The sequence below is a fragment of the Erpetoichthys calabaricus genome, chromosome 10 (genome assembly GCF_900747795.2).
Source record: "Erpetoichthys calabaricus chromosome 10, fErpCal1.3, whole genome shotgun sequence".
NCBI classification, from domain to species: Eukaryota; Metazoa; Chordata; class Cladistia; order Polypteriformes; family Polypteridae; genus Erpetoichthys; species Erpetoichthys calabaricus.
Window position 1 is genome coordinate 163,253,400 of NC_041403.2, and position 144,179 is coordinate 163,397,578.

General features: G+C 40.2%; 3 protein-coding genes across 4 annotated transcripts; 1 reads left to right on the plus strand and 2 right to left on the minus strand.

The window, feature by feature from the left end:
• Positions 1-278: 278 nt before the first annotated feature.
• Positions 279-62,082, minus strand: zfp91 (ZFP91 zinc finger protein, atypical E3 ubiquitin ligase). Of its 2 annotated transcripts, none has more exons than XM_028812363.2 (11): positions 61,312-62,082; positions 31,952-31,983; positions 27,704-27,889; positions 20,293-20,329; positions 19,895-19,984; positions 17,460-17,588; positions 16,913-16,960; positions 13,083-13,161; positions 11,245-11,359; positions 7,241-7,340; positions 279-1,210 (listed from the first exon to the last, which is right to left on the minus strand). In XM_028812363.2, the coding sequence occupies exons 1-11, from the start codon at positions 61,782-61,784 to the stop codon at positions 658-660; spliced, it is 1,842 nt and encodes a 613-aa protein (XP_028668196.1). In that variant the 5' UTR covers positions 61,785-62,082; the 3' UTR covers positions 279-657. The 2 variants fall into 2 exon arrangements, with proteins under 2 accessions (XP_028668196.1, XP_028668195.1); XM_028812362.2 differs by having other exon boundaries at positions 16,913-16,963.
• Positions 62,083-67,495: 5,413 nt separating this feature from the next.
• On the minus strand, positions 67,496-75,828 carry si:ch211-113e8.11 (uncharacterized). Its single transcript, XM_028812365.2, has 2 exons — positions 75,658-75,828; positions 67,496-71,571 (listed from the first exon to the last, which is right to left on the minus strand). Exons 1-2 carry the CDS (start codon positions 75,744-75,746, stop codon positions 70,932-70,934), a joined length of 729 nt encoding a protein of 242 aa, XP_028668198.1. The 5' UTR covers positions 75,747-75,828; the 3' UTR covers positions 67,496-70,931.
• A 59,243-nt stretch (positions 75,829-135,071) lies between these two features.
• LOC114659732 (G-protein coupled receptor 15-like) lies at positions 135,072-139,860 on the plus strand. Its single transcript, XM_028812366.2, has 2 exons — positions 135,072-135,480; positions 138,571-139,860. Exons 1-2 carry the CDS (start codon positions 135,080-135,082, stop codon positions 139,274-139,276), a joined length of 1,107 nt encoding a protein of 368 aa, XP_028668199.1. The 5' UTR covers positions 135,072-135,079; the 3' UTR covers positions 139,277-139,860.
• Positions 139,861-144,179: the final 4,319 nt, after the last annotated feature.

The window sequence follows — 144,179 nt, forward strand, 5'->3', positions numbered from 1 at the left end:
TCTGGAGAATTGCTTAATCTTTACACATTCTTCGTAAACAACATTTCCTAATTCACATTCTCTTCACATCAGGAAAGCAGTGACAACTAAATACACCGTTGCAGTCCTTAAATATCGTTTTTGATTTGCCGGCTCAGTGTCTTCACTCTTTTAACCTTTAAGGTTAACCATCCAAAAAAATATATCTATAGAAGTGAACAAACAAAAATGATGGAAAACTGAGAAGAGACGTTTTGTTTGTCAGCCCATTTGCTTCGTTCAGACGCAGTCCCTGAAGCTTTGTTTTATATTTTGCGTGTTTTTTGTGTTTTCTTTAATAGACGAGAGTCGGATTTGCAATTCATTAGTTTTTCATAACCCAAATGAAATCTTATTGTTTGTGGACCTATAGCAAAGGCAGTTTTATTTTACATTGACTGTACAAGCGAGTAGCAATAGCTATTATAAATTAAAAAAAAATCCTATTATGTTAAATGTTAAGAAGTAAAGAACAAAACAAAAAAAAAAATGCAAGGTGGTGCAATATTCATGGTCAGGCACTGCACTGAATGGACATTTTCTATATAGTTTTAAATAAAGCCTCCATGCCATCCTGTCTGCCCAAATGTCTCTCTTTCTCTCTCTTCTCTCTCAATGCAGTGTCCATATTGCATCCTTTCAGTGCAGGATATGATGATCCGAGTTCTCAATGAGAACCTCTGTGGTTGCCCCGAGTGCTTCAGCGTTGATGATTAATCCGGTACTGGTGGTCAGGATCCGGGTATCCGAAGCCAAAACCTGTGGACTGATCACTAGCCGATCTGCCGTGGCACACATAGCCCTGGCTTGGTGAGGGATATTCAGCTCTTCAGTACCAATGACGAGGGCGTCGGGGTCACAGGTCATCTGATTCATGCAAGGCGATGTTAGCAGAAGGCTCTCTGTACCCGGGTGCTCTGCATTAACTACCTCTTGGGGGTGTACCAGCGATTCCTGGTTTGATCCCAGGATGTCTGTGCTGGTGATCAGCGCCCCAGCATTGGCAGCTAGAGCCTCCGCTATCAGAACTTCAGGGTGGCTCTTGGCCTTGTGCGCCACTACGCTGTCTTTCTTCTCAAATTTCTTCCCACAGATATTGCAAGAGAACTGGTAAAAGGTGTCGGCATCGTGTTTCTTCATGTGCCAGTTCAAAGATGCCTTCTGGCGGCAGGTAAAACCACAGATTTCACACCTGTGACAGGAACAGAGTGAACTGTCAGTGCATCAGTACATTAAATGAAACAAACAGAATCAAATATTATATATCTTTAAGATGTATCTCTCTACCTTCAGGGTTATGGAAGTCGGTACACAAAACCTTCAACTTCAAATCCTCATTTTCTGGTACCACTGACTTAACTCCTCTATTTGCAAATTAGACTAATATACTGTATTTACTATGTTGATTGAAAGCACACAACATACAAAGACCTATTTCACTGCCAAGTACAGTTTCTAACGTTTTTGGATGAAAACGCTGTATGTGTCTTTTTAAATTTGATGCTCCTAAATAATCTCTCTCGATCTGTCTATCATTTAGTGCCTTTCACTTCTATCCATCCATCATACAGTGCCTTTCACATCCATCAATTGTGTAATTAATTGCATCCTTATACAAAGCACTTAGACAGTGGGGAACCACTTCAGCCACCATCAACATGTAGCACCCAGCTTGTTGATGCAACGGTAGCCATTATTGCACCAGTATACTCACCACACAAAAGCTGTTAGGTGGGAAAGGGAGTGAGCAGGATAACCATTTACAGACGGGATAATTATGGGGCTGGAATCGATGGGGTCATGGTATGCAGTTTAGCCAGGACATCAGGATAGACCCAGTGATCTTTAAGGATCACAGAGAGTCAGGACCTCGGTTTTACGTCTCATCTGAAGGATGGCGCATTATTTACAGCACAGTGTCCCTGGGATCCACACACAGTCCACCCTGCGCCTCACCAACACCTTTACCAACAGCAGCCCAAGCTTTTCTTACGTGGATTATTCTTTTCAGAACCAGTAAGACTATCGATATTGGCATCACATACTTTTTCACCATCATCTTCTACAATGCACTGACACAGATCAATGTTTCCTGTCTGTCGTGATTACAAAGTGTTCAAAAACTGCTAACTTTGTGTAAACGTTTTTTGCCATTGTGAATTTGTGCCATAAATATGTAATATTTGAAATTTGCAAAAAAAAAAAAAAAAAAAAAAAAAAAAAAAAATAGTCTTCAATGTAAATTAGTCTTCTGAAGGAAAAAAAACAGTTAAATTGAACTAGTATATGTGAAATTGTAATTTTTATCACATTATGTTACGATTTATATTTAGTCAGAGTCAGAACATTTTTTACCAACTCGGACTCCAGTAACATAATAATTGCTTCTGACTCCGTGGCTCAGAATCCCAAGGTTTGTTCCTGGCCACATCGAGCAAAAGTAGGTACCAATCCTGGATGGGATGGTCATACTTGAACCCCTCAAAAATAACGATGCCACTTTGTTTACACCCATGTCACATGACACGACTTCTAGTTAGATGGGATGTCACACTTGACGAATTCAGTTGCTGATCTTGCCACAGGAGGACGTTTAATCACGGAGTATGTCAAATTATAGCTACGGTATGTTAAGAGAACTTTTGCAGCAATTTTCATTTACATAATCTTAGCGAGTTGTAAGAAGTTGCCAGCGTGCACTTGTGTAGTCCGATATGCCCAGCAACTCACTCCAACTAGTCCACATCCCGCCCCAACAAAATTAAACATCCATAGCTCAGGCTTTGTATGCATGACAGCGGACAACCAACGAATGCTCATCCAGAAGCACAATGCATATAATGGAGGGATGAGGAATAAGGAATGCAGGTGTTTTGGACCTCAGAAACAAGGGAGAAGCTTGTCTGACTGATGTGTTGCGTGTCCTCTGGGTGCTCCAATTTCCTCCCACATGGTCAATTGGCATTCCTAAGGTGGTCCCACATATGTGTCTGTGTGTTCACCCTGCAATGGACTGGCACCCTGTCCAGGGGCTGATCCTGCCTTGTGCCAGATGCTTCTCGAGATTGCATGGATAATATTATAATACACACTGTGCATTTATTTCATTTATGCTTTCATATTTGTATAGAGCTGAAGGAGAACTATCAAGTAAAACGTACACATTTGAGTAGGCTGAGAAATGTGAAGTCAATGGCACCTACTACCCTAAATGCCCCGCTCTCTCAAAAAAAGTACCACTGCTCACCGCATGCTTTGTTCACACACAAGAGCAATGCATCACTGCCAGCCAATTGCCTGCTTCAGTTTCTTTCTCTGGTTTATTAAATAAGCAGATGCCAAGAAGTAATTACAACATACTGTGCACTTCCTGTATGAGCCTCAAGTGGCAAATAAAAAATGATGAAAGCTGCATCAATTTATGTACATTAGTATAATGAAGCATAAATGGGTTTCTCAGCCCACAGTTTCAATTGTGCACAGAGCATAGCTGCTTCTTAAAGGTAAAAAACACCCAATCCCAACAGCACAGAGTTACGTAATGGAGGCCAAGCTTAGACTTATCTCATGAAAGTGATGACAACTGGGAAAAAATATGATCGATTGTGATGTCAGGTTAAACAGTAAGTGAACAACTGCTTCATCTCTTAATCAGGAATTGACCTTGCGGAGCTAAGCGATGTGGGGACTTGGCAACACAGTGGGTTACATTGTTGCCCAACACATCCAGCATCCAGGGTTCAAATCTGACCCCTGCTTATTTTATATGTAGAGTTTTGCATGTTTCTCCTGATGTGTATGTGGGTCTTACCTCCCACATTCTCTACCTACAAGTACTTGAGAGGAACTACAGAAGAAAGGGTGGAGCTCACTCTTTTTTTCTTAGGAGACTTCTTAATGTTCCTTTAAAGTTGAGTAGTGATATCCTTTACATCAGGGGTGTCCAACTCTGGTCCTGGTGGGCCGCAGTGGCTGTAGTTTTTCATTCTAACCATCGTCTTAATTAGTGAGCCGTTTTTGCTGCTGAATAAGATGGCCCTGGGTCAGAGGTGTTCAACTCCAGTCCTGGAGGGCCGCAGTGGCTACAGGTTTTAATTCTGACTACTGTATCTTCTTAATTAGTGACCGTTTTTTTTGCTGCGAATTAACTTCTTTTGTCTTAGTTTTAATTAGGGTTAGGCTTAGGGTTAAGATTAGGGTTAACCCTAATCAGACCCCTTAGTTATTTCTATTTCCTTAATGAGCAGCGAAACAATAATGAGACACAAAACAAGCCGCCACATGACAAGCTAACCTGAAAATAAAGAACGGTGAAGGTCTCGATCATGTTGGCCTGCTCAGGTCACCAAAAGATCTTGATGGTGGTCTTAGAAAAAGCAGAAAATCAACAGTCTGCTGTGGCAGAATGAGAGCAGCAACAAGTCATGATATTCAATAATGGCTTTAATTAACAGCAAGAATCTGCTTCTCATTAAGAAATTGAGTGAAATTGGCTGGAGTTTGACGTTCCAGTTTAACTGGTCATCTGTCGGCTCTCATTTGACATCTCATTTCTGTTTGGCTGCCATTTAATGAAGAAACAAATCAATTCAGAGGACTGAATCCTTAAAAACAGGGCTATTAAAATGAAGGGAAATGGAGTTAATTAGCAGTGAAAACTGCTCGCTGATTAGGAAAAAGGGTTAGAATGAAAACCTGCAGCCACTACGGCCCACCAGGACCAGAGTTGGACACCCCTGCTTTACATGCTCTATAACTCTATGGTAACCAGTGTGGTGTGCTGCACCAGTAACATCACTTCAAGACAGGCCCACCAAATTAACAGGTTAATTAAGAAGGCAGGTTCAGTTATGGTATGCCTCCTGGACCCGCTGGACGTATAAGTGGAAGCGAGAATAAAGACAGAACTAATTGCCATTATAAACAATGGTGCACATCCTCTCTGTGACTCACTAGTAGTGTATTTTTAGCCAATGGATTATTCAACAGAAGTGTATCAGGGAAGGGTACTGGTTGCCTACACATTATATCTTAATAAAGCATCACAGTCATTACACTTATCTTAACCCAAGTCAGAATTTTCTTCTTCTTAGTACAGTGATCCCTCGCTATATCACGCTTCGACTTTCGCGGCTTCACTCTATCGCGATTTTTTCTCATACACGCTTATGTCACTACGCATGCGCTTTCAGAGAACTTTTATCTAAGCCCCACGATGGCTCCTAAACGTGCTGCTTTTTCTAAGCCTTCTGACAATAAAACTAAGCGCCGGAGGAAGATGCTTACTATCCAGGAGAAGGTGAAACTCTTGGATATGATCAAAGATGGCAATACCCTACAAAAGCTTCTTCACGCATATGAAAAGACAGCGCCAGCAACTGCCTAACAAGATGTTCTTCATCCGCGCACCCAGACACCCACTGCCTACTCCTAGTACTCCTTCAGTGGAAGAAGACAACAACGCACCTGCTGAAGATACTGCACCACTTGAAGACTCTCCTACTGATGTCGTGCCTTCTTAGGTTAGTGGTTGTGTGTAAGAATTGTGTGTGTGTAATTAAATGTACAGTACAATTATCTACTATATAAAAGCGGTCGGGATTGTCCTTCCGTCCTATGAGTGCAAAGCGTAGCGGTATTCCGCTTATCACAGACTTACTACTTGCGGTACAAAGCGACGCGATGTGAGCAGAGCTTTGGTGCTCCCATCATTCCCTTGCTTTTGTGCGCTATGCACTGGAAAAATAGACAAAATTATGTCTCTGGAAATAAAATTAATGTTGATGGAGTACAAATGCCTCACCACGTAGTAAATATCAGGGGAGATGGTGCTTGCTTATTCTCATCTATAGCTTATTTAGTGCATGAAACTCCGTCTTTAGCGGCACAGATTCGGGCTGACATTGTACGACTTTGGACAGGCACTCGAGGGGATAAAAAAACTTAGGTTTTCAGGAGATGTTATGAACGGGCACTTTGATGTTCTCATTCCCTACACTTACATGCCTGATGTACACATGGAGCGCACACAAATTCAGGATAAAATGCGGGTGAGCCTAGTAATATGATATTTATAACGTCTAATATGTCTTATTAGATTATTTTGTCTAATATATTGAGTAATACAAGTGTAATGGTGACTAAAGGGTGTTATTTCATGTCTAGAGGGCTCTAATAATGTTAAAAAACGTATTTAGAAGGTCGTAAACAGGTTTTCTATACTCTGTGAAAATATTTGATTTATAAATAAAGAATCCTACTTCGTGAAAATTCATTTATCACGGTAGAGTCTGGAATGGATTAACCGTGATAAACAAGGGTTCACTGTAATTCTGATGTTTATTTGAGAGGCACTGTTGTTGTTATTGTTGGTTATTCTAATATTTCTTGAGTATCTGCAAAGGTGTTTAGTTACTTGCTTACTATTATTTCAATTGGCAATTTCAAATTGGCCCTGTGTGAGCATGTACTTAAACAGACTAGCATCCTGTCCAGGGCTTTTATAGAGTAAATGAGGTCATGTTTGAGCAAAATAAGGTCAAGTAAACAGTGCAAAACAGCATCCCCCACAATCCTAAACTAATTGAAAGGAGCCAGTTGAAGTTGTTCAGGCATCTGATAAGGATGCCTCCTGGATACCTTCTGGTAGAAGTGTTTCTGACATGTCCAACCAGGGGAAGACCACGCAGACCTCAGACATGCTGATGGGATTATATCTTCTAGTTGGCCTGGAAGTGCCTTGGTGTCCCCCACCAGAGGAGTTGGCAGGGAAAAGAGATGTCTGGGCATCTATGCTTAGACGGCTGTCTCAGAGATCCAGACTGGACAAACCGTATAAAATGAATAGGAGGATGGATTGTAATACACTTGGGGAAAAAATAACCAGTTATGGCATAATAGACTCAATTTTATTGTTTTTTAATTTGCCACCTCCCGTGCAAAGTTGGCTTGCAATGTTGCAAGAATTCAACTGTACCCAGTCTAGTTATTTTATTTAATCGCAGACTTACTTCATAGTCAAATTATGTTGCTTTCTTGTGAAATAAACCATTTCACACCTGCTACAAGAGACGTTGCCTTCTTTTTCATATCTAGAATACTTACAAAGATGATGCCCAAAGTATTAATCATAATTCTTTAAATCACTTCACCCCAAGGTAATCTTACAAATCTTTCGTCGTCAGACCCCATGATCAGCTGTCTCTCATTCACATGTACTTACTGTAGGGGCTTTTCTCCAGTGTGAATCATTCGGTGTACAGCCAGATTATGAGAACTCTTGAAGGCTCGGGCACAGTACTCACAAATATAATCCCGTTGGTCTGAAAACAAAGTAAGATTAGATATTTAGTACACACATTACAAGATGTCCATCCATCCATCCATTGTCCAACCCGCTGAATCCGAACACAGGGTCACGGGGGTCTGCTGGAGCCAATCCCAGCCAACACAGGGCACAAGGCAGGAACCAATCCCGGGCAGGGTGCCAACCCACTGCAGGACACACACAAGCACACCCACACACCAAGCACACACCAGGGCCAATTTAGAATCGCCAATCCACCTAACCTGCATGTCTTTGGACTGAGGGAGGAAACCCACGCAGACACGGGGAGAACATGCAAACTCCACGCAGGGAGGACCCGGGAAGCAAACCCAGGTCCCCAGGTCTCCTAACTGCGAGGCAGCAGCGCTACCCACTGCGCCACCGTGCCGCCCCATTACAAGATGTGTCAATGTTAAAAACACTAATGTTGTAGGTGAAAACTGGACCGGAACATGAAGAGGCAAGGCTGACAAACTAAAACGATACTTACCACTTCCTTGCAGTCAATTAAGCAAGAAATGCGAGGTTATAGATGGTAATACGCAGCAATTAAAAATGATAAAAGTAGTCATGTTTTTTTCTGTTTCATAATTAGTTAATAAATATGTCCCTGCCTTTTAAAAACAACCCCACAGCATGATGCTGCCACCACCGTGATTTACCATTGGAATGGCACAGCACAAGAGTAAAGTGGCGCCTGTTCTGCTCCAAACATGACAATCCTTGAAGTGTCTTTTTTCTTTCCCCCAATTTCAAGTGGACTTTCAAGTCTCTTTTACTGGGGGAGAGGCTTCTGTTGGCCACTCTGCCATAAAGTCCAGAGCAGTGGAGCGTTGCAGTGTTGACTGTCCTTCTGGAAGTTTATTTTATCTCCATTCAGGTTCCTCTGGGGCTCAGCTAGAGTAACTATCAGGTTCGTCATCATTTCTTTTAACAAGGCCCTTCTTCTGTGATTGGTTGGGTGGTCTACTTTCGGAAGAGTCGTGATTGTTCAAAACTTCTTCCACTTAAGAATTATGAGGGCCGCTGTACTCTTAGGAACCTGCAGTTTTTCTGCAGATCTGTGCCTCAAAACAATCCTGTCTCTCTAAGGTCTGCAGGCAATTCCTTCGACCCCATGGCTTGGTTTTTGCTCAACTGTCGGACCTTCTATAGACGGTGGGTGTGTGCTTTTCTTAGTCAGTCCAATCAACTGAATTGAGAACATTGTGGACTCCAAACAAGTTGTAGAAACATCTCAACGACGATCAATAGGATGGGATGCACCGGAGACAAATTTCAAGTGTCATAACAAAGAGATTTTAATATTTGTGTCAGTCTGAGTTTTCTTAATTTTGATTAAATTTGTAATTTAATTTGTATTTGTCATTCTGTGGTTTCGAGTGTTGCTTTACGTAGGGAAAAATTAATTTAAACAATTTTTAGCCTAAGGGTGCAATATAAAAAAAAGTTAAAGGGTCTAATTTTTTTCTGAATCCACTGTATATACATCAAAGCCTCATACATAATGTGGTGGACGGCTGGGGCTTTCACCCAGCCGGAACACCCTGAGGATGGAAGGACCGGGAGAGACACAATACCTTCCCTGGGACACGAGAAGGTAGCTTGGAAGCTCAACCCTGTTGGGGCCCGTGGCCACCTCCAGGGGGTGCTTGGACAATTACGTGGGCCTTGGACGGCAGCACTTCTGCCACACTCGGAAGTGCTGCCAGAAAGAGATCCGGGGACACCTGGAGTACTTTGAGTGCCCGTGCAGCAGTTCCGCTACACCTGGGAGTGCTGCTGGAAGATAATGGGAGCACACCTGGAACACTTATAACAGAGGCTGCCTCACTCCATTCGGGGAGCCGGAGTCGGGAGGTGGAGGACAGAGCTAGCAAGGAGAGGAGTGGAGATGGTGAAAAGAAAGAAAGAAAGAAAGAGGACTGAGCATTACTTATGGGAGAATTGTGGGCATTGTGTGCTGTGAAAGGAAAAGAAAAAGAAATAAAAAGCGTGGGCTTTTGGACCCGTGTCACAGTGCCCGTCTATGTCGGGGCTGATTTACCACAATTAATAAATATTAATAGTTTTAGATTTAACGTATCTATGCACAGTACAGTGGAACCTCTGTTCACGACCATAATTCGTAAACTGATTTGGTCGTGAACCAAAGCTATTTCCCCCAAAGGATTGTATGTAAATACAATTAATCTGTTCCAGACCATACAAACTGTATGTAAATATATATATTAAGTTTTTAAGCACAAATATAGTTAATTAAACCATAGAATGCACAGCATAATAGTAAACTAAATGTAAAAACATTGAATAACACTGAGAAAACCTTGAACAACAGAGAAAACTAACACTGCAATAGTTTGCGCTATAGCGCTACCAACCGCTGGCTAAAAACACTTTTTTTAATGAGTTTTAAGCACAGGGAAAAAAATGAACATTTGAAAAAATCCGTAATTTAATAAACCACCAAGAAAAGTAACATTGCAATAATGCACGCTACGAACTGATCGCTGTAAACAGAAGTGAAAACAAAATCAAGCCCAGCGCATTCTTTAACTGCCATCCTACCTGCGTCCAGCCCTCTCTCTCTCATGCTGTCTGTGTGTGTGCGTCTGTCTCTCTCTCGTACTGCCTGTGTGTGCGTGTGTGTGCGCGCGTCTCTCTCTTGCGCTTCCTGTGTGTGTGCGTCTGTCTCTCTCTCACGCTGCCTGTGTGTAGGCATCTGTCTCTCTCTCTCTCGCGCGCTGCCTGTGTGTGTGCGCATGTCTCTCTCTCTCGCGCTGCCTATGTGTGTGTGCGCACGTCTCTCTCTCGCGCTGCCTGTGTGTCGTTCTCTCTCTCTCTGCACACAGGAAATACACAGGGAGAGACTGAACATGTACAAACCGAAAGGGAAACTGGCTTGTTCGTATACCGAGTGTGTGGTTGTGAACCGAGGCAAAAGTTTGGCCAACTTTTTGGTCGTAAACCGATTTGTACATGTACCGAGACGTTCGTGAACCGAGGTTCCACTGTAATGCTTTTTAATCGGTGACTCCTGGTTTGTACAGGATACTTATGGCAGAGGCAGATGTAAAACCTTCTGCAAATACAGTGTAGTGCTTTTTCAGAAAAATTAGTCAGACAAAATACACAGATGAGACGTTACATGTGATGAGTATGGGAGGACTGTGTCTCGGTTCTTGTGCACCGCTGGGTGAGACCGAGTGAGCGAATGTAACACTTTTTCTCACATCTTTGTATGCTGGATTGAGCATGAGGGAGCATGGGGAATGGAAGCACACAAATCCTCTAATTGGGACACCATGCGAGACAGGCCAAGGATATAGAAGACTTGTGCTCCCCTCTTTCTTGTGCTAACACATGACGTCGTAAGTGAAATGGAGTGATAGTACCAGTGGTGTGTATCTTTCTCTTTCATGGACAACAGCAGAGAAGACCAAGTGTAAGTATAATAAGAGCACAACTTGTGTAATAGTAAGTGTGATAATACAGGAGGTATGCATCTTACTCTTTGTTTAAAATTAAAGATTTCATTATAATGAATAAATTAGATGTGGCACATGTTAAGTTAGTGTCACACTATACACCTTCAAGTCAGAGACCAAGTCACATTCAGGATTTCATATTACATAAGTATGGATCGCAGGGAGTGACAGATTACAGGACTTTCTAACAGTTTCAAATTTCCTATTCTGCTGCTAAAGTATGGTAAGGGTGATACATTTTGAAGGCCAATCACAATGGAGTACACTGGAATCAGAACTGGTACAGCATGCAAAACTGGAATTGTGAGACAGTGTAAAAGAAACTAACCAAACATACAGGAATTACAATATTAAGAAGAAAACAGATTGCTATTTAGGAAAGGATAAACCTTGGTTTAATACTTTAAGTACCTGTATGGTGTTTAGCATGCCGGAGAAGCTGTTTTTGAAGTCGGAAGAGGCGGCCACACGAAGGATGCGGACAAACGTATTTCTTCTTCAACAAGTGCTGATATTTAATATGATGCTGAAAAAAAAAAAATAGAGAAGATGAGAAGCAGGCAAAAAAATTCCGTATTATACATTCAAGACTAATGTGCTACAAATTTGAACAGCAGCATCTTTTATCGGCTCCTGAGAAATACTATCTTTATGTGCTTGAGAAGTGGGCCAAAATGTACTAATTTTATAAACTTCCAAAGCTTGCAGCTTTATTATGCTACAGACAACACAAATAAACCGCTACTGAAAGCCACTACCACAATACCGACAGGAATATAAACAGAGAAACTTCAATAATCCAAAAGCTTTTTAAACGATTTAGTCAGATCTCGCAAAAAGGAGCAGCTGCCTTTCACACGTACTGTAGTATAACTTGATGAAACACCCAGACAACTCAGCCTGCCAATATATTTGAGATCACTCAGAAGTAACACCAAAAAAAAAAAAAACTGCTAGCAAGCAATAATTTTGAGAGACAGATGGATATAACAGGAATGCAGGGAAGAATTTACTTTGTTGTGTAATCCGATGCAGTTGTAGTGTGCCATTATTTGTCATTTTTTAGTATAGTGTGCCATTATCTGTCAATTTTTTATTTGTCTGTATTATTACTGGGTTTAAGCATTAGCACAAGATGAGACTTCAATATTTTTCTCTTTATTTTGCATCACAAATGAACAGCACTGCAACCCATGCTGTAATTGTCCAGTGCCATCAGCAGCACTGAGGCAAGATGCTCCACGAGTTTTAGTTTTAAAAAGCTATGTCATTTATGTGTGCAAATGCCTATGCAAGTTTAGCTGCCAAACCTATGCTTGTAAGTGAATCGTGTAATGGACTGGCACCCAGTCCAGAGTTGGTATCTGCCCTCTACCAGAGGCTCAAGGGAAAGACTCCCAACTCTCCGTGACTTTGTATCTGCACAAACAGGCTCATTAAATGAATGCAACAGAGTCATACAAACACCTTTGAATAAATTTAGTCCAGTAGATGGGGACAAGGGAGGAACGAGGTCTGGATGCGGCACCAGTGAATGAATATACTGAAGAATACATTGAACCCATTAGGCTGTCCTAACTTCTTAAACATACAAATGCTCAGCAACCAAATTCCATGTTAAGGTTTGCTGGAGGGCAGCACGGTGGCGCAGTGAGTAGTGCTGCTGCCTCGCAGTTGGGAGACCTGGGTTCGCTTCCCGGGTCCTCCCTGCGTGGAGTTTGCATGCTCTCCCTGTGTCTGCGTGGGTTTCCTCCCACAGTCCAAAGATATGCAGGTTAGGTGGATTGGCGATTCTAAATTGGCCCTAGTGTGTGCTTGGTGTGTGGGTGTGTTTGTGTGTGTCCTTTGGTGGGTTGGCACCCTGCCCGGGATTGGTTCCTGCCTTGTGCCCTGTGTTGGCTGGGATTGGCTCCAGCAGACCCCCGCGACCCTGTGTTCGGATTCAGCGGGTTGGAAAATGGATGGATGGATGGATGGATGGTTTGCTGGAAGAAAATGGCTACTTTTTTTAATTAGTAGATAATGTGACTTTGTCCATGGGTAAATTTGGTTGCTTAACTCCATTACGAAAAAGAAACTAAGGAAATGATGAATATTAAAAGGTCTTCAAGAACTGTCAAGACAATTTTTGTTTTCTTTCCCCAAGTGATTCTGCACAGTATGATATCAATATTTAACTGAGACCTCTGAATGGTGATGACAACTCAGCCCCGTATGTCTTCCAGAATGACAGATCTCTTGGCACTAACCTGCAAGTAGCGAGGATGAGCGAGCACAGTTCCACACCCTTCCATCTCACAGCGCACATATTGGATAGGAGGCTTCTTCCTAATTAACACAAAATGTGGGATTTAAAACGTGAAAGATTTGTCAGTATGTTACTCTGCTTCACAAAGGGCTACAATGCAGCTTACCATTACTTTTGTGTTCACCTTAGACGTTCTCCTTATAATAACTAACTTCTGTTCAGTCTCAAAAAATTGCGTTAAGAGTCCATAGATTCACATTCTACCACACAAATTTTTTCTTTTGCTTCCCCTCAGGTCAAGAGTCTGGGTGTCATCCTTGATAGTGCTCTGTCTTTCCAATCTCACATTAATAACGTCACCTGGTCTGCTTACTTCCACCTACGTAATATTAATCGCATCTGACCCTTCCTCACTCCCCATACCACTGCCATTCTTGTTCACAGTCTTGTTACTTCTCGTCTGGACTATTGCAATTCACTCCTCTTTGGTCTCTCTAATAAATCTCTCCATAAGCCTCAGCTAGTCCAGAATTCTGCTGCTCGCATCATTACTCGAACCCCGTCTATTCATCATATTACTCCGGTCTTGCAGCAGCTTCACTGGCTCCCAATTAAGTTTTGAATTGACTTTAAAATTATTCTGCTGTTAACATTTAAGGCCATTCATAACCTCGCCCCTCCATATCTGTCCAACCTTCTTCATGTTGCCATTCCCTCCCGTAACCTTAGATCCTCTTCCTCTATCCATCTGACTGTCCCTCTCGCCCATCTAACCACCATGGGGAGCGGAGCATTCAGCCATTCTGTTCCCAAGCTCTGGAACTTACTACCTACTGAGCTTAGAAATATCGAATCATGTTCAACCTTCAAATGTAAACTTAAAACCCATCTGTTTAAAATGGCTTTTTCTCTACGATTACAGTGGCACTGTTTGGTTTTAATTTTAAAATTTTCTGTATTTCCTGATGTTTTAAGTTTTGTTTATAATATGTTTTTCAGTTATTGTTTGTTCGGTGTCCTTGAGTGCTTAGAAAGGCGCCTTGTATAAATAAAATGTATTATTACACTGGTCTACAGGCGGCACGGTGGCGCAGTGGTAGCACTGCTGCCTCGCAGTAAGGAGACCTGGGTTCGCTTCCCGAGTCCTCCCTGTGTGAAGTTTGCATGTTCTCCCCATGTCTGCTTGGGTTTCCTCCTACACTCCAAAGACATGCAGGTTAGGTGTATTCTAAATTGTCCGTAATGTGTGCTTGGTGTTTGTGTGTGTCCTGCGGTGGGTTGGCACCCTGCCTGGGATTGGTTCCTGCCTTGTGCACTGTGTTGGCTGGGATTGGCTCCAGCAGACCCCTGTGTTAGGATATAGTGGGTTGGACAATGAGTGACTGACCCTGGTCTACAAAAAATATTTTTTGTTTGCTACTGGGAACTTCAGAGCAGCTCTCTATTAAGTTTTTACACTCATTTCATACATGAAATCAGAATTAAGTTAGCACATCAGATTTTTGAAATCCACATCGACATTTTGACACTTTTGAATATCAATATAATATATTAACACGATATGTAGAGTTTGGACTCTGTCCCACCAAAATTGTTTTGATGTGTTTTGAAAACAAACCATAAGACGATACCAGAGACACGTTAAAGCATATTTATGTCAATTTACCCCAATATAAAAGTGAGGTCAGCGTGCCCAAAAATGTTGGAGGCCCTCACTTTGGCGCTTGTACTGCACATCCGTCTCACTTTGCAATAACCAACAGTAGTCACCCATCATGCTCGGAGTGAATTTTCCCCGATATCAGTTTCCCATCATCTTTATATCTTCATGAAATCTTTTCCCATGCTCATCTCTGACATCACTTAGATTTGGTGGAAAAAAGTTGAGATGAGAATGTAAAAAAAAGGCATCTTCAGTGACCTTCTGGCTCCTGTAAGCTGATATACTTTCAGCATATTCTCCACAAGCTCAGCATAATTCTCTGCTCTGCGACTGTCAAGAAAATTCTAGATAACCTGCACGAATGATGGTGCTGATTCAGTGGGCTTCAGTTTCCTTTTGAACTCCTCGTCACGCATCAGTTCACGGGTTTCAGGACCAACAAAAACACCTTCCTTAATTTTGGCTTCACTTTTCTCGAGACCAAACTTATTTCTTAAACGCTGAAACGTATCACCTTTACTGTCCAGTCACACTAGTTGTCCAAGACCTGGAACATCATAACTAAAAAACAGGACGTGCGAGACGAAAACGGTTTTCAGATTTGGAGTCAGCAAGTGAAATTTGTTAAAGTACAGGTGAAAGAATCCCAGTAGCAAAATGCTTGTTGACCAGTGTTATTATTACAAATACAAATGCACAGAGAAGGACAGCAGTACCAAAATAACAAAAGTTATGTTCAGGAGTGCTTAAAATGTGCAAAGCTGTTGAAAACTCAAAACTGAAATTTTGATTCTGCCATAATAGTTTTCCTATATACTGTACATCTGTATTCTATTAACAACCTACAAAACTTTAAATGGCCTGGCACCAGACGACATCGGCGACCTTATGAAATCAGAACTGTCACAATCTCTATCCTTTGTTTTTTTTATTACTGTATTAAGGAAGTCTGACTTGCTTCTGCACAGTTAATTTAGCTGGGAGTTTAAAATTATTCCTGTGGTTTATAAGTAAACCATTATTATTCAATGCATTTCTTTTGCTATATGTACAGTTATAATGACTTTTTATCCATGTTACACTTACTACTTGTAAATATGCATGTCATTATATTAGATTTGATTATTAGTTAAACTTTACTGATCTCATGGCGAAATTCAAATGCATGCAGCAACAAAAACATAAAAGACAAAAATTACAACCAATCAATCAATAAATAAATAATGTATATTGTGCAGATATTTCAAAATGATATGTCGGGAGGAAGTATTGAATTGCCTGATAGCTCTGGGCAGAAAAGACCCTCAGAGGTGCTTCTTTGAACACCATGGTGGAACAAGCTTGTTTCCCCAGAAGACAGCACTGTACAACACCACACTGGCTACTATGGACTGGTAGAACATTTCTAGCACCTTGCTGCACACTTCAAAAGACGTGAGTCTCCTTAGGAGGTCCAGTCTGCTCTGTCCTCTTTGTACAGGGACATTGCGTTGTCAGACCAGTCTAATTTGGTGTTTCTGTGAACCCCATGATACCATAATTTTCCACCATAATTTGCAAATAAATTCTTTAAAAATCAGACAATGTGATTTTCTGGATTTTGTTTCTCATTTTGTCTCTCATAGTTGAGGTATACCTATGATGAAAATTACAGGCCTCTCTCATCTTTTTAAGTGGGAGAACTTGCACAATTGGTGGCTGACTAAATACTTTTTTGCCCAACTGTAACTTGTAGCTCTGCACCACTTTAAAGCCCATCGAGGCACTCCTTGTGTGATTTTGGGATAAACCAAAAAAATAAAGTGCTGTTAAACTTCTCATGACCTTATATAGCCAGTGTCTTGAGTTCACATCTTGGTTCGTGTACTGTTTATGTGTAGTTGGCACAGTTTCTTTGAGTGGATGTGGGTTTTAACTCAAGTACTCTGGTTTCTGTCCATTCAATACTTGCAGTTTAGGTTGGAAGTCAACTTCAAACTGCCATTATGTGAGTAACTGAGGATATGCAAGTTTGTTTTCCCAAAAACAGGATGGCATCCTCTCCAGGGTTGATGTCTGGGTTGTGTTATATGCTGCAGGGCCTGACTTTGGTCCCCCCTACTATGCTGTACTTTAATAAGAGGGTCTGAAAAATGAATGAATGAACTTAAATTACTTAAAGTATTTACCTCCTCTTTGGTAGCCGGGGACTTTTATCATCCTTCCTTCTTCTTCCTCTTCTGACACAAATAGAAACTTATTTAGAATATGAAGCATTTACAAAAGCAGCACATCTCACGCGGTTTAGCCAATGTAGTTCTAATTCTGTGAAATGCTGGATTTAGTTTGCTACTATGGACAGAAGAATCAAGTTTCTTAATCCTCTTTTTTCTTTGTGACAGCATACTCAAATCAAAACACTTTATAAAATGTAACTCTAAATGATGTCACACACTTTAATGACCTAGCTTTACATTTGCTACAATTAACTTCAACTAAAATGCAGAACTGTTGCATTTGTCTTTCATCTTTAGATGCATAAAACTCAACAACCGTTCACTTTTCACGTACCATGAGGTGATAACAAATACATTTAAAATCTTGATGAACACTGCTTTTATGCAATTCTAAAAGTTTTTGTGATATTCCACCGAGCCTGTTTGTTAAATATGTATTTCTAAAAATTGAAATGCATGCACTAAATAGAAAAACGCACAAAACCAAATACTGACTTACTTCCTTGGTGGCTCAATCTCCTCTCCAAATTCATTCTCCTGCTTAACATCTACCTCAGTCTTGATATCAAGCTTCTTGTCTTTATCATTTTTTCCCTTTTGAGCCCTCCTACGAGGTTTAGGTGGGTCCCTAGTAGACAGAAAAATAAAAACAAGTTTACATCAGTGAAATCCCAATTACTGTGGACACAAATAAAAACTAAGAAAATGAAAAATTTAAGTGAAATTATGGCGGATATGCACCAAGGTTGCAAACTGCTAAATCCAACTTTAATGCCAATGAATACAAAGGTTCATTCAACTTGGTGAGGAGTAGGATGTAGGCTGTTAAAACAAACCTAAATTGGATTGAAATTTTTTCCCATGAGGATGCATGTCATAATAATCCTGGGATTATTTGTCCCAGGATGCACTGCAAATTTAATTTTGCATCAGTTTCTCTGGATTAGCATTTTTGCTTTTATAATATTCTATTCATTATTATAATATGAAATGATCTGAAATATACCACAGATATACTTGTTTGATACAATAAGCTCACCACAAGATGGGTGGCCCATTTTAATTTTGTCCTGCTTCGATGCAAAAAGGGGCACTCTACCAAAAAACTGAAGACCACTCCACACTAAACTTTCCTGTGTATATCATATATACCTATGTCTTTTATCCATCCAGATCAGAGAATGTCCAGTTCCAATGCCTCAAAACACCACTCACATCTACAGTTATTCCCAGTTTCAGATAAAAAGTAACAGCGTCAGATCCCTGGGAGGTGGCCGGTAGTATGCATCGTGGTCGTGACTGTGAGAATAAAAGTGAAATAAAACGATAACTTTCACAAGTCCTATAAAAGTACAGCGGCTGTTACAGACACACACCAAATGTATGTGTGTACTGTATAATATTAACTACTGAAAATGGCAAATATAGGAGGCAGTCGGGATTGAACTGGGGACTCTTGATTACAAGTCAGCAAATTTTACCGCTACGCCACGGAAGCTGTTGTATCATCCTTGAACCTTTTGTGAAAGTGTTTATTTGATCTTTGGACTTCAGACTTCACACATTATATAGTTGATGCCTACATTTTGTACCATTTATTACTAAAATATGAAAAAGTTTCTGTTTTAACAATGCGTTTACACAGATTACTGTAGAAACGGAACACACATGAAATGCATGTGTTCCAAGTAATGATCTATTATTTCAACTCTAAAACTCCAGCACTTCACACCCAGATAATCAATCAACGCATGAGCTGGGAGAACTTTGTGAACATTCTGCGACAGTGGGGGGATGGAATAGCAGGCTGCTTGCCTTAAATCGGCACATTTACAGGACAAAAGACACTGATGGAGAGGTGCGAATGGATTTAAGGTGGGCCGGATTTACGAGTTTTCTCGTATGCTTTGGTAATTCTAGTGTTAAAGCTATAACGGGTTTAAGACATTCTCTTCTGATCTCTCTTATTAACAAGATGTTTTTGACCACAGAAATGAAGCGAAATGAGTATCTTTGTTGAACATACCAAAAAAAATAAAATCCTAAAAAGGGCAGCGGTTTCCTAAAATGCTGGAAAAAAACAAGTCTGGCAGCAGTCATCATTCCATGCTCAAAGTCATCCAGATCGCAGAGGATGCCCATTTGAATGTTTGGTCAACTAAACTTTTGTCTATATCTCAGCACCTGTTGAAGCCCATGTACAGCTGTAAGCAAGGTTCACTTCCGGCATCATACCATGTAGCCTAATGTGCTGACTGGCACTGCCATGTCTCCATGTTATATACAGCACATACTGTATATATATATATATATATATATATATATATATATATATATATATATATATATATACATATAAAAAACATGTTAGACGCACCTGATTGGTTTTCGGAGGAGCAGACCGTTACTGTAAATGAGCAGATGTCCATAATAAAGTGGGGAATGAGTGATAAGCAGCACCGTGTGGATTAATAAAGGTGTATCTTATTGCATTGCAAAAAGGTCCACAAAGACGATTTAAAAGACTCAATAGTTAAGGACCACATACAAAAAAAGCAGTTTTCTATTGCAACACAGTTACAGCAAAGGCCTCCTGTTTTGATGTGGTAATAATTCAGCAACATATAAAAAAAGAGCAGAAAATACATGTAAGAATGAATATGTTACAGCACTAAAAGAGCAATCTTAATTTTAAAATGAGCCATAATGGTTAGCTACTTTTTGAAGGTGTATGTAAAATTATATTTAAATTGCCTCAGAACTATTTGACTTGGAGAAATATCACAGCCCTGTAAACAAACGACTGTTCCATAAAACATGTTATTCTTACACTATCTCATAATACATCCTGAAGTGAAAACACTTGAGAAAAACATGTGTAGTTAAACTTGGAAAGAGAAACATGCAGAGTTAAACCAAAAAATTTTCATTAACCTTTCATCCTGTGGCTTATAGTTCTGGTCTTTGGGGTCGTCTCGAAAAGGGGGTTCTTCCTCACTAATGACCATGTCTTCATCTTCCTCACTGAAACAGCACAAAAGGTTAAACATTTTTGTAACTTTACACAAACATACATCACATTATTGTTTAATATACATTCAATTCACACTTAGCAGATGCTTTTACCCAAAGTGACTTACACAGGATTAAGTTACTAGAAAATAATTAAAGTGAAAGGTTAAAACAAAATAAATTTGATACCAGATATTTATTTTGCATATATAGTTTGCAATTTCCTTTAAGTGTATGACTACTGGAAAAATTTGGAAAACTCTACAAGGGCAAAAATCAATCGCCTCTAATAAAGGAGTGAAAAAAGTGCAAGGTTTTACCTTAATCCGACTTTGGATGGAGGATCCTCTGGGGCAGCTAAAGAACATGAAAAAGTAGCAGTTAGATTTACAAAAGCACAGAGCGTTATACAGGCAAAGGAAACTTTGATTGAAGATTCTAAAAACATAGGGATTCTTAAGGCATTAAGTATAATCTATTAATTATGTAGTGCCTTACCTATTTAAGCGACACCAAGCTAACAAAAGCCTGACATTTAGCAATGGAAAGCAGCAGAGTGGAGTTTTAAATCTTTTAAATATTTTAATTAAACTGTAATTTCATAATTTACCATAGACCCATCCATTTTAATGTAACTGTAATAACCCCATAATATTTATGTTATATAAAAAAAAATACTGGAATGCCCCTAAAAAAATCATTTGCTAGTTGTGGCAAACTATTTTTGAAATTACTAATTAATTGCGCTAGCAGACAGACACAGTTAGTAAAAGGATAGTGAGTTTATATATTGTATATTAATTTCTTTTTGTACATGGCACTTCTCATTGTTGTTACACTTACATATACAGTTAAACACAACTATTTCTATCTTCCCAACAAAAAGTAAACAAAGTGGTGCAGCGATTATCACAAATGTCTAAGCAACCCGATTCCCCCACCGTTGTTGTCTGTGTGCAGTTTGCAGGTTTCCCCAACGCGTTTTTCTGCCATAGTTTATAAAGTTGTCTGGGTGTTTATTAAACTGGCGATTAGTCTTATGTGAGTGTGCCCTTCCTAACTTACAGACATTGCTTTTGGGATTGGTTCCACTCAATTGTGGACTTTGAACATGATTAAGCAGGGTGTAGAATCTATACTAATAAAAGGCAAAGCCCTCACTGACTCACTCACTGACTGACTGACTGACTGACTCACTCATCACTAATTCTCCAACTTCCCGTGTAGGTGGAAGGCTGAAATTTGGCAGGCTCATTCCTTACAGCTTACTTACAAAAGTTAGGCAGGTTTCATTTCGAAATTCTACGTGTAACGGTCATAACTGGAACCTCTTTTTTGTCCATATACTGTAATAGACTGCAGCGCGATGGCCGTGGGAGGCGGAGTTGCGTATCGTGTCATCACGCCACTCCACGTAATCACGTGAACTGACTGTGAATGCAGTACGTAGAAAACAAGGAAGAGCTCCAAAGAGCGCTGAAGAAAACATTCATTACACAATTGAGAAGGCAGTGAAACAATAAGAAGTGAGCGAGTGACGCATACAAGCATATTCATAAGTGCAGCTACTGCAGAAACAGAGCACGGTGTAAACCGTAAGTTTAAATTAAGTTTATAGAAACGCTCCCACTGCCGTTTGCAATACCATATTCGCGACATACAAGTTTAATGAGAAGACACGAGGTATAAACGAGACTTTGGATCACTTTGTAACGGAGTTAAAATTGCTGTAGCGAGAAACTTTTAAGTGCCGGGTCTTAGCTAACATTAAATAAAGCCGTGGACATCGCAACATCACACAAGATAGTGGCTCGCGTGAACGGACTGAACGCAGCACGAGTGATCACTTCGATGAATCAAACCTGTTCAAAAAACACATTACACAATTGATAATGTAGGAAAAGAATATGAAGCGACTGACGCATACAGACATTTTCATGAGTGCAGGTACTTCGGAAACAAAGCACCGTGTACACCTAAAGTTTAAATTAAGTTCATAGACCTACAAAAGGTAGCCATTGATTTGAGGCAAGATTGCTTTTCTCCTGTACAACTATACGTTGCATTCTCAACAGTAAGATTGCACGGCTTGGTCATATTACAACCGGTGTGCTGAACTGACAACGTGGTTTACAAAGAGAACTATACCAATCGTAATAAACGAACAATAAAACAGCGGAGAACCCGTGGATTAAATAAAAAGGCTGCTTCCTTGGCGAAGCAACGAAAAAGGAAGACCTTATATGCCGTTCGTTTATAAAACAGCGGAGAAGCTGTGTAAAGGCTGCTTCACAAAAAAACAGCAGAGCGCCTTATATGAGCAGGCAGTCAGCTAAAGAAGGGAATCAATAAATAACTATAATCGTAATAAACGAACAAAAAACAGCGGAGAATCCACGGATTACATAAAGGAAATGGGTACCTGAACAGAAAAGTGAGTCTCAAATAGCTACACAATAACTATAACAATCGTAATAAACGAACAATAAAACAATACAGAACCGCTAAGCAAGGAGAAAGGACGGCCTTATATTGTGTTCGTTTATAAAACAGCGGACAGGCTGTGTAAAGGCAGCTTCACAAAAAAACAGATCCTTAACAAATTGTTATTGGTATATTTTCCCTCAATTTAAAAAGGTTTTCTTTTCTTCTTAATAAAAATTTAAAAGCAGTACTTCGCCGCTGCAAAGCGCAAGAATTTGGCTATATATGTAGATATGTATATATTTGTATATATGTAGATGTGTATATGTATATATGTAGATGTGTATATATATATATATATATATATATATATATATATATATATATATATATATATATATGTAGATATATGTTTACATAGCCTCTTTAACACAGTACTTCTCCGCTGCAAAGTGCGGGTATTTTGCTAGTGTTATTAATAAAATTAATTTACGTAACACATTTCACGTAGCTCAATGTGCTTGACACAAAACAAATAAATACCAGTCACTTTGATAAAAAGATAAAACAAACACCAGTGACATGCTACTGAAATAAAAATAATCATCATTTAAATCAGAAGAAAACTGCAACCTGTAATTGTGTGTCAATATAAATAATTTTATGAGCAACTGTAAGATAATGTAAAGTTGTTGGGTTAAGCGGGATCTTGGGTTTAGCTGTAATGTTGGGAAAGCAGAAACAAATTAAAATCAAGGCCACCATCAAGTTCATTTAACACCACCCAGTTAACTAAACTTAGTAATTAAAAACATGTAATATTTATTTACAATTGTATAAGCTCTTTTTCCCCCCAGAAATTCACTCTGGCATTTGTCCCATTTTCCCATCTCTTTCAATTTGGTGCAATTATCTTCTCTCTCTCTTTGCAAAGTAATGGGCGGCCGTTGCAAGGCTCTGTCAAATCTGCTTTCCAAGAGTAAATCAGAAATGAGCAGTTCTCGATTATGGCATACAAAACAGAATTTCAGAATCTTCAGAGAAAATTGTATTAAGATTCCAAAAGAACATGATAAATACACACCACTTGCAGTGTAAGTAACTTCAATGTGTTTGAATAATACACAAACGACCTTATTACACAACAATAACAATACCTTGATTTGAAATTTTTTCACAATTAAATACAACATGAAAAGCAAGTCAGTGACTATACAAATAAGTTAATTATTACCAAAAACACTCTCTTTGTTATTCAATTCTTTATTAACCATAACGTTCCTCTCATGTGTATTTGCCTTTGTGGATGTAACACAGCAGAACGTTAACCAGGGTCATGTGGGATGGAGTGTATCCCGGCAACATATGATACAAGGTAATAATGAGCCCCAGACGGGATGCCAGTCCACTGTTGGTCACTCCTGCACACACATACACACACACACACACACACACACACACATATCTCTAATATGTTGTGTGGTGGGTGCAGTAACACGCTCTCAACACGCTCCCTCTAATATGGAGTCACAAGTTAATCTGACCTTCCTGTCTTTGGAGACAAACGGGGATGAGGGAGAGCAAAGAACACAGATGAAAACCCACAACTGAGCCAACTAACATGGACAACAACAAGGCATGGGATTCAAACCCCAGGATGCTGGACTTGTGACACAGCATTGCTAACCACTGTAGATATGTGTTTATATAATAATCAAAGAATTGCATTGAAATGCAAGTCTACAGTGCATTCAGGATTATTCAGATAACTTTGCTTTTTCCGCATTTTGCTATGTTGTAGCCTCATGCGAAAATCATTCAAATTCATTTTTCCCTGTGTACAAGTTGAATTTGTACATAAGTCGGAACAGGTACATTATTTTAATAAATGCTATTGTTGACCGACTGTAACCAAGTGCTCTGCCAATGAATGATGGAGTTTCACCTTGCTCTGACCTTTTTATTATTTCTACTTTATTTTCAATGGTGATGGTTTTTCTCTTCTTTACTGTATCACCAGCACTTGCATCAGATTTGTGTTTCAGAGACATTCTTGAAGGGTGAAGACAAAAGGTTAAGATGAGCTCTTCTGCACAGCATTGTACACGCTATCACAGCAGGAAGGCACCCGTCAACAGGTCTAATGTACTGACAAGAGACAACTTCCTGCTATGTGTGTAACAGTACAAGCAGGCTTGCTAATGAGAATGACTGGGGCCGGCAAGGAGGGGTTTATCACTCGCCCACCATACAGTCACCTCCACTACAGTATGCTGCCTGCCGCGTCCATCCAACGAGAACGAACACGGTGCGGCCAAAGGTGAGTAGTGAATCGCCCAACCCCAATTCAACAGGCAGCCATCCGAGGCACACTACAATGCTACCCCTGCTGCCCTGTTCACCCTCAATGGCCTCCGTTCAGCCACAACTGGGTCACTGCTTGCAGCATTACCAGCTGTGTGTGCCGGGCGGGCAGTGAAACGCCCTCCTCCGCTCCATCCAGCCTGCATCCAGTCAGGAGCAGTAGCTGCGGCAACGTAGTAGGCGGGCAGTGAACCATCGTCCTGCACACGAGTGATAGCTGTGGCCCCAGTGACTATAGACCACAGGTCACCGCTTGCTACCGGGAGTCGCCCGAGGGACACTATACTGCGCGAGCAGCGAAATTGCCCCCCCTCCAGCCACCGCTTGCAGCATCTCCAGGCCGAAGATGATGGAGTGGCAGTTACTGAGGTGCATGCGTCGCAGCTGCGTCCTCGTTCGTAAGTCGTAGGTCGGATGTCCATAACCTGGGGACTACCTGTAATGGGATATTAGATGTTTTATGTAAAAATTATTAAAAACTAGCAGTCTAAGTCCGTGCTGTAAAAAGCCCGGGGTCCTAGAAACTATTGAAATCATCAGAAAAAAAAATTGAAACGTAGAGATGTCAGGTAATTGAAAGAAACTACACCGGGCATCTCTCTCATAGGAGGTTGTTTTGCCGATGTGCTCGCCTCGCTTGTGCATTAGCGGCTAAGCGAGTTTCTCTCTTTTCTCGGCAGTTTCACTTTGGCAACAGAGTCGCTTTCTTTGAGCTTGATGTTGTAGCCTCACACTTCCGGGCCGGACAGACAGACACACACACACACACACACACACACACACACACACACGTAGACGTTTATATATAAGATAAAAGGCAGGAATCACACCGGCACAGATATTCAGACCCATTGCTATGACACTTGAAATCTTGATCCCATTCTGCTGATCATCATTGAGGTGTTTCTCTACCTTCCTTAGTGTCCACATATAGTCAATTCAATTGACTGGACATGGTTAGAAAAGGCACACATCTGTCTATACAAGGTCCAGTTGGCAAAAACCAATCCATGAAGTCAAACAACGTTGCAGGCAGAGCTTCGAGTCTGGACTGTACTGAGGCACAGATCTAAGAAAGGCTACAAAAAAAATTTCTGCAGCCTTGAAGGTTCTAAAGGGCATACTGGCCTTCAGAATTATTAAATGGAGGACGTTTGGAACAACCACGACTCTTTCTAGTGCTGGCCTCCTGTCCAAACTGAGCAATTGGAGGAGAAGAGCCCTGGTAAGAGAGGAGGCCAAGATCCCAATGGTCACTCTGACTGAGCTCTACAGAATCTTTGTGCAGATGAGAGAAGCTTACAGAAGGACAACAATCACTGCAATGCTCCACTGATCTGGGCTTTATAGTACAGTTTCCAGCTGAAAGCCTCTCTTCAGTAAAAAAAATGCATAAAAGCACTCTTGGAGATTCCAAAAAGGCAAGCAAAGGTCTCTCAGACTTTGAGAAAGATTCTATGGTCTCATGAAACCAAGATTGAACTATTTGGCCACAACTTGAAGTGTCGCAGTAGAAACGGAGAGTTGCTTTTTTTGCTCTTTACTAAACTGTGCTTGAATCTCTGGTGCTGTTAGGCACCTATAACACAAGCCAATAACCCTCAGACACTTGTTTTCTGATTGGGTTGTAACTTTCTTTCTATCAGTTTCTTCCAGTTTCTAATTGCCTGTGAATTGTGTAGGACACCACTGTACCCACTGACCGTTTTTTTTTTTCCCCACCACAATTTCTCTAAATGAAAGGCCTACACTTCTAAGGTTAATAATGCTCTGTCTCACTTCATTTGTCAATTGCCATTTTCTTGCCATTATCACTGGAATATCATCCAAGTAGTACTTCATAGGGTGTAGTAACACAGTTTGCTTTAAGATAGACAGAGAGTTCTGAAGTAATCAACAGAAGTTAGGACACCTGTACAAATTGTTTGCTTCAACTTGCAAGGCTTCATGTACTTTAATTGATGCAGAACATCTGTACGTTGTTGCAGAACATTTATAATATTCCAATATTTTCTTTGTTTTTCTGTTTTTGCTAACCTAAACTTTAAACTAGCAGTTTCATTGCATTTCAGCTGAATAAATGTGAAGAAAAACTGAGGTGTTCAAAACCTTTTGACCAGTAGTATAAATACATCATTTCAGATCTAAGGCACACCTCAAAGTGTGGCTCCACTAACTCATGGTGAGGCTACGTCCACTACTAATACACTAGCATTTTCATACCCATTTATAAAAGTATTTCCGCCAACATTAAAACAACCAAAAGTGCGCACGACACTGGGCGCACAGACACATCGGCAGAAACAGGAAGAGAAAGTGTTTTCTCTGAAGGGAAATTTACATCTCCAGTTCACACGGGATCTAATGCAAAATGGTAAACAATTTGCCTATTGTGCATTTATGCAGCATTAAAAGTGTACAAATCACAATTTTGATGAATACAAGTAAGCAACACAACAAGCATCATGGAAAGCAACTTCCCCATACGCACTATGTTATAAAATGGTTTCCTTCCATAAAAGGTGACCAATCAGGGAATGAGATGTTGTAATGAACAGAATCAAATCAGGGAAGGGCCACATAATAAACATGAACCAATCAGAGTAAGCGTTTTCTAAACTTTCCATTTCTACCCATCCACACTCTAATGTGACGGCGGTGGGGAGCCTTTTCAAAGGTCCGTGTTTTAGGAGGTTAATAACGGTGGGGTAGTGTGGATGAAGGACAAAAAAATGGAGACTAATGTCTGCAATTTTCAATGAAAATGTAGTAGTGTGGATATAGCCTGTGTAAAAAGAAAATCTGCAGGGCACGTTACGGCATAATTCCTGACATTATATTACATTTTTTATTTGAATCTGTGCTACTTTGTTTTTTTTTTTTCGCAAACCTATTTGGCTTAAGAAATTGATTGGCACACTCCTCACTCTCTCTTTTACTTACCCCAGTAACTTTTTTGTTCCGTGTCAGGCTCAGTTTTGCAAATAAACTCCTCCGAATCAATCTGAGACTCTGCTGTTTTCGAGTTTCCAGTTGAGTCCTTCTGTTGTGCAGCATTCGTTCTACCACCACGGCGAGACCTCACTGGACGTGACCTTGGAGTACAAGATGCTGATCCAGGTGAGCTTTCTTTTAATAGAAGAAAAAATAGAACGTTAATAGAAAATCTAATAAAAAACCACAGACAATAATATTAATAAAGCTGGATCATAGAATATAAAATAGTATGCTGTAAAAATCATTTTCTGGGAGAGGGTTTTTTTTTTTTTTTTTTTTTTTACTATACACCATGTACTGTTTGATTTTCCATCAAAATTGTTCCCGCACATTTTCATATTAAGACTGGTAAACAATATATCTATTTTTTCCATATACAGTGATACCTTTGAATCCAAACTTAATCCGTTCCAGAACCCCGTTCGAGTTCCAACACAATTTTTTCCCTTTAAAATAATAGAAACTGAATTAATCCGTTCCTGGGTCCCACAGAATCGAATTTTCAAAATGATTTTAACAGTAAATACACTGGATTTTAAGTTTAAATATTAACAAATAATAATAATAATAATAATATTTGAATAAAAATGTAAATTAATAAAATTAAAAATATAAAAATCTGTATTTACCTTGCCTCTCGGTGCATAACAACACTATGGATCCCAGTTCTTTCCTTAAAGTTCTCGGGACCATCCCCTACTGGCTTTAAACTGCTCCTTGCCTTCCATGCCTTTCACTAAATCATCATGGAGTACCTTGGCTTTCTCACAAATTATCATCTCAGAAATCACATCACCAGCCAGCTGTTTTTCATTAATCCAAACTAAAAGGAGTTTTTCCATCTCGTCCATACTTTTCAATATCCTAGAGGTCAGTATCATAACCACTTTCACCACATCAGCTGCTTTGATAGCTTCTTTATTTTTCAAAATTGTACAAACAGTCGATTTAGGCATCCCGAACATAGTAGCGAGATCAGCCACACGTATACCGCTTTCATGCTTAGCGATAAGATCTTTCTTAACTTCAATTGTAGCTCTAACAGCTTTCCTCTTACTCTTATGTTCCTCACTACACTTTTTAGGACCCATGGTGAATACACAAAGTTGTTATTATATAAAAAAATAACACAAAACAGGCGCAAAAGCATAAAATTAGCAGCGAAAATAGCACCGAAAATCACACAAGATGCTTTCGCTACAGCTTCCGGCAAAGCGTATGGGTGGCCCGAATGCAAAGGAAATGTACGCACAAACACACACGAACAACGTGCTGGGCGTTCAGATTCCGGGGCAAAATTTGTTCGAATTTTCCATTCGGTTTCCAACTTGTTTGAGTTCTGGGGCGTTCAGATTCTGAGGGCAATACTGTACAGTAATCCCTTGCTATATCGCGCTTCGACTTTCGTGGCTTCACTCTATCGCGGATTTTATATGTAAGCATATCTAAATATATAACGCGGATTTTTTGCTGCTTCACGGGTTTCTGCGGACAATGGGTCTTTTTACTTCTGGTACATGCTTCCTCAGTTGGTTTGCCCAGTTGATTTCATACAAGGGACGCTATTGGCGGATGACTGAGAAGCTACCTAATCAGAGCACACAGTTAAAGTTCCTGTGTGCTGATTGGCTCAGCGACGGAGTGCTGCATTAACCAGGAAGTCTCATCTCACTCATTCAGCATTAACGTGCTCCTGCTACTGCTTCAGGGGCTGTGTCCAAGCGCCAACAGAAGATGCAAATGATTGCAGAAAAGGTAAAAGTTTTGGATATGTTAAAGGAAGGGAACAGCTACACCGCTGCAGGACACCACTACGGCATCAATGAGTCCACGATTCTTTTTATTTAAAAAGGAGGAAAAGCATAAGATCTACAGCCGCAGTGTCCTTTAACCAGGGCGCAAAACGAGTTGCAAGTGGACGTGATAAGGCAATAGTCTGGATGGAATCTGCTTTAGGGATTTGGATTGAAGACTGCCAGAAGGAGAACAACGGCGGTGCTACACAGTCGCCTGAAGAGGATCCTTTAGAAGAGCTGTAACGCTCTCCTTTGTTGTGCAGTAAAATTAAACTCCTCGTTATCGGACAAGTCGTCGTGTCATTGTTGGTGAGTAACCATAATTATCTACGTACAGTACTTATTACATGTACATAGTTTAGTGTCACTGTGCACACATTTTACTGTATACAATTTTTCTTGCATTGTACGAATTTATTGCTGGTGGCCTGTCTGTCGTAATGGCTGTAACATATGTGATATCGGAGACGCTCGATATCTTTAAAATAATATTTAGGTTTTACTGTATATAACCTGTGTTTACATACATAATTTCAACGAATCTTACCTAATATCTAAGAGAATACAAAGGGTTTATGCTGTATAATTGTGCGTGAAATGTTTATAATAGTGTGGGAGAGTTTATAAGGGCTTAAAATATATAAAAAGAACCATATGAACATATGGTTTCTACTTCGCGGATTTTCACCTTTCGCGGGGGGTTCTGGAACGCAACCCCCGCGATGGAGGACGGATTACTGTACTGCATTTAAGAGGAGGGTCAGCAAGTTTTGGATGCAGACTACTGAACTCAATGTATTAAGCACAGTAGTAGAACAAACTGACTCTGAATTGTCTTCAAAGAGAGGGCCAGACTAATACTAAGGTGAATGTACAGGATATCGACACAAATCATTTTTCCCCCAACACCTTAAACATTATTGTCTCATAATTATTACGTAAAACAGATTATGTTACAAAACAAGGAGGAGGGCGGCACAGGTGCTCCTTTCCTTATTACATTGAACAATTGTACAAAACAAAATCAATACAGTAATCTTGCATAAAATGCTGGGAAAAATGCGTCACAAGTAACTAAACGTGAAAGAAAACCAGATGACATTTGTGAATATGAGGACATTCCTATTAGTGATAAAATGAAGTGGTTCAGGTCAGGCTCCAGCGTTTAACCAGCTGGAGGACAGTCAATAGGCATCTGTCAAACCCACAGTCATTTTCTCTCCAAAATGTTAAAGATTTTTTTCTTTATGAAACATCTGTTAGCCGAACTGAATATTCAAATATCCAAAGTTCACATTCCTCAAAACCAGAAGGCACTTGTTCATGCAGAGGGTTAGTGGGAGTTGGGAACAAAAATCAGGCTGATGAACAGATCCCTTTCTGTTATTTAAGAAGTAACTCCACATTATAAAATGAGAACATAGCTATCAGCAAACCAAACATAAATAAATTGAAGAAAACAATAAAGAGAAAAAAATAACTTCTTATAGATATTTAAAATTTACACAAAGCAGAATAATGATATCAGACATATGCAAGTCTTAAAAGACAAACCAAGATAACATTAAGTAAGCTAAAAATCGAGTGCTTTCATAACTATTTCTCACTAACGCCATTCTATCTGTGATAGCAATCTCTTCCTGCCACTAACAGTCTGCTTCCGTCATGGCCATTTAGTCAGATTTGAACTTGCAAATGGAAGAGCCTGATAATCAAAGTTTTGGGCCAACTGCGTAAACGCAGTCAGGCTGGCCAGAAAGAGGAACTGAGGCATTATCTCACATGTTTTTATTAGGTAGTTAGCCAGAACCTTGTTACTCTGAACTAGGGGACATTTGAGCTAAAAAAAAGACACAGTGAGGGCAAAAACTTAAATATAAAAAAGATAAACACAAGCAAATTGAGCATATAGTGTTTTGTTTCCCAAATGAAGCTGCACTGTGGATGGATTGCAAACAAAGCCCCTCCAGGACGTGAGATGCTTTTAAATTCAGGCACTCCTAATTTTAAGATTTATTTATTCACCTACTCTACATCACCTTAGGGTATCTAGACTTGAGGGTTCAAACATAAGCCATTAACTGCTTTTTAATTCAACTGGGTATTTGAAAATTGCAAAGGGCTTTTTCAGCACATTTATCGCAATCTTTATTATCATTAAATAACAAAAACATCTACTGAAAGTCCTTGACTCCTACCATAACAGGTGAAAACTGAAGACAAAATAAAAGTTTGAGAAATGCCATATAAGTGCACCTTAAGTAGTCATAGGAAAATAAAATTTAGTTTGTACTTATAAATATTGAATCCTTGAAGGATAGAATGAAAAGTAGGAACTGCTAATACTGAATTATACAAGTATAATAAAATACAATAAATCATAATTTAAATCAGGTACCTTTTTTGGTGATGTCATTTCTGTCTTTAGAGCTACAAAAGAAACAGAAAAAAAAAGTGAATTACAATTTTAAAACTTTCTGCCTATTTTATTCATCTTCAAGAATACAAATGTATAAAGGGTGGATGAACGGAAAGACTGACAGAGAGATAGAAAGATAGAAATTTGTCTCCAGGGAGAAATTTAGCTCCAAATAAATACATAAATATTGAGAGAAATAAACATACACAACAGATATAGTGTGGTTTGAAAGACTAAGAAAATAAGAAAAATTAAAAAAGAAGGAAAAGTTCTGACTTGGCTGTCACAGTCTAGGTGAGACATTATACAGGCGTACTGTTTTTGGCATAAAGAAGTACCCATTGTGTTTCTTGATAGATATCTGCTGAATGATTTGTTGGCTGAAAGTCCCCAGTGTTAGTATGCCAGTTCGCTGATAAGCGACAACAGGTAGTCGATACAAACTGACGAAAAAACAAAAACGTTCTTCAGTGTAAAATACTCAGCATTGGCTCTCAAGGTTTTTTTTTTTTTTTTGTTGTTGTTCTTTATTTCGCCTTATACAATTTTTTGTATTAGGAATTTGTTAGTTTTGGCATACCTCTTTGGGTTAGCGCAGGGTCAGCCATTGTACAGTGCCCCTGGAGCAATTACAGGTTAAGAGTCTTGCTCAAGGGCCCAGCAGAGTAGGATATCTTTTGGCAGTGATGGGGATTCGAACCGGCAACCTTCTGGATACCAGCACAGATCCTAAGCCTCAGAGCCACCACTCCACCCGTATTCATAGTTTTTGCGGTGTAAAATATTTGGCATGTCAACGCACATTATAATAACGGCTCAATTGTATGAATTATTACATGGGTGTCGTAATTTCCCAGTTTCTCTGAAATGTTGTGTATGCATGGGTCAGAGTTAATGTAATCAAGTCATCTTTTATAAATTCCAGTGTTTGCATGGGAAGCCGCATATACACTTTAAAGACTACATGACAGACAGACAGACACTGACTCACCACTAATTCGCTCACTTTCCATATAGGTGGGAAGCTGAAATTTTGCGTGCTCATTCCTTGCAATGTACTTACAAAAGTCAGGTATGTTTCATGTCCTACTGCAACACCCAAGGAGGGGAAACGGGTGTACCTCCTAAACTGTATATATAGATAGAGGAAACACCTCCTCACTATTTCTGCTTCTTCCAATATACGTAGGAAACCCAAATTTCCCATGCTCATCCTTTACACTGTATTTACAAACGTTAAGTATGTAATGAACTTTCAAAAATAACATCTTCTTTTTGGCGGTTCTCACCATTATGCCGTCTTTTGGCAGTTTCATTCCTTTTTTCCATTAACAGATGATTTATTTCACGGCAGAGACGCACAGCCTTCCTTTTTCCACACGGCCGCTGTCTGCGCACCTACCACGTGGTTGGCTCCCTGCCTAAAAATGTGCATTTCTCATATACAATCATAAATTAAACTCTTTACAATCATCACATTCACTCTCAATACTAAAATAAGCCTACAACAATTACATTGACAATCATGTTACCTTATTTTTAAAATGTTTCCTTTTCTTTTTCATAACTTCTTTAACACACTACTTCTCCGCTGTGAAGCACCGGTATTTTGCTAGTATATTTCGCATTTCACAGAAATTCAATAAATAAATACATCAATATTATAAACATAAGCATGCAAAAATTACTTAAAAAGAAAGAAAACTACTGCCTTGGCCAAAGATAAAGAGAGCAGTCACAGTCAGACACTATAAAGGCATATTGCCGTTAGCAGAAATGTTGCCTGATAGTATTTCTTAACACACTTCTGCTGAGGTACTTCACAGATTTTGGATCATTGTCTTGTTGTTCAAGTCACTCTTTTCAAACTTTACTTTCTTGACTGGCTGTCAGTCTGATATTCTCCACAGGAATTGGCCGTCAGTTAGCGGAATTCACTCTTCCCTGTACTTGCACAGTGTTTCCTTTGATGTTATCTGCTACCCAACGCCAAAGCATAATAGATCCACCCTGTACTTAACACAGTTGGCATGGTGTTCCTTTCTTCAAATGCTGTTCCCTTTTGTTTCTTCTTCAAACAAGCCTTTTATTGGATTAGGCCAAAAAGAACAATTTTTACTACGTCTATCCACAGATCTTGGTTCCAAAATGTCCGTTTGATTTCAATGTTATTTTGTTGATGAAATCACAGGTAAGGTTTCTGTCTGATGGCTCATCAATGAAGGCTGTGTCCATGTAAGTAACGCCTGAGAGCAGAGGAGTACACCACCACGCCTTTCACAGTTAAACTTGATTTGCATGGGACCTGCAGGCATTTGGGGATTTTGCTTTGCCATCCTGCACAGTATACAACTTGTTCTATCTGTCAGTCTTCTAGATTCGTTTTGACCTCCACAGTGCACCTTTACTGCCACTTCAAACTGTGGAAACTGCCAGCTGGAATGCTGTGTTGCCTTCCACACATTTATTCATCCATAGTCAGTTGTTTAGTAGAGCCCATGGTTGAAGAGTCAAAGGATTTATTAGGCTCTGGAATTGTCATCACGTGACAATTCCTAATGACAATTCTTGCTTGACCAGACTACACCTAACAAGCTAAGCCAGACCGGGTGAACGACTTAAAGAGATACAACTAAAAGGGTGCCCGAATCTTTGCAAAGGCCACATTTATGATTTCTTTTTTAACAGTTTCTTTTTCAGTTTAAATTGTAACTATACATTAATGTTTTCATAAAAAAATGCCACTGTTTTAGTTTGTTTGTTGCCAAAGTTGCACAACTTTTGCATGGAAATGTAACATGGCAGAGTGCCTGAGTAGCTGGTGATACAAGATGAATCTGCCTTGCTCGTGAGGCAGCATCTCTGCAACGTCGCTTCTATTTCCATATTTTATCCAAAATGCCACCAAAAAAAAAATCTAATTTCTTGTCCCATAATCCTTCAATCTATTTTTTTGTATGTGCACTTCTATCAAAGGATTACATGGCACGGACCAACCCTTGACAGGACAAGCGGCCATTAAGTCACCCCAGACCAGTTTAAAGTTAATAATTAAAGCTCACTTGGTCATCTTTTCCATGTGGAAGGAAATCTCAAAAGTCAAAGAAAACCCAAGTGGACATGGAGATATGCAATATTGACACAGCCTAGGATTGGGGACAGGTATTGATAGCAAGTCTCCAGTGCAGGCCATAAAATAAACCACTTATAGTAATTTTGGAAAAACTTTCTGCCTTTTTATAACAAATTCTATTTTTATGTAGTTTTGTTCACACCACCTAATGGGAGCTGCCTGGATATAGCATGTCAAATGCAATTAATTTATACATCCCTTAAAGAAAACCAATTACCTAATCAATCAAATCAGAATTGGAATCGAACTTCATTGGCCATATACATTTACATGGACTAAGAATATGACTTGGTGCCATATACGAGGTATGATCAAAAAATACGGTGAATGTTTTAAAAAAAGAAACGTTTCTTACAGTAAAAGATTTACAACCACTAGTCACCCTCAAAATACTCTCCTCCACTTCGAATGCACTTATCCCAATGCTCCTGTCACTTTGCGAAGCTGTTCTGGAAGTTTCCTTTTGAGAGTGTCTTTGATTGGGCTGTCATGGCTGCCTGGGTGTCATCAATCGATTGAAAATGTTTGCCTTTTATGGTCATTTTCAATTTAGGGAACAGCCAGAATTCGCACGGTGCCAGATCCAGCGAATAAGGCGGATGCGGACACAACGTAATGTTTTTTATTCGACAGAAATTATCGTGCTAGAAGGGATGTGTGACAAGGAGCGTTGTCATGATGAAGATTGAAACTGTTTCAACATTTTCCTTGGTTATTGATGTTGAAGGACGTCCTGATCTTTTCTTGCCTTCAACCAAGTCAGATCCATTCCGAAATCGATCAAACCACTTGTAAACAGTTTTAATTGTCGGTGCAGTGTCACCATAAACCGATTTTAACATCTGATGGGTTTCCCCGAGCTTGTTGCAATCAAAGAAAATTTCATGTTAATGCATTGCTCGATATCCATTATTAATGACAAACTTGAACTCAACAGTGGCTCACAAATGACTGACAGTATCAAATGAGTTGAACCTCGTCACAAACTTGGCTCTAGGATGGACATTCAGAACCTGTATTGAATTGTTCTGCGTTGCTCTTGGATGGTGCTCTGCATCAACATCCACTGTACTTTTTGATCACACCTTGTACATATATAAAAAGAAAAAAGAACAAACATCCTTAAGACACCATGAGTCACTAAACAAATCAACAGGACCCATGCATATTCATATGAAATACTGCAGTGGAGAAAAAGCTGTTCTTGTGGTGTGAGGTTTTTAGCACAACAGACCTTATTCTCTTGCCAAAGGAAGTACAGTAAACCCTTCTCGATCACGGGGGTTGCATTCCAGAACCCCCCATGAAAGGTGAAAATCCGTAAAGTAGAAACCATATGTTTATATGGTTATTTTTATATTGTCATGCTTGGGTCACAGATTTGCACAGAAACACAGGAGGTTGTAGAGAGACAGGAACGTTATTCAAACACTGCAAACAAACATTTGTCTCTTTTTCAAAAGTTTAAACTGTGCTCCATGACAAGACAGAGATGACAGTTCCATCTCACAATTAAAAGAATGCAAACATATCTTCCTCTTCAAAGGAGTGCGCGTTAGGAGCAGAGAATGTCAGAGAGAGAGAGAGAGAGAAAAATGCAAACAAAAATCAATAGGGATGTTTGGCTTTTAAGTATGTGAAGCACCGCCGGACAAAGGAACTGCAAGGATGTACAATGTAAAGGTAGTCTTTCAGCATTTTTTACAGGAGTGTCCGTATCCTCTAGGCCAGTGTGCGAACAGCCCCTCTGCTCACACCTCCTCCGTCAGGAGCAGATAATGTGAGAGAGAGAGAGAGACAGAGAAAAACAAACAATCAAAAATCAATACGTGCCCTTCGAGCTTTTAAGTATGTGAAGCACCGTGCGGGAAGCATGTCGCTTGACAAAGCAGCTGCACAGAAGGGAGCAACGTGAAGGTAATCTTTCAGCATTTTTAGACGAGCGTCCATATCGTCTAGGGGTGTGAACAGCCCCTCTGCTCACACCCCCTCCGTCAGGAGCAGAGAATGTCAGAGCAAGAGCGAGAGAGAAAAGCAAACAATCAAAAATCAATACGTGCCCTTCAAGCTTTTAAGTATGCGAAGCACAGTGCGGGAAGCATATCACTTGACAAAGCAGCCATATGTAAGCCCAGCAAGGAAGAGAGCACAGTGAAGGTAATCTTTCAGCGTTTTTTGAGGAGCGGCTGTATCCTCTGGGGGTGCGAACAGCCCCCCTGCTCACAATATATTTGAGGAGTTTTATTTAATACGTAATACGCGCTCTGGTTGGGTAGCTTCTCAGCCATCTGCCAATAGTAGGGCTGGGCGATTTGGCCTAAAATCAAAATCTCGATTAATTGAACATTTTAACTTGATTACGATTAATGAACGATTATTTTATTTATTTATTTATTTTTTGCCCTCATAGTTCACTGACAAGTTTTGTACAGTAAATATGCTCACATATTACAAGTGAGAGATTTTTGAATGAAGGGTGCATTACTTGATTTTAAAATAATTGAAGCAAACACACTATCTACTATCTGTGATTATTTATTGAACATCAATGTTGAACAACTGAAATTAAAGCACACATTGCCTAAAACAAATAGTCACTTTGTTCTTATAAAAAAAGTAAAAATAAATAACTTGCATTTTCGAAACAAAATAAATTATTTTCAATGTTTTTCTTATTAAAAGAAAAATGTGATCGCGATGGCACAGTGTATCTTCTGTCGAGAGTTTTAACGAGGTGTTTAAACCCGCTTCGCTCCACTGTAGCCAAGGGAGTCATATCCTTTGCGATGTAATAACAAATAGCGTCAGTTATTTCTTTCCATCTTCTTGAACTCTTCTCATACTGTGTGGTATTTGTGAACGCTTGTGTTATCGACATCTGCTTTGCGGAGGCACTTGTTGCTGGGCGCTTGTCAGTCTCTTTTTGTTTTTTTTGAGCCATGCACTGTTCATATTCAGTAACGTGATTGTGCTTCAAGTGTTGAAACAAATTGGTGGTGTTACCTTTGGGCGTCGAAACTGTTTTTCTACAGTGTCTACATCTGACTTCATTTTGTTCGATGTCATCCTTACTGAAGCCAAAATGTGTCCAAATGATGGAGACTGCGTTTTTCTTTGGTACAAGCTGCTCTTGTTGCTCAGTTGTATCAGTGTTTAAGCTCTCCATGCTCGACATGTCGGCGGAATAACGTAACGGAGCGGGGTCAAGTGACTCCACACGCGGTAGTGTTTTTAAAGGGAAAGTAATCAAAATAATCGACCTGGAAAAATTTGATCGATTATAGGTTCTGAATGTCGATTTCGATTACTTTTCGATTAAACGCCCAGCCTTGCCAATAGCGCCTCTTGTATGAAATCAACTGGGCAAACCAACTGAGGAAGCATGTACCAGAAATTAAAAGGGCCAATGTCAGCAGAAATCTGCGAACCAGCAAAAAATCTGCGATATATATTTAAATATGCTTACATATAAAATCCGCGAAAGTCGAAGCACGATATAGCGAGGGATTACTGTATCCCAATCCTTAACTGCCCATGTCCAGGATGGCGATGGTCAACTCTCACCTTACTCGCACACCTGACAATTCTGGCAGCATACAAGTCCTGGAGCGATGGCAACTGGCAGCTAATCGCCTTTTTCTGCATTGTGGATGGTATGCTGGAGGACAAAGTGGGCACTACCCTTTGTGCTAGGCTTTAGTGGCATATCAGGCCTGTCAAGAAGGCAGATTTCATAGGGATGAAGGTATCCAGCTGCACCTTCCCCACTTGCATTCCAAACTAAATGAATCAACTCCAGGTTGTACCAGGATCTGCCTGGACTTCATCTGATAACAAAGGTGTAAATCAGAGTTGCACTGTCATTTCTCCAGAGGCCCCTCTCCAGACTTCTTGAACCAGAAGGCACGAAATGGAAATCAAGCAAGACAAAGACCTTAAATTCAAAGGATGACAACTAAGACGGACACAAGAACTTGTCTATTAGAAACCACGGATTTTGTAACTGGATGTGCCTTTAATCCAATCAGGAGAAGGTTCCACCTTCCATTTAAAACCACATGCACATCATCTCTGACTGTCAGAAGAAAAGAGACAAGAGAATGGCAAGTTAAGAGAAGTTCAGGGATTTATTCCATCAGGCAGAGGGAAACATGCAAAATGACCTCCTGAAACCTGGTCTCTGAAACGTAAGAAGTTATTAGCTGCTGTTCTCTTTGTGAACCTGAATGTCAAAGCAAAGCTGTGTGTCAATAGTCTGACGAGGCTGAGAAGCCATGACTTCAAGTAGGGAACTTCAGCATCTAAACTCTTGAGCCAAAATGAGCGATTCCTATGTTGTGGCAAAAGACAGCAAGAGGCAAGTTGAGGAAGCAGCAGCACAGCACAAGGATCATACAGCAAAAAAGAGAACAAGTGCACTCCAACACATGAAGAATCCTCCGTTTGAACCGAGACCAACCACAAAGCAACAACTCCACATGACATCGGACATCATCCATAAAGATTTGGTGTCATAAAACTATTTTTATGTGCCAAGATAAAGTACAACTCTAAAAAACAGTAAACAGCCAGCTTAGATGTTATATGTTTGCCTGTCTAGTCTGTCTGCGTCCAGTCTTAGGTCAATATATATATGCATTTATCATACTTCTATAATCCTTGTGTTCATTAATAAATTGTATTATTCTGTTTCTTAAAATGAGTGGGATTCAGATAAGCTGATACAAGTCTAAAGGCCAGAGACCCACCTCCAACAAAAAAGAAAGGAAAGGTAACTAAAGTAGGAGTTTTGCTGAATTACCAGTAACGACATATTGCATGATAACGTGCAGTGAATACACTTGACTTGACCATTCCTAGTTTTCGTCCTCTTTCTCTGTCTCTGTTTGGCACTCGTTTGCTCAGAGGTTGATGCACTTGCTACTTCCTGAGCAGCTCTTCTTTTCTCCACCCTAGCGGCCCGCGGCTTCTCTTCTTTCGTCGGCATCTTTTCACGTTAAAACTGATTAAGTTAGTTTTTGTATTGCAATTACTTAGTACGTTTTCTTTAATTTTTCACTTAAGCTGGCACTTAAGTCTTCAATCCGGCTCAAGAATGATTAGCGAAGGTGGTAGGGAATGAGAACGGCCGCCCTGCTGCACGCTGCTGAGAGTTGATTCTACAATAAAATAAAATAAAAATAAAAAGAGTAATACAAATCATCACCCCGAAAGTGGATAGTAGACGTCACGTAGTACATGTGTACCAAATTTCAATTCAATAGGTGAAACGGTTTGCGAGCTACAGGTGATTTAAAATCCTGGACAGACAAACGAACAGCCATGGTAGCGTATCATATAAGAAGATTATTGGTATAACCGAAGGCAAAACTGGTAATTAACTAAGTTAAAAATTTCTTTTTCAAATCCCACATTATTATGGTGTCCCTCTGGATGGGCATCTTACTCATTACTTATCATTAAAAATCCTACAATGCTGCAATCTGACCTTATGCAGCAACGTATTGAGATCATGGGTTCATGTCCCAGGTCCTCCCTGCATGGAACGCAAAGCGCTGTGAGGAGTAAGAAAATCGCTATATAAATGTAAAGAAAGAATTATAATCTCTGACTATGGCAGTAGCACACCAGACTGTGATGGAGGAAATAAGAATGGATACAGTGGTGGCATCAAGTTATTCACATTAGCGTCAAGATGGATGTCTTCATCTTGCTGCCATAATTGGTGTGTAAGGCTAAGAGGAGTCAGTGAATTCATGACTTTTTCTGGCATATGGGGTACACTAACTAGTGTTGGGGAACATTACATTTAAAAGCAACTTAGTTACGCTACTTTTTACATACAAAATAAAAAATAAATAAAATATGGCATATAGCTACATATAAAATGTAATGTGTTACACAAACTGTGTTACTTGTCTTTCTTTTCTATGAAAAACAGTACATTTTGCTGGCTAGCACTGGTTATTAAATCCAGCACTTGAAGTATGAGTAGAGCACATTGGATTTATTTCATTTTTTTGCCTTGTTGTACCAACATTAAATGGTTTGCATATCCTGTTCAACTTCTAACATCCTACCTCCATAACAGCCCCCTTCATTTCAAAGTTATGAATAACATCCCACTCAACACTCTAAGAGGGGAACCCCCCCTTCACCACCACCACTGCTGCTATACAATCTAAAGTACATAATTCAACATGAAACTCCGACATGGCAAAGCCGCCCACTTGATTAAGAAATCGTGTAAAACTTGAAATGCATCGTGAGGAGGACCAAAGACCAAGAAGTCGGGGGAAAAAAAATCCTGAAACTCCCCTCACTTAATTGTTTCTACTTCAAGCAGATAATAAATTCTACGCCCAGATATGAACCTTCCCATTCTGTGAAGTAAAGAGCATCTATCTAATTTTCCATCTCCCTGTGCAAGCTCTTGAAGACCAGCAACTGTGTCACTTGATCATATTCTTTCAAAATATCTGCAGCAAATAGTCAGATGAAAACGGACATTTTGTTTGTAGGTTTCTGTTGCCGGTTTGCATGTAGCACATTATTTTGTGCCCTGTTTAGGTCTGTACCGTCCACCACCTCTTGCCTTATATACAGTGCTAGTGCTGCCTGTGGCCCTAAACTGGGCAGATTAAATCTACCTCTCAGAATATGTAGGATTAAATGGATACTTCTTTTCATTTGATTACACAATACTGACCTGCCTTTTTTTTGCGGGGGGGGGGGGGTTGGGCACGGGGGCAGGAAAAATGCTTCATTCACTTGCTCTCGGACAGACAGTAAATCTGAGTTGACGAGTCAGACACACCATGTGAAAACTTGACAAACTTGGAATAATGCTGCGTTAAACTTGAAGTGGGAAGTTGGAATTTCCGAATTCCTAGTCAATATTTTCAACAGGAACACTCTCCCCCGTACCCCCCCCACCTTCTTAAGTCAGATTTCCAATTCGTGGCTAGTCTGTCGAGCCCGAGTTTGCCCATCTTACAATCATGACATCAATCCAAGATAGCGACATAGACCACAAACTTTATCGAATGCTGTAGTATTACACAGTTTATTAGCACTTCTGTCAATTTGTATCTCATTAAATCAGTTGTACGCACAGTACTGTCCAATTTCTATCTGTGGATATGTTGCTAACCGTGTTTGGATATACAAAATACTGCGTACTGCTGCTTATTTCAATGGAGCAAGCACAACAAAGATTTTAGAGGACATGTCCATATGGATTTTTCAAATGTTTTACTGCAGCACAGTCAACTCAGGTGTGACATCATCTCCAGTTCTGACATCCGACCTCTGAGGTAAATGGAATGCAGCGTTACAACTCAGACAATGTGGGAAAAGCACAGCTACCTGAATTGTTCAAGTTGTGATGTAACACTTACCTTCCACCTTAGTCAATTGTTTAAAAATAAAAACGTATAACCTGGTCAGCCTGAAATGACATTGTTTGGTCGAAGTGATCCATATTCCCTATTTATATTTTGCTTTTATCTTCCATAAAAAAATGCAATTTATCTTTGATTTTTTTTTTTTTGCAGACCAAGTAACAAATCAACATCAACTTTGCATTCTTCCCTGAATAGTCCGACCGGAAACCAACGTCAACACATTGAAGTGTGAAGGTGAAATGTCACAACTCAGAGCTCTGAATAATCTGCGAGCACATCAATGCAGAATGAGCTTCCGTAGTAACAAAGTAACACAAATTGTATCTGTTATTTTTATTCTTCAGTAATTCAGGTATTTTTTTTACTTCATTTAAATAAGTATTGCACTATGTTACACAATACTTTAAAAAGTAAATCGGATTATGTAACTCATGTTACTTTTAATGCGTTACCCACTAAACTGTTCCAGTGAAAATATGGAGTGGGAACCCCGATTTCTTCATCATCACAGATCAAGAAGTGTCCGGATGCATCCATTTGCCAAAGCTATTAACACTAGAATTACCAGAGCCTACGAAAAAACTCGTAGATCTGTCACACCTTAAATCGCTTCTTAAATCCGTTCGCACCTCTCCGCCAGCGTCCTTTGTCCTCTAAAAGTACAGATAAAGACATGCTGCAAACAACCGACTATTCCACCCCTACGCAGGCTAGAACGTGCACGAACCTCTCCCAGCTCATGCCTTGATTGATTATCTGGGAGTGAAGTGGAGTTTTAGAGTGGAAATAATAGATTGTTATTTGGAACACACGCATTTCACGTGTGTTCCATTTTCTACAGTAATCTGTGTAAACACGTTTTTAAAACAGAAACGTTTTTCATATTCTAGTAGTAAATGACAAAATGTAGGCATAAACTATATAATGTATTAAGCCTGAAGTCCAAATATCAAAGAAACACATTCAGAAAAAGTACAAATATAACAGAACAAGTGCACTTTTATTCAAAAATATAACTGCAGAAAACAAAAAGCCTACTTAGCGTGCGACACTGACACTCATTTACTACGACGGCCCCGTGGCGCAACAATATCAGTTGCTGACTGGGAATCAAAAGGTCACGAGTTTGATCCTGCTCGACTCCCTTTTGAGAAGTGAACTGCTCTTATTTTTACCATTTTAGAATAAAAAGATACATTTGAGTTCAGTCTGTAACAGCCAGTGTAATTTATGATATTTGTAAAGTTTAGCTTTGTTTTTGTTTTTTTATTCACTTTTCTCTCAGTCGCGTTCAGGATCCTTCCCTACCCCATCTGACACTGCTGTTTTCACATAAAGACACGCTATGGTCCCTATTACACTGAACAAGCACCTATAATTTGCAGCTCTGTTCATTATCTCAAAACAAATATACGTGACGTTTTGAAGAAATCATTTTATGACGCGAATAGTACCAATCAGAAAACATCGAAGTAATGCAATATTATTTGAAAACGAACAGCATCAGATTGGGTGTGATTTATACTGGCGCTATTACTTAGAGTCAGATCAGAAGCTGAATAAGCTGAATAAGCTCCTGTTCTGACTCTAAGTAAAAAAGCATGAATTAATCAACAGAAATACAGTGATCCCTCGCTATATCACGCTTCGACTTTCGCAGCTTCACTCTATCGCGATTTTTTCTCATACATGCTTACATCACTACGCATGCGCTTTCTGAGAACTTTTATCTAAACCCCACGATGGCTCCTAAACGTGCTTCTTTTTCTAAGCCTTCTGACAATGAAACTAAGCGCCGGAGGAAGATGCTTACCATCCAGGAGAAGGTGAAACTCTTGGATATGATCAAAGATGGCAATACCCTACAAAAGCCTCCTCACGCATATGAAAAGACAGTACCAGCAACTGCCTATCAAGATGTTCTTCAGCCACGCACCCGGACACCCACTGCCTACTCCTAGTACTCCTTCAGCGGAAGAAGACAACGACGCACCTGCTGAAGATACTGCACCACCTGAAGACTCTCCTACTGAGGTCATGCCTTCATAGGTTAGTGGTTGTGTGTAAGAACTGTGTGTGTGTGTGTAATTAAATGTACAGTACAATAATAATAATAATATGATATTTGTAACGTCTAATATGTCTTATTTTCTCGTATTTTGTCTAATATATTGGGTAATACGAGTGTAATGGTGACTAAAGGGTGTTATTTCATGTCTAGAGGGCTCTAATAATGTTAAAAAACGTATTTAGAAGGTCGTAAACACGTTTTCTATACTCTAACTGCGAAAATATTCAATTTATAAATAAAGAATCCTACTTCGCAAAAATTCATTTATCGCGGTAGAGTCTGGAACGGATTAACCGTGATAAACGAGGGTTCACTGTAACCACGATCGACATTTTAAATTTAACGATTTACAGTGCATACCAATTTATAAATTTTATGTCCATTTGAGGCTACAAAGAAAAAAAAAAAAAAAAACAAACAAAACACTTCCTCCCCAGCGGGGAATTGAACTCGGGTCTCTCTATGGCGCGGCAGGGCTACCGTGCTCCAAGTCAGCAAATCTCAGCGTTATGCCACGGAAGGTGTTGTTACATCCTTTAACCTTTACTGAAAGTGTTTATTTGATGTTTGGCCATCAGGCTTCACACATTCTATAGTTTATACCTACATTTTGTACCATTTATTACTAAAATATGAAAAAGTTTCTGTTTTAACAATGTGTTTACACAGATTACTGTAGAAATGGCACACACATGAAATGCGTGTGTTCCAAATAACGATCTATTATTTCCACTCTAAAACTCCAGTTCAGTCACTCCCAGATAATCAAACAAGGCATGAGCTGGGAAAACATAGTGAACGTTTTGCGATGGTGGGGGATGGAATAGCCGGCTTTTTGCTGCTTGTCTTAATCGGCACATTTAGAAGACAAAAGAGAGGTGAGAATGGTTTTAAGGTGGGCCAGATCTATGAGATTTTTCGTAGACTCTGGTAATTCTAGTGTTAAGTGTAGCCATTGCTTACCTTTTAAAAACAGACTTAGTTTCACAGTTAGGTGGCTTTCTCAAATTAATCCCGAGCAAATGTTCCAAGTGAGATGGATACACTGCTTTTACTGCTTGGCGGCATGCCTACTGACTTGCAGGCCACAAAGTTGCACACCAATTCAAGTTTACTTTTCTATTCTGGTTTCCGGCGATAACGATAAGTAATGCAAAACATTTGGTTTAAAATGCAGCGCTTAGAATTATCAACCCATTAAGCTTCTTAACCAAAATAAAAACCCAAAATGAACACAATAGCAGAAAACAATCCAAACAGTCTTTGGGGTGTCAAATCTTTCATGGAAAACTGACACAGTATTCGATTTTTTTTTTTTGATTACAACTACTTCAGAAAGCTGTGACTTTCCAAAACTTGTATAACATTTCTAAAACTCACTTAATCCGATTCTAGGCCTTAAGGGTTGGAGCCCAACCTGCAAACAGTGGGCGCAACGCCACAGCAGGAATAGACAAATGCTAGCGCCAATTATTATTGACTCAAATTAAATAAGTAATTTCTAGGTGTGTCAGCATTTAACTTCCACTAATAGTTTGCCCTAACCAAACGCTGCAAGATCTTTACTGACATTAGGTGGTTAAAATTGGTCATTTTGCCCCACTGCCAGAGTTACATGTTTTTGAAAACCATTAGGGCTTCCCTAGACTAAACAGAGAGGTACATAGGAAATGTTCTGAACCCGATAGTGTCTTGCCGGAACGTTTCGAACATCTCCTGCCACACCCGATGTGAAGCAGCCAAAATCTTCCTGGCAGAGCATCAACTGGCTTTTACATCTCTAAACTCCTAAGACATGATTATCAGCAAGGAAAAGGCAAGTTCCCTGGAAGTGAATGATTCTTGTGATAATGAGGCTACAAGAAGGAAATCTAGTAAAGCTGTGACTCTCAAGCCAGTAATGGAGGATCTCTGGGGCTGTTGGTTTTAATGTTCAAATATTACATGAGAATGAAGTCTAACATTTGACTGTGTGTACTTAATACGACACCTTCTTCCTGCTGAACACCTGTCTGCTAGGAATTCCCAGACTCTGAGGGTTACTTTTATAGAACACACAGCAGTAGTTGTCTTATGTCATTTTCTGAAACCGCTTTTCCTAGTGGGGGTTCTGGTGGCAGCAGGCCAAGCAGGTTAGCCCAGACTTTTCTATTGCCAGCTACAGATTCCAGCTCTTCCTGAGAAATTCTCTGGCCTTCCTAAGGCAGCTGAGACATATAATCTCTCCAGCATGTCCTAGGTCTGCACCCAGTTGGAGGAGCCCAGATCAGCTCTAGAGGAAAAATCACCTGGGGACATCCTAATAAGCTCAAACCAGCTCAACTGGCTCCTCTCGATCCAGAGGGGCAGCTCCAGGACATGACATAAAAGTTTCAGCCCAACCACCCTGTGAAGAAACCTCATTTCAGGCAATTGTACTTGTGATCTCATCTTTTTGGTCACAATTTCCTCTCTATGATTAATATAACTAGGGGGGCGCCTGCTCGCCAACCCCTAGCACTGTTGTGAAGAGGGCGGCTGAATGCAACACAAGGAGACGCGGCCACTCCTCCGAAACTCCTCTTAAATGGTCATACAATGGGAAACAAATTCCTTTTTTTTTTTTTTTTACCTCCTCTTTGCTCGATCAGCTGCTGGCTTGCTGCTGCTGCTCCCATCCCACGTGATCTGCATTTCGTGTAGCGCTTCGAACGTTTTAAAGTCACTGCACCATGTCTCTCTGTAACAGCCGACCCCTCACCCAGCCGGCAGCTACACCTCCAAGACCTGTGGCCTGGATTATTTACTGAGAATTAATCTAACTATCAAGCCATACCTCTAACAAACTACACTTTTCCCCCACAATCGACGATGTAAATATAAACACGCAAAAAGCAGATAATGTAAAAAATAAACTGATTAAATGTATTAAATGAAACCACAAGACAAATGCAAAATAGAAAAATAAACACATATAAATATTCCACCACCAAAGCAACACCAAATATATTATATATACACATACATATACACACACACACACACACTAAACCCTCTCTTGTCCCTGTAACATATAACACACAACACGAATAACAAAAATGAATGATATACTGAATGATTGTGAACTTGAGTCCGGTTATAAAAACTGTCCTGAATACGGATGACTGAACTAGTGATAAATGCGTTGTTTGATTTTCCCAGCAATTTGAGCAACCTCATCGTGATTCCTCGGCGTATGGTGGATGACGAATCGACCCCGGGGTCTCAGCAGATGAAGGATGGAATACAGTCCGGCAAAATGAAAAACAAACTGGTATAAAGGCGCGATGTGAAAAAAACAGCAAGTAAGTTGATACGTGGTTGAAAACAAAATGGTCTCCTTTCTCCTCTCCTCTCTTCTCCCCCTCCTTCCCTCCTGATGGTTTAAATAGTCCTGTGACGGCTGTAACTGATTAATGATGAACAGGTGTTTTCCAGGTTTGAGGCTGTGGTCTTCTTCCATCATCCGTCCCCCTTTACGGGGACGGCATTTACTGATACACACACAAACAGCAAACGGAACAATGGAAACAAGTCGCACTCAGTACTGACATTTTATAACACTAACTATGTAGCCCCGCTACATCTCTTCTCCCCCGGACATCCTCAAAACACTATTCAATCTCTTCGCTGTTCTGTTATTACACCAAGTAATATTTTCCATTTTTTTGTGCTAATGTGATCTTTACTCTTATTTTCTTGAGACTTTCGAATTTTCCTACTTCCATTATCCCTAACCTGCTCTGCCTGTGTATCACGGTACTTGCTTCCAAAGGTTGTAAGTAATAATAATAATAATAATAATAAAATAATAATAATACTACATTTATATAGCGCCTTTCCCGTGCTCAAGGCACTTCACAGAGTTTAAGAAAGAACGGCAGGGTATACAGTACATAGCATTGCACTAAACCAGATAAATAAATAATGAAGATTAAGACAGTAAATTCAGAGAAAAAGCCTAACAGACAACATAATTGATGGTCTCGCACACACACACACATAAGTTACATGAGCATCTTGACATAGAGGTAAACTGAAAGAGGGGTAATAGAGTCAAGTAGAGCTAAAAGCCGTCCTGAACAGATGAGTTTTGAGTTATTTTTTTAAAGAATTCATGGAGTCAGCTGACCTGATTACTTTCGGTAGGTCATTCCAGAGTCTGGGCGCTATACAGCTGAAGGCCCTGCTGTCACCCATGGAGTGTAGATTAGTGTGGGGTACAACAAGATTGCCTGAATCAGAGGACCTTAGTGGGTGGACAGTCACATAGTGATGGAGAAGGTCACTGATGTAGTTTGGCGCAAAGTCGTTTAAGGCTTTGTAGGTTATTAGTAAGATTTTATATTCGCTTCTGTAAGACACAGGGAGTCAGTGAAGGTGAGGCAGGATGGGTGTGATGTGCTGGTTCGTTTAAGGACTCTTGCAGCAGAGTTCCGAATAAGCTGGAGCTGTGATATAAGATTAGAAGGGGCACCTGCCAGTAGGGAATTACAATAACGGATGCAGGATGTGATAAAAGCAGGGACAAGTTTCTCAACATTAGAAAAGGAGAGGAAGGAGCAAACACGGGATATGTTACGGAGGTGACAGTAAGAAAGGGAGGAATCAAAAATGACACCAAGATTCTTTGCAGTAGAGGCAGGTCGTGTATGACGTGATGTGAAAGTGTCTCTCCTCAAAAGATCATGTCTTGACCCAAGTTTTTTTTTTTTTTTTTTTTTTTTAATAATAGAGATATATCAAATCACATTTAAAAATTACCCACAGCTCACGACCATAGGGTAGGACAGGGATGTAGATCTACCAGTAATGCAAGAGTTTGGCACACACTTCTCCTACACGGACTAGTTTGGCACCCGCAGAGTAGCCGCCACAACTCCAACCCAATTGCCACTCATGAACAAGATTCCAAGATACATGAACTGTTGCACTAAGAGTAGATGTCAATATTTGCTGCTAGCAGCGTTGCACTGTAAGAAGATAGGAAGACATGACCGCATACAGAGAAATGTGACAGAAGACTCAGACAATTGCACTCATTAGTCTCGCTGAGCCAGATGTACAATAAATACATCTGGAGACAACCATGAGTGAATTTTGTTTAAACGTGGAGATAATTAGACTGCTTCCGTAGTATCACACTTATAAACCAACTAGCAAAATACCAGCACTTTGCAGTGGAGAAGTAGTTTTGTTATAGAAGCTATGAAAAAGAAAAGGACACATTTTAAAAATAACATAACATGATTGTCGATGTAATTGTTGTAGACTTATTTTAGTATTGAGAGTGAATTTGATGAGTGTAAAGAGTGTAATTTATGACTGTAAATGTTGTGTATGAGAAATGTACATATTTAGGCAGGGAGCCAACCACATGGTAGGTGCGCGGACAGCGGCCGTGCAGAAAAAGGAAGGGGGACCAGGGGTGGCCCTTGTGCGTCTCGCCCATGAAATAAATCATCTGCTAAGGGAAATAAGGAATGAAACCACCAAAAGGAGAGGTCAGTTCCGAAAGTTCCTTACGGCATAAAGACGAGAACCGCAAAAAATAAAGACGTTGTTATTTTCGAAGATTCATTACGGGCCATGGCACAAAATGAAACATACTTAACATTTGTATAAGTATAGTGTAAAGGATGAGCATGGGAAATTTGGGCTTCCTACATATATTGGAAGTTACAGAAATAGTGAGGAGGGGTTTCCCCTATCTGCATACAGTAACTTACAAAAGTGAGTACATCCCTCACATTTTTGTAATTATTTTATTCTATCTTTTCATGGGACAACACTGAAGATATGACACTTTGATACAATGTAAAGTAGTCAGTGCACCGCTTGTATAACAGTGTGAATTTGCTGTCCCCTCAAAAAACTGAACACACGGCCATTAATGTCTAAACCGCTGGCAACAAAAGTGAGTACACCCCTAAGTGAAAAATATCCAAATTGTGCCCAAAGTGTCAATATTTTGTGTGGTCACCATTATTTTCCAGCACTGCCTTAACTCTCTTGGGCATGGAGGTCACTAGAGCTCCACAGGTTGCCACTGGTACCCTCTTCCACTCCTCCATGATGACATCACAGAGCTGGTGGATGTTAGAGACCCTGTGCTCCTCCACCTTCCGTTTGACGATGCCCCACAGATGCTCAATAGGGTTTAGGTCTGGAGACATGCTTGCCCAATTCAGCACCTTTACCCTCAGTTTCTTTAGCAAGGCAGTGGTCATCTTGGAGGTGTGTTTGGGGTCGTTATCATGTTCAGTTTCCGAAGACAGGGGATCATGCTCTGCTTCAGTATGTCACAGTACATGTTGGCATTCATGGTTCCCTCAATGAACTGTAGGCCCCCAGTGCCAGCAGCAATTATGCAGCCCCAAACCATGACACTCCCACCACCATGCTTGACTATAGGCAAGACACACTGGTCTTTGTACTCCTCACCTGGTTGCCGTCACACACGCTTGACATGATCTGAACCAAATAAGTTTATCTTGGTCTCATCAGACCACAGGACTTCTTAGTTCCAGTAATCCATGTCCTTAGTCTGCTTGTCTTCAGCAAACTGTTTGCAGGCTTTCTTGTTCATCATCTTTAGAAGAGGCTTCCTTCTGGGACAACAGCCATGCAGACCAATTTGATGCAGTGTGCGGCGGGTGTATGGTCTGAGCACAGACAGGCTGACTCCCCCCCCACCCTTTCAACCTCTGCAGCAATGCTGGCAACACTCATACATCTACTTTCAAAAGACAACCTTTGGATATGATGTGAAGCATGGGCACTCAACTTCTTTGATCGACCATGGCGAGGCCTGTTCGGAGTAGAACCTGTCCTGTTAAACCACTGTATGGTCTTGGCCGCCGTGCTGCAGCTCAGTTTCAGGGTTCTGGCCATCTTCTTATAGCCGAGGCCATCTTTATGTAGAGCAACAATTCCTTTTTTCAGATCCTGAGAGAGTTCTTTGCCATGAGGTGCCATGTTGAACTTCCAGTGACCAGTATGAGAGAGAGAGTGTGAGAGCGAGAACACCAAATTTAACACACCTGAGACCTTGTAACACTAACGCGTCACATGACACCGGGGAGGGAAAATGGCTAATTGGGCACAATTTGGACATTTTTCACTTAGTGGTGTACTCACTTTTGTTGTAAGACATTAATGGCTGTGTGTGGAGTTATTTTGAGGGGACAGCAAATTCACAATGTTATACAAGCGGTACATGGACTACTGGACATTGGAGCAAAGTGTCATATCTTCAGTTTTGTCCCATGAAAAGATAGAATAAAATATTTACAAAAATGTGAGGGGTGTATTCACTTTTGTGCGATACTGTATACAGTTTAGGGGGTACACCCGTTTCCCCTCCTTGGGTGTGTTGCAATAGGACATGAAACATACCTAGCTTTTGTAAGTACACTGCAAGAATGACCATGCGAAATTTCAGCTTCCCAACTATATGGAAAGTGGGAGAATTATTGATGAGTCAGTGGGGGCTTTGCCTTTTATATGTATAGATTTAAAACCTCATGAAGGTGGCTCTCAAAGTAGATGCAGTGATTTTGAGCTACAAAGAGTAAAGGTGCTGTTGTTATTCTGGTCCGATAGACAGCAATCATCTGAATATGACGAACTGTCTACGGATCAGCAGAGTCTCCTAAATGACTCCAATTAAACACAGAAGTGTGTGTCATGTGTACAAATAATAATAATTCATTACATTTATATATAGCGCTTTTCTCAGTACTCAAAGCGCTATCTACACAGGGAGGAACCGGGAAGCGAACCCACAATCTTCCACAGTCTCCTTACTGCAAAGCAGCAGCACTACCACTGCACCACCTGTGAGGACAGAGTACAAAGAGCACATTGCACGTTGTGGTGGAGTGATTTCTAGCATATAAGTTGATAAATATTTTGCCAATCTTTATTTGTAAACTAGACAAAGCAAATGTAATAGTGTTTCAGGAGGCATGTGTTACTTCATTTGTGAGAACAGAGGTGCTTTGATGTTCACCTAATCAACAAACCACCGCCCAGATCTCCCACCCCAAGACAGCCTTTAGGACTCACTCAGGATGTGAAATTCATGGTAAGGGGATGGAGCATCAGATCACCTTTGTAAGCGTGATGTACAGTCTATAAGCCATCCATCTCATTTAGGACATAAACTGACCAAACAAAACAACTAGGGGAAGGAGCTGTACCTAAGCGCTTCCATTGGACACGAGTAAGGCAGGGACAGATATACCAATTCTTTTAGTCTAAAGTATGGCTGTTTGTGATTGGTTTTGAATTGGAGACCATTCTGTACTATGATGATCCCACTGGTTTGTGTTTTGTGGTAAGAATGATATAAAGTTGGTAACCTTGCCTTTACCTCACTCACCATCTAGCCATGAAGAGAAGATCATAATTAAGACAACTGTACACTACCATCAAAAGTTTTAGAACATTAGAACAATCGAGGCGAGAACAGGCCATTCAGCCCAACAAAGCTTGCCAGTCCTATCCACTTATTCCATCCAAAAAAACATCATGTCAAGTTTTGAAAGTCCCTAAAGTCTTACCGTCTAACACACTACTTGGTCGCTTATCGTTCTTTGTGTAAAGAAAACCTTCCTAATGTTTTTGCGAAATTTACCCTTCACAAGTTTCAAACTGTGTCCATATGTTCTCGATGAAGTCATTTTAAAGTCATCGTCTCGATCCACTGGACTAATTCCCTTCATAATTTTAAACACTTCAATCGTGTCACCCCTTAATCTCCTTTAAAGGCTCAACTCTTGTAATCTTTCCTCATAAATTCCACCCCTGTAGCCCTGGAATCAGAAGAGTCAGCCTAGTTTTAGAACATCTCAATTTTGTCTTCAAATTTAATCAGTTGAAATGCAATGAATAACCTAAAACGGTGAAAAGGTAAGCAGCAAACTACAAGAGATTAAATTTAAAGTTCAGTTTAGCAAAAAACTGAAATAGAAAGGAAATTTCAGAATATTACAAATCGGCCTTCTTCAGGGAACAACTAATTGGTTTCAACCTACAGATGTTCTGCAGCAATTAAAGTAAAATTACGCCTTGCAAGTTGAATCAAACAATTTCCACAGGTGTCCCAACTTCTGTTGATTACTTAAAAGCCCTCTCTCTGCCTGTCTTAAAGCAGAGTTGCTAAGGAAATAAAAACAAATCAAAAGATTCTGAAGCTTAAAAGGCAAATCAACTAAAATGAAGGCTAAATAAAAAGTATGACGAGTGATTGGTGACTAATTTAGAAAGCGCATGTAATAATAGTCTAGCCTTGCAGAGTCTTAGTTTGAAACTCCTACCCTACACAGACAGTAACCATGCAGTGAACTGAAACCAGATACCAACAAGATTGTGGCACCAGGGATAATCGTCGTATGCACATTACTGTCGGGAAAGGCTTTGGGTTCCCATGACCCAAAGATGGAAAGGGCAAGCACAGAAAAACAGTTAAACAAATAGCTAAGAGAAATATAAAAATTGACATAAAAGGTGTAACTACCAGCCATCCAAATAAACAAAAATCATGGAGAACAACCAAGAGGGAAAAGACCACCGTAAGGGAAGAACAGTTTGGTTTTATGCCAGGGAGAGGAACAACTGATCCAGTCATTGCATTTAGACAGCTCACATACTGTAGAAGCATCGAGAAAAACAGAAAGGTCTGAATATGGTGTTTATTGAGTTTGGGAAGGCATATGATAAGAGTGCCAGTGCCATGCCAAGAGGTCTGGAGGTGCTTGGAAAGAAAGGAGGACCAGAGAACTTTGTGAGGTTTCTCCAGGATGTGTGTGAGGGAGCGTGAACTCGAGTTAAAAAACCAGTGTTGGGGTTAAGACAAGATCCCAGTTAGAGTAGGTCTGCACCAGGGATCTTCTTGAAATCCTTACCTCTTTGATCTGGTTAAGGATGAGTTGACTTGTGAAATAAAAGACCAGTCTGCCTGGTGCAAGCTTTTTTTGCCAATGACATGGCGTTATGTAACACCAGAAAGGATGACGTGGGAGGAATGAAAGGGCTTTTGAGGATAGAGAATTGAAGATAAACAGGAAGAAGACACAATATTTGAGGTTGAATGATGAATTCAGGCATTGGCTTGCATGGAACGCTATTGAAAAGAGTGAATACCATTAAATGTCTAGCCCAGGATGGAGAATTTGATGTTGAGATAACCCACAGAGTGCAGTGTGGATGGAACAACTGGAAGACGGTATCTGGACTATTGTGGGATCGAAGAATTAAGGCAAAGGTTACAGGTAAGGTTTTTAAGGCAGTGGTAAGACCAGCAATAATTCATGGAACTGCATTAATTATCAAAGGGAAAAGCAATAATTTATTTGAAACGGTGTTTTAGGAGATCTATGATGGCAAGGCCTGGTGTTTGCCCCTTGGACATGGGTTCAAGTGTAGTGAAATAAGCTGTGCTTTATGAGTGGCTTCCCGATAACAAACAGGATCACCTGTTTCAATGAGTTTATCCTCAAGCTTTATAACACACTGGTGAAGCCACATTTGGAGAACTTTGTACAGTTTTATGTCTCCAGGCTACAAAAAGGACATAGCAGTACTGGAAAAAGTCCAGAGAAGAGCGACTAGGCTGATTCCAGGGCTACAGGTGATGTATTATAAGGAAAGATTAAAAAAGCTGAGCCTTTACAGTTTATGCTAAAGAAGATGAGGAGGAGACCCGACTGAAGTTTGAAATTATGAAGAGAAGACCAGCAGATCGAGACAAGAACACAGGGACATAGTTGGACATTTGTAAAGGGAAATTTCACCCAAACATTGAGAAGTTTTTCTTCACACATAGAACCACAGATACATGGAATAAGTGACCAAGTAGTGTGGTGGGCAGTAGGACTTTAGGGATTTTTAAAACTTGACGATGTTATTTTGGAAGAATTAAGCAGATGGGACTGGCAAGCTTTGCTCTCATTCAGATTGTTCAATACAGAAGCATGCTCAGTAGATAGACATACACATTTACTTATTTGGCTGACGCCTTTATCCAAGGAGGTTTACAACATTTACGACACAATTGTTTACATTTCTTTTGGTTTTCCAATTGGAGCACAGGCAGGCCAAGTGACTTGCTCATGGTCACACAGTGTCAGTAGTGGGATTTGAACCCATAAGTTCTGGTCTTGAAGTCCAAGGCCTTAACCACTACACCACACTGTGTGTCCAACACACATATCAGACAGACAGACGAACGGACGGACAACTCCTGGCTTTGGAGTCCCACTGAGGCGCTATACAGGCGTACTGCAACAGGAATAAAGGAGCCCCAGTTGTGTTTCTTGTCACACTTCTGCTGAATAACTTGTTGGCTGAAAGTCCTCAGTATTAGTGTGTCGCAGAGAGAGGATGTGCAGCCTTGTTCATAATGGCACTCAGTTTTGTTTTTATTCTCTGTTTTGCTACTACCTGCATGGCGGTTCAGAGTGTGTCCCATAACTGAGCCTTAAATATTTATTTATATATAAAGCACTTTAAAAACAACATCAGGGCTGACCAAAGTGCTGTACAATAAAAACCCAACATATCAGACAAACAATAACCAAATGGTAAAAGAAACAGAAACTCATAAGAGCTGAAGAGATTAATAAAAAAAGTGCACAGATAGTCAACATATCATACTGGGTTAATAGCCAGGGAGTAAAAGTGCGATTTTAAATAAGATTTAAAGACAGCAAGTGAAGGAGCCTGCCTAACCTTTTTACCTAGATGCCAATGTGGAGTTACCTGGGTTTAGCACAGACAGACAGACAGACAGACAGATAGACAGATAGATAGGATACTTTATTAATCCCAAGGGATTACATCTTGCCTGAAGAAGGGGCCTGAGTTGCCTCGAAAGCTTGCATATTGTAATCTTTCTAGTTAGCCAATAAAAGGTGTCATTTTGCTTGGCTTTTCTCTTAATCCCAAGGGGAAATTCACATTCTCCAGCAGCACCATACTGATACAAAAAACAATATTAAAGATCGATAATAATGCAGGTAAAAAACAGACAATAACTTTGTATAATGTTCAGAGTTAACGTTTACCCCCCATCCCCCCGGGTGGAATTGAAGAGTCGCATAGTTTGGGGGAGGAACGATCTCCTCAATCTGTCAGTGGAGCAGGACAGTGACAGCAGTCTGTCACTGAAGCTACTCTTCTGTCTGGAGATGATACTATTTAGTGGATGCAGTGGATTCTCCATAATTGATAGGAGCCTGCTGAGTGCCCGTCGCTCTGCCACAGATGTCAAACTGTCCAGCTCCGTGCCTACAATAGAGCCTGCCTTCCTCACCAGTTTGTCCAGGCGTGAGGTGTCCCCCTTCTTTATGCTGCCTCCCCAGCACACTACCGCATAGAAGAGGGTGCTCGCTACAACCGTCTGATAGAACATCTGCAGCATCTTATTGCAGATGTTGAAGGACGCCAGTCTTCTAAGGAAGTATAACCGGCTCTGTCCTTTCTTGCACAGAGCATCAGTATTGGCAGTCCAGTCTAATTTATCATCCAGCTTCACTCCCAGGTATTTATAGGTCTGCACCATCTGCACACAGTCACCTCTGATGATCACGGGGTCCATGAGGGGTCTGGGCTTCCTAAAATCCACCACCAGCTCCTTGGTTTTGCTGGTGTTCAGGTGTAGGTGGTTTGAGTTGCACCATTTAACAAAGTCATTGATTAGGTCTCTATACTCCTCCTCCTGCCCACTCCTGATGCAGCCCACGATAGCAGTGTCAGACACAAGTACCTGCAGGAAGCACAAAGGAGGAGGACTCGCTCTCTATATCAATACACGGTGGTGTAACTCTGGACATGTTAACGTCAAAATCTCCACTTGCTGCAGGGACATCGAACTGTTGGCCGTAAGTTTGTGTCCCTATTACTTGCCCAGAGAGTTTGGACACGTCATTGTTGTTATTGTTTACATCCCTCCTTGGGCGGACGTGGAGATAGCAACAGCAGAATGGATGATGTCATCCTCTAAGTTACAAACGCAGCATCCGGAAACGCTTGTGCCAATCGCTGGAGATTTTAACCATGTGACGCTGGACAAAACATTACCTGCCTTCTCCCAGGATGTGGACTGCAACACCCGGGGAAATAAGACTATTGACTTACTGTATGCAAACGTTAAAGACGCATACAGCGCCACCCTGCTGCCTGCGCTTGGGAAAGCGGATCATAACCTGGTTCTGCTTCAGCCTCACTACAAGCCAAGAGTGAGGGAGCTACCTACAACCACACGCTCATTCAGGAAGTGGTCCCCTGAGGCAGAGCAGGCACTGAGACACTGCTTTGGAACTATGGACTGGGATATCCTGCAGGGATCACATAGTGAGAACATGGAGGAGGTTGTTGACTGCACTACTGACTACATCAACTTCTGTATGGACACTGTAGTTCCAGTAAGAACAGTACGCTGCTATGCTAACAACAACCATGGATTACACAAGTGACATCAAGGGCCTTTTGAACCAGAAGAAAAGGGCTTTTAAAGGCGGTGATCAGCATGAGCTCAAGCGCGTGCAGAAGGACCTTAGAGTCCAGCTCAGGCGAAGGAGCAGTACAGGAGAAAGCTGGAGCAGAAGTTGCAGAATAACAGCATGAAGGAAGTGTTGGATGGGATGAAGATCATCACAGGCTGCAGCTCGAAGCGGGGTGCCACCATCGAGAGAGACGTGGAAAGAGCAAACCAGATGAACAACTTCTTTAACAGGTTTGACCACCCTAACCCACTCTCACCTCGGAGTACTACACCCTCCACCCATCCTTCTGCTGATACCAACATAGGAGAAACACCCGCACCCACAATTACAGCAGCACAGGGGAGCAGAGAGCTGAGGAGACTTCGCGCCAGCAAAGCAGTGGGTCCTGCTGAAGGCCTGTGCGTTGGAACTGGGGAGTCCTCTACAGCGCATCTTCAACTTGAGCCTGGAACAGGGGGGAGTCCCGAGGCTTTGGAAAACATCTTGTATCACCCCAGTCCCAAAGGTATCACATCCTAGTGAGCTGAACGACTTCCGGCCTGTTGCTCTGACATCACATGTGATGAAGACCATGGACTGGCTGCTGCTCCACCACCTGAGGCCACAGGTCCACCACGCCCTCGACCCTCTGCAGTTCGCATACCAGGAGTAAGTGTGAGCGGAGGATGCCATCATCTACATGCTACACCGATCCCTCTCTCACTTGGACAGAGGCAGTGGTGCTGTAAGAATTATGTTTCTAGACTTCTCTAGCGCCTTCAACACCATCCAACCTCTGCTCCTTAGGGACAAGCTGACAGGAGTAGATGGGAGTAGATTCATACCTGGTAGCATGGATCGTGGACTATCTTACAGACAGACCTCAGTATGTGCGTCTCGGGAACTGCAGGTCTGACATTGTGGTCAGCAACACAGGAGCGCCGCAGAGGACTGTACTTTCTCCGGTCCTATTCAGCCTATATAAATCGGACTTCCAATACAACTCGGAGTCCTGCCATGTGCAAAAGCTCACTGACGACACTGCTATCGTGGGCTGCATCAGGATTGGGCAGGAGGAGGAGTATAGGAACCTAATCAAGGACTTTATTAAATGGTGCGACTCAAACCACCTACACCTGAACACCAGCAAAACCAAGGAGCTGGTGGTGGATTTTAGGAGGACCAGGCCCCTCATGGACCTCGTGATCATCAGAGGTGACTGTGTGCAGATGGTGCAGACCTATAAATACCTGGGAGTGCAGCTGGATGATAAATTGGACTGGACTGCCAATACTGATGCTCTGTGCAAGAGAGGACAGAGCCGACTATACTTCCTTAGAAGACTGGCGTCCTTCAACATCTGCAATAAGATGCTGCAGATGTTCTATCAGACGGTTGTGGCGAGCACACTCTTCTATGCAGTGGTGTGCTGGGGAGGCAGCATAAAGAAGAAAGACGCCTCACGCCTGGACAAACTGGTGAGGAAGGCAGGCTCTATTGTAGGCATGCTGCTGGACAGTTTGACATCTGTGGCAGAGCGACGGGCGCTGAGCAGACTCCTGTCAATCATGGAGAATCCACTGCATCCAGTAAACAGTGTCATCTCCAGACAGAGGAGCAGCTTCAGCGACAGACTGCCATCACCGTCCTGCTCCACTGACAGACTGAGGAGATCGTTCCTCCCCCAAACTATGCGACTCTTCAATTCCACCCGGGGGGGATAAACGTTAACATTACTCAAAGTTATTGTCTGTTTTTACCTGCATTTTTATTACTCTTTAATTTAATATTGTTTTGTTGTATCAGTTTGCTGCTGCTGGAGAATGGGAATTTCCCCTTGGGATTAATAAAGTATCTATCTATCTATCTAACGTGCAACAGCAAATCATTCCAGAGTTTTGGAGCTGCAACTGAAAATGCTCAATCACCTCTGAGTTTGCATCGTGCCTTAGGAACATGTAAAAGCATCTGGTCTGCTGACCCGTGAGAGTGAGATGGTACATAAGGGTGCAGCAGTTCTGACAAATTAAATGGGGCACAACCATTAGCCTTAGCCTTTTAATTTGGTGGGATGCTCTTGAAGTGCTGTTACTAGCCCATCACACCACAGCGTTCAGGTAAAATTGTGTTTGGCAATGGATTAACAAAAGCCAAGTCACTAGGAAAAACAGGAATTGTTCTGATGCTGTAATGTTTTACTTCTGGGCAACTGTATATAGTATTTTCAAGAGTAAGAAGCTCCTGTGACCCAATAGTATTATTACTACTTATTATTTGACTGATGCCTTCATTCACGGTGACTTGCATCATTTTGTGGGACACAAGTGGTTATATTTCCTTTGTTTTTTCGAGTTGAGGCACAGGCAGGTGAAGTGATGTGCTCATGGTCACACAGTGTCAGTAGTGGGATGTTAACCCACACCTTCAGGGTTTGAAGTTCTAGGTCCAAAGCCTTAACCACTAACTACACCCCACTGCCAGCCAGTAAGATGAAAATAAATAAATATTGTATACGTAAGTTACATAGCACTTCCTGTACATTCAATTAAACAACAACACTATTTCCATGGCCCATTGGCCTAGATATCCCAGGTCCAAGCCGGGTAACACAGCTGCTCTATCTATATATCGTAATCAACAAAGTTGGCTCCCTGCACATGAAATGTTTTGCAGTACTTTTACAGGAACTGGCCTGTCAACTGGAGAACAAACATGACAGCTGCTCACGTGGAAAATCATTTCACCTTTTGCCCAAGGAATACAAGAAGGAGTAAATGTAGTTCGCGAAGTACATACTGTACACCCCTCCTGACTACATTATGATGCCTTATTGATAAGGTGGAATCGGCAATACTGCCGCTGTGGGCATTTTGGCCATTTGTCGTCCGCTTGCGGCGTGGCATCGCAGAAGGAAGCGGATTTTTGGAGGTGCGCGAGGCGCTACCTTCCCGCAGCTGCGGCTCTTCCCTCTCCTCATGTCGCAGACACATGGAATGCTCGAACGCCTGTCTTCAAGAAAAATGATGAATGTTCCCGTCACGGCACCCGGAGGTGTGTGGAACACGATATATATATTTTTTTAAGGAGTCAAGGCGCTCATCGCGCTACTTGAATACACGCCGCGTCTATCTTTCCTTGCGGCTTTCTAAAAGAGCCTAACTTATGGCAGAGGGTGAAAAGTTTAGAAAGGTACAAGCGTCGCCTTAGTCGGTGGTACTCACGTTGTCGTTAGGCCGCTGTCACCCGGCGCCTGAGCCACGCTCTCTCCACGAACAGCGGGGTTCCTTCTCCGACGCGGGCACTCCGCCTTCCTTCGACGGGCTGCTGCGGAGCCCTCGTCTGCTCCATCTTCAGCTTGCCCGCACCCGGCGGTTCCCCGGCTCTTCTCCCTGGCAGCTGTAGCGGTCCCTGCGCGACTCGTTCTTACTCTCAGCACTCTTCCAGAACGAGGCCCAGGTTTCGATGGTGGCGTTGACGGTGGGTGCTCGTCCGAGTTCCGGACCACCAGAGTCGCCAAGGCCGCTGCCGTAGCTCCGGTGACTGTTCGGCCCCGAAGAACTCTTCCCGAGCCCGTTGGACTGAGGTCACCTGCTGTCGCCACGGGTGCAGCCCGCGTCTGTCCGGCATCTGCTTCGCTAGACTGAGGCTCCGGCTCCCCGCTGTCACCGCTGGGCCGGGTCGGCTCCGATTCCATCGCCGCCCGCCTTGCGCTGCCAGCTGCACCCGAGCGGGCTGGTAGATGGTGCTGGTGGCGGGGAGGTGGGGGGAGCTGAAGCTCAGGACGGACCTCTCAAGCTCACTCGTCCCGATTCTTCTTCTGTCAGAAAAAAGCCGTTTATTGATAGTAAATTCTATTTATGCATTCCATTAATCACAAAACTTCAAACTTAAAGGGACAGGATCGGATAATCCAGAATCGGAAGGCATCGGAACCGGGCCGTGTGTCTTAATGTCGCTTCTCCTTTAAGAAAAAAAGCAGCGCTTTTTAATAAAAACAAAATGGAAGGACGTCCGCCGTGCTGCTGAAATTTGGGACCGTATTATACATCCGTTTTCAAGGGATTTGTAGTCCTATGGTTCAGTTTGTCTACTTAGGAACTCTCGTAAGTGTCAAATTTCAAAACTACATCTCCCGAAATGCAGCGTTAAAGAGCACGCAAATTAACAGAATCGCACGTAACGCAAAGGATTTCGGGAATCTGAGTTAGATAGTTCAGCTCTGTTACTGATAATCGCCGCCTCCTGTTTGCACTTGAAACGCCGGGCTGTTGTAAATCAGCTGGGTGCCTTGTTTTATAATAAATAGCGATCTTTTTCATCGATTCTTTACTACAGATGTTTTACCGACTTTTATGTTACCGCACACGTTTCAGTCCGTAAGTGTCATCTTGCAGATACTCGCGTGTAACCAAAGAGGGCGCCCGTTGTCGCCCTTTCTATGACCTACACAGTTAAGTCGGAAGGATTCAATTTTTTAAACCCGTAGTCTTTTTAAGTTGTGCACATTTGTAAATGATTTAAATAATATCTGCACCTGAAACAGCATTAGAGAAATTCTACATGACCGTCCACGGTAGCATGTGCTTGATTTAAGGTATGTTTAACGGGTGTGTACAATCGTGTACTTGCAGTCAATATGAGACATAAAATTGTTTGCGTCAAATTAAACATAATTGTCAAAACAGCAAACGAAAAAGTGCCATATTTTTATTTAGGAAATGTATTACAGACCAGTCAGTTGTACTTCTGTACCATGTAAAATTAAGGAAACTATAATTAGAAATATATTCGGAAAATGCCTATATGAAAATAATTTACAGCCACATGGGTTTATTAGAGGAATATTCTGCAACTAACTGGATTAGTTGAGAAAAATAAGGCCTCTTCACCCAATGACAACAGACCAGTGTCATTTACATCTCACATCATGAAGACAGCTGAGAGGATGGCCCTGAGCTATACGAGTCCTCTTGGGGTAGACCACCTGCACCCACTGCAGTTTGCCTATGGGACAACAATTTCAGTGGAGGATGCAATTCTCTGTCTGCTCTATGAGGCTTATTCTCACCCGGACAAAGCTGGTAGCACTGTGAGGATTCGGTTTGATTTCTCCAGTGCCTTCAGTACCATCCAGCCATCCCTGTTCAAGGGAACGCTCAGAGATATGCAGATGGATGAGCCTGTGCTGCCCTGGATAATGAACCGTCTTGTCAGACAGATCGCAGTTTGTGAAACTCTAGGACTGTCTCTCTGATATGAATATGATCAACACTGGAGCACCACAAGGAACAGTTCTGTCACCTTTTCTCTTCACTTTGTACACCTCAGGCTAAAACTATAGCACCAGGTCGTGTCACTTGCAGGAGATGTATCATCTTGTTATCCCACCTCTGCTCAGTTCGGCTCATTATCACTAAAACCCAACCAGCCAGTACACAGCGTTTGATGTGGTGATCGATGACCACTTGTCCTTCACTGACACTCAGTCTTGCAGATTCACTGTATACAAAATCTGCAAGATCACAATGTACTATACCTGGCAGAATATACAGCACAACTCCTTGTCCAGGCTTTGGCCTTGTCACATCTGGACTACTGCAGTTCTCTAGTGGCAGGGGTACTGGCTTGTGTCACCAGGCTGATGTAGATGATTCAAAACACAGTGGCACATCTAGTGTTCTACCAGCTGAGGAGGGCACATATCAATCCTCTTGTCAGATCACTGCATTGGCTCCATGTAGAGGCAAACAGTAACTTCAAATCCTTAGTCATTTGGTCAGCACCTATACAGGGTATATGGAGGCAGATGTGAGGTCCTATGCTCCTTCTTGACCACTCAGGTCTCCTGATGAATGATGTTTGGTGATGCCACCTCTGTGTGGCATCAAATCTCAGCCCAGACTCTTTTCTTGTGTAGCTCCTAGCCAACGGACCAAGCTGCCCACCTCCATTCGAAATTCTGACTCACTCAATCTGCTTAAGAAGTGCTTGAAGACTCTTGTGTTCTGTGAATTTCTGTCGTAATTGATAACGGCTTTGATGGGGTCTTGTAACTAAGGGGGTGAAACTAACTGGCACTTTGCTCTGAGCTCTTTGCTTGTGCCAATCACTTTTGTAACCCTGTCCTGTTACACTGCCACCAACAGTTCTCTAGACTGACGTTTACTCGATTACACTGACCTCTTTTGTGAGTCACTTTGGATAAAAAGGTCTATGCACTGCCCTCCATAATGTTTAGGACAGAGACACATTTTTCCTCGATTCACTCTTCTGCTCCACAGTTTAAAATAACAAATCAAACAATGCTGATGTGATTAAAGTGCACATTGCAGACTTCCATTTAAGGAGACTTACAGACATTTCGGTCCTACAACACTTTTTCTACACAGTCTCCCCATTACAGGGCACCATGGTGTTTGGGACACAGCAATGGCAGGTCTATTAAAGCTGTTGTCATATTTAGGGCTTTGTGACATATCCCAGCATGCAATGACTGCTTGAAGTCTGTGATTCACAAATGTCACCAGGTGTGGAGGATCTTCTCTGGTGATGCTCTGTCAATCCTCTAATGCAGCCATCTTCAGGTCCTGCTTGTTTCAGGGACTTGTCTCCTTAAGTTATCTCTTCAGCATATGGAAGGCCTGTTCAGTTGGAAAATTCTTGAAAGGCCAAGCCAGTCACCCAGTTTCAATCCATTTTTTATTTTTGATAAACCCCTGTGTTACCTCGGCAATATGTTTGGCTCATTATCTTGTTGTAGGATGAAGTGCCGTCCACGGAGTTTGGAGGCACTTACTGGAACTTGAGCAGATCAGATGTTTCTACACACCTCAGTATTCACTGTGCCACTGCCGTCAGCAGTTCCATCATCAATGAAGAGAAGTGTGCCAGGACCTGTGGCAGCCATACATGGGCAAGCCATAAAACCCCCAGCAATACCATGTGTAACAGATGAGGTGGTCTGCTTTGGATCTCTGGCAGTTCCTTGTCATCTCCACACTTTGCTCTCACCATCACTCTGATGAGGTTCATCTTTGTCTCATTTGTCCACACGACCTTTACCCAGAATTCTGCAGGCTCTTTGAAGCCCTTTTTTCACAAACTGTGATCTGGCCATCCTGTTTATGTGGTTTGCACCTTGCAGTGTGGTCTCCGTATTTCTGTTCATGAAGTCTTCAGCTGATAGTCCTCTCTAACACACACAAATTGGCCCCCTGAAGACTGTTTTTGAGCTGTTGCACAGGCGTTTGAGGCTTTTTCTTTACCACAGTGAAGATTCTTCTGTCCTCAGCAGTGGAGGCCTTCCTTGGCCTACCAGTCCCTTTGTGCTTACTGAGCTCTTTTGTGACATATTCCAAACAGTTGATTTTGGTCATCCCAAGGTTTTGCTGAGGTCTCTTTATGGTTTTATTCTTGTTTTTAACCCACATTATGGCTTTTTTTGACTTTCATTGGCACAGCTCTTGTCCTCATGTTGAACAACAGCAACTCCAGACTCCAAAGGTTAGAAGCAGGCCGAGGTATCTTCTGAAGCCATTAAACCCACCTGCAGAATCACAAACACCTGTGACGCCAGTTGTACCAATAATTATGGCACATGAAATGGGGTGGGGGGTCTGCAATGTGGACTTTAATCACTATGTCTGAATTGTTTGTCATTTTAAACTGTGCAGCGGAGGGGGAGATCAAAGACAAACACGTCTTTGTCCCAATATGGTGGGCACTATATGTTTCCTCAAAAAAATCAAAACTCTAAAACATTGTTTTCTGTCAGATCCTGGTAGAATACCCAACATTGCACTGCAATATTAACAAAAACAGCTTTGCAAAATAATTCACTATTCAAAAATAGCAATGAATAGCAACTATAATTACCTACTCTGCAGTGCACTGCAAGTGGAATCTCACTTTTCATCCATACATTACATGCTTATTTTTATTGCTGCATTGACTAAGAAGTCCTTTCGTATTTGCAATGGTGATGGACAGGCTGACAGACGAGATTAGACAGGAGCTCCTGTGGAGTGTGATGTTTGCTGATGACATTGTGATCTGTAGCGAGAGTAGGCTTTGGAGACCCTGGAGAGGTGGAGATATGCTCTAGAGAGGAGAGGAATGAAGGTCAGTAGGACCACCAAGACAGAATACATGTGTGTGAATGAGAGGGAGGTCAGTGGAATGGTGAGGATGCAGGGAGTAGAGTTGGCGAAGGTGGAGGAGTTTAAATATTGGGATCAACAGTACAAAGTAACAGGGAGTGAGGAAGAGAAGTGAAAAAGAGAGTGCAGGCAGGGTGGAATGGGTGGAGAAGAGTGTCAGGAGTGATTTGTGACAGACGGATATCAGTAAGAGTGAAAGGGAAGATCTACAGGACAGTAATGAGACCCAGCTGTGTTATATGAGCTGGAGATGATGGCAGAAAGCAGGAGGCAGAGTTAAAGATGCTAAGATTTCCATTGGGTGTGACGAGGATGGTCAGGATTAGAAACGAGGACATTAGAGGGTGAGCTCAAGTTGGACGGCTGGGAGACAAAGTCAGACAGGCGAGATGGTGTTGGTTTGGACATGTGCAGAGGAGAGATGCTGGGTATACAAGGAGAAGGGTGCTTAGGATAGAGCTGCCAGGAAAAAGGAAGGCCTAAGAGAAGGTTTATGGATGTGGTAAGAGGACATGAAGGTGATGGGCGTGACAGAGCAAGATACAGAGAACAGGAAGATATGGAAGAAGATGATCCACTGTTGCAACCCCTAATGGGAGCAGCTGAAAGAAGATGATTGACTAATGTTTTTTTCTGAATCCACTCAGGTAGCACTGTGGAGAAGCAGTTAACATGACTTTTCTCTGGCTTTAAGTTCAAAAGCAAGACTAGTCACCATTTTGGTAGAGTTTGTCATCTTTGTGTGGTTTCTAAATGGAATGTTGTCGCTAACATTTCTAAAATGTACAAGTTACATTGATTAGTAACTCTTTAAAACCTTCCCTGAGGGCATATATAAGTGACTGGTGATGCTTTGGTGTCCCTTCCAGGACTGGTTGCTGCTTTGCATTTGCTGATACCACAGTTGGTCCCGGTTCATAATATGGCATTCTCTAACCCACTTAATCCAATTAAGGGCCATGGGAAACCAGATGTTAGCCAGGCAGTCCTGGGCATGGTGCCAGTCCATCACGGTGTCCACCCAATTTGAAATGACCAACTAACTGAAGTGGATTCATAAAATGATGTACTGAGGATATGGACTAGCGCACCACACCACCCCCCCAATGTAAATTTCCTGGTCAGATTCATTACAATGAGCAAATCAGATCAAACTTTTTTATTATTATTATTAATAGGTAACTGTTTTACATATTACAGTAAACTAGTCAGCACTGTCAAAAATGAGATAATATGGGTTCAAAGGAGGAACTGGATAACAATAAAAAAAAGCTTTAATTTTGTATTGAATTTGTTCATAATGAGCAGCAAACAAAGGTGACTACCAATAACTAACTAATTTAAACATGCGGCCAATGAAAGTTAAATACCGTATGTGAGCAATCAATAAAATCAGTATTCCTATTATTTCTCTACCTTTTGCCCCGATTTGGAAATGTCACATAGAATAAGTTTTACTAATTGTAATTCAGAGCCAAGTGGCAGGTAGGAGATACTTTTCAGTGGATGGGGGGGGAAAGGTTAAAGGTTATCCCTGGTCACTTTACTTTAAGGCAGCGGAGCTACCACCGTGCCGCCAACACTAATATATTGAACAGTAATTTCAAATTGTATTCTTTCTTTACATAGGAAATAAACTACACATTGTTTAACCCTCACAACCTCCTTCGGTCAAATCGGACCCATTTTTCTGTTTGAAATTAGTAACAGCATACTACATTTCAGCTGTCTGGGGTGAAACCATGCCACTTTTCCTACATTTCCATCAAAGTAACTAAAAGAAAAAAAAAATCCTAGCTTGTAAAAATGTGTTACCTTTATATGTCTTTTGGGTCAGTTTTGACCCACCATTGGCTTTAATTAATTTTCTGCTGCGTTTAGTATAATCTGGCTCTTCGCTACCTGTAACATTCTAAAAATTATCTTTTCAGAAATGTGACCCGATTTTACAAAATGCAAAAGTGTTTCCAAATGTTATATTGTGGTACAGCTGGGATTTTCCTCTTCATTTAGGATGGTTTCTTTGTTCACAACTCTTACTGACACCCTAACTACCATTTGTTTTATCCTGCTAAGAAATGTGAAGGGTTTCATTAAAGTGACCTAACTTTACAAAAAGCAAAAAACAGTTTTCAAATTTTACACTTTTAATACAGTAATAATTATTTACATTTATATGCCTCTTTTCTCACTACTCAAAGTACTTCAGCAAGTGGGGAGCCACTTTAACCACCACCAATATGTGGTATCCACCTGGAGGGTGCAACAGCAGCCATTTTGTGCCAGTACGCTCACCACGCATTAACATGTTGAAGGTGTGAGTGATTGGTTAGCCAATCAGAGGAAAGCAATGATTAGAGGGCCAGAACGACTAGGCAGCCATTTTGTGCCAGTACGCTTACCACGCATTAACTGACATTTTGATGGTGTGAGTGATTGTTAGCCAATCATGGAAGGTAATGATTAGGGGGCCATGTGGGTAACTTAGTCAGGAAGTCAGGACACAACCTACTCCAGTGGTTCTCAAACTGTGGGGCAGGCCCCCCTGGAGGGGGGGGCGCGAAGATGTGAAAAAAGAAAACAAGAATCGAAAATATGAAAAATACATCTATTGAAACCAAAACAAAATTAACTTAAACTACATTCTGATACTAGAAAAATAAATAGAGTTAGATAAATGTTGATAAAAGTTAAGTAGGTATAATAAAATATGCATCTATGATATATCATTAATTAAAAAAAGAACAAACTGATAGATAGATAGATAATCCCAAAGGGAAATTCACTTGAATTCACTTATTAGTGGGCTCCTTTCAAAAAAACGTTACGGGGACACGATTAAAACTTATGAAAACTCGAGTCGCAAATACTTAAAGGTTGAGAAACGCTGCCCTACTCTTTGTTAAGGATTCTTTTATCTTCTGTACGGCTTCTTCATGTTATAAACACGGCCATGTCCTTTTTTTGTTAGCTTTGACCTACCATTGAATTGAAAGGATTTTTCATAGGATTTAAGGTGCTTTGTTTGTTCACAATTCAACTCAGTTCAGCTTAGCTTTTCACCGAGAGCAGGCACAGACCACTGTGACAAGATGTCAGGTAATAGGCAAGTATACATTTTACATATTAGTAATTACATAATGAGTTCCTATAAATTTCACAATTCATAAATAAAATTTGTATTGCAGTTATATAATAAATCAGTTCCTTTCCAACTTCTTACTTATTTACATAATATTAATGAGAGTTAACATAGTTGCCGAGCACACCTGAATATTACGCCATGCATATATTATCTGACTTGTTTTTCAGACCAGGCAGTGTTGTCTTATGGTTAAGAAATTGGGCCATAAAGGCACTGGACTTGCTGTCTGCTGTGGAGAGAGTCACTAAACCAGCCTGTACTCAGTCTGGAACAAATCGATAGGAGTGTAAAACCAAATGTAATGAATGCTGACCTTGTTAAGACATCTTTGATAAAAGCACTGGTCGATTATATGGGAATAGTGACCTGTGTCTTACCACAGTAGGTTACCATATTATGTATTATACTGTCACTGCGTGTCTAAGGAACTGGAAAAAAAATTCACCGAACTGTAATGCAGCATTAAAAAGAGAATAATACAAATTTTACCAAACCTTGTTCCCATCCACACAACTGTGAAGAGGATGGGTGGATATTCCTAAATTTGTTTGGCAAATCCATACTGGTATATAAAGAAAAGAACCCAAATAAGCAAAGAGTTCAAAGCGGACACAAGGGCCGTCCTCCACTGAGCACCTATCACCACAAAACTGCAGAAAAGAAGAAGTGGACAAAAATGGCATTCAATAAACAGTTCAGAGACCAGTTATGGCTAATTTACGCTGCCACTTGGGCCCTTTTGGATTCCCACCTTAGTATGGTTGAGAGGCGAACCCCGTTTGACATTTTAAAAGCAGATGATGTGTGGGACGGGGTGAATCGGGACATAGCTGCTGTTAGGGTTAGTCCTTACAGCACCTGGTGATAAGTTTCAGTGTTCCAAGGTCATACGTCACAGTGACAAGTGTTCTATCTGGACAACCGATTTGATGAAGAACAAGGCTTGATAAGACACACAACTAACTTACTCATCACCCATCTCTGAGACAGAAGCCTTAGTCAGAAAATACAAACCTTCAAAAGGTTCCACAATTCTACTAGAAATATTATACACGTCAGATTTACCAATAGATTGAACATTCAATTCCATTTTATCCTAGATCATAGGAGACGGCAATTGAGGTTTGAAGATTGATAGATACCAGGTGCTATAGGTGGACATCTTGATTCTGAATTGTCCCTAAATGTCACAACTTATACACAGCATATTAAAACAAGGGATGGGCATAAAACATAATTCTAGCTAACAAACACCAGCAATGGTCTTAAATAAAAACACTCTTAGAATCCAAAAATCGGCTTCTTCATGCTTACAGTTAACACAAATGCTTTTAACCTAAACGTTACTATTTATCCTCCCTAAGTAAGTTTGCACCAGGCCGTCAAATCTGAATGACCAAACTGCACTTGAAATCTAAGACTTCTTAACTGACACATAAAACCAGAATGGTTACATTTTACTGGTGCCAGTAATTCAACAGATTCACCAACTGTAGTTTAGTTAGGAATGAAGTGACCATGAACAAACTACACACATTTAGTTGACCCAGGGTTTATCCTTGGTGACCTGAGCTTTGTAATGTTTTAGAACCCTCTTGGATGGTATTAGCGAGTCACTTAAGCCAGGTTTTCTTTTTTTAGTCCTTGTTTCCTCCTCCAAGTCATTGTTGTCATCCACTTTAAAAGAGGAGCTTGAGGCCAGCACAGTTTCACATCGACTGGAGCTTACTGACGGCGGTACGGCCGTCTGAAGATCACTGTCATGGGCAAATTTGCACTTACTACCGTACCGGCAGCGCCCTTCTTTGCGATAAAGCAGGCAGATCTTCTTGCCTCCAATTTCTGTTGGCTTTGCCTCCAGCGTGAGTTGCACGTGCTTCTGCAGCAGGCTCAGCTGTTCATTCCGCTCCTCCTGAAATGGATTCTTAAAGACACTGCTGCCTCCTTTTTTCATCATCCCAATGTCCAGTTTTGGAGTGGGTAGCTTCTTCTGACTTGCTTCGCCTTGAGATTTTGCAGTGTTAGTAGAAGCGGGACTCCATTCAAATCGTCTGGGTGGACTGGACTGGACGTCACATTCAGGCGCATGGTCCTCATCTTCGCTGCTCAAGTCACTACTCAGATCTCCAGCTTCCACAAGAAAGTTTCTACTTTGTGTAGTTGTACTGGCTGTATGCCTTTCAAAGGAAACACAAATGACAAAAGCATTACATACTTAAAATGTTAATGCAGATATTTTAGACACAATTCAAGCATTTCATTGCCTTACAGGATGTACAACTGTCTGTCTGCTTTTCATGAGAAAACTACTTAACAGATTTAGATAAAGGTTATTTGCTATAATTTGCTTGAACATTCCAGTTTATTTTGTGACTTCTCTCATCACACCAAGTATTATAGATCGCTTGCGGTACCGATTTATGTGCTTGAATCTGAAAGAGACGCAGCAGGCGGAGGGGAGGGGAGGTGGGGCCCTCCTCACGGCGTATATATAAACGTAATGAATGATGAATGAATGAATCTTACATTCGCTTAGCTAGCAAACAAGAGAACTACTTACTGGATTTAGATCGGGTTTTTTTCTAGAATTTGCTTGAACATTCCGGTTGATTTTGCGACTTCTTTCATCACGCTAAGAATCATAGTTCGCTTGCAGGAGTAATACAGTGCATCCGGAAAGTATTCACAGCGCATCACTTTTTCCACATTTTGTTATGTTCCAGCCTTATTCCAAAATGGATTAAATTCAACATAACAAAATGTGGAAAAAGTGATGCGCTGTGAATACTTTCCAGATGCACTGTATATTTGTGCTAATCTGAGACAGGGGCTGTGGGCCAAGGGGATGGGGAAGCGTGACGTCAGGAGAGGGGAGTCGGTCTACCTCTGTGTTTTGGAGCGTACCTTGCCACTGTTCAGCTAGCGATACCTTTTAGTTTATTGATTTTTAAAAAGTTAGTCCTGTTTCGATACAATGCGAACGGAGCCCCAGGGAACGGCTCTATATACATATATACACACACACACATATACCTGGACTCTGTGACCATCAGAGGTGACTGTGTGCAGAGGGTGCAGACCTATAAATACCTGGGAGTGCAGCTGGATGATAAATTGGACTGGACTGCCAATACTGATGCTCTGTGCAAGAGAGGACAGAGCCAGCTATACTTCCTTAGAAGACTGGCGTCCTTCAACATCTGCAATAAGATGCTGCAGATGTTCTATCAGACGGTGGTGGCGAATGCCCTCTTCTACGCAGTGGTGTGCTGGGGAGGCAGCATAAAGAAGGAGGACACCTCACATCTGGACAAACTGGTGAGGAAGGCAGGCTCTATTGTAGGCATGGAGCTGGACAGTTGGACATCCGTGGCAGAGCGACGGACGCTGAGCAGGCTCCTGTCAATCATGGAGAATCCACTGCATCCACTGAACAGGATCATCTCCCGACAGAGGAGCAGCTTCAGCGACAGACTGCTGTCACTGTCTTGCTCCACTGACAGACTGAGATCGTTCCTCCCCCAAACTATGTGACTTTTCAGTTCCACCCGGGGGGGTAAACGTTAACATTATACAAAGTTATTGTCTGTTTTTACCTACATTTTTATTACTCTTTAAAATTTAATATTGTTATTTTGTATCAGTTTGCTGCTGCTGGAGTATGTGAATTTCCCCTTGGGATTAATAAAGTATCTATCTATCTATCTATCTATATAATCCAAAGTCTGTCTCGGTCTGTATGTCTGTCCGCTGTTCATGAGAAAACTACTTAACGGATTTAGATCTGTTTTTTTTTTTTTCTCCTATAAATTTGCTTGAACATTCCAGTTGATTTTGTGACTTCTCTTAAATCGCTCTAAGTATCATAGTTCACTTGCGGTACTGATTTGCACAAATTCAAGTGACACGCAGCGGGCCAAAGGGAGGGGGAAGCATGACGTCAGGAGTAGGGAGCCGGGCAGGGCCCTCCTCACTGTCCTGTTTCAGTATTACGCAGGCAGAGCCACAGGAGGAAGGCTGGGATTATCCTGTGGCTACTGGAGTTTATTCTGCTTTTAATTGGATTCCAGCATTAATTAGGCAAGCTGTTAATTCCCAATTTATATTCATATATATTTTTTGTATCAATCCACAAATTACAAACTGGAAATGCTACAAAAAATGTACAGAACAAAGCAAGAAATTGACTCCATTGGAGAAGTCAAAATAATTGTGACCCCATGTAAAAATGGGAACTGCTAGAAGATGGGTTAAAAAAAAATTATCCTTTTTTATGTTATTAAATATTATGTTCTTTTTTTAATATACTGGTTGCTTAAGATTAGATTTACTAATAAATATACAAGTGGCTAAATGTGTATTAGCTGTCTCTACTTGAGAAGGAAAACAACTAATAATTACAAAATTAAGTAAATTAATAATGAAATGATTCACCGATTGTGAAGTTGGTTAGAACAAAAACCTGCAGCCATGGAAGGCCACCAGGACTAACCTCAAGAACCACTGGCTTGGACCTTTTAAAGGGAATAGATGGCAAAATGACAATTCTGCATAGAAGGGGACACAAAAGCATTCGCTCAAGAAGTAAAAAAACTACAGGTAGTGGCAATATCTAACATAACACTAACTTAAATAATGGTGGCCCTCAGGATATCATATTGTCTGCTTACACTGCTAATTGCCTACAAGTCACTAATTATAGAAGAACGACAATCTTAATGCATTGCTCATCATTGCAAGGAATCAAGGAAGTAACAACAACAACAACATTGATTTCTACAGCACATTTTCATACACAATATGTGGCTCAAAATGTCAAAGAAACACTGAAAACAAAAAAAATTAAATTACCTACAAATAAAATAAATAAGCACTTTGAGCATGGGAAAGGTGCTACGCAAGTAATATGGTCTTATTATTATTAAGCAATCCACATTTACATAAGAAAAATATACAACTATTAGGAGATCTTTACATGTGTCTAAACAGGTGTATGATGATTTGACCAGATGGCCAAGAGTACAGAAAAAAAAAAAAGAAAAAATTGCAGACTGATCCAAGCCCAAGGCTGGTGGGCCAATTCCCGTCCCTAACTTACTTGCTTACTACTTACTAAATTACTTACAACTGAACACCAGCAAAACCAAGGAACTGGTGGTGGATTTTAGGAGACCCAGGCCCCTCATGGACCCCGTGATCATCAGAGGTGACTGTGTGCAGAGGGTGCAGACCTATAAATACCTAGGAGTGCAGCTGGATGATAAATTAGACTGGACTGCCAGTACTGATTCTCTGTGCAAGAAAGGACAGAGCCGCCTGTACTTCCTTAGAAGACTGGCATCCTTCAACATCTGCAGTAAGATGCTGCAGATGTTCTATCAGATGGTTGTGGCGAGTGCCCTCTTCTACGCAGTGGTGTGCTGGGGAGGCAGCATTAAGAAGAAGGATGCCTCACGCCTGGACAAACTGGTGAGGAAGGCAGGCTCTATTGTAGGCATAGAGCTGGACGGTTTGACATCCGTAGCAGAGCAACGGGCACTCAGCAGGCTCCTATCAATTATGGAGAATCCACTACATCCATTAAACAGTGTCATCTCCAGACAAAGGAGCAGTTTCCGCGACAGACTGCTGTCACTGTCCTGCTCCACTGACAGACTGAGAAGATCATTCCTCCCCCAAACTATGCGACTCTTCAATTCCACCACAGGGGGTAAATGTTGAACATTATTCAAGTTATTGTCTGTTTTTTTTTTTTACCTGCATTTTTATTACTCTTTAATTTAATATTTTTGCTGCTGGAATATGTGAATTTCCCCCTGGGATTAATAAAGTATCTATCTATCTATCTACTTACTTAGTGACCCTGATCAAGACATTTCACCCGTCAAATCTCGTGTTATACAAAATCCATCCATTTTCCCAAACTCATTTATCCTGAACAGGGTTACCAGGAAGCTGGAGCCTACCCCAAAGGACACAAGACTGGAACAATATAACCTGGACAGGGCACCAGTCCATTACAAGGTGAACACACCGAGACACGCGTGGGTCAGTTTATCAACGCCAATCCACCTAATCTATGAAATGCAACCCGGGCGCAAATGTGGAGAACATGCAAACTCCACCACTTGCACAAGGAGAACGACAACATCCGGGCACTAGGTTAGAACCCTTAACGACGGATACGTGAGGTGACAGCCAATGACTTAATGCATTACAATTTTTCGATATATTCACGGCTTCTCACTCTATGTCAGTTTCACCTCGATAATTGTTTTGTAGTCTCTTCTCCTTCGCTGTCCGATTCCGACGAGACTCCGTATCCGACTAAAGCACTTCCATGAGCAGCCATGTTTATCCTTTTAACGTCACAACCTCTTTAGGAACGATCCAAATACCGTCTTTAGTGAAGGTGAAACTATATCTAATATTTCTATAGTAGCGCGTAGTGTTTTAGCAAACATTCAAACTACATGCGCAAACAGTTAATAAAATTTATCAACCCTAATCTAAAACTTTAATCTAAACATGACGTTTCAGTGTTAGAATTTGTAAACAAATGAAAGGAATGAAGAAAAATATTTACGCTGTCTCCCCCACCTTTACAAATAAGTTCATCTGTTCCCGTACGAAGAAAGCTGAACCACGTGATGCACTTCGTCCCTTTCGATTCGCCCTAGGGGTTGCCTATCGAAGGTCAAATGAGCTTTACTTTGCAACTGTTGTCAAAACCATAGACATATATAGAAAGACGCCGTATTCACTGTGTTGCCCAGTCGACACGATACGTCAGCGCGTACGCCATATTGCGAGTGGCATGTAAACTAATACAGGTAAATGTGGAAGCCGGGTTTTCTGATGAAAAAACAATAACGTTTAAAACAGTATCGCTTACATACAACATATTTTGGCGAATCGTTTAAATGCAATTATTTATATCCATTTATACACTAAGAATGGCAATTATTAAATAATAATTATCTTATAATAATAATAATAATTTTCCGTGTGTTGCCACTCTGTAATTTGAGAGTATTCAGTCTGGCAATATGGTGCAGCCTTAGTTTGTGGAAGACAAACACATCTAAAGACATGAGCATAAAATGATGGTTGTCAATTTCAAGCTGTGTTTCCTCAGTGAGCTCCTTGAGAAAAAACACATCATCTGAACCAATCTCAGCCCGAATAAACTGATTGATCAAAGATACACTGACAGCTTGCCCTAATGTCGACTGTCGAATAACACGCTCAGCTACTTTGACCACCTTGACTGTACCCTCAGAAGGAATCATCACACCTCCTTTGTTTTTTAATGTGAGCATGTGGTAGCTTTGATCATATGATGCCGGTACAGCATCTGTTACCAAACTAGCACGGCGCACATCACAGGACAGCTTTCTCAAAATCCCGTCTAAGGGCTACCTCCCACTGCTTCCTGAGGTGGATTTTTTTGGGAAACTTTCAAAGTTTGAGAAATGTTAACAGCTAACAACAATCTACATAGTTAGTGACTAAATACGTTTAGCCAAAACGTTGTTTGGAGGCTCACTTGAGCACATAAATGCATAGCTTTGCTAGCTTAGCCTGGCTTACCTAAAGTTAAGATTATAAAAAGGGATTTTCTTATGGCCAAATATAACCAAAGAGACTTCAGAGTCGCTTTCTTTGAGCTTCATGCTATAGCCTCACACTTCCGGGTCAGACAGACACACACACACACTTCTACGCATAGACGTTTAATAGACGTTATATATATAAGATATACTGTATATACAGTCCCCTGGGGACTAAAAGTTCTATCTATCTATCTATCTATCTATCTATCTATCTATCTATCTATCTATCTATCTATCTATCTATCTATCTATCTGTCTGTCTGTCTGTCTGTCTGTCTGTCTGTCTGTCTGTCTGTCTGTCTGTCTGTCATGGTATATAGTACTGAAGATGGCTGCATTAGAAGCTTGACAGAGCATTACCAGACATGATCCTCAGCATCTGCTGATATCTGGGAATAGCAGACTTCAGGCAGTCATTTCATGCAAAGGATATGCGACAAAGAACTCAATATGACGATGGCTTTAGTAGACCTGCCATAGCTGTGCACCAAACATTATTGTGCCCTGCAATGGGGGGACATGTAGAAAAAGTGTTGTGTGACTGAAATGTATGCAGAGACCATCAAATGTGCACTTTAATCTTTAATTATAAACTGTGGAGCAGAGGGAGATATCAAGAAAAAATGTGCCTTTGTCCCAAACATTACTGAGGGCACTGCATATAGATTTTTCTACATGTGAGAATAATGTTAAACTTGAATGCTAATTGCTATTTCAATGTGCTGTATGTTGTATAGTAAATGTCAGGTCAAGTCAGGTCAGGTTGCCACACCCACCACACAACGATACAGATTGGGATCCTGGTTGGCAAGTCATGCGGACACGTGGTCCAGTCCCACCTTCTGGAAATGACCATCTATCTGTAAATGTGAAAGTAAGAAAATTAAAAAAGGTCAAGAAATGAATTCTGTATTCAAAACTAAGGTTGTTGGAAATGAGCGAGGTGGGAAGGATGCAATTTCATTCTCCTGTGTGAGAAGAAATATGGGGTGGAGTGACTATGTGAATTTGAATAAGTTTCTATGCCATTCAAAGTAGGAATTATGTAGCGGCTTATTAAATGATTGGTTCACTTTACTTAAACAAGCACATCATATAAACACATCTGGAATAAGTCAAAACTCGGATATTAATCATAGTGGAGAAGCATTGCAGATCCAAGAGAACAATCAGAGGGCTTTAAGGCTTTGATAGGTGGGTAGTTTCAAGTTCACCTTATATTTATAATCAAACTTATTTGAAACTCCTATGGTAGAAATAAAATAAAAAGATTTCAATTCTCTGGTTGTATTCATTTTGCAGCTGTGAGTGCAAATCTTAGAAGCTACTAAGCCTGCAAGTTCTTTCATTCTTTGAATATCCTAATAAAGAAAATGTAAACGGGGGATTCGGTCAAGGACGTCTGTTGAGTGGTGAGCCACAAAAGCCATTTTCATGATTCGAGGGAAGCAGTTTTATCCCACAGAGGACACCTGAGATCTAAAAGACTTCAGCAGACACATCACAAAAGGCAACCTGAGAGTTCTCCACGGGTTGTGTGATTCGGCACTTTCCATCGCTCGTATATTTGTTTTTTCCAGTTTTTACCCACCATAGACTTGTCTTCTCATTAATCTTATCATCGGTGCAGGGTCATGTTGGGCAAAGCAAGTTCCACTGGCCACCAATTTTTGGTAGCAATTAGCGGATTTGTGTTATGTTTAAGTTTGGCAGGAAACTTGTTCATCATCATCAACAACGTGAGCACAAAATTTGAAAACCCGAAGCTGAAAGTAGCCAATGTCCTCGTGACGGGCATTGCGGCTTGCAGCTTTGTAATAGGAGTTTGTGCCTTTCTGTGGCAAATCTTTTTATTTTTTTTCCATTTCTGTCCAGTTTTTAACTATGAAACAAAAATCCTGCTGACATTTTGGATGCTAGTGTATAATATTGAATTTTGGTTAATTACCTGCCTTTGCATTTTCTATTGCTTGATGGTGGTGAACTTTAAAGCCATGGTGTTCGTCAAGGCCAAGCAGAGCATCCTCTCTGTTCTTCGCTGTTTCCTCCTTTTTGGGTCCTTATTATCCATTTCTGAAACTGTCCTCTATACTCGCATAACATCAGTAGCTGGGAATGATACGTTTATTCCAATGTCTTCTAATTTTTCATGTCCGCCAATTCTGATATCAAAGCCTGAACAATATGCCTCGTTTATGATAATATGTTTGAAATTTTTAATGACTACATCCTTGATGTTTTTCTCTTGCGGTCTCCTCATCCACCACCTGTGTAGTCACGTCAAGCAGCTGGAGAAGAGCTCGTTTGGTCTGAGCAGCTCCAGCCAGGAGAAACTGACAAGAATTACCAAAATGATTATGGCGTTGGCTGTGGAGTTCCTCATCTCAACCGTTTCTTCGAACTTCCCTTTTTTTATGGGCCACTACACAGAAACATCTATGGTGTGTCTCTCAGTTGTGTACAACCTTCTGTGCTTAATGGTTCCCACAACCCTCATACATGGAATTTTAATTCTCAGACAAAAACTGGCAGCAGCCTTGTCCAGCTTCAGGTCAACTCTAAAGGGGCGCAGTCCAACAGAGAGCGTGTCCAACAGGTCTCTAGAACTGGGATAACCACTCATCAACTCTATTTTAAAGGAATACTCCCCTCAAAAATTATATTTTTTTTCATATGTTGCTTATCCCATGTAGCTTCTTGTGATGGGTGAGAAAAATATTTTGCAGAACAAAAGATAAAAGGTTATGATATAACAGAACCTAATGGCAACCGATGCTTTACAACGGCAAATGTTGTGAAAAACATCCATGAAAAAAAGGAATTCAATTCTCACACTACTCATGTTGCATAACCCACATGTCCGTTATCCAGTTGTATGCTCAAAATGTGCAAGACGTGTGTGTTTTTTGCTAAAATATTGTTAAAAGTTACTTCCGGAAAATGCAGCGTACACCGTACAGGAAAATACATTTCCCATAATACTGTTCTTTTGAACCGAGGACTCGTCTCCTTCCCTTATTCATTAGTCAGAAGTCCTGTCTTCAATTTAAAAGTACAGTATCGTAGGAAATTCATTTTCCTGTTTACCCCATCAAAATGAAAAATCAAAAAGAGACCTCTTTAAAATCTTTTTGGTTTCTCCTGGGCAATAATGAGATCAGAAAGAAATAAAATGGAGACTTTGTCTTTTGTCTCCTGCTTCTCAGATTTTGCCTCCTGAATACTTGACCCCAATATTCTCACAAGGGTCTCCTCTTGAGTTTCATCGGAGATCTCAGCAAAATCGTAGAGTGGGCTCCGATTTTCCAAGTAGCGGCTTGACATTTTGTTTTCTTTATTTTCAAAGCATTTGCTTTGTGTGCTCAGTAATATATAATGAAATGTATGGATGGTACTAATAAAACACTTTATTAGAAGTACAAAGCTATAGTTCTTCCTTCTGAATAATACTATTAATTGCTCTAATTAATATTATTTAGTTAGATCAGTTAGATCAGACTCATTCAGGAAAGAAATGGCATGCAGTGTGTCATAGTGGTTAAGACTCTGTGTTTCAAACCCTGTGGTTGTGGATTCAAATCCCACTACTGACACCACTATGTGACCATAAATAAATCACTTCACCTGAGTGTGCTCCAATTAGCAAACAAAAGAAACGTAATCTATCCTATCTTAAATGTCATAAGTCACCTGGATAAAGACATCAGTCCAGTAATTAATAAAAAAAATATGAAGACTTGAAAGAGAATAAAACAAGACAAGAAAGAGATCTCACCAAATCTACCATGCTTTTCAAACCAATTTCTTAATTCTGATTCATTTCCTCGTCACTCAGAAAAGTTACTTCCTTATCCAAGATGACAGATTCCAAAACTAACCTTTTTGACTAGTGCTGTATAAATACTCTTGTTCATTTTGTTTTGGCTTTGGTAATGGTGAGGTTGACTTTTTGGTTCTCAATTTTTTTTTTATGTACCTCTCTTCTCCTGGTTACTATTTCAAATCTTTTTATTACTTTGCTAGTATAATACCTAGTTGTTTTAAAACTAACTATACCACTAGTATCGAAAGGGCTTGTGCATCCATCTAGGCATAATGCGAATGCTTGATCACCACCATATTTATAAGTGGAATTGTGAGATGTCCAGAGACGAAAAATGTGGTTACGTGAAAAGTACCAAGATGTCGTAAATAATGAAAAGCAAGACAGTAAAAAATATGACTTTGTTCATATCAATTCAGAACATAAAAACATTGTAAGAATTAAATTGCAATCATGCAAAAACCCTATAAAATACAAAACTCCACACAATGGACACCTGATTATTAATATTGGTTCAGGTGAGTCTGGGAAGGCAATACCAAGTCTTCTTCCTCCATCTTGGTCCAACACTTGTTTGTTATTTAATTCCATTTGAACGTTTAATCCCAACATGTTCAACTCATATTCTTCAGACTAGGCTGTGTTTTATTTTGGCTTGACACAACATAACTAAGTTCATCAATCAACATATTAAATTAAACTCATCTGATTTGCCTTAGTATTATAATGACCCAGAGGTGCGTGCGACAGAGGAATGGACTTAGCACACTGACAACACAAATGGTGGTTGGACAGTAAAATAACCTTTGGTGACTTCACAGTCGAACTTGCTGCTTCCATCTTTGTCCACACCGCACCACTGCTTAGGTGTGGCCTCATCCCAAGACATACATGCTATCTGTCCTGGATCAAACCGCTTACCATGTGCCACACTTTCCTCAGTTACTTAAACTGAGACTCACCAGCAGCCATGCACTCAGTCTGATGGCTCTCTCAAGAGCTTGATCTGTCCATTAGGAGCTGCTTTCTTAGCTGGCTTCTCCTGGTACCCCTAACCTGTTCTACAGTTCTTAGCCAACTGAGAATCCTGTCCCTTTCAGGTCTGGCCTAAGGACTTCATAGTATGTTCAACAAATACACATTACTTTTTCAGTGAAGAAAATACAAATTTATTTGTTTTTGGGGGGAGGTATTAATTTAGGTAATGACAGCAGCTAATTTATCCATGTACTATGTCAGCGGTTCTCAAACTGTGGGGCGTGTCCGAAGTAACAGAAAAGGGGCCGCGAATGTTGCCATATGTGGTGTAATTTCTCTATTCGTAGGGAAATTTTAAACTTGTAGCGGTGCAGCAAAAAATATAGGAATAAATTTTATTAGGATTTAAAAAAAACGTTAGGGGGGCGCGATTAAAATTGTTATGAAAACTCGTGTCGCAAATACTTAAAGGTTGAGAAATGCTGTACTATGTCTTAATCCCGACAGAGTAAATGTGAATTAAATAGCACCGTGAAACCCTAGAATCTCCTCCGCTTCCTCTTCCTTCTCCTCCTCCTTCTTCTTGTTCTTCTTCTTCCTTTTCTTCTTTTTCCACTTCTATATGGGGATGATGTGCTTGATCAACCTTCTCCAAACAGTCAGTCCTGCACCTCCCCGCCAGTCAGTGGGCAGGAGGAGGAGTATAGGGACCTAATCAATGACTTTGTTAAATGGTGCGACTCAAACCACCTACACCTGAACACCAGCAAAACCAAGGAGCTGGTGGTAGATTTTAGGAGGCCCAGACCCCTCATGGACCCTGTGATCATCAAAGGTGACTGTGTGCAGATGGTGCAGACCTATAAATACCTGGGAGTGCAGCTGGATGATAAATTAGACTGGACTGCCAATACTGATGCTCTGTGTAAGAAAGGACAGAGCCGACTATACTTCCTTAGAAGGCTGGCGTCCTTCAACATCTGCAATAAGATGCTGCAGATGTTCTATCAGACGGTTGTGGCGAGCGCCCTCTTCTAAGCGGTGGTGGGCTGGGGAGGCAGCATTAAGAAGAAAGACGCCTCACGCCTGGACAAACTGGTGAGGAAGGCAGGCTCTATTGTAGGCACGGAGCTGGACAGTTTGACATCTGTGGCAGAGCGACGGGCACTGAGCAGACTCCTGTCAATCATGGAGAATCCACTGCATCCACTAAACAGTGTCATCTCCAGACAGAGGAGCAGCTTCAACGACAGACTGCTGTCACTGTCCTGCTCCACTGACAGACTGAGGAGATCGTTTCTCCCCCAAACTATGCGACTCTTCAATTCCACCTGGGGGGGGGTAAACGTTAACATTATATAAAGTTATTGTCTGTTTTTACTTGCATTATTATCAATCTTTAATTTAATATTGTTTTTTTGTATCAGTAAGGTGCTGCTGGAGTATGTGAATTTCCCCTTGGGATTAATAAAGTATCTATCTATCTATCTATCTAGCTATCAGTCAAGCCCTTTTCTTTCAGATCTTCTTTGACTTTATCTATTGTAACTAAATACACAAGAACAAAGTCAAAGGGTTGGGGACCGTCCCCGTTTAGTAAAACCTGAGCGTTTGTAGTTTGGTCTTTACAGACTTGAGTCCAAAACAGAACTGATCAAAACAAGAATGGCGGAAATTTATATAATGAAACAGCAGGAAGTGATGTAATAAGCAGGTGGCATTCTGGGAACTGGAAGTGACATCATCTGGACGTAGAACTTTGAGGGGCGGAAATGGAAGTGACATCATAAGCCAGAAGTGATCATTATTGGGTGGATTCTTCAGTTGTTCTGTGGGGAAAAGAGGAGAGAGAGTTAAAGTACAGCGCCATCCCTCGGTCTGGCAAACAATTAAAATGATTTGAGCCCATAAACTGTCTCCCATTCGCACGTGTGTGACACCATCCACCTCCACTTTGGCTTCCCTCTCTTTCTCTTCCCATCACTATTTTTTCCCCACATATTCATTGCCTGTCCACATCACCTGTCCATACCACTTCAACCGCCTTTCCTGTACTTACTTAGATATCTCTCCCACTTTTGTTCTACCTCTGATTCATTTCTTATTCCGTCCTTCCTTGTAACTCTCAACATTCTTATCTGTGCCACATCTAACTTCTCCTGCGCTCCCTTTACTGCCCATGTCTCAGGTCCATACATCATTGCTGGCCTTAGCATTGCCTTAAAAACCTTACCTTTGACCATCATCTTAATTCTTCGATCACACAATGCTCATGATACCTGATGCAATAAATAAAGTTTTAACTGATCGTTTGCCTCATGGAAAACAGTAAACCATCTCTTCTTTAGCATTCTATAAGCTGCGGGATTTGACCGAATGATTCATTCAGTGTGTGTTCTGCTCTCAGTGGAATGACATGATGGTTTGAAGATGGCTGTCCATATTTCACAGTTTTCATTATATGCTATACAAATAAAAATCCACCATAATGAAAGGATACGTGTCTGTGTGCCCACCTAGTTGCTGTGTCTCTGTCATTCCAATTGATGGTACATCACAAACATTAATGCATTAGCAGCAAATTAGAGCAACTGCAGTTTCAAATCCCACTACTGACACCACTGTGTGACCATGAGCAAGTTATTTCATCGGCATCCAATTGGAAAAACAAAAGAAATGTAACCGATTGTATCTCAAATGTTGTAAGACTCCTTGGATAAAGACATTGGTCTCATAATAAGTAAAAAATGTGAAGTGTCAGAAGTGATTAAAACAAGATTAGAAAGAGGTTTCACAAAATATATCATGCTTTTCAAAGACTCATATTACCTCAGTTGTATCTCGTGTCTTTTTTTCGTCTCCTAAGGAATTCTAAGAGCAACATCTGTGACAAAGTTGATTCTTAAATGAAACTTAAATGGGAATCTCTGTGAAGTCTCCTGAGCCAACAAAGATCAACCTTTGAACTGTAAAATTTTCCTGTGGGATATTTGACTCCAAACAATGCTTAGAAACATCTCAGACAGAATGCGATGTACCTGAGCCATACTTCAAGGGTCACCTTCAAGCAAAGGTCCTGAATGCTTGTGTCAACGTCATATTTCAGTTTGCAAAAAGTCCAAAAATCCTGTTTTCATTTTGTCATCTTTGGGGTCTTGAGTTTTGCTTGATGTGGGAAAAAATGAATTTAAATGATTTTAGTAAAAGGCTACAACATAACAAACTGTGAAAAAAGTGAAAACATCTGAATTCTGCAAACATTTAAAAAATCACCTAGAACTCAAATTTTAAAAGATAAATTCAAAGAACCGTCAAACTCCCACCAAAACTGACCGAGGGCAATGACAGAGAGGATGACAACAGTGAAAGTGAATGAAAGCCACCTGACATCTTATCAAATCATTATTTCCAAAAATTAATACAAGCAAATTACATGCAAACATGAAGTGATCACCTGCAACTCTGACATTAATTAGAAAAATGGGAAGAACCGGTGACAGAGAGGGCCATGACAGAGAGGTTCAAAACATTCAAAACAGAAGTCTGGCGACATCTCATCAAGTTATTCTCTCCAAATATTCAAACAAGCAAATGACATTGAAACATTAAACAATCACCTGCGATTCTGACGTGAATCGTATAAATTGCAAGCACCACTGACACGCAGGCTGAAGATGAGAGAAGACAATGACTGAGAGGGTCAAGGCTTCACTGTGAGTACCTTAAAGAACGTGATGGTAATGTATCATATGTTGAATATAGATTTATTTCTATTTGAATCATACACTTCAAACTAAGTCAAAACATTTTAACATTCCTATTTTTTTTTCAGCTGCTCTAATAAGTAGAAGCTTTCCATCCTGAGACCTGAGCAACTCCACTGTTCCTTACACAAACTTAAAGAGAAGAAATCAACTAAAGAAAATCCGTCAGATGTATCCATGTTGTCCTATTGTACCTGATGAATGAGGAGCACATAAACTTCATCGAAAACCAAAACATTGGAAAAGGCAAAACGATCTTCATCACGGTTTGCGCGATTAAGGGGCTTCCAGCAAACTCACACCTTCATGGTCCATTTTGTTGTAGCATTCACGCTCAAGAACTTTCTTATCTCATCAGTCGTCAGCATTGTAACGTTATAGCATATCTGAGGAGTCATGTCTGACCGAAACTCTTTCACCATGCCTTATATTTTGGTAGCAGCAAGTGGATTCATATTATTATTGGGTTTGGGTGGTAACTTCTTCATCATCTTCAACAATGTGCGCTCAACTGTTGAAAACAAAAGGCCACAGCTGGCTAATGTCCTCGTGACTGGCATCGCTGCCTGCAGCTTTGTCATAGGGTTATGTGCCTTTTTGTGGGAGGTCTTCTTATTTCTTCTCCACTTGTGCCCGTTTGTTAATTATCAATCAAATTTGCTCCTAACCATTTGGATGATGACATATAATATCGAATTCTGGTTAATTGGCTCCCTCTGTATTTTCTATTGCTTGACGGTGGTGAGCTTTAAAGTCAAAGTCCTCATCGAGGCCAAAAAAAATATCTGTTCTGTCATTTGCTTTTGTATTCTTTTTGGTCTGTTGATAAATATTTTTCAGGTTTTCCTTGTTACAAATATGCACTTTGTGGTTAGAAATGATACACTAATTCCCATCTCTTCAGATTTTTCCTGCTCGCCGGTTACATTGGCAAAAGTCAAAAATGTTGTCCTGTCCGTGACAATAATTTTGCAGTTTTTTATAACTACATCTCTGACCCTTTCATCCTGTGGAGCCCTCATCTACTACCTGCACGGTCACGTCAGACACCTGGAGAGGAGTTCATTTGGTGTGAGCAGCACCAGCCAGGAGAACCTGATGAGAATCACTAAAATGATTACGGCGCTAGCTTCAGCATTCATCATCTCAACCATTTCATCCACTCTCCCCATAATGATAGAGCAGTACACAAATATATCCATGATGGTTCTGACACTCGTGTTCAACCTTCTATCCTTAATGGTTCCCACAGCTCTTATAACAGGAATTATACATCTGCGACAAAAAGCGGCAGCAACCATGGCCTGGATTTACAAACTCTTAAATGGAAGGATTGAACGTGAACAGTCTGATGGACAGGCTGGCATGGATTAAATACATAGGAAGACTTTACCACTCAAAAGTTGATCTTTGATGGCTCATGAGACTTCACAGATACTCATGTTTATGTTTCATTTAAAAATCAACGTTGTCAGAGATGTTTCTCCTAGAATTCAGCTTTAGACAAAAAGGAGACATGAGGTACAACTGAGATAAAAAGAGTCCAAACTGAGAGTTTGGTTTGAAAAGCATACCATGTCTGTCTTCGATGAACTCCTCAAATGGCATGGCTTATTTATCAAATGTGCTCAGCTGTTTTCTAGAACTTCTGTACCAAAGACATGGAGTTCTCCTTCAAAATAAAGAAACGCTGATCCTTAATGATTTATAAAATACTTTACTAAACTAATTTACTTTCACTTATCTGCATATCTCAACTGCTCTTTTCTTGCATGCTTTGGAACATTAGAGCATTAGAACAGTCAAGACGAGAACAGGCCATTCAGCTCAACAAAGATCACTAGTCCTATCCACCTAATACTCGCGTCGTGATCCCTAAAGTCCTCCTGTCTACCACACTACTTGGTCACTTATTCCATGTGTCTGCGGTCCTCTGTGTGAAGGAAAACATCTAAAGTTTGTGCAAAATTTACCCTTAACAAGTTTCTAACCGTGTCCCCGTGTTCTTGATGAACTCATTTTAAAATCACCGTCTCGATCCACTGCACTAATTCCCTTCATGATTTTAAACACTTCAGTCAGGTCTCCTGTTCATCTCTGTAAAGGCTCAGGTCTTTTAATCTTTCCTCACAACTCATCCCCTGTAGCCCTGGAATCAGCCTAGTCGCTGTTCTCTGGACTTTCTCAAGTGCTGCTATGTCTATTATTAATTTATTTTTTATAGCCTGGTGACCAAAACTCCAGGTGAGGCATCACCAGTGTGTTATAAAGTTTGAACATAACCTTCTTGGTCTTATACTCTGCACATCAGGGATGCTATATAACCTGACATTCTGTTAGCCTTCTTAATGGCTTCTGAACACCGTCAGGATTATAACAGTGATGAGTGCACTACAACTCCTAAGTCCTTCTCATGAAGTAGACTTTCAATGTTCAGACCTCCCACTGTGTACTCAAACCTTATATTTAAATTTAATCCGTAAGCAGACTATCACTTTGTGTTACCTGTGATGTACTCACTTATGTATCTGTGTTTGCTTAATTATGATTTTATTTGTTTCTACTTTCCTTTTTTTTATATCACATAATAAATCTTCACATATTGAATTCTGCTCTTGTTTATTTACTGGTGCACTGATGGAGTCATACCTCATTATATGATTCTAGTCTGTTCTTAAAAATGAGTTGGAAAACCAAAATTTGGATACAAATGTTATTTAAAATCGAAGTATAATAATGAGTTCTCAGTCCATTAGAAAACCACCAACTGATATCTCCAAATATCACTAAAACACTCACCACATACACTTATCAGTTATAATATTCAAAGGACTGCCAAGTAATATGAAGAACACTGATGATCTCGTTATAAGGGCACCTGTCACGGGGTGGGATATATTAGATAGATAGATAGATAGATAGATAGATAGATAGATAGATAGATAGATAGATAGATAGATAGATAGATAGATAGATAGATAGATAGATAGATAGATAGATAGATAGATAGATAGATAGATAGATAGATAGATAGATAGATAGATAGATAGATAGATAGATAGATAGATAGATAGATACTTTATTAATCTCAAGGGGAAATTCACATACTACAGCAGCAGCATACTGATAAAGAACAATATTAAATTAAAGAGTGATAACAATGCAGGTATAACAGACAGAAAATAACTTTGTATAATAGTAACGTTTACCCCCCCTGGTGGAATTGAAGAGTCGCATAGTGTGAGGGAGCAACGATCTCCTCAGTCTGTCAGTGGAGCAGGACGGTGACAGCAGTCTGTTGCTGAAGCTGCTCTTCTGTCTGGAGATGATCCTGTTTAGTGGATGCAGTGGATTTTCCATAATTGATAGGAGCCTGCTGAGCGCCCGTCGCTCTGCCACGGATGTCAAACTGTCCAGCTCCGTGCCTACAATAGAACTGCCTTCCTCACCAGTTTGTCCAGACGTGAGGCGTCCCTGTTCTGTATGCTGCCTCCCCAACACACCACCACGTAGAAGAGGGCGCTCGCCACAACCGTTTAATAGAACATCTACAGCATCTTATTGCAGATGTTGAAGGACGCCAGCCTTCTAAGGAAGTATAGTCGGCTCTGTCTTTTCCATTTAGGTAGCAAGTGAACAGTCAGTTCTTGAAGGTGATGTGTTGGGCAAGCGAAAGGATCAGAGTGACTTTGACGAAGGCCAAGCTTACCAGAGCTTAAGGGTTTATTATGGCAAGGTCCTCGGAAAATGGAGCAGCATTGCAGAAAGAAAACAAACACCAGTGGTATTTGCTGAGTGTCTTGCAAATTGGAGAGGCCTGTGATATGGACAAAAATATTGGGATACCTGACCATTACACCAGCAGGGGCTTTAATGACATTGCATTCAAATACATGGACTTTAATATGGAGTTGGTTCTACCTTTACATCTATAACAGCTTTCACTCTTCTTGGAAGGCTTTCCACAAGATTTTGGAGTGTTTCTGTGGGAATTTGTACCCATCCATTCTGTAGTGCATTAATGAGGTCAGGCGCTGTTGTCATGCAATCTCCATTCCAGTTCCAGGTGCCTTATAAAAGGAGCCAGCAGCCACTACTCCTGGAAGCAGAGTCGGGTAGGAGAAGACGAAGCTTGCCAGGAGGAGTGGAGGAAAAAAGAGAAGAGTAGTGTGCTTCGTGCTGTGCTGGAACTGAGCTGTACACGTGGGAAATGGGGGAAGGCTGCTGCAATAATTCTGCAGTATTTATTTTAGCCATTGTAATCTTACTGTACTTATGTATTAATGTTATTTTGGTCAATGTATTGTTTATCTGAAAATCTACGGAGTTAAGGGATTACTTTTTATTATTTTGTTTTTTTTATGGGATTATTGTTTGCACTGTTTAATTACCGGGACCTGAGTACCGAATTTCGTTTCTGCACATAGATGTTGAAATGACAATAAATGATCCTTGACCTTCCGTTTCCTGCTGAGTCAGGACAAACACTTTTATGTGAAACCTTCACATACTAATATTTTCACATGGTTTGTGGATACGACTGGATAACTGACATGTGAATTATGCAACATGAGCACGGTGAGATTTGTTTTTCTTCTTTCCATAAACATTTTTCAAATTCTTTGCCATTGTACAGCGTTGGTCACTCATGGCTTCTATTATGTCATACATTTCTTTCTCTCCAAATTGCCTAAAAACATATGATTACAAATTGGCAACAATACAAACAACAACATGGGGTAAGCAACATACAGTGCCCTCCATAATGTTTTAAACAAAGACCCATTTTCCTTGATGTCCCCCTCTGCTGCACAGTTTCAAATAACAACTCAAACAATTCAGAAATCATGATAAAAGTGCACATTGCAGACTTTCATTTTAGGGGATTTGCAAACATTTTGGTCAAACAGCACTTTTTCTACCTGGTCCCTCCATTTCAGGGCACCATAATGTTTGGGACAGTTGGCGTCACAGGTGTTTGTGATTCCTCAGGTGAGTTTCATTCCTTTGTCACACACGTGTGATTAGGAGACAGCTAAAGGGCTTAAATACAGGTAGTTCCATGCCAGACCAGGGGGTGGCGGAGTGCACTAATTTTCCCTCTCGATCTTTTGCAGACCATTCTAGGGAAATCCCACCCGGCTCTGGGGCAGCCACTGACGTCACTTCTGGTTCCGGTTTTGATGACATCACTTCCGCTACTGGCCTTTAAAGCTGCCATCTTGCTTCCTAGAGATCAGTTCTGTTTTGGACTCGGTTGAATGAGCATGTCTCTGTTTTTTGATACTTTTAGCAGCCGTAAACGATTAAATGGGTGGCTGCCCCAAACCTTCTCGATATCTTTTGGTCGTTTTTCTGACAACTTCAAAAGATACCTCGGCCTGCTTTTACTCTTTGGAGTCAGAAGTTGCCATTGTTCAACCTGAGGACAAGAGCTGTACTGATGAAAGTGAAAGGAGACATTCTGAGTCTGAAAAACGAGAATAAAACCTTTGGAGACTTCGGTAAAATTTAGGATGACTGAGATCAACTGTCTGGAATATCATGAAGAAGAAAGAACACACTGGTGGGCTCAGAAATGACAAAGGGGCTGCTAGGCCCAAGGAAAACCTCCACTGCTGAAGACAGAAGAATCTTCACTATGATAAAGAGAAAGCCTCAAACGCCTGTCCGACAGTCCAGAAACAGTCAGGGGGCTGATGTGCGTGTGTCAGAGATGACTATCAGCAGAAGACTTCATGAACAGAAATACAGAGGAGGCCACACTGCAAGGTGCAAACCACACAAACAGAGTTTGGAAAAAAAGGACTTCAAAGATCCTGCAGAATCCTGGGTAAAGGTCTTGTGGACAGACGAGACAAAGACGAACTTCACAAGAGTGATGGTGAGAGAAAATATGGAGAAAAGAAGGAACTACGCAACATCCAAAGCAGACCACCTCATCTGTTAAACATGGCGGTGCTGTGGGTGTTATGTATTGGTCATGTATAACCGCCACCGTTCAGGGGCAACTGGGCGACAGACAACTTGGCAAAACCACAAGTGGGCAACAGACAACTCTACAAAAGGACAACTCGGTGAAAGACAATTCGGTGGAAGGACAACTCGGTGAAAAGACAACTCAGCGAAAAGACAACTCGGTGAAAAGACAACTCGGCGAAAAGACAACTCGGCGACATCCTTTACCAGTTAGGTAATAGTTAGGTTCAAAGAGATTTTTTAATGATATTTAAATGACAACGTAGGGCGCTGGAAAATCCACAGAATCACCTGCTTTATGAGAGTCCCAATACGTTGAGAGTAAAGATATTCCTTAAGCCGTACTCGCAGGTCAACTTTTGTATTCTAAATATCGTTATCATACTATCATACAATCAATACAATTTATATAAAGGATTAGCAATTTTGGCTGCAGAAGATAATGTAAGATAGAGTTTGTTCCATCTGCAGAATAAAGTTTGTTCGTCAAATATATAAATTTATTTTCAACATTTTAAATCATGTTGTCATTTAAATATAATTAAAAAATCTCTTTGAACCTATTACCTAGGTAAAGAATGTTGCTGAGTTGTATTTCACAAATTTGTTTCTTCACTGAATTGTCTTTTGCCGAGTTGTCCTTTCGCCAAATTCTCTTTTCACCGGGTTGTCTTTCGCCGAGTTGTCCTTTCGCCGAGTTGTCTTTTCGACCGAGTTGACTGTCTCCCAGTTGCCACCGAACCGGCTGCCACAGGTCCCAACACACTTCTCTTCATTGGTGATGTAACTGCTGACAGCACAATGAATTCTGAGGTGTCTAGAAACATCTGATCTGCTCAAGTTCCAGTAAATGCCTCCAAACTCACTGGATGGCACTTCATTGTACTACAAGATAACGAGCCAAACATACGGCTGAGGCCACACAGGAGTTTATCAAATTTAAAAAGTGGAGAATACTTGAGTGGCCAAGCCAGTCATCCAATTTCAATCCAATTCAGCAGGCTTTCCATATGCTTAGGAGAAAACATAAGGGGATAAGCCCCCTGAATCAAGCAGGAGCTGAAGCTGAAGATGGCAGCATGAGAGGCTTGGCAGAGCATCACCAGAGAAGACCCTCAGCACCTGGTGATGTCTGTGAATCACAGACTTCAAGCAGTCATTGCATGCTGGGATATGTCACAAAGTCCTAAATATGACAACGGCTTTAATAGAGCTGCCATTGTTGTGTCCCAAACATTATGGTGCCTTGAAATGGGGGGATTGTGTAGAAAAAGTGTTGTGTGACTGAAATATCTGAAAATCCCCTCAAATGTGCACTTTAATCACAATATCTGAATTGTTTGATTTGTTATTTTAAACTGTGCAGCAGAGAGGGAAATCAAGAAAAATGGGTCTTTGTTCTAAATATTATGGCGGGCACAGTATAAAAAATATCATTTTTTGGTTGGAGTATTCCTTTTAGATGTAGACATGTGGCATTTGCACACAATGCTGAGAAAAACCTGACAGGCTGTAAGGCCGTATGATTAATTTCCATCAAAAATATATCTTTAATTTTTAAAACTATTGTCCAGGAATTGTTCCATTTTTAGCTTATGATTCAATGAGCGTCTTCTCTAAGCCCTGGCTTTGCGATAATGCCTTGCATTAAAAACGTTTCCATCTCCTACTATCTTAGCTTGCTTTGCATGTGTAAATACGCTTCTAATGGAATATGGAAGATAATTGTTAGCCATGACTTGAGATAAACGAGCACGGCACAAATAGGAAAAACAAAAGGATCACCATATTGGCACCTCACGTAACGCATCCGCAGCTGCTGTTACTAAACCTGGACAAAATGAGAAGATTTAAAAGGGAAAATAGGAATTTGAATAGTTTTCCAGTCTCATTCAAAGCAGGCCTTGTGTACCAAAGTAGTGGCGTGTGTGGGACAGCAAGCCTTTTCTGCAATGTTCTCAAATTAGACTGAGTCTATGGAAGGGACTGGAGAGGAACTGCAAGCAGCCAGGGGATAAACGACTTGCAAGTGACCTTTTTTTATTTCTTAATCATTTCAAATCTTAAATGTTTGCACAGTATTCCATTTAAACATCTGATCCTGCACTTCTTGTGTCATTGACTTTGGACATTTTGTGTGTGTGTGTCACTGAGAGAGGGGTGTAATGGCCTTAACAATATGAGAAACCACAGTTGTTCTATTGTAAATCTGTCAACAGTTGCTTTTCCGTGAGAACATTCATCCAGTTCTCAGTCTAGGGAGGAAGGCTGCAGATCAACCTGGATGAGACACCTTCTCGACTAAAGGAAATTTTCAATTCCTGTACGACTAAAACACGAGGAAATTTTTTACGACAAAAGTGGACACTTCATCGTATGAAGATAAATTAAAAAAGCAACTTCTGCAACCATCCTTTGATGATTTTTTATCCGGTGAACATTCCAACTTTCCAAAAATTTCCAAGTAAATTCCTTCTTTTCTTTAATCCTGCCTGATCTTGTGAGCGTTGTTCATTTGTTCATTCGCTTATTTATTTGCTCACTTGCATATACGGAGTCATGTCAACCCTACTGAGTCCCAGTGGCCGCTTAATTTCCCTGACTTTAAGTGCACTTCTTACCGGCACGGGTGTTGGAGGAAACCTTTTTATTATTATTTGCAATATTATGAAAAGAGCAGACAACCAGAAAGCACAACTGGGAAACGCCCTGATAACCTGGATTACTGTGTGCTGCCTTGCGATGGATGTTTCCTCCTTCCTGCTGCACTTTTTCGTTTTTCGTCTCCATTTCTGTCCGTTCACTTCAAATGAAATTAAAATTATTACATTCGTTGTGTTTATTACTAGTAACTGGGAATTTTGGTTAATTGCTAGTCTCTGTATTTTCTATTGTTTGACAGTAGTTACCTTCAAAAGCAAACTCCTCATTGTGGCCAAACAGAACATTTCAGCTTTGATCTGGTGCGGCGTTGTTCTCGGTTTTGTTATTTCACTGCTAGAAGCGTTCCTGGTGACTCGTATGACTGCTAAATCTGGAAACGATACCAGTACCATTCCTATGGCTTCAAACTTTTCCTGCCCGCAGGTATACATGCCACAAATTGAAAAGATATTCCTAAATGGAACTTTATCCATACAGTTTTTAGTAACGACATCCTTGATGATATCAGCCTGTGGAGTTCTCAGTTATTGTCTGCGGGGTCACGTCAGACATCTTGAGCAGAGTTCTTTTGGTTTGACTGCCTCAAGCCAGGAAAATCTGACCAGGATCACTAAAATGATATCTGCCCTGGCTTTGGAGTTTATCGTCTCCACTACATGCGTGACCATTCCCAATATTTTTAGCCAGTACACGGAAATCTCTGTAATGTTTCTCAACCTTGTGTGCAACATTCTTGGCTTAATCATTCCTACGACTCTTATTTTGGGAATTTTGAGTCTAAAGAAAAAAGCTGCAGGAGTATTGAAATGCGGTCGAACGGAAACACAGAACTCGCCGTCGCTGAACTAAGCTTTCCTCTGTAGATCGTACAAGATTTCAGGGCAGGATTTGTAAGTTTTCTCCTCCGGTTATGTCCACACTACGTTTTTTAAGTGAATACAGTCTGCATCCACACTGGCAATTCCACATCATTTACGGCAGTATCTTCGCCAACACTAAAACTAATGAAAATGCATATCATGTAGCTCTTTGCCTACAATGCGCATGTGTGCATCGGCGGTAAAAGGAAAGGGAAGTGTCTTCCACGCCAGACATTCATTGCAGTTTGAGTTTATACATGGAGAACAGCAATGGCAAATATGAAAAGCCAATAAATAAATAAACAAAACACACCCTTAGGAAAATTTTATCGCTCAAAAGTTGATCTTTGATGGTTCATGAGACGTAAAAGAGATTCTTCTCATTTATGTTTCATGTAAGAATCAACTTTGTCACAGATATTTCTCCTAGAATTCCTCAAAAGAAATAGCTTCAAACACAAAGGAGACCTCAGATGCAACTGAGAAAGGTGTCAAAGCTGAGAATTTGGTTTGAAAAGCATGGGATATTTTGCGAGATCTCTTTCTGATGTTGATGTAACCTTTTTTGAAGACTTCACAATCTTTTCTTATTATTGGACTGATGCCGCTACCCAAGAGGATTTACAACATGGTTCCATTTCTTTTGTTTTTCCAATTGGAGCACAGGCAAGTTGAAGAGACTTATGATCACACACTGGTGTCAGCAGTGGGATTTAAACACATAACCTTAGGGCTTCAAGTCCAAAGTCTACACCACTATGACACACTGCCTGCCTTTTCTTCCACAACGCGTATGGCCTAATGGGAGCACAGCAATATAAATTAGACCAACTATCTATCTATCTATCTATCTATCTATCTATCTATCTATCTATCTATCTATCTATCTATCTATCTATCTATCTATCTATCTATCTATCTATCTATCTATCTATCTATCTATCGATTATATAGTGCCTTTCACATCTATCTATCTATCTATCTATCTATCTATCTATCTATCTATCTATCTATCTATCTATCTATCTATCTATCTATCTATCTATCTAATAATATTATTCAGAAGCAACGACTACAGTTTTGTAATCATAGTAAAATGTTACATTACTGAAAACAACTGTACATTTAATTCATCATATATTACTGAGGACACAATGTAAATATTCAAGTTGCAAAAGAATATATATATACTGTATATATCAAGCCACTGCTTGGAAGATCTGAGCCCACTTGTATGACTTTGCTGAAATCTCATGAGGAGACCCTTGTGAGAATTCCCGGGTACTATTTTTTCAGGAGAAAAATCTGAGACACAGGACACAAAAGACAATGCCTCCATTTTATTCTTTTTGACCTCATTGCTGTCTATGAGAAACCAAAAAGATATGAAGGAGATCTCTAATTTTGATTTTTCATTCCTATGGGTGTCCTTCACACTGGACATTCATTTGCAGTCTGAGTTTACACACGGAGATCAGCAATGGCAAATATGAAAAGCAGAAAAAGATTAAACCAGATGATTTTGTTTGGATGGACAATGAGGTGAGACTGTTTTTGAGTGTGACATACAAGTATAAGGTGAGCAAAGTGGTTAAGAAAATACAGGATGTCCACAAAGTCTCTTTACAACTTCAAAATTTTATTAAAAAAACAAATGAATAGACAAATCTGTGGAAATTATTATGTATTGAAGTTTTTTTTGCCTCATTTAATACACCTCTATATGGACACCATTAGTTGCATGAAGCACATCAAGATTTCTTGCCATGTTCTCTGTAGCATAGTGTCATCAATGATGGTGATGGCACCAGTAATCTTTTGCTTCAGGTCATTAATGTCCACTATCTTTATTCGATACACATGGGGGTTTTCTGAGCCCCAGATTCTCACATTATGTCCGTTCAGTTTCCCTGAAACATGGAAGGTTGTCTCATCACTAAAACAAACTCGGGTGAGGAATGTTGCATCCTCAGACATTTGTTTCTTCATGTTAACTGCAAACTCTTTTCGTCTTGGTTTATCATTTGGCTCGAGTGCCTGTAAGAGTTGCACTTTATTAGCGTACGATCGCAAGTTCTTGTGTAGGACCTTGTGCACTGTTGAATGTGGTAGCTGTAACTGTCTCGCAGCAGTACAGACAGATTTTGTAGGAGAATGAGCAAAGGATTGTCTTACACGATTGACGTTTTCCTCCTTAAATCTCTGTCGTCCACTGCTTTCTTTATCCAATACTGTCCCTGTCTCCATAAATTTCTTGTGCCATACATGAATTGACGGACGTGACAGTGGATGTTTTCCATACTTAGTCCTGTAGTTTCACTGAGTCTGCATATACGATTTTGTTTCAATAAACCACAATACACATTGTGCCTTTTCTTGAGAAGTACTCATCTTTTAGAGGTTTATTCAACAGCCTCTCTTTCATCAACAGGGTACCTGAAATACCCAAACGCAATGTGATTACAAACTTTGATAAAGACTGAGTTCACAGGACAAATTTAATTAACATATCTCATCAATTGCCTGTTTAGCAATTTTTTGAAATTGTAAAGAGACTTTGTGGACACCCTGTAGAATTAGCAGGATCCAAACAGGGAAGGGTCGCATAATTAAGCACGAACCAATCAGAGTGCAATTAGAATCAACATTTTCAAAACTCTTCATTTTCACTCATCCATACTGCAATGTTGTCTTGGCGTTTTCAGACATATACGGTTCATTCTCAAAACGTCTACATATTTAGTTTTTAATGTTTGGAAAACATCCGGGATTAAATTACTTAGAGATTTGTACATAGATAGCATCTTTGCATCCTACGAACAATTAAACTCCAAATTTAACTTTCCATCAACACAATTTTCCCGCTCTCTCCAAATTAGAAACTTTGCTAAACGAAATCTGCGCAATTTTCCTCACCTCCCACCTACTTCTATTCCAGAAGAAATATTGATCAGTCTCGAGGGGCCGTGATGCATGATCAGCTTACTGCCTTGTAGTTTACAAGATCTTAAACTAAGCTTGGGCGTGTGTCAAATGGATAGAACAAAAAAAAAATTACTTCATCAATGCTGTGACATTCAACAAGAAGTAGAAGAAGAAGAGGTCCTTCTTACTTTTCTCTTAAAAGGCAAGATAAGGACGTATTGCAGCCCGGGTTGAACCTGAGGAAGTTCCAGTTGCGACTTTCTCCAAACTATCTCCACTTGCAACTATTTCCACTCTCTCCAAATTAGAAACTTTCCTAAATGAAATCTGCCCAATTTTCCTCACCTCCCACCCATTTCTATTCCAGAAGAAATATTGATAAGTCTTGAGGACTCGGACAGCATTTCCATAATATATAAAAACATCTTAAAGTCTCACAGTCTAAAGACATTTTGATAAGGTGCATTGGTGATTCTAAATTGTCCCTAGTGTGTGCTTGGTGTGTGTGTGCCCTGCAGTGGGCTGGCGCCCTGCCCGGGGTTTGTTTCCTGCCTTGTGCCCTGAGTTGGCTGGTATTGGCTCCAGCAGACCCCCGTGACCCTGTAGTTAGGATATAGCGGGATGGATAATGAATGGATGGATGGATTTTAAAGTACCTTCCTTTCAAAGATCCCAGAGTGTAGTGAGGAATGGACCTCTTACTCAACATTTCAGAAAAGGAGTGGAAGGCAGCCATGCACAGAATTCACTCGAGCTCCATATGCACAAAACATCCAATTATTCAACTTAAAATCTTTTATCGAGCACATCTGTCTCGTTCAAAATTGTCCAAAATGTTTCCAGGGTGAGATCCAACCTGCGAACATTGCAATCGAGCTCCAGCCTCACAATGCCTCATGTGTTGGGCCTGCACTAAATTAACATCATTCTGGACCAAAATTTTTAAATGCCTTTCAGACAGCCTTGGTGTCACAATCCCTCCTAATCCATTAGCAATAGTGTTTGGTGGGCTCCCAGGTGGGCCTAAAGTGGAGAAGGATAAACAAACTGTAATTGTCTTTATTAAACTATTGGCACATTGACTTATGTTGCTAAACTGGAAGAATCCAAGCCTACCTCTTTTAAGTCAGTGGGTAACTGATGTTATATACTATTTGAAATTGGAAAAAATCTAATTCTCTCTTAGAGGATCTGTTCAAAACTTTATTTAAACCTGGGAGGATCTTATCAATAACATTGTAGAATAAGAATTTAAATTGAGGCAAAGGATTTTCTCCTTCTTTTTTCCACTCTTAAAGTTTTACTCTGGCTCTTGGCCTTCTTCTCCTTTCTCATGGGTGGGTGAAGGTTGAATTGAATTCAGTTTGGTCAGGTTTGACTTGATTGGTTGGAAAGCTACTATGCTTTTAATAAATTCAATAAAATGTTATAAAAGAATAAAGTCACCATATTTGAGAGTTAAAAATGCTGGGCTAGTGTGGATGAAAAGTGAAAAACACTGATGTCTATGTTCTTAAATGAAAACGTAGTTACCTGAACATCGCCCAAGGGGATAGAGAGAGATTAAAGGAATGTGGCTTTGAAAGGCTTAAGTAGGTGTGTGTAATAGCTAGTCAAGCCTGTCAGTCATACAAATACACAATTTATGATGAAGTAAACAGATTAAAATTGAAAAAAAAGCACAACATCCTAACAATAAGATCTGAACAGTGAAAGGAGAAAACACAGCAGCAAATGTGCTCTTGTGATGCTGCGTTATGTAATTAAAAACTTCATGGCATACCCCTACATTGTATACTGACTTGTTCGTATGTGTATTTATAGTGTAGGGTTTACTGGTTTTTATGGATTAACCAATGCCTCGACTGCTTATGATTACTTGATCATGCTATGAATGCCATGGTGACATCTTTTAGAAGAGAGGTCTCCACTTTTGGTCCTCGGTGGTGGCACTTTTTCAAAGGTTTCGAGAAGGATATCACTGCAGTCAGGAGACAAACGTCTAGTGGGAGGGACTACAGTCTTAAATAGGAGGGGTTTATAGCCTGGTAACAGCTGACCCTCCCACAACCCTAATCTTAACCGTAGTGTAGATAGATAGATAGATAGATAGATAGATAGATAGATAGATAGATAGATAGATAGATAGATAGATAGATAGATAGATAGATAGATAGATAGATAGATAGATAGATAGATAGATAGATAGATAGATAGATAGATAGATAGATAGATAGATAGAAATCATAAATCCCAATGGGGTATGCAATGGGTGTCTGTCCCCTCCCACTTGACATTCAGCTTCTGGCTGCAGAGATAAACCCCTGAAGGTTTCTGCTCTGGCCACCCTCCACATTAGGAGTCAGCTACTGCCATTCTTTATTTAATGCCTCATTAGCGCTCTCATCCTGTCTGTTATGCTGAGCAGATGCTGTGCTGTGAGAGAAGTAAAGAAGCAGGACATGGACATGCCAAAATTGTAGTCGATAACCGGCAAGGTGCAATGCCAAAGGTCAACAATAAGTCAAGTGATGGAAGTGGAGAGACAGAAACAACCGACTAAGAAACTTCTTCATGGACATAATATGCCTGACATAAGTCTACCCTATGATTGGTTATGGAGTACAGAGTCCAAACAAGAAAACCTAAAGCTTAATTAGAACAACTCAAGGCCAGAGGTCAAGAACACGTCACAATCAGAAGAACGAGATTAAGTGGGTTTAAGCGCTTTGTGTGATTTTTTTCTTTCACATTGTTATTCATTTATGTATTGACATTTGTATCCATTGTGAACCTATTAAAAAACTTCTTTAGGCACTTATATTTTTTGTTCAACATTTTTATTGCTTCTTATTTTGATTTATATTTAAATTTGCATGCTATGTAAGTAGAAAATGTATTAGCTGAATTACACTAAACTTATGAACTCATGTGTGTGCTGTAAAATATTGTAGGATACTCTGATGGAAGAGAAGGAGAAGACACAGTTTGCTGCAGCAGCAGAATTTTGACTTTGCTTCATAAAAACTACCCCTAAAAGATCTATCTGTCTGAGAACATTATGAACTATAGTTTTTAATTTTCATACCTGCATTGTCAGCTAGTTGGCTGCTAGTTGAGTCTTCTTTTAGCATGTGTATGATTAATTGTCCAATTTATATTACATTTATGGATCTCTTCTTCAGTTTTCATTCAGCTATATACGGTATGTATACATGTACGTCAGAGGGTCACTTTCTGGGCTCATTAAATGTAAGCACTACCACCAGGGCACACAAGAGGGCGCTGTCACTGGTGATGTTGTTTCTTTTTCCACTCACAGTGCAGAGAAATCATCCAGTGATGGCAACTGACTCTGCCCCTTCCAGTCCAGCAACTATAAAGCCGAGATGTTCCCAGCAGAGGTCATCACTTTTCAGTTCGAGCAGACCCTTAGATGGAGTGCTGAACTGAAAAGTGAGACCTACACTTTCTGGGGTATTGAGAGTTGGCTGATGAGATGAAAAAATGAATTCAAACAGTTGCGACACAAGACTGCAACATATCTGAATGCGCTCTGAATCAACTCCTCTTATGAAAATGAAGTAGATTGCAATATACCTGAACAATACGGGGGCTCATCTTCCTCAAATGTAAAATTAGTGTAGATAGATAGATAGATAGATAGATAGATAGATAGATAGATAGATAGATAGATAGATAGATAGATAGATAGATAGATAGATAGATACTTTATTAATCCCAATAGGAAAGTAGTGTAGTTCCATTATATATATTTAAGCTTAATATTAAATATAATCAAGCACTAATTTTCCTTAATATATTGTAATAAACATACAGTATTTGTAAAAACATTATGTATAACACATGCAATATACTGTGTGTTTAAATATTTTTGAAAATCATTTATGGCTTATGACTTTAACTGGAAAAAAAAATTAAACACGGGCTTAAGAATGAATCTGGTTTATTGTTGGCAGCACACACAAGAGGCAAAATTTTCCACCCTAAAATATACAGTATATTGTAAGCTTGAGATTTTCTGACATTTCAAGAAAAGTGAAAAAAACAAACAGCGTAAAGATTAATAAATCTACTATCAGGCAAACAATCTGAACTATGAATACATCTGGAATATTAGATCATCTTCCCTTAAAGAAATATTTTATTAGTAGAAACTTAATATACAAAAAAGAAAAGAAAAGAATAACATTGTCACTCCTATGGTTTTAAAATATATTGAGAGTATATTTTGAAAAAACAAAAACAGCAATAATTTACATATTTTACATATTATACAATACATTTCAGTGAACTGCATGATTTTTAAAATATATTTATCCCAGAAATATATTATAACATATTTTAAAATATATTCATGTTGCTAGCAATGTATTTAACATTTTCAAAATTATTTTGATTTTGTAAGCTCTATCTATCTATCTATCTATCTATCTATCTATCTATCTATCTATCTATCTATCTATCTATTGCAAAGGACTGTTCATATGTATCAATCTATTATATAGTGCCTTTCATATCTATTTATTTATGTTTATAATGCCTTTCATATCTATCTATCTATCTATCTATCTATCTATCTATCTATCTATCTATCTATCTATCTATCTATCTACTTATTGCAAAGGACTGTTCATATGTGTCAAACTATTATATAGTGCCTTTTACCTCTATCTATGAATATATTTAAGATACAATTCCAAGTAACTGTGTTGCCTGGCAATTATGTTCAAGTTCAATAAAGACAGTTCGTCAACCATTGGGTGAAATGCGAGAAGGGTGTAGTTGCAGCTTGCAATACCTATGACATAGATCAGGTAATGCCCACAACGTCAGTCACAAAAGGCCCTTTGACTCAGATAACCCTCCTACAACCCTAATCTTATCCACAGTGTAACGGTGCCCTAATGTTAATCATAGTCTAACGCGATGGGTGTTACGTGACTGACGTTGAGGGCATTACATAACTGACCTCATAGGTACTGCTCTGTTGGGAAATGCACAGGTTTAGCGAGAAATTCGTTTATTGTCCACTAGGTGGCAAAATTGACAAAGTTTTGTTGTCCATTTTCAGATCAGATAAACCGTTTTTTGTGCTCCTTTGCTGTAGAATCAGAATCACTTTATTGCTAGCATGTGAAACCTACCAGAATTGACTTTGTTCAGGTGCAAAACATGGAATACAAGACATAACCAAGTCAAGAAACACAATTTCCACCCACCATTTATTTGACACTGTGCAAACCACTATGCAAATACAACAATTTTTTCAACAAAACGTTGGCAAACTTTAATAGATAATTCGATAAAATAGAAGAAATATACAAAATAATATAGATATGAAATAGTGCAAGTTGAGCAAATATTTATAAATAGACAAACAGCACAGTTATGTTGCAAGAACAGTTAGGAGTAACCCTATGTACGTTTATTTATGATCTGAAGCGGTGGGTTGGCACCCTGCCCGGGATTGGTTCCTGCCTTGTGCCCTGTGTTGGCTTGGATTGGCTCCAGCAGACCCCCGTGACCCTGTGTTCGGATTCTGCAGGTTGGAAAATTGATGGATGGATAATTTGAGGAAAGAAGCTGCGGAGATTGCGTGTAGCTCGCGTCGCGATAGACCTACACCTCCTGTGGGATGGCAACGTAATGAACAGATGGCTGCTGCTGCTGGGGTGGGTGGAGTCAGCAGCAATCTTTCCTGCTCTCTTTTTCGCTCCGCCGATGAACAGATCTGTTAATGTTGGGAGACAACAGACAATATTTTTATAAATAGTGTGATATGTGCATTTCACCCAGTGGTTGACGATCTATCAATATTGAGCTTGAACATAATTTCCAGGCAACGCAGTTACTTGGTATTGTATCTTAAATATATTCATAGATAGAGGTGAAAGGCACTATATAATAGATTGATACATATGAACAGTTCTTTGCAATAAGTAGTTAATGGTGATAGATAGATAGATAGATAGATAGATAGATAGATAGATAGATAGATAGATAGATAGATAGATAGATGTGAAATGCACTATAAACATAAATAAACAGATATGAAAGGCACTATATAATACATACTGAAAGCATAATATGATAGACATAGAGCTGTGTATGACATTATATGATAGATTTATAGATGTGAAAGGCACTATATAATGAATAGGTGTGAAAGGCACTAGATAGATAGATAGATAGATAGATAGATAGATAGATAGATAGATAGATAGATAGATAGATAGATAGATGTGAAAGGCACTGTATAACATAAAACATTTTCCCAAGGAGAAATTTGGCTTATTACAAATAAATTCATGAATAGGAATATAAGTAAATAAATAAATGAATAAATGCATAAATAAATAAATACGCACACGTTGGTCTGAATTATTAATTAACAATAGATTATGCCCCTGTTAATGGAAAATAATCTGATGGCTTTGTTTCAATGCCAATTAATTGTGTTGAGGTGACACTTACATTTATTTCAGTATAACTAGAAACATCTACGTGATATCAGCAAACAGGGCTTTTTAAGTTAAAAGAACTTAAACTGGGTCTATGAAAAAAAATATCCCCGTTAATTTGCTTTTTAAATGTGTCATTGCAAACATCTGATAGATTAAGAATAACTCGCTCGCTTGTGATAGAGGAAGAAAGGCAGAATTTAAGCCGTTGAAACAATCTGAGAGACATTTGGCTTTAGAGCGTCTCGCCTTTCTGGACGATAAGCGCAACATGCGGCTTTCACCGGCGCGACAGTGGGCGTGGTTTCGTGGCCTCATAGCTGTGGGTGGGCGCGGCCTCTTGGTGCACGACATGCCGGACTAGAGTCAAACACTTTCGCCAGACTAGTGGTATGTGGCCCTGAAAATAACTGTTGGCTTCTTCAGTGGCCACTTCCACCATGCCACCCAAGTCTTTTGCATTGCTACACACATTCCCAGCTGCTTTGTCCCTTTGTTCGCTTATACGTGCCAGTTACCGGAGGCAATCTGTGGACCATACTTTATTCCTCAAGCTTTCATAAGATTACCATGCAGGGTCAACATCTGAGTCTCATCAGCGATCATACATTACAGCAATGAGCTTTAGCAGCTGACAGACGCATCCAAAATGTTCTCTAAGTGCTGTGCCCAAAGTGACTCACAGGTCTGCTGTTATAGCTGGCTTCTCCAACTGTCTCTGTCCCCCTCTGACAGTCCATGGCCACCTGAAGACAATACTTCTCTCAGGTCAAGACCCCATCTTATCTCCTGTAAAATATGTCTTCTTTTATGTAGTACATATGAGATAAGTGTCATATAAAAATAATATAAAATAATTATTTGAATGGTCCCATTGCGGTTAAGGCAGATTAAGGCAAAGACTTGCTCCTTGAAAATAATTGTGCTTGTGGAAACAAATATAATTAATGTTATTTGTATATGGTGTCTTTCGCAGTAAGCAGGCTCAGACATGACACGCTGAGTGTTATGGGACCAAAAATTCTTGATCTATGCTATTTCCCCTTGGGATTAATAAAGTATCTATCTATCTATCTATCTATCTATCTATCTATCTATCTATCTATCTATCTATCTATCTATCTATCTATCTATCTATCTATCTATCTATCTATCTATCTATCTATCTATCTATCTATGACACATGACACATTTAAAAAGCAAATTAACGGGGATATTTTTTTTCATAGACCCAGTTTAAGTTCTTTTAACTTAAAAAGCCCTGTTTGCTGATATCACGTAGATGTTTCTAGTTATACTGAAATAAATGTAAGTGTCACCTCAACACAATTAATTGGCATTGAAACAAAGCCATCAGATTATTTTCCATTAACAGGGGCATAATCTATTGTTAATTAATAATTCAGACCAACGTGTGCGTATTTATTTATTTATGCATTTATTCATTTATTTATTTACTTATATTCCTATTCATGAATTTATTTGTAATAAGCCAAATTTCTCCTTGGGAAAATGTTTTATGTTATACAGTGCCTTTCACATCTATCTATCTATCTATCTATCTATCTATCTATCTATCTATCTATCTATCTATCTATCTATCTATCTATCTATCTATCTATCTATCTATCTATCTATCTATCTATCTATCTATCTATCTACAAAGAAGCAGTTCCATGAAGTTTATTGAAACCCCAAACTGGACAGAGGTTCATTGCAAAGCACCTTGGGAAAGGTCTGTATGTCGGACAGAAAATTAGCGGGGTGTTGTTGATGTGATGATATGAGAGTCCAGAATGACAAGAATATGGTATACGATAAGAATTGTACTTTGATCTTAAAACCACTTCATCAGTTTAAAATGTTTTCATCTTGTGTTGACACTTCAGTGGAGTGGTAGCTCTGAGGCTAGGGATCTGCACTGGGAATTGGAAGGTTGCCGGTTCGAATCCCGTAAATGCCAAAATTAACTCTGTTCTGTTGGGCCCTTGAGAAAGGCCCTTAACCTGCAATTGCTAAGTGCTTTGAGTAGTGAGAAAAGCGCTATATAAATGCAAAGACTTATTATTATTCAGAATAATGAGATGATTTCTTTCACCGCTCATCTCCGTGATAACGAGAATGGGTGTTCATGTCACACGTGTTCCCTGTGTGGAGTTTTCATGTTCTCACCATGACTGTGTTGGTTCTTTGTAAGTGTCCAGTTCCATGCCACAGTCTAAAGATGTAACGGTTGGATGAATTGGTGTTGTTAATTTAGGCTGTTGGGGTGTGTGACGGAGCGCATCGCTCTTTAAATCACATGGACATTTCTCTCTCTCTCTCTCTCTTCTGGTTAAGCACTTTTACAGACATTGATTTGAATCATTCAGGTTGTATGAATTCTTCTACTTTTTAACTTCATTTTTTCCATTCTTGGGTTCTCTACAAATAAGCATAAGTAATGATGAAATTAAAGTTTGAATATTACCTCACTAAACCTTTCCCTGTGTATGGATATCATCTTTCCCAGTGTGTTTGTTCGAGTGATTGGTTATTCGTTTGTCTCTTTCAAAGGGAGCAATGAGGTAGACTACCAGACAGGAGAACCTCCAGGCCTTTGTTGCAGTATGTCTTGCATGTTTTATCAGGTGAGCTGCGCCTAGACCTTTCAGGGGAAGCGATGAGGTAGCCATCCTCAGGCCCCTGTAAAATACAAGGTAGCCAGTCTTGGTCGTATTGCTCTGTTTTAATGCCTGCACTCTTTTCAAAGGTAGCGATCTGGGAAGTCCTAGCAGGAGTGCGGCTCTTGAAGCAGCTATTGGCCTTTGCGAAGGCAGTGGTTCTCAAACTGTGGGGCAGGACCCCCTAGGGAAACGCGAAGTAACAAAAAGGGGGGTGTGAAGATGTGAATAAAAGAAAACAAGAATCGAAAATATGAAAAATACATCTATTGAAACCAAAACAAATTAACTTAAACTACATTCTGATACTAGAAAAATAAATATAGAGTTAGATAAATGTCGATAAAAGTTAAGTAGTGTGACGGGCGGCCGGGATGCCCCTGCAGCATATGTTCCGGGGGAGCAACTCAGTACCTCCCCCGGGAAGCTTGGTGGCAGCCTCCCTGGCCGACGGTGATTCCCCAACCTCTCACAGGGCACCATGGGAGATGGAGTCCTCCACAGCCTGGTTGGGAGCTGGGGTGGCCGCTAGGTTTTGCTGTCTGGATTCAACAGCCCGGCTGGACGAGTCTTCAGCCCCACCCAGAAGTGCAATTGGGACCAGGTGGTCAAGCACCTGGAACACTTCCGGGTGGGCTATAAAAGAGGCCAGCCACCACTGCTCCAGGGATTGAGTCGGGTGAAAGAAGGACAAGGTCTGGGAGGAGGCAAGAAGGCGGCCTGAAAAAGTGAGCCATTTGATAGTGGCCAGGACTTTTGGGGACTTTGGGGTTTGTTGTGTTGCACTTGTAAATAATGCATGGTGTAAATAAACGTGTTGTGGGTGAGTTGAACGTGTCTGGCTGCCTGTGTCCGGGTCATCTTCCACAGTAGGTATAATAAAATATGCATCTATGATATATCATTAATTAAAAAAGAACAGATTGGTATTAGTGGGCTCGTTTCAAAATAACGTTATATAAAACTGTTATGAAAACTCGGGTCGCAAATACTTAAAGGTTGAGAAACGTTGTGCTAAGGTATTCTGAAGTATAGTCCTTTCAAGGGGAAGTGTCCACAATTGGTCCTTGGCCTCTGTTGAGGTATTCTTGGTTTGCATTTGAACATCAATGAGGAGGTGAAGTGCATCAGGAATACTAAAGGGGAATTTGAAAATATAGACTGTGAAATAGCAGATGCTCTAAACTGGCATTTTTCTGAGGTCTTCACATTTGAGGAAGGTAGATAACCTTGCAGCGCTCACAGGGACTACTAAGGAGGTACTCAGGGATTTGCAGATTGTAGAGAGAGAAGTGCTGCTTAGTTTAAATAGGCTGAGATCAAATAAATCACCAGGACCAGAAAATATTTATCATAGGGTTCTTAAGGCAGTTAGTGAGTTCAGATAAAAACTTCATGCATGTTTTTAGGAGGTCATTGCACACTGGGGAATTTCTGAAGGACTGGAAATATGATCCTGTTATACCAGGTGGCGCATGAAAAACTGAACCATCTCCGACTCCAACGTCAACGTACGTTTCTTAGCCCGTACACGAAACGAAAGATATGCAGTACAAAAATCCAAATGCAATTGTTTGAAGGAGCCACGTGCAATAAAGTACACGTTTTTCCTCGTCGTCGTCCTTCAGTTCTTGGACACAAGTCATTCTGTACAGCTTCATCTGTAGTGAGTGCAACACATGTTGACAAGACCCGCGCGAAACATTCGCTTGTTGTGCCAATTTACGTGTTGATTTCCTAGGGCTTCTGGCCATCCGTCACTGAATATCTGCTATGACCGCAGGTGTATGATTCTTTTTGCAGATTGCAACTGACCCAGTCTTAGGCCACTTCTTCACCAACTCGTGAATGCTGCTCTTTGCTGGTAGGTTTACGCCAGGAAACCTCTGTGTGAAAATGTTAAAAGAAGCTGTAGACACATATGCTTCCGCTACTCCGATCCTTTGTTGCGGAGAATACATCTTCCGGATCTCTTTCACGCACATCTGTACCTACTGGCTCACAGCTTCCTTACTAATGCACAGTTGGGGCTGCTGACCCCATCGTGACAACGAGGCTCCCGCCTGTATAATAGTTTGAGGGAGACAGTTTTTCATGTGCCACCCTGTATAAAAAGAGTGACCGGGCAGCTCTAAGGAACTATAGGCCAGTAAGCTTAGTGTGCATCACAGGTAAATTAATGGAAGGAAATATCAAGGATAAGATTGAGCAACACATTGGAAGAACAGGAGTTTGAGTGAACAGTCAGGATGGGTTCAGACAAGGAGGTTGTGTTTTGAGGAAGCAACAAAAAGGTATGATCAATGTGGTGCCTATGATATTATTTATTATGACTTTCACAAAGCATTTGATAAGGTGCCACATGAGAGGTTGGGCATCAAACTAAAAGAAGTGGAAGTTCAGGGTGTGTTGTGTAAATGGGGGCAGAATTGGCTCAGACACAGGAAGCAGAGGGTGATGGAGTGGCAAACTTATCAGAATTGGCTAACGTTAAGAGTGGTGTCCAACAGGGGTCAATGCAGGGGTCATTGTTATTTTTAATATATATAAATGATTTGGATAGGGATATAAATGACAAGCTGGTTTAGTCTGTAGATGATAAATTGGTATCCTGGACTGCATATTAGTTTAGGCAGATTTGTGGCAGATGATATTTAATGTCAGTAAACATAAAGCATCACACATAGGAAGTAAAAATGTAAGGTTTCAGTACACAATGGGAGGTCTGAACATCGAACATGGAATAAATAACTAAGCTGTGTGGTAGACACTAAGACTTTAGGGACCTTCACATCTCGACTTGATGTTATTATAGAAGAATTAAGTGAATAAGACTGGTGAGCTTTGTTGGGCTGAATGGCCTGTTCTCGTCCAGATTGTTCTAATGTTCTAATTTGAATAAAGAATAAGAGATCCGAAACTTGAAAGTCCACCTCATGAGAAGGACTTAGGAGTCGTAGTGCACTCATCACTGTTAAAACTTCCAGACAGTGTTCAGAAGCCATTAAGAAGGCTAAAAGAATGTTAGGTTATATAGCGCCCTGATGTATGGAGTACAAGTCCATGAAAGTTCTGCTCAAGCTTTATAACACACTGGTGAGGCCTTATCTGGAGTCCCATGTGCAGTTTTGGTCTCCAGGCGTCATAAAGGACATAACAGCGCTAGAAAAAGTCCAGAGAAGAGCAACTAGGCTGATTCCAGGACTACAGGAGATGAGTTATGAGGAAAGCATAAAAGAGCTGAGCCTTTACAGTTTAAGTAAAAGAAAATTAAGAGGAGACCTGACCGGAGTGTTTAAAATTATGAAGGGAATTAGTCCAGTGGATAGAGGCGGTGACTGAAAAATGAGTTAAACATGAACACAGCGACACAAATGGAAACGTATTAAGGGTAAATTTTGCACAAAAATTAAGAAGTTTGTCTTCACACAAAGAACCACAGACACATTAAATAAGAAACCAAGTAGTGTGGTAGACAGGAGGACTTTAGGGACTTTCAAAACTCAACTTGATGTTACTTTGGAGGAATTAAGTGGATGGGACTGGCTTAATGGTCTATTCTCATTTAGTATAGATTATTCTAATGTTTTAACATAACCTGGCAGGGGCAGTGACAGGCGCTAGGTCACCATTGCGTTTGAGACACGAGTGATGAGGGAATGTCAAATAGGTAAGTACTGTGGGATGTACATGTAAATCTAGGCTAATAAATTTGGCATTTCCAGTATCAACTTGTCAATTAATATGAAAAGAACCTTAGAAGTTAAAGTTCCTTTCATGAATACAATACAAAACACAAGCTGAGATAAACAAAACAAAAACTGTGTAAAGTCAGGAAGGGCAAGGTAAAGTCTCTCTGGTTCTGTAATTTTTGTTCAAACCTGTATTCACATTGTGAGTAAGCTGACTTGTAGTTGCCTTCAAGAGTTGGTCCGAGGGCAACTGCTTTCACACTCAAAGAGACTGAAGGTTTAAGTCGGAAATATGAGATCAAAATAATAATGGTCATGGGGCCACTAGCATTCTCTGTGTTGCAGGGAAAGGATTTAAAATGAGCTTTTTCTGCAAATGACTAATCGGTATTGAAAATGGATAAATGACTGATTAGTGCAGGATGGATAGATAGAAAATGAATAATAATATGAAGACGGTAATAAATAATAAAGTTGATTTCTGGTCTATTTAATGGTGACTTTCACATCTCTCCATCTATAATATAGTGCCTTACACAACTATATGTCTATCATATATGCATTCAGTATTTGTTACTTACTGCCTTATGCAACTATATGCCTGTCATGTAAGTATTCAGAATCTATCTATCTATCTATCTATCTATCTATCTATCTATCTATCTATCTATCTATCTATCTATCTATCTATCTATCTATCTATCTATCTATCTATCTATCTATCTATCTATCTATCAATTAAATAGTGCCTTACACAACTATATGTCTATCATATACTTTATGCATTCAGTATCTATCTATTATATAGTGCCTTTCATGTCTATCTATCTGTCTAATCCTGCCAACTACACTATCTATCTATCTATCTATCTATCTATCTATCTATCTATCTATCTATCTATCTATCTATCTATCTATCTATCTATCTATCTATTAAATAGTGCCTTACACAACTATATGTCTATGATATACTTTATGCATTCAGTATCTATCTATTATATAGTGCCTTACACAACTATATGTCTATCATATATGCATTTAGTATCTACAGTATCTATTATATAGTGTGTCACACAACTATATGTCTATAATATACTTTATGCATTCAGTATCTATCTATTATAATGCGCCTTACACTACTATATGTCTATCATATGCATTTATCATTTATTTATTATATAGTGCCTTACATAACTCTATCTATCTATCTATCTATCTATCTATCTATCTATCTATCTATCTATCTATCTATCTATCTATCTATCTATCTATCTATCTATCTATCTATCTGCTTATTTGCTTATAATGTGTAACCTTGAATGTACGCAGCTGGCATTTTGTGTCCCAACCTAAACAACAAGCCACATCTTACCCTACAAGATGAGCATATTTAAAACCACTGACCACAGACAGGCAGGCACCATGCATTTTTGTTTTCTTTTGAGTGTTAGAACGTTATGTGGTTAAAGTAAAGCACAAATAACAGTGATGCAAAGCGGTTATTTCTGGTTTCATTTATCTGACAGTTTGATCAGACGTTTATACTGGCAGTGTTTTTGGTAATCCATATCTTGAAACGTTTGTGCAATTGGTGCTCCAGAAGATAAAGACCCTGTTTTTGAAAGTTTAAAGAGTGCTGACATAAATCCATATATTCATTTTCTTAACTCGCTTATGCAGGGCAGGGTCTTGGTGAAACTGATGTAAATGTTTTATAAACCTGAAGAAATAATCAGTGTTTTGTTTTAGTGTTTGAGCAGCGTTGTTGCTATGTTGGCCCTAGTGTGTGTATGTGTGTATGTGTGTGTTCTCCCCATCATAGACTGGCGTTCCATTGATGTTCCTCCTGCCTTCCGCCTGGTGCCTGATTTGATCAGCTCCAACTTCCTCGCACTCCTGCCCTAAATAAGCGGGTTAAGAAAATGGATGGATGTGTTTCAAGCTGATCTGAAACTAGAAGATATCTATCTCAATGGTCCAGTATTTCATGTCATGCTAATTTAAAGTCACATATCAATCAAACATGCATATTATTAGAATGCAGATAAAAGTGGAGTGTTGGGGAGCACCGAAAATCACAAGGTGATCAATTTTGGGAGGCCTTCAAGCACCACATTGCATTTCCCACACAACAGCTAAACACACCACTGCCTATTTAATACTTCGCTCATTGTTTTAAAGGTGTTTATTTAAACACATTAACTGAATCAAATATACATTTACCTGACAACATGTGCTGTAATAAACTGTCACCTTGTACATGTACAATAATGTTGATCGGTGAAATTCGCCAAATCGTTTTTCGCGGTGAATATGCTGTATTCGCCAATGACCTCATTTGCCAAATAATTTCCTGGAAATTCACTTTATGGCCGGCTCAGATGAACATTTTTTTTCATTAGCACCCCATGATGCTTGCAAGACCAGCATGACATCAGAGAACTTTCACTGGTGCAAACTTTAAGATCTGCTTCTGCCTCGCGTGATGTCAGGACCTGATTGCTACTCCAGCCTTCCTCAGACAGCATGAATTTAAAGAAAAAAATGAAAATCTTGCAATATTTTCATTTGAGGGGTACATTAGCTAACCATGTGGAGAATATTATGAGTACTTCCACCAGAATTTAAAATTAATGTTTTAATTTTGGTGTTGAGGACAGCCGCGTGATTAACTGCCACACATCTCTTAGACCCTACATTTGGTTCCCAGCAATGCAAGTCGGAGGTTTTCTTGCCACTGGCCCAATATGGCTGATTATTTATTTGAGCGAGCCCTGCAAAGCCAATCCACCCAGACTTTGATTCATACTGTACCTTGGGCCCACCGCCCCCAAATCAGAAAAAGCAGACATACAGTGCATCCGGAAAGTATTCCCAGCGCATCACTTTTTCCACATTTTGTTATGTTACAGCCTTATTCCAAAATGGATTAAATTCATTTTTTTCCTCAGAATTCTGCACACAACACCCCATAATGACAATGTGAAAAAAGTTTACTTAAGGTTTTTGCAAATTTATTAAAAATAAAAAAACTGAGAAATCCCATGTACATAAGTATTCACAGCCTTTGCCATGAAGCTCGAAATTGAGCTCAGGTGCCTCCTGTTTCTCCTGATCATCCTTGAGATGTTTCTGCAGCTTCATTGGAGTCCACCTGTGGTAAATTCAGTTGACTGGACATGATTTAGAAAGGCACACACCTGTCTATAGAAGGTCCCACAGTTGACAGTTCATGTCATAGCACAAACCAAGCATGAAGTCAAAGGAATTGTCTGTAGACCTCCGAGACAGGATTGTCTCGAGGCACATATCTGGGGAAGGTTACAGAAAAATTTCTGCTGCTTTGAAGGTCCCAATGAGCACAGTGGCCTCCATCATTCATAATTGGAAGAAGTTCGAAACCACCAGGACTCTTCCTAGAGCTGGCCGGACATCTAAACTGAGCGATTAAAGGAGAAGGGCCTTAGTCAGGGAGGTGACCAAGAACCCGATGGTCACTCTGTCAGAGCTCTAGAGGTCCTCTGAGGAGAGAGGAGAACCTTCCAGAAGGACAACCATCTCTGCAGCAATCCACCAATCAGGCCTGTATGGCAGAGTGGCCAGACAGAAGCCACTCCTTAGTAAAAGGCACATGGCAGTCCGCCTGGAGTTTGCCAAAAGGCACCTGAAGGACTCTCAGACCATGAGAAAGAAAATTCTCTGGTCTGATGAGACAAAGATTGAACTCTTTGGTGTGAATGCCAGGCGTCACGTTTGGAGGAAACCAGGCACCATCCCTACAGTGAAGCATGGTGGTGGCAGCATCATGCTTTTTCAGTGGCAGGGACTGGGAGACTAGTCAGGATAAAGGGAAAGATGACTGCAGCAATGTACATAGACATCCTGGATGAAAACCTGCTCCAGAGCGCTCTTGACCTCAGACTGGGGCGACGGTTCATCTTTCAGCAGGACAACGATCCTAAGCATACAGCCAAGATATCAAAGGAGTGGCTTCAGGACAACTCTGTGAATGTCCTTGAGTGGCCCAGCCAGAGCCCAGACTTGAATCTGATTGAACATCTCTGGAGAGATCTTAAAATGGCTGTGCACCGACGCTTCCCATCCAACCAGATGGAGCTTGAGAGGTGCTGCAAAGAGGAATGGGCGAAACTGGCCAAGGATAGGTGTGCCAAGCTTGTGGCATCATATTCAAAAAGACTTGAGGCTGGAATTGCTGCCAAAGGGGCATCGACAAAGTATTGAGCAAAGGCTGTGAATACTTATGTACATGGGATTTCTCAGTTTTTTTATTTTTAATAAATTTGCAAAAACCTCAAGTAAACTTTTTTCACGTTGTCATTATGGGGTGTTGTGTGTAGAATTCTGAGGAAAAAATGAATTTAATCCATTTTGGAATAGGGCTGTAACATAACAAAATGTGGAAAAAGTGATGCGCTGTGAATACTTTCCGGATGCACTGTATAAAGTAAATCGAGGTTATCGAAGTGAGGGTCAGAGGTCTTCACACATATAATGTACAGACACAGCAACGACTCTCTGCCCTCCCAAGAGCTGGCACCAGCGTTGCCTTTTAAGGAATTAAGCACTTGAGGTGGGCATCATACTTTCCACGCTGTAATCTGAGAGTGAGCCGCGTGCGACGCTAAGCACGTTGCCTTTGATTTTAGGCACTCTCTGTTAACATTTCAGTAGACGTTCAAAGTGCTTGTGGTTAGCTCAGTATGAATCAGATGGCTGCACTACTTTAGAATTCCTTTTAATTTTTCTTATTTTTCACATACTCTATGGCTCAATGCATGTGAGGCATTTGTTTTATAAACTGTTTGAATCGCATTTGTCATGGTCACTTCTGTTACAGTCTGAAATAATTTGCTTTTTCTGTCACTTTGCCCTCAGAACGTCTTGCACTTCTGCTTTTCCTTTTGACTGTGATTTGGCACAGTTGAAGCAACATGAAACTCAACTATCGGCTAACGTTACTGCCCGCAGGAGATGTCTGCATTGTGGAGTCATTTATACTGCATTGCCCAGAGGAGGAAGGTCAGGTGTTGACTCTAAATTTCTTTTCTTTCCTACATTATTTACTGCCATCGGTTCGTTGTCATCGGTCATACACCACTCACATGTCCATGGCAGGTGATGTGTGCCAAAGCCTGCCCAGCACAAGGGCCTACACCAGGGGTGTCCAACTTCAGTCCTGAAGGGCCACAGTGGCTGCAGGTTTTCATTCAGACCCTTTTCCTAATCAGCGAGCAGTTTTCACTGCTAATTAACTCCTTTTCCGTTCTTTTTAATCGCCCTGTTTTTAAGGATTCAGTCCTCTGAATTGATTTGTTTCCTCATTAAATGCCAGCCAAACAGAAATGAGATGTGAAACAAGCCGACAGATGACCAGCTTAACTGGAACGTCAAACTCCAGCCAATTTCACTCCAACCAGTTTCTTCCAATCCTTGCTGTTAATTAAAGTCGTTATTAAACATCACGACTTGTTACTGCTCTCATTCTACCACAGCCAGACTGTTCATTTTCTGTTTTTTCTAAGACCACCGTCAAGATGTTTTGGTGACCTGAGCAGGTCAACAGGACCGAGACCTTCACCTTTCTTTACTTTCAGGTGAGCTGGTCATGTTTTGTATCTCATTATTGTTTGGCTGCTCATTATGGGAACAGAAACAACTAAGGGTTCTGAGTCACGTCAATTAAAACCCGGGCAAAACAAGTTAATCAGCAGCAAAAATGGCTCAGTACTTAAGAAGATGGTTAAAATAAAAACCTGCAGCCACTGCGGCCCACCAGGACAAGAGTTGGGCACCCTTGGCCTACACCAGGGGTGGTGAACTCCAGGCCTCAAGAGCCGCAGTGGCTGAAGGTTTTCATTCTTACCATCTTCTTAATTACTGACCAGTTTTTGCAGGTGATTACTTCTTTTAATTAACTTGACCAAAGTTGTTTCTTTTTCTTAATTAGCAGCCAAACAATAACGGGACACAAAACAAGCCACCACATGACCAGCTCCCCTGTGCCCATTACATAATATCTGAAATTAAAGAGAGGTAATGGTCTTGGTAAGGTTGATCTCTCGGGTCACCAAAACATTTTGATGGTGCTCTTAGAAAGAACAGAAAATCAACAGTTTGTGTTTGTGCTGCGGCAGAATAAGAGCAGCAACAAGCCATGGAATTAAATAACGGGTTTAATTAGCAGCAAGAATTGGCTTCTCATTTAAAAAGGGATTGGAGGGAAATTGAAGATGTGAGTTCCAAAATCTGCTAATTACACCTTTTAGTAAAATTTAGTGAACACGTGATTGTGACTTTTCATGTCGTTGGTCATGCGCCGAAAATATGTTTGAGCTTCAAAACCTGCTAATTGCAACAGTGTAGCGCTATAGTTTTAGGGATTTAGTTTCAAAATCTGTCTTACGGACCCAGATTTTCCTATTTATCTCCAAAATTTATCTTTTGTACTTAGCTGATTTTGGAACTGAGCTCTTCAATTGGTTGGAGTTTGAAGCCCCAGTTTAGCTGGTCATCTGTTAGCTCGTTTCACATGTCATTTCTGCTTGGCTGTTATTTAATGAAGAAAGGAATCAATTCAAAGGGCTGAACTCTTCTAACAGGGCTATTAAAGTGATGGGAAAAAGTTAATTAGCAGTGAAAACTGGTCACCGATTAGGAAATGGGTGAGAATGAAAACCTGTAGCCACTGCAGCACTCCAGGCCTGGAGTTCGCCACCTCTGGCCTACACTTTCTTGAAAATAAAGGAGCCAGAGTGATTCTTCAGAGCAATTTCATAGAGGAACAATTTTTGGTTCCCAGAAGGCCTGTCCACATGAAATTTCCAGAAAGAACCTTTATTTAGATCCAAAACAAGCTCCATACAGTAAATAATCACAAAGAGACAGTAACAGATTTGTGAGATACCAATGGCTCATGACTTTAAAAAGGACTCTTGCTACATACAGAAGCACAAACAGGTCTGCTAGTGTCCGGCTAGGTAGTCTACCAAACATTAAAGATTTCAGAATTTTGTTCTATACACAGTGATCCCTCGCTATATCGCGCTTCGTCTTTCGCGGCTTCACTCCATCGCGGATTTTAAATGTAAGCATATGTGAATATATATCGCGGATTTTTCACTGCTTCGCAGATGTCTGCGGTCTACAGTACGTGTGCTTCCTCAGTTCATTTGCCCATTTGAATTCAAACAAGGGACGCTATTGGCGGATGGCTGAGAAGCTACCCAATCAGAGCACGCGGCTAAGCTCCTGGGTGCTGTGCTAACTCTCGAGCGTCTCGCGACCATTCTACGAATGGCAAAAGATCTCCAGACATCAGTTGAAGAATGGGACCTGCAAATGATTCTTTCTTTGCAATTTAAAAATGCTCTTGACGGCACCACGGAAGTGTATAGGAGCCTCTTTACACAAATGAAAAAGCAGCGCCAGCAACTGCCCCTAACGATGTTCCTTACACGCAAAACACTGCCTAGTACACCTTCAGTGGAAGAAGATGACGACGGTGCTACACAGTCGCCTGAAGAGGCTCCTTTAGATCAGCTGTGACAGTGCAGTAAATGTCATCGTTATCTGACAAGTTGGTGAGTACCCAAAACTATTTTTCTACGTACTTAGTACATGTATGTACGTTTATTGTAACTGTGCACACATTTTATACAGTTTTTTCCTTGCATTGTTGGTATTTATTGCCGGTGGCCTGTCTATCGTAATGGCTGTAACAAATGTGATATCGGAGACGCTCTACAGTATCTTTAAAATAACATTTTGGTTTTATGTACAGCATTCACATGTTATAGATTTTTCACGTATTTTTATGTTACCTACTCAATTACAATATGTTTAAAACTGTATTACGTATTAAATAAAACTCCTCAATGATATACGATACGTATGTTTGTGAGTAGTATATAAACTGTGTTTACATACATAATTTCAACGAATCTTACCTAATAACTAAGAGAATATAAAGGGTTTATGCTGTATAACTGTACGGGGAATATTTATGAACCATATGGGAGAGTTTATAAGGACTTAAAATATATAAAAATAACCATAAAAACATATGGTTTCTACTTCGCGGATTTTCTTAATTCGCGGGTGGCTCTGGAACGCAACCCCCGCGATGGAGGAGGGATTACTGTATTACTGTATTGTTTTTCAAAGCACAAAGAGCCAACTTCATATGCCAAGAACTCATCCCAGAAAAGAACAGTGCTTGGTCAAGTCATAGCTCTACTTCTCTCCAAAAATCCATTTTAATTCCAGGATGTAATGTGTCAAAACAGAACAAACACAGAGCGGGAGCACTATATGTGCATACTCCACGTGAACAACAGTCAGAAATGGGATTGTGATCCAGGACCTTGGATCTATGAAGCAGGTGTATACCTACACTCTTAAAAATGACCATTCCACAATGGCACTTTACTGGGCTTAGTGGTTCCTCATACCTCCATTGTTTGACAAAGAACCTTTTAATCACGGGAAGGGTTTTTTGAATATGAAACTGGTTCTTCGGGTTTTATATACAGTAATCCCTCCTCCATCGCGGGGATTGCGTTCCAGAGCCACCCGCGAAATAAGAAAATCCGCGAAGTAGAAACCATATGTTTATATGGTTATTTTTATATTGTCATGCTTGGGTCACAGATTTGCGCAGAAACACAGGAGGTTGTAGAGAGACAGGAACGTTATTCAAACACTGCAAACAAACATTTGTCTCTTTTTCAAAAGTTTAAACTGTGCTCCATGACAAGACAGAGATGACAGTTCCGTCTCACAATTAAAAGAATGCAAACATATCTTCCTCTTCAAAGGAGTGCGCATCAGGAGCAGATGTCAGAGAGATAGAGAAAAGCAAACAAATCAATAGGGCTGTTTGGCTTTTAAGTATGCGAAGCACCGCCGGTACAAAGCTGTTGAAGGCGGCAGCTCACACCCCCTCCGTCAGGAGCAGGGAGAGAGAGAGAGAGAGAGAGAGACAGAGAAAAACAAACAGTCAAAAATCAATACGTGCCCTTCGAGCTTTTAAGTATGCGAAGCACCGTGCAGCATGTCGCTTCAGGAAGCAGCTGCACAGAAGATAGCAACGTAAAGATAATCTTTCAGCATTTTTAGACGAGCGTCCGTATCATCTAGGTGTGCGAACAGCCCCCCTGCCCACACCCCCTACGTCAGGATCAGAGAAAGTCAGCGCAAGAGAGAGAGAGAGAGAAAAGTAAGTTGGGTAGCTTCTCAGCCATCTGCCAATAGCGTCCTTTGTATGAAATCAACTGGGCAAACCAACTGAGGAAGCATGTACCAGAAATTAAAAGACCCATTGTCCTCAGAAATCCGCGAACCAGCAAAAAATCCGCGATATATATTTAAATATGCTTACATATAAAATCCGCGATGGAGTGAAGCCGCGAAAGGCGAAGCGCGATATAGCGAGGGATCACTGTATGTGGACAAAATGGAAATCCTTATTGTATTGTATAGCAGGCTACAGGATACAAACAGAAATCAGGAATCTGAACTGAGTCTGTGTTTGTGTATGTAGCAGGTGTTATCTTAACACAGTGGTTCTCAATCTGTGGGACGGGCCCCCCTAGGGGGGTGTGAAGTAACAAAAAGGGGGGCACGAAGATGTGAAAAAAAGAAAACAAGAATCGAAAATATGAAAAATACATCTATTGAAACCAAAACAAATTAACTTAAACTACATTCTGATACTGGAAAAATAAATATAGCGTTAGATAAATGTCGATAAAAGTTAAGTAGTGTCACACACGTGCGCATGGGAAACAGCTGAAGGGCCTAAACACTAGTAATTCTACGCCAGGCCAGGGGGTGGCGGAGTGTACTGATTATCTCTCTCAGTCCCTTGCAGACCTTTCCCGGGAAATCCCGCCTCTTGCCGGCCCCAAGGATGACGTCACTTCCGGGCACGAGGACGCCACTCCCAGTTCCTGCACCGTTGACGTCATTTCCTTTCCAGGCCTTTAAAACTGCCATCTTGCCTCAGTACAGGCAGTTCTGTTTTGGACTCTGATCTATACACATCGTGTACAAAAGAAGCAATTTTGCAGCCGAGCATTTTATACGGGTGGCTGCCCCAACTCTTTATGATGTTTCTGACTTATTCTTGTTACAGTAGGTATAATAAAATATGCATCTATGATATATCATTAATTAAAAAAGAATAAATTAGCATTAGTGGGCTCCTTTCAAAAAAACCTTAGGGGGGCGCAATTAAAACTGTTATGAAAACTCGGGTCGCAAATACTTAAAGGTTGAGAAATGCTGTCTTAAAATAAGGAACCCGCAGGTATTTTAATCCTGTTATCCAGGATATCCATTATTAGACTGTCTAACCCTAGGTCTCCCGCCACTTTTCTGCACCTGGATAAAGGACTTTCTTATCAATCGCCCTCAGACAGTGACACTCAGTTTCCCACTTTTACTCATCTTGCTCCCTTAGCACCGGTTCTCCACAAGGCTGTGTGCTGAGTCCACTGCTGTTTGCCCTCTACACCCATGACTGCAGTCCAGCCCACCCTAATAACACCGTCATCAAATTTCTTAATGACACTATGGTGGGTGGTTGGACTCATCTTAGAGGGGAACGATTCAGCTTACGGAGAGGAGATCTTGAAATTGTCAGCTTGGAGCTCCACACATCACCTGATACTGAACACCATGAAAACAAAGGAAATCATCATTGACTTCAGGGAAAAGAACACAGACCCGGCTCCCCTCCATATCAACGGGAATTGTGTGGAGAGGGTCACAGCCTTCGAATTCATGGGTACCTTCATCTCTGCTGACCTATGTTGGACCGCAAAAAACACCAAAGAGGTCATTAAAAAGGCACAGCAGAGACTTCACTTCCTGAGATTGCCTGGGAAGGGTAATCCGAGTCAAAACCTGCAGGTGACCTTTTACCGCTCCTCCATAGAGAACGTGCTGACATACTGCATCGCGGTGTAGTACTGAAGCTGCACTGCAGCAGACAGGAGGGGGCTTCGGCCTGTCATCAGTGCAGTGCAGAAGATTGTCGGTTGCTCTCTGCCCTCCTTACAAGACTTGTGTGTACTTCTCACTGCCTTGGCTGAGCAAAAAAAAAAAACTTTGAAGGACCCCTCACATCCTGGTTTTCACCTTTCTGACCTGTTTGCCCTTAGGTAGGCTCTACAAGTCCATCACATCAAGGATGAACAGACTCAGGACAGTTTCTTTCCCGGAGCCATAACTACGCTGAATGTCAGAATGCACTGAGCATCTCTCTCTGTGTCTCAGTCCTCCTCTCTTTTCTCTCTCATTTCACCTTTTGTTTGGATGTCTTTGTCGTAATCACAGTCTGGAGCAATATTCCTCTAATTATTTTGTTCTTTTTTGCACCTTATACAATTTCTTGGATCAGGAATTTGTTAGTTTTCGGATCCCCCTTGCGCGCAGAGTGCAGGGACAGCCATTGCACCTTATTCAAGGGCCCAGCATAGAAGGATCTCTTCTAGCAGTAATGGGGATTCGAACCGGCAACCTTCTGGATACCAGCACAGATCTTTAGCCTCAGAGCCCCCACTCTATGTTCAATATTTTACGTTGTTAGTATTCTTTGTTTAATATTAATATCACTGATAATTCATCATGAAATACCTGCATGATCAGTAATATTTCTTGTTTATCAATACCACATTGTTACTTATTAATTAGTATTTTTTATATTCTTTTTATTTAGCAGTTTAATACATAGTACTTTATAGTTACTGTATAAGTGATTGTTTCTTTGTTTTTTTTTTTGTTCCTTTTTGTTGCATCTGAGAGCTGCTCTGTAATTTTGTTACATGTGTGAGATATGGTCGGCCGTTCATCCCGGCCAATACCCCCAGGCCGCTAGATGGAGCCCTCCCTGTATAATAGAAGTGCCCCGAAGACCAGCAGGGAATTATGGACAATGGAGTTTTTATTCCCAACTCTGCTGGACACCGTGGGGCCCACCAGAGGACGCTACAGGGAGGCTCAAGGACTCATTCGTGCCCTATAACCCGGAAGCACGTCATGATCATATGACTAGAAGGAATGACGTGTTTCCGGGTTGAAGATAAGGACTGTTTACCCTGACCCGGAAGGAATAAGGACTTGTGGGTAATGGAACAGAAACACCTCCGGGTCAGGGAATATAAAAGGACTCTGGAAAAGCCAGACATCGAGCTGAGCTGGGTGGAAGGGTGGCAACGCATCTGGGAGAGGAGGATTGGGTTATTGTTTATTGTTGGATTTATGAGTATAGTGGAGTGGAGAGTGCTTGGTGCACATTATTATTATAAAATAAATAATAATTGGATTTTTATCTGGTGTCTGACATCTGATCTGAGGGTTCAAGGGGTCGACAGTGCCTCTATCTTTCACACATGGTATAATAAAAATAAAGGCTGCTGATCTAATCTAAAATTTGACAAATCTGTTATCGTCTATTTATGGCACCGTTATGGATTTACATTACCAAAGGTTCTTTTTGGAAATGTCTTGTGGATGGTTCTGTTTCTACTCAGCAGTGGCTCTGCTATTGCATCCCCTGAATAACCACTAAGTCACATGATCTGTCACATGATGTCTGTATAAACAGACTTAATCTCAAAGGCTCTTCATTTTTACTTTCTCATATACAGTACACAGTATAGGGAAGTAATGTAATCGCCCAAAAATTTGATGTCGAAATGTTGATGAATCTCGACATTCTAGACCTCCCTGAGTCTGAAAATGCCATTTTTGGAATTATGTCTGTGTGTATCTGTGTGTGTGTGTGTGTGTGTGTAAACGCAATAACTTGAGTACATTTTCATTTAGGTCAACCAAATTTTGCATACAAGTATTAGGTACAAAACATAGATTTCTATCAACTTTTGGGTTATTTCCGCTAACCGGAAGCAGTACTTTACCTCTTATTCATGCAGCTGCAGAGTCCAGTTTATTCAACTTTACTTTTATAACAATTGTTCATTATATTATTAATTTGATTTGATTTGTTGTTGATGGTTCTTTAATATACATGATATGTAGGGCTGTGTATTAATTCCTTCTATCTTCCTCCCTCTGCAGAACAGAAGACTGACAGCCATTCCACTGCTGACACCATATCTGTTGTCCTCCTTCTTGGACCTGCTTCTTCCTGCTTGAATGCCATATGAGCAGAAGGATGGCCATGTTTGAGTTTGTTCTGCATTGGACAACTTTCTGAAAAGACGCCATTGCTTTCTTGGTTAAAAGATCATTTCTTTTTTTCAATTTATCTTCATTACAGAGGGTCATAGACGTGCCAAAACTTTTTAACTGTCTGCTTCTTGTCTTACAACAGAAAAGACCAACACCTGCCATGTTGGGGACGGCTCTTCTCTGAGGAATACGGGATTCAGTTAACTGTGTATAACTGCTTACTAATTATTTAATGGAAGAATTCCCCTTTGTGAAATTCTATATGAGAGAATAAGGATGTTCAGACACCAATTGATCATTGAAGAACAGATGTCATGATTTCCCTGTTGGCTACAGAACCCGTGCTGAGAGTTCCCCTTATCCCAGGCATTGTTGTGTTAAGGCATGTAGGAAGTTCTTCAAATATTACAATGAAATATTTAACTCAGTTCTATCTATCTATCTATCTATCTATCTATCTATCTATCTATCTATCTATCTATCTATCTATCTATCTATCTATCTATCTATCTATCTATCTATCTATCTATCTATCTATCTATCTATCTATCATGTAGTGCCTTTCATTTCTATCTATCTATCTATCTATCTATCTATCTATCTATCTATCTATCTATCTATCTATCTATCTATCTATCTATCTATCTATCTATCATGTAGTGCCTTTCATTTCTATCTATCTATCTATCTATCTATCTATCTATCTATCTATCTATCTATCTATCTATCTATCTATCTATCATGTAGTGCCTTTCATTTCTATCTATCTATCTATCTATCTATCTATCTATCTATCTATCTATCTATCTATCTATCTATCTATCTATCTATCTATCTATCATGTAGTGCCTTTCATTTCTATCTATCTATCTATCTATCTATCTATCTATCTATCTATCTATCTATCTATCTATCTATCTATCTATCTATCTATCTATCTATCTATCATGTAGTGCCTTTCATTTCTATCTATCTATCTATCTATCTATCTATCTATCTATCTATCTATCTATCTATCTATCTATCTATCTATCTATCTATCATATAGTGCCTTTCACATCTATCTATCTATCTATCTATCTATCTATCTATCTATCTATCTATCTATCTATCTATCTATCTATCTATTATATAGTGCCTTTCACTCTATTTATATCTACTATATACAGTAGTGCTTTTCACATCTATCTATCTATCTATCTATCTATCTATCTATCTATCTATCTATCTATCTATCTATCTATCTATCTATTATATAGTGCCTTTCACTCTATTTATATATACTATATAGTGCCTTTTACATCTATCTATCTATTATATAGTGCCTTTCACTCTATTTATATCTACTATATACAGTAGTGCTTTCACATCTATCTATCTATCTATCTATCTATCTATCTATCTATCTATCTATCTATCTATCTATCTATCTATCTATTATATAGTGCCTTTCACTCTATTTATATCTACTATATACAGTAGTGCTTTTCACATCTATCTATCTATCTATCTATCTATCTATCTATCTATCTATCTATCTATCTATCTATCTATTATATAGTGCCTTTCACTCTATTTATATCTACTATATACAGTAGTGCTTTTCACATCTATCTATCTATCTATCTATCTATCTATCTATCTATCTATCTATCTATCTATCTATTATATAGTGCCTTTCACTCTATTTACATATACTATATAGTGCCTTTTACATCTATCTATCTATTATATAGTGCCTTTCACTCTATTTATATCTACTATATACAGTAGTGCTTTTCACATCTATCTATCTATCTATCTATCTATCTATCTATCTATCTATCTATCTATCTATCTATCTATCTATCTATCTATCTATCTATCTATCGTGTCTTTCAGCATTTTTGTATAAAATATAAAATAAAACAATAATGAAATAAATAAAAATTATCACAGCCTTCTACAGTTACTAGTTCTGATGTTAAATGGAAATGTGGTGGTTGTGACATTTGATGCAAGAGAGGAAATCTAGATAAGTGTGGAGTGTTAACATAGATAATATAGCGTGTCGTCATTCACTTTGAAGAAAGGCATAACTTTATTTGTTTATTTTTAGTTAGAACTTTCCTTTAATTGAAATCCTATACCGTATTATATGGTAGCACACCTCAAGTTTTAAGCCGTCTCAGCAGAGAAGCTCCGACTTCATGTTGTACATCACCGCTTTACGCCTATCGTCGTTGTCTTTGGTCCTCTCATTCTCATTCTCGGCGAGCACAGCTGGCACACAATTTCAGTAAGTACCCTGCCAGTTAACTGCTTTGTTTATTTTTACAAAGTGCACTAATGTTCTAGGATGAAGTTAAATTTCACTTTATATTTTTGTGTAAAGATCGATCGGACGCCGTTCCGTCCAGGGTTGGCTTTGTGTTCTTGACCTCACTGCTTCCGTGGCGTAGTAATCAACGCTTGACTGAATAAATGGGATTTAAAAGAGATGAATTATGGGATATTTATTGCCACTCAATATAGCAGAAGTGTATACTGTCTTCAGCAAAATGTCCAAAGGAGCATAAAGAGCAAGATACTGCATGAAGTTAATTTAATTATTTCCACATTAAATACAATAGCATCAGTTTACATAACATGTGCAAATGCGGGTGTTGGTGGGCGGCAAGGTGGCGCAGTGCTATTGTCTTGCAGCAAGGAGACTATAGGGTTCAAGTCCCGCTCTGCTCCCTTTGGAGTGTCCATATTCTCTGAGGATATGCGCGTGCAACCCCGGTGCTCCGGCTTCCTCTCACAGTCCAAAGACATGCCGGTTAAATGGATTTACGAGGCTAAATTTACCTCTGAATTGTGAGTGTGTGTTCACCATGTGATGTGCTGGCGTCCAATCCAGGGACTGATTGGTTGTTTCCTACCTTGCGCCTGGAACTTGTTGGGGTAGGCTCCATCTTCTCCGTAATAATCAGGTTAGAAGATGAATGGATGGAAGGAAACTATAAGTTGAGGAAACTTGTGCGTATAAATACGACGACTTCAAACTTAATATCAATGAAACGGTTATAAGTTATACAGTAAGTAGTAACAGCGCAGAGAGTCGAATGTGCCTGATGTCCGCGTAAATTAAGGATGTGTTCTGTATACCTTTAAAAAGAGGAGATTTGGTGAGTGTTCAGTTAGATTAGTAAACAACAAAGCAGATCATCCTGGAGCAGATTAAATAATGAATTAATAATAACTGAGAGACAGACGGTGGAAGCAAAACTTAACATTTTATAGCCTTGAAAAATTAAGCTTTTGAAATTAGTAAACCTTACTTTAACACTATTTGATCTGCATGTAGATAGATAGATAGATAGATAGATAGATAGATAGATAGATAGATAGATAGATAGATAGATAGATAGATAGATAGATAGATAGATAGATAGGAAATAGTAGAAAATTGTAGTATTTATTAATATTACATTAGTTAGTAGTAAACAACAATTATTAATAGTAAATAATAATAAAATATATCAATTAAATGAATATTAAATTGAATAAATTAATTGCGTTTCAATGTCAATTTAAGGGTTTATTCTTTGAAAAATGTGTGGACACATTAGCAGTAAAAGCTTTCTTTCTGTTTAAACAGAGAGGATGTTATGTATACGTTTTCTCTTTTTAGTAATTCTGGTGTGTATTTGAGTGGCGTTTGTTGTCTGTTATAATAATATTTATTTATTTTTTTTCGATTCTCTTATAATCTAAATTGTCCATTGTGGACATATATAGTGCAATCTATCTATCTATCTATCTATCTATCTATCTATCTATCTATCTATCTATCTATCTATCTATCTATCTATCTATCTATCTATCTATCTATCTATCTATCTATCTATCTGTTGTATAGTGCCTTACTGTCCAAAGTGTCGTTATATTTTACTTTTTTATAATAGCTTCATTATTAGTATTCTGATGACTTTTTGTACCCGCCGTCTTTAATGTCTTGCGTTCCTGAAGCCCCCGTTAGTCAGGTGCGGCTGAATGCGCTTTCATAATGAATGTTGTTTCTAAGATGTCCATTTAACATCAGCAGTTGCTCGAATATCAGGACTCGCCACTAAGATCGGTGGTCTCAGCTTGACTAAATGTTTTTGGCACACTTAAACTTCACCACATGTGAGTGTTGGCTGAAGGACCCCACGCATACGTTGACACCTCTCGCCTTTAAAGTCCCCACGCGTTGTATTTGCCAGCTCCCTTCGTGCAGGCGGTAAGATGCGAATTCAAGCGTCACAGGTATGAATTACCTGAGCACGACAAGGGCCTCACTTCACCCCGCAGCCCTGCCTGTTCCGGTTTAACCCCAAACCAAACACATCTGCGTAATCTTTGGTGCACCCGCTTGAGTGAAGAAACAAGAAGCCAGCAAGTGCGGATGTTAAAATCGTTTCCTGCTTTAAGAGACGCGCAGACTGCCTGCAGGTAAAGAAACCACTCGGCACTTAATGTGTAATAATTTTATTGAATTATGTTTTCTAAGACATCTGTGAAGTTACAGAGTTCGGGCAGTTTGGTATTTGGCTATTTGTGCAAAAACATCAGAATGAGAATTAATTTTGTAAACCGAAAAACACGCAAATATTTTAAAACAGTCAGACATTTGAGTACTGAGATAAGTGCTATATAAATGTAATGAATTATTATTATTATTATTATTATTTACATTATTTTGATGTTTGCTTGCTTTAGTAAAAAAAAAGAAATTAATTACATAAAAACGTTTAAAAGGATTTTAAAATGTGAATGCATGAGACACTGAAGACGTTTGCTATAAAACCTTTTTACCTGAGTATAAGGAAATTAATGTTTTATTTCATTTATATAATAGGAGGCAGTTTTTACTTATTGAAGACTTTTTCTGTAAAAGAATCGCGAGTCTCTGTTCAATATTTTAAATTGCCGAAAAATTCCGATTTTTTGTTAGCTGTTATTAAATTTAAACTGCAATATCTTAGCCGTTTTGAACATCAGACCCCCTCCACCCAAAATGAACAACACGATATCTGACAACTTTTACTCTCTAAAGCTTCTTTACTTTTTGTTCCCCGTGTGTGAATTTCAGTTACAAAACAACGCGGCTGCGCTTTCATTTACAGCCCAGTACGTGGGAGACAAAAGAAAAAAGAGAAAAAGATAACGCTCGGCACCAACTACTGCTTTTCATTTTTTCCTTCCCCTTTTATGTGTGATTTTTACTCGTTACGAAACTAACGTGCTGTTTATTTTATTTCATTGTTGTAATATATAAATAATATATAATGTATGAATGTATGTGTGTGTGTGCGTGTTTAAAAAAAAAAAAACATTTCTAGAGTGATGCATTTTTGTTTTTAGCTTCCATTTGTGACCTTCAAAATGTTAAAAAATAAATAGATAAAAAAATAAATAACAACATACACATCAGAGTTACTTATACCTGAGAAATTTAGACATGCATTTGTTCTTGCATTTTATGCAATAGAACGTGTTTATGTATCGCGCTGTTCACTGCTTCACAAGTAAAATACAAATAAAGATGACGAAATACTGAATTAGTGTATAAAGTTACAGATATGGTAAAAACATACAGAATACAAACTATACAGTGTGTAGTGTACAAGGGACGTTCAAAAAAGTTTCCGCACTTTTATATTTTCGTTGGAAACGGCGAAGGTGGGAGGTGCAGAAATTGGGCATTAAAAAGTTGATACGACGCGGGGAGAATTGCACCGCAAAGGACGGTGACCATGGGATGTCATTTGTTTGTGATATTCTTAATAAATAGAGTTAAAAAATAAAAGTGCGGAAACGTTTTGAACGCCCCTCGTATAAATATATATGTTAGGGTCCTACATTTTAGAAAGTTTTTCAAAACACAAAGCATCGACTTTACAGAATTAAATGGTGCTTTGTGAAGCAACGGTTCAACGAGGAACCACAAAACTCAAAAGGGACGTTATGGAGCAATTAAAAAACCCGATTAAAAACGAGTAGTCTGTAAAGTGTTTGACTTCCCATTTATGTATAATATAGTGCCTTTCATATATGTCTCTATATCTATCTCTCTATCATAGAGTGCCTTTCCTATCTATCTATCTATCTATCTATCTATCTATCTATCTATCTATCTATCTATCTATCTATCTATCTATCTATCTATCTATCTATCTATCTATCTATCTATCTATCTATCTATCTATCTTAGAGTGATGGAGCCTAGGGGTTGCTTATAATTGTGTTTGTTTTTGATGTAAAGAGATCAAAAAGAACAACTATAAATGTAAATCTGATTAACTTTATTTCAGTACAGAAAAAAATTGGAATTTGAAAAACCCAGAAAAATAAAATTAAAGGGAGCTGGCAGTACACGTCCAATTGCATTATTTAAAGTGTTAAGTGAGAGTAGCAGATATAGGGGTAGGTTTAAATTTGTAAATAATGTACTGTGTAAATAAGAAATGACAAACTGCATTTTGTATTCTAATTTTACCATTAGTAGAATATGTATGATCAGAAATCAGTAGAGAATTGTAAGGAATGAGTGGGATTAGGGAGTGGAGGGACTGAAAGAAGGGGTGGGTGGGTTGGAGTTTTGGTGGGTATTTACATATATATATAATGAAGAAGGGATGGAATGAGAGTTTTTAGAAGTTCTGATTTTGGAATTATCAACAAATTTGATTTTTGTTTCTATCTGTCTACTATGACTATTGTGACTTTAAAAATGTTAAAAAAAATCTATCTATTATATAGTGCCTTCTATCTATCTATCTATCTATCTATCTATCTATCTATCTATCTATCTATCTATCTATCTATCTATCTATCTATCTATCTATCTATCTATCTATCTATCTATCTATCTATCTATCTATCTATTATATAGTGCCTTCTATCTATCCTATCTATCTATCTATCTATCTATCTATCTATCTATCTATCTATCTATCTATCTATCTATCTATCTATCTATCTATCTATCTATCTATCTATCTATCTATCTATCTATCTATCTATCTATCTATCTATCTATCTAATTTCTTTAACTTCCACTGTTAAAAATGACGGTGTCAAAGCAGTTCTTCAGAGTGATGCCATAGGAGGACCTTTCTTAGAGAACCATTGACATGAACATTCCAGGAAGAGCCATTCATTTTCATCCCTGACATGTTGACAATCACGAGTAGGCAGGAACAGATTTGTGAAATACAAACAAGTGAGTGATTTTCAGTCTCCTGTAGGGTAGCCTACTGTACATTAAAGATGTCTCTTGTGTTCACATACATTTTCAAGGCCCAAAGACCCAGGGTCGTGTGCAAAGCCCAGAATGAAACGGTCAAGCAATGGCTCCAGTAGGAACCACACAACGAAGCCCATAGGAACATTTTACTGCTCAAAAGTTGATCCTTAATGGCTCACGAGACTTCACAGAGACCCTCATTTATATTTCATTAAAGAATCCACTTGGTCACAGATGTCTTCCTAAAATTCCTTAGGAAAAACAGCTTCATACAAGAAAGGATACTCGAGAAAAAACGGAGGTAAAATGAATCAAAACTGAGAATTTGGTTTTAGAAGCATGGTATGTTTTGTGAGATCTCTAGATTTAGTTTAATCTCTTTCAAAACTTCACATTTTTTAGACTGATGCCTTTAACCAGGTGTCTTAAAATATCTGAGATATGATCAGCTACATTTCTTTTACTTTTCCAATTGGAGCTCATGCAGATGAAGTGACGTTCTTCTGGTCAATCACTGGTGTCAGCAGTAGGATTTGAATCCACAAGTGCAAGATCTGAAACCCAAACATTTATTAACCACACTGCCCACCTTTTCTTCCAGAATGAGTCTGACCTAACTGGAGCGGTGACAATATAAATGAGAGCAACTAATAATATTACTCAGAAGCAAGGAGTACAACTTTGTAATCCTGGTAAAGTGTTTTATTACCACCGTCCATGCATTCACCAGATATTACTGAGCGCACAATGCAGATAGACACTATTAAGAAGATCTGAGCCTGTTGGGTGACTTTGCTAAGCTCTCCGCTGAAATTCAAGAGGAGACCCCTTGTGAGACCACCGGGGTGAAGTATTCAGGAGAAAATGTCTGAGAAGCAGGAGACAAAAGACAACGTCTCCATTTTAATTCTTTCTGATCTCATTGCCGTGGAGGAGAAACCAAAAAGATCTTAAGGAGATCTCTTTTTTGATGTTTGTTTTTTAATTTTTATACGAGTAAAACGCCATTAAGGGACTGTGATTTTTAAGAATGTATATGAACTGATTAATTATTCAAAATTTCAAAGCAAAGTAAAAACTAAAACAGTCCAACAACTCAATACTTACAGTTCAAAATTTAAAAAAATAACAACAATAATAATAAAAATAATAATAATAATGATAAGAAGAAGAAGAAGAAGAAGAAGAATTATTATTAAACACATAAGGCAATAAAAGAATTAAAATACTAAAACAACACCTAAGACAATAGACACCCACAGTGCCTTCAGACAGCATTCAGACCTCTTCACCTTTTTCACATTTTGCTCTTTCGGCCTCGTACTAAAGTCATTCAGATTCTTTTTTTTCCTCATCAAACAACACTCAATACCCCAGAATGAAAATGAATTCAAGATATTTTAGCAAATTTCTTAAAGATTAAAGTCTGAAATATCCCATTGACGCAAGTATTCAAACCCTTGAGGTCTGGCTCAGGTGCCTCCCATTCTATTGATCACTGGTGAGATGTTTGGAGTCCATCTGTGGTCAATTCAGTGGATTGGATTGATTAGGACGGCTTCACCTCTGACTATAGAGGGTCCCACAGCTGAGCAAAAACCCATCCGATTGGTCGACAGAATTTCCTGTAGCGCTTAGAGACAGGATTGGGCCGAAGCTCAGGTCTGGGGAAGGCTACACAGCAATTCTTGCAGCCTTGGAGGTTCCCAAGAGCTCAGTGGCTGTACTAACCAAGAAGGTTATTAGTGCCAATGTAATTTGTGAAATTTATTTCAAAGATCTGCAATTCAGCTGAGAGAGACAGAGAGAGACTGCCAGGGAGATGGACAAATGACAGCAGTAAGTCGGGATGATGGACAGAAGGACACACAAGCAGGTTCTTTTAAAAAGGATGAAGGTCCAAGTCTTTAGAGTCCTGGTGCTCCCTGTCTTGCTATATGGTTGTGGGACATGAACACTATCCAGTGACCTGAGACAAAGACTGGACTCCTTCATGTATGTCTCTTCAGTTGGTCTGACTTTGTAATGCTCACGGAGTCCCGAATGAGGCACATGACCTGCATTGTGAAGGAGCGTCAATTACAGCACTACGGCCATTCCGCGATTCCCCGAGGGTAATCCGGCTCACAGGACCCTCATTGTTGAGGACCCGAGTGACTGGACCAGGCCAAAGGGACACCCACTTAACACCTGGATGCAGCAGATAGAGGGTCATTTCCAGAGGGTGGGACTGGACAGCATGTCTGCCTGGTGGCCATTCAACCAGAATCTTAAGCTGGTTGTGGTGGGTGCAGCAATGGTGCTGTACTGGTGCATGCTTCCCAACCTAACCTGACCTGACCTGACCTACAGAAAGGGATGGTATTGGTTCTAGTCAGTTCTGTATCAAAAAACACATCCCGGAGGAGAAAGGTTGACCCCTGCTGGATACAGTGGCCTTCAGCCTCCATAATTCTTCAATGAAAGAAGTTTGGAACAATCACTACTGCTCCTAAAGTTAGTTACCAGGCCAAAATGAGTAATTGTGGGAGAAGGGTCTTGGCAAGAGAGGTGACCAAATACCCAATGGTCACTCTGGTTAAACTCCAGAGAACTTGTATGGAGATAGAAGAAACTTCCATAAGGACAACCAACACTCCACTAATCTTGGATTTACAGTATAGCAGAGTGGCCAGATGACACATAGAAGCCCACTAGGAGTTTGCAAAAAAGCACCTAAAGGACTGTTAGACTCTGAGAAACAAATTTCTCTGGTTTGATGAAACCAAGATTGAATTGTTTGACCTCATTTCTAAGAATTGCATTGAAGGAAACCAAGCACCGCTCATCTCCTGCACAATACCATTTCAACGATGGTGGTGGCCGCATCATGCTATGGGGTTTTTTTGTCAGCAGCAGGGACTGGGACAGTAGTCACGTACCAAGAAAAGATGAAAAGAGAAAAGCTTAGAGATATCCCTAATGAAAATCTGCACCTCAGACTGGGATGAAGGTTTATGTTCCGACAGGACAAAGGAAAGACAACACAGGAGTGACTTTAGGAACAGCTCTGTGAATGTCCTTGAGTGGCCCAGCTACAGCCTTGACTTCAACCCAAACCTCCATTGCTGGTGCAACATTAAAAAATAAAAGACATCCAGCAAAACTTTCCATCCAACCAAGCAGAGCTTGAGAGGATCTGAAGAAAATGGCAGCAGAAAATCCCCAAATCAGGTGTGTGAAGCTTGTGACATCAAAGCCAAGAAGACCCCAGGCTGGAATGACTGCCCCCACTAAGTATTGAGATAAAGGGTCCAAATACTGCGATATTTCAGTGTTTCATTTCTAATAAATTTGCAAAAATGTCTAAAATCCTGTTTTCACTTTGTCATTCTGGGGTATTGAGTGTTGCTTGATGGAGTAAAAAAAAATGAAAGAATTGAAATGATTTTAGAAAAGGGTCGCAGTGTCACAAAATGTGAGGGTCCGAATACATTCTGAAGGCACTCTAGGCGTAGGCCGGTGGGATTTCAGGTTTAAGCCCCTGTTGAAGTACATCATATGACAATTCCACATGACTGATCACCAGAATTATGATTCATGTACATTTCTTGATCCTCTTAATTTAATTCTGCTCTGTTATTAACATTTATTTGTAAACTTTTCATGACTTACTGGCATATTGGAATAATGTTGCTGGATGACACAGTTTACTCTTTTACTTATGGTAATAATTTTATGTTTTTGTTCTGCATTGTTTTTACCAAAGGCAACCAGTCTCATGGAGTATTCAGGCTCAACAGTTGAATATGAAACATATTACTATGAAAATGATTCAACTGAGCAGACTGAAGGTTGCCGCCTTCCTGGATTTCCTTGGACTTGGATAATCCGAACATTTCTCTACATCCTGGTGGTGATTTTGGGAGTTCCAGGTAACATCGCCCTGATCTGGATAATGGTTCGGCGCCTCAGTGTTTTCAGACGTCCCTGTGAATCCTTCGTGGTGAATCTGGCGATTTCTGATTTGCTTCTTCTGCTTGGCCTCTTGGTTTGGATTGACAGTGAGATCCATGGGGGCTCCTGGCGCTCAGGATGGCTGTGTTGCAAGATTACTGCCTATTTTATGGCCCTCAGTATGCAAAGTGGGATCTTCTTTCTCACGGCGATGAGCATCGACAGGTAATTCAAATGAGACAATTCCGTTATATAAAGAAACAAGATGACAGAGCATCATCTCCGGAATCTAAGGGCCATTCCTCAGTCTCATGACACAGCATTGGCAACCTGCAAATCTTGATAGTCTCATCCTGTGGTTTGTCTTGGCAAAGTCCTTCATCGAACAATCACAGAAGCTCAGACTCTCTTAGAACATACTAGACATTAGAATGTGCTTCCCTCAGATATTTATTGGGATTTATAGTCTTGGATCGGTGGTGGTTAAGGAATTCTGGCTTCTTCATGTAGTAGAATTTAAATTGTGCTCAAACATAATTTGGCCAGCAGTCTACTCTATCTATCTATCTATCTATCTATCTATCTATCTATCTATCTATCTATCTATCTATCTATCTATCTATCTATCTATCTATCTATCTATCTATCTATTATATAGTGCCTTACACAACTATATGTCTATCACATATGCATTTAATATCTATTATATAATGCCTTACACAACTGTATGTCTATCATATATGCATTTAGTATCTACAGTATCTATTATATATTGTGTTACACAACTATATGTCTATAATATACTTTATGCATTCAGTATCTATCTATTATAATGCGCCTTACACTACTGTATGTCTATCATATGCATTTAGCATTTATTTATTATATTGTGCTTTACATCTATCTATCTATCTATCTATCTATCTATCTATCTATCTATCTATCTATCTATCTATCTATCTATCTATCTATTACATAGTGTTTTTTACCTCTATTTATTATATAGTGCCTTTCACTCTATTTCAATATATTATATAGTGCCTTTCACTCTATTTAAATATATTACATATGTATATATGTGGGTTCGCTTCCCGGTTCCTCCCTGTGTGGATAGTGCTTTGAGTACTGAGAAAAGCGCTATATAAATGTAATGAATTATTATTATTATTATTATTATTATTATTTCATATATTAAATAGTGCCTTTCACTCTATTTCAATATATTACACATATATATATATATATATATATGGGTTCACTTCCCGGTTCCTCCCTGTGTGGATTGCACTTTGAGTACTGAGAAAAGCGCTATATAAATGTAACGAATTATTATTATTATTTCAATATATTATATAGTGCCTTTCACTCTATTTCAATATATTACATAGTGCATTCTAGTCTATTTAAATATATTATATAGTGCCTTTCACATTTTTTATTATATAGTGCCTTTCACTCTATTTCAATATATTACATAGTGCCTTTATCTATCTATCTATCTATCTATCTATCTATCTATCTATCTATCTATCTATCTATCTATCTATCTATCTATCTATCTATCTATCTATCTATCTATCTATCTATCTATCTATCTATCTATCTATCGATGTAGCTAGCTGGCCACCACCATGATAAATAAGAATGCATATATCTATACAAGAGAAATATCCATCCATCCATTTTCCAACCCGCTATATTCCTAACTACAGGGTCACGGGGGTCTGCTGGAGCCAATCCCAGCCAACACAGGGCACAAGGCAGGAACCAATCCTGGGCAGGGTGCCAACCCACCACAGGACACACACAAACACACCCACACACCAAGCACACACTAGGGCCAATTTAGAATCGCCAATCCACCTAACCTGCATGTCTTTGGACTGTGGGAGGAAACCGGAGCACCCGGAGGAAAGAGAAATATTTAACTAACAAATAATAATCGTTTATTATTACTGAGATCTTGCAATTAGTAGATAAACTAAAAGACAGACTACATAGGGTAAGTAATATGGTGGCGTTGCACTCCAAACCACAAACACTTCTGCAAACACAGAAGTTCTGGGTTCAGACAAATGATTTATTGTGTGCAAGAACATCTCATAGGCTTCTCCAAAGGTTGCACAAGCACAATTACAAACAAACGTCTTCTGCTTTCTCTTTGTCTCTTCTCTCTCCTCCACTCATGCTCAGTGAGCTCCGTCCTCATCCACCCGAATCTGACTCTTTGAGTGAGGAGGAGGAGGAGGAGGAGGAGGAGGAGGAGTGGCTCTCTGGGAGTACTGCCGGTGCTACCATGTGGCATCCAGGAATCACTTCCAGGTCAGGCTGAACCTCCTGAAAAGGAGGAAACCTCCTCCCAACAGCTCCCTCTTGTGGCTCCCACAAAACCCAGCAGGGCTGCCCATCTTAACTTCAGTTCCTATGATGGTGGTGTGGCTTTGTGAGACCCACCAGAGAGTTGCTGCCACTTGTCGGACTGGGGTAGCACACAGCCCTTTGGTGGTGGACTCCTTCCATGCTTCCATTAAGCATGGCGTCACAACCACAATGGGTGGTTCCCAATGCTGCCAACCTTTGTGTTCTATGACAACATATAGACATGATAGGTGTTAAATAAAAATGCATATAGCCAAATAAGAAAGGCATAATTTAAGAGGAGTAGGATGCTTAAGGGGGCTCTATTCACAAAGGTAACCTTCTTAAATGTTGCAATGCTCTATGTAATTATAGCCATGCGCGATTTTTTATTCATTCATTCATTTACCACCACTTATCTGAAGCCAGCTCATGGGGGCAACGGTCTTAGCAGTAAGGCCTAAATGTCCTTTTCCTCAGCCACACTTGTCAACTCATACTGTGGGATCCCAAGGCACTGCCAGGCCATCTGAGAGATACAATCCTCCCAGCGAGCCCTAAGAGTTCCCAGGGGTCTCCTCCCAGCTAGTCATGCCCATAAAACATCCACAGGGAGGCACCCGTATCAGATGCCCAAACCACCTCAATTGACTCCTGTCAATGTGGTGGGTCAACAGCCTCCCCCCGCCCCTCAGCACAATTTTTCAATGTTTAACAAAAAAAAGAAATCTGAATCTGTTTGGAAGAAATACAATGTGCTTATCTGATTCCGTGACCTTTTCAAGTGTACCGTTTCATTACATCTACTCGAGATCATTTTGGGACGTCATTTATCTGTCCATCTTGCAAATTACTCAGCTCAGAGATGGAAAAGTTTACAAAACTTCCGAACAAAAAAAAAAACGAAAATAAGGCTGAATAAACTGATTTATTAAAACTTTCTTTTCATCCCCCCAGGTACCTTGCAGTCGTACATTCGAATATCTACCGGAAGATCAAGAAGAAACTCTATGTTACTGCATCTTGTTTCCTGGTTTGGTTGGTGTCTATACTGATAGCACTGCCTGTGTTCAGGGCACGCGTCCTTACACTGGAAGACAGCGGTATTTGGAGATGCAGAGAAGACATCGACGTCCAGTTACAAAGATTTTCTTTGGTCAATCTCCTGGCTTTCTTCTTCTCCCTACTTGGCATCCTGTATTGCTACTGTTCCATCATGAGGACCCTGTGCCTGCACTACAGGAGGACACGTAGACAGAACCACAAGCTCCTGCGCTCCATAAAAGTGGTCTTTCTAGTAGTCGTCGTCTTTTGTTTCTCCTGGGTACCTTTTAACGCATTTAAGATTATTAAGATTGTTCTCACAATAATGAACAAGGAAAACTCTTGCACCATGGATGTGGCCCTCACCGGTTTGAGAGTTCTGGTGCCTTTTGCTTTTGCCAACAGCTGCGCTAACCCTTTTATCTACACTTGGGCCGACGCTTCCCTCAAAAAGCTTGTAGTTCGCTGTCTGTGTCCGTGTCTCCCAAGGCTGCAGGAAGTGATGGCTGTTTCACAAAGTTCTGAAATGGGCTCACGCAGCAGCCAAGGGTCCGAGTCCAGCTGGCACAAGAAAGAAAGGCAGAATACGTCCCACTGTCAGCTGTCTGTAAAAGCGTAGGACAATCGTGAAGAGGTAGCCCATCATAATGAAGTCTCTGCTTGTTGAAATGTGACGGTTACTAATGGACACCATCATCGAGCTAAAGCAATTCTTTAAAGGAGCAGTTGTTGGTCGCGGTCAGAGAAACAGCATCTGAAATTTTGTTATAGTGTTTAGAAACCAACTGTTGAAATAAAACCAAAAAAAGAACTTTTGTATCTTGCTCAGCCTTTGCCCATCCTTGAGCAATGATGAGGCCATGTAGCCATGAGGTGGACATTTCTGAATTGCGTGTTTAGTTTATAATGTGTATATTATAATGTGTATATCATTTTGAAGAAGTTTTTGGTGATATCATTTTGTTCTTCCTCATATGGATATCAGACATTCCATGCTTCTAGAACTTTACATAAGCCATAGTTGAGGTGTGGAAAAACCAGAATTTTGTTCAGGTGTAATTCAGCCTCTCAAGATCAAGTTGTATTGTAGGTTCAGTTGGGTGGGGTTCAGAAGGAGTTCCTCAAGAGTGATGAGGTAGTGAAGTCAAATAAGACATGAGACCTACAGCAGAACATGTTGGAGTAGGTTGACATGGGCATCCTTTTCCCAATGAAGTTACTCGGAGACTCAGGACGGACAGCAGAATCAGACACACATACAGACTCAATTCAGAGGACTTGAACCCTGAGCCATAGGCATCTCTTACATTTATTACAATTCTTATCCTACAAGCCATTATTCATCCTCATCTGACTCCTAGCATTTCTTGCATCTAATTAATTCTACCAATGTTTCTTAGCTGAGGGGGTGTCAAACCCCTCTCTGTCCATCATTTCTGTTTGACAAGACGATACTCCCTACTAGCTTGGTGCTTGCTACCATTATTTACAGCCAAGGAGTTCACATTCTCTCTGTAAGTGAGGGGCCCATCCTTCTCCAGCTCTCCTGCATGTCTAACCCTTGGCTTCATGAACTAGTGGTGATACCTAACTCATACATCTTAATGCTTAGTAAAATATAGTGTCTACTTTCTCATGTACTTATAATACTTTTCTAATACGCAGAGATTACCAATTTTAAGAATACATTTTTTTTATAAACACAGTTCATGGTGTAGGCTACGACACCATGAACATCTAACAAAATGGAGGTGACTCTCCATCTATCTACCCATCCAACAAAATGGAAGAGTTAGAAGAGGACTGAGGTGACTCTCCACCTATCTACCCATCCAACAATATGGAGAGAGTCTGGAGAGGACTGTAGTGACTCTCCACCTATCTATACCTCAAACAAAAAGAAGGGTTTAGAGAAGAACTGAGGTGACCCCCCACCTACCTGACCTTCCAACAAATTGGAGGGGTCAGGAGAGGACTGATGTGACTCTTCATTTATCTGTCTATCCAAAATAATGAATTGGGACAGAAGAGTACAGAGGTGATTATTCATTTATCTACCTATTCAACAAAATGAAAGGTGTCAGAAGAGGACTAAGGTAGCTTTCCATCTACCTGATCATCTAACAAGATGGAGGTGTCAGAAAAGGACTCACATGACTCTCTGTCTATCCATCCAATATAATGAGTTAGGTCAGAAGAGAAATGCAGTGACTATCCAGCTATCTATCCATCCAACAAAAAGAAAGGGTCAGAAGAGGACTAGAGTGACTCTTTGTCTATCTAAACATTCAACAATATGGAGAGAGTCTGGAGAGGACTGTGGTGACTCTCCACCTATTTATGCATCAAACAAAAAGAAGGGTTTAGAGAAGAACTGAGGTGACTCTCCACCTACCTGACTTTCCAACAAATTGTAGGGGTTAGGAGAGGACTGATGTGATTCTCCATCTATCCATCTATCCATCCAACATAATGAATTGGATCAAAAGATGACGGAGATGACTCTTCATTTATCTGTCCATCCAAAATAATGAATTGGGTCAGAAGAGTACAGATGTGATTATTCATTTATCTACCCATTCAACAAAATAAAAGGTGTCAGAAGAGGACTAAGGTAGCTTTCCATCTACCTGATCATCTAACAAGATGGAGGTGTCAGAAGAGGACTCACATGACTCTCCATCTATCCATCCAATATAATGAACTGGGTCAGAAGATTAATGCAGTGACAATCCAGCTATCTATGCATCCAACAAAAAAGAAAGGGTCAGAAGAGGACTAAAGTGACTCTTTGTCTACCTGACCATCCAACAATATGGAGAGAGTCTGGAGAGGACTGTGGTGACTCTCCACCTATCTATCCATCCATCCAACACAATTAAGTGGGTCAGAAGAGTAATGCAGTGAATTTCCATCTGTCTACTTATCCAGCAAAATTGAGGGAGTCAGAATAGTACTGTGGGGTCTATCCATCCGTTCATCCATCCAGCTAAATGAGGGGGTCAGGAGAGGACAGAGGTGACTCTTTGTCTATCTGAGATTCCAACAATATGGAGGAGTCAGAAGAGGGCTGAGGTGACTGTTTCTTTTATCTGTTCATCCTACAAAATGGAGAGGTCTGAGAAGAAATGTGGTTACTCTCTGTCTGTCTATCCATGCAACATAATGAAATACAGTGACTCTCCATCCGTCTAACCCATCCAGTCAAATGAAGGGGGTCAGAACAGCACCAAGGTGACTCTCCATATATCTGTTCATCCATTTTTTGAACTCAGTTAATTCAGTTTCAGGGTCTTTATTAAATTAGAAAAGTTTAGAAAGGTGTGGGTAGGCAGACATAACTTTGGAATTTCCACCAATTGTTCGATCAGTGATTAGTCAATCACGGTATCATTCCTATCTATCTATTTATTTATTTATTTTTTAACCAATTCATCTCCATTTTTGGTCATGGGAAGCCTGAGTCTCTAGCACTATTGGACATAAGGCACAAAGTAAACATGGGTTGGACACTCCATTACAAAGAATACTAAACTATTCAGAATCACCCAATATATTAACTGGTACATCTATGGGATATGGGAAGAAAACAGAATTGGGTGGGGCAAAATCCCAAGGAAGTCATCGGTTTGGAATACTGAAGCCAACCATTTAACATTCACTTTGTTCAAATGAACCACAGCATCACCGCAGAAAGAGACAAGTGCCATTAGGTGGTTTCAAAGCATTCTTAGACATGGATTGACAACCATCAGAACCTCGGAGTTGCAGTTCCTTTAACGTTTCAAACCTGCCATGGCAGAAGACAACTTTCTTTTGTTATCTTTCTTTTCTTAAGATTGCTGTATCTGAATTTAGCAATATAAAGATGGCGAGTCTGGAATTGCTAATAGTTTGTGGAGAAGAGTGAAAGTAAGATGACACGCAGATTGAGATATCAATGAATAACTTTGTTACAGTTAAGTACTGTAGGATGTCTGGGTGGGTGGAGGGGGTTATTGGCTGGGGGGGTCCATTGGCATTTGCATCCTTAGAGTTTGATATTGTCCAGGCTTCAATTGTTTTTCTCTCTAATAGATTCCTTTCCTCACAGGTCATATAACCTTGATCACATCGGTCACTATAACAATTGCACACTTTTTTTCGACTGTAATTTCTCCATTATCATTTTGAAATGTACTTTCAGATACAGCTTTGTATGCAACTGTCATGAATAAATAAATATTGTTGTTGAGCACGCTGATGGATCTCAATACTCTCTATTGAAAGAAGAGTGGAACAAGTTCCATAGGAAAACTGTACTTCTCCAAGGTTGATACTTGATGGTTCACAAAACTAAAAAGAGATTCATATACTGTATGCTTCATTTAAGAGTCAACTTTATGTATTAAAATTCATTAGAAGAAACAGCTTTAGACAAAAAAGGAGACATATCTAATAAGTGTATAAGTTTAATATGTCACTTTGTTCTGTGCAAATATCTATACATATAAAAGGCAAAGCCCTCACTGACTCACCACTAATTCTCCCACTTCCATATAGGTGGGAAGCTGAAATTTCACTTGCTCATTCCTTGCAGTGTACTTACAAAAGTTTAGGTATGTTTCATGTCCTATTGCAACACCCAAGGTGGGTAAATGGGTCCATCCATCCATCCATCCATTATCCACCGCTTATCCGAGGTCAGGTCGCGGGGGCAGCAGCCTAAGCAGGGAAGCCCAGACCTCCCTTTCCCCGGCCACCTCCTCCAGCTCCTCTGGGAGGACCCTGAGGCGTTCCCAGGCCAGCTGGGAGATATAATCCCTCCAGCGTGTCCTGGGTCTGCCCCATGGCCTTCTCCCAGTGGGGCATGCCCGGAACACCCCCCCCCCCCCCCCCAGGGAGGCGTCCAGGGGGCATACTGACCAGATGCCCGAACCACCTCAACTGACTCCTCTCAATGCGGAGGAGCAGCGACTCTACTCCGAGTCCTCAACTCCTCAACCTATCTCTTAGGGGAAGTCTAGCCACCCTGCGGAGAAAACTCATTTCGGCCACTTGTATCCACAAGCTTGCTCTTTCAGTCACTACCCAAAGCTCGTGGCCATAGGTGAAGGTAGAAACGTAGATCAACTGGTAAATCGATGGCCTCGCCTTTTGGCTCAGCTCTCTCTTCACCACGACGGACCATTGCAGAGCCTACATTACTGAGGATGCCGCACTGATCCCTCTGTCGACCTCCCGCTCCATTCTTTCCTCACTTGTGAACAAGACCACGAGATACTTGTACTCCTCCACTTGAGGCAGTAATGTGTTCCCAACCCAGAAAATTCCACCCTTTCCGACTGAGAGCCATGGCCTCAGATTTAGAGGTGCTGCGAACTGCTCCAGTGAGAGCTGGAGGTCACTGTCCGATGAAGCCAACAGAACCATGTCATCCGCAAATAGCAGAGACGAGATTCTGAGGTCACCAAACCAGACCCCCTCTGCTTCTTGGCTGTGCCTAGAAATTCTGTCCATAAAACTTATGAACAGAACTGGTG

Coding starts and splice junctions, on each gene's coding strand:
- zfp91 (XM_028812362.2), bottom strand. CDS start 61,784: ATGGAATCGGAGCCGACCCGGCCCAGCGGTGACAGCGGGGAGCCGGAG. Junction 31,984..61,311: donor GACAGCGGCCTAACGACAAC/GTGAGTACCACC, acceptor TTTCTTTTGTAG/CTCTAAAGACAGAAATGACA. Junction 7,341..11,244: donor GCATGCTAAACACCATACAG/GTACTTAAAGTA, acceptor CTTTGTTTTCAG/ACCAACGGGATTATATTTGT.
- si:ch211-113e8.11 (XM_028812365.2), bottom strand. CDS start 75,746: ATGGCTGCTCATGGAAGTGCTTTAGTCGGATACGGAGTCTCGTCGGAA. Junction 71,572..75,657: donor ACTACAAAACAATTATCGAG/GTGAAACTGACA, acceptor TTCCTTTGAAAG/GCATACAGCCAGTACAACTA.
- LOC114659732 (XM_028812366.2), top strand. CDS start 135,080: ATGGAGTATTCAGGCTCAACAGTTGAATATGAAACATATTACTATGAA. Junction 135,481..138,570: donor ACGGCGATGAGCATCGACAG/GTAATTCAAATG, acceptor TCATCCCCCCAG/GTACCTTGCAGTCGTACATT.